The following is a 102,525-nucleotide window of genomic DNA, read 5'->3' as shown; positions in this document are numbered from 1 at the left end:
TGCAGTCATCAGTAATTTGAGACCTCAATGAGCATAAACCATTTAATTGGATGAGAAACCATATTTCATAATTTCAGTGAATCTCCAATACCTCTCTTTAATATCATAGAACTACAAGGATTTCTCTGAGCCAGTATATGAGCCAAAAGGTATTGGCTGAAGCATTTGCTTATTACGCCAACCCTTTTAACAAAAGATATTTTTGCATGCAGCTCCTGTACACAGGGCTCGAAGCAAAGAATAAAACAAAGCAAAGACAAACAAACAAACAAACAAAAACAAAACAAAAACAAAAACAAAACAAAAAAACTTTCCACCTTAGATAAGTAACTACATCAAAGCAAAACAAGAGTTTCAGTATTATTATTTTTGCTCTTTTCATTCTTGATTTATATATTTTCTAATACTCTATTTTTAAACCTGTTTTTAAACAAGTAAAATGAACTACACCTTTTTAACTATTCCACAGGTTAACTCCTCTAATAGAAACACATCTCTGCTTTATATCTTGGTTTTTTTTAAAGAAATCTGTTCTCCTTAAGTCATATTGACTCTCCCTAACTTTAAACAGCTTCTGAGTACTGAGGCAAAGCAAGTTATTTTGTGCTTTATACATTATCTGTGCCATTTTATATTCAACTAAATCACAAAATTTCAGGGTATTCAGATTAATAAACAAAATGTTACTTGGTTCTATACAATTTGATTGACTTATAATTCTTATAGCTCTTTTTTGTAACTTGAAAATATGAAGAGTGTTCGTTTTATATGCATTACCCCATATCTCTAGACAATAAGTCATATATGGAAGCAACAGAGTGCAATAAAGTGTGTATAAGTATTTCTTGTTCAGGACATGCTTTGTTTTATAGAGAATAGCAATGGTTTTTGACATTTTTGTTTTCACATGGTTTATATGAGACTTCAAACTCAGATTATCATCAATTATCACTCCAAGAAATTTATTTTTGTACTCTTTCAATTTCAATTCCATTAACCCTGATTTTAGATACATTTTTCATTTGTCTAGTGCCAAAAATAATCAATTTTGTTTTCTTTATATTTCATGATAACTTATTTATATCAAACCAGTTTTTTAATATATTTAAGTCCTTTTCCACTGTAGTCAGAAGCTGTTCTAGGTTTTTACCTGAGCAATACAGAGTGGTATCATCAGCAAACAATACACATTTTAAGAGTTTGGAAACACTAGATATGTCATTTATATATAATATGAATAATTTAGGGCCCAGCACAGAGCCCTGAGGAACACCACAAGTTACCTTCAACTGCTTAGATTTTACATTGTTGATTTCGATATATTGACATCTGTCATCCAGGTAACCTTTCATCCACTTCCATGCTATCCCTCTTATGCCATATCTCTCTAGTTTATTCATTAATATAGAATGACCAGTTGTATCAAACGCCTTTTTTAAGTCTATAAAAACACCAACAGTATATTCCTTATTGTCTATTGCATTAGATATCCCTTCTACAAGTTCCATCACTGCCATCGAAGTGGACCTTTTCACTCTAAAACCATATTGGTTATCACTTAGGAGATTATGCTTCTCAATATATTTATCAAGTCTATTAACAAATAACTTTTCTAAAATTTTGTGGGAGTAGTGATATTGGCCTATAATTGGTAAACTGACATCTCTCTCCGTTTTTATGGATTGGAATAACTTTTGCTATTTTCATTTGTGAGGGAAACACACCAGTTCGAAAGGACAGGTTACAAATGTATGCGAAAGGTTGCACTATATATTCTATAATACTTTTAACTAATATCATGTCAATACCAAAACAGTCAGTGGACTTTTTATTTTTAAATGTTTTCAAAATGTTAATTATTTCTCTATGAGTTACAGGACACATTCTGAGTAATACGTTTATTTATTTATTTATTATTTCTTGACTCTGGAATTTCTTTTGCTAAATTAAATTATTGATCTGTGATGCTTTCTAGTGATTTTCATTAAAGGACAATGTTTTTCATATAGTGAAATTACAGTTGATAAGAATGCATCATACGCACTATTTGAATCTTCATTTGCAAAAACCTCATTCCAATTGTGTTCCTTTAAGTCCACCTGGAGGGCAGCAATGGCTCTTGTTGTTTTATGTTGTATCATATCAAATGTTTGCTTCTTTTGTTTAGTTTTAATCCCAAAATAATTTTGAAAAATTGCAAAAACAGGAAGATGATCGCTTATATCAGTTATAAGAAGTCCACCTACTATTTCATAGTCAATTTTATTTGTGAATATATTATCTATCAATGTAGCTGCATCAATTGTTATTCTACTTGGTTTTATAATTACAGGGAAAGGGGAGTTACTATACATTGTATTGATGAAATCTGTTGTTTTCTGATGTCCATTTGGGTTTAGCAAATCTATATTAAAATCACCACAAATTATTTGCACTTTTTTATCATTTAGGTTGCTAAACATAGCAGCAAGTTTTTCATTGAATGTCTCAAGGCATGATCCTGGTGTCCTATAGATGCAACTTATAATTATATTGTTAGCTTTTTCAACATGGATTTCAATAGTGACACATTCCAATACGTTATCTATGGTGCTTGACATACATTCAATCAGACTACATTTCAAAACTTTATCTACATATAAAGCAGCGCCGCCTCCTTTTTTTATTCACCCTGTTCATTGTAAATAATTCGTATCCTTCCAGTCCCATTTCACTAACTTTCTCATTATCGAGCCATGTTTCTGATATTGCAATTATATTAAACTTTTTTAACTTACTTAAACATTCTGTAATTTTAGAAAAAAAATTTATACGGGCTTCTACTATTGAAATGTATGACCGACAATGCATTTGCCATTTTAATATTCATATTGAATTGGTCGTCTGTATAGTACTCACAAGTATTATTGTTGTTATTGTAGAAGTGGTTATCTGGGTCAATATTACTTTCAGGGTCATGCATGTTGTGCTCTGCATAGTTAAACATTTTGAAGTTTGTTTTCTCAGCGTGTGTGACAAAATAACCTCCTTGACAGTCCTTTTCATAATCAAAGTTTTCCTCTTCAATATCGGAGCGTATGGCATGCTGCGATATGATGGCTCTGAATACTTACATTCTTCGTTTGAAGGAATTTTATCACTTGCTGTTCAAGTGTTTGCAGCTCCTCTACCGGGGCATCTTCACCGTCTTTACCTCCGCCAGCTGTTACTCTGGCGTAGGTTCGGTGTTGATTTATGACTAAATCATCCATTCTTGTGTATTGTTCAAGGTCCTCGATTCGCCGTTCCAAGTCGTCTATTTTCTTGTCCTTCTCCTTTATCAAGTTTTTTAGTTGTTTTATTTCATCCATTAGGTCATGTAACATACCTTGTTGTTTAGCCACTTTGCTCAGACATGAAATTAAGCGTTTTCCTAATCTCCTCCAACTCCTCTTCAACTCCTGGGTTTGCTTTTTTAGGCGGCATTTTGAAAAGGGTGAGATTGGTGTTACCTTGTGATGGCCCATTGAAGTCACTGTCGATTTACTTGTTGGTGCCTTGCTAGAGGAGCCTGGGCCCAGTGGTTGTTGGAGGATCCTGGGCCTAGTGGCTGCTGGAAGAGCCTGGGCCTAGTGGCTGCTGGAGGATCCTGGGCCTAGTGGCTGCAGGAGGGTCCTGGGCCTAGTGGCTGCTGGAAGAGCCTGGGCCTAGTGGTTGTTGGAGGATCCTGGGCCTGGTGGCTGCAGGAGGGTCCTGGGCCTAGTGGCTGCTGCAAGAGCCTGGGCCTAGTGGTTGTTGGAGGATCCTGGGCCTAGTGTCTTAACAGTAAGTGTCTGACTTACTGTTATCACATATGTACATTTTCCCTTTTATGTTGTTTGTTTATGATTGTTTTTTGCTATAACCAGTCTTGCACAATGATAACAGCCTCCTCTACTTTTACTCATAGTGAATCTAATGTCAAAAAATGAGAGAAACAGAGAAATATTTGTATGACTAGCAGTTGTCACTGTATCTTATTAACAGAAAAAAAAAATGTCAGTGCTTCTGTTGTACCTAATAACATGTCGATGGGACTGTGGGTCCAAGTAACACTTAGTGGCTCTCTGCTGTGTGCAACTAATTGCACTTTAGTTCAGTTGTCCCTTATGGTACATCATTCCAACATGTCCTGATGAATCCTCAATAATCCAGAAAAGCAAATCCCAGAAAGTTGATTTCCCTTTGGAGAAAAGATTCAATATTCACCCATCTGACTTCTTCAGACTCAGTTTACTCCATGTTTAATAACAATAATAGCATTACTTACGTCAGCATCATTCATTTCATGATCGTTAATATTAATGATCATGAAGCTGAGGATGGCTTGGAGGAGTAATGAACGATTTCTCCCACTGAAATCCAGCCAATGAGCAGAAGGAGCTTTCTAGGACAATTCCTTTCCCATTATTTTACCCCTCAGTGTTTTGAACACACATACATGTTAAAGTTAACCTCTTGTGTACATTACATACTCTATATTCATCATTTTGAACTATACCCCAGTAGCTTTGCATGATTCACAGTACAAATGCATCTGTATTTATCTTATACTTGGCTTTGGTGCAGCCCCCAGGTCATCCTCTATCTGAAACCAGCAGTATTAGCTTCACTGACTTCATCTTCTAGCCTTTGGTCTGATTGGCTGCCCCAGAAGTCATGTGCTTGGATATTACTCTCCCAGGAAAAACTGCCTTAAACGGAGCCTCAAACTTGAATTCTTGAACTACGTGGATTACTTGCATATTACTTATTGTTGACTTTGATCTTATGTAGGCTGGACTGGTAAAACTCAAATTTCTGTCAGTGTAAGAAGGTTTAACTACACATTTAATCAATGAAATATCTTAATATAAGACAAAAAGCACAAAGTCAACAGTAAATCTTAGTTTTTCTACATGATAAAAAAAAAGGGTGCTCTAATAAACAAAAGAAACTTGTCAGTAGTACTCTTTGATCTTAAACTGTACCATGTGTGTAAAAATTAAAGAAATTTATCATTTAAATACTTTGTACTGTGAATGGCCATGGGGGAGATTTTTATCAGTAGTAAAAGCTCTAAAACCTGTTAAATTGCAGTCAAAAGTCAGAAATTTATGTCTTCATTCACATTTTCCAAAGCCATCTAATGGACTGGATTGGAAAAAACTTTACCCAAGATCAAAAGACAAGAACACTGACTATTGCTTGCAGAAAGTGTAAAAAAAAGAAAGAAAAAAAAGATTACATGTTACCTTTGAGTAGAGTTGGCAGGCCACATGATAGAATTTCATCCTGGGCAAAAAAGGGCTGCAGCTGCAGCCCTTGACCATAATACCTCCACAGACACATTTATATGTGGAGAGACATATGCACACCACGGTCTGCTAATATATGTCCCAAACTGTCACTTTGTGCAGAGTACATTTCTTTCCCCGCTGTTCTCTTTGTGCAGGGGTTCATTTCCCAAAATATATTCAGTCTATGACAGAAAGCTCATCTGACATTAACCTCATGAGATTTTTTCCTCACTGGAAGATGTCTTTTTCTGGTTTTACGCTGTCTCAAACAATCAGAGACGCACCTGTGAAAATGCACACATTTTGAAACACAAAGCTACGTAAGACGAACACAGAACATCTTGTACTAGCACTGGTCTTCCACAGGGAAAGCATTCTTGTTTAACCCCGAGGAAATGTGCAGATTATGTGTGTTGTTCCCATGTGTGCCTTAAACTTGGGGGACGTCCCTTCTCATGGGCAGTATTTGTGCTTATTCTACCCTCTGTGCTTCACTGTTATTTGTAGTTTTTGATGCAGAACTACAAAAGTAAACTTTACTAATGCACAGCAAGAAAGTCCTTGGTTTGAATCCTCGGGCCAGCCATGGGTCTATTTGTGCTAAGTTTACATATTCTCCGTGTGCTACCATGAGTTCTCTCTGGGTGCTCCCACTTCCTCCCACAGTCTAAAAATACACGTTGGGTTCGTTGGTGATTCTAAACTGTCTGCTGGTTTGAATGTAAGTGGCACTTCTATTGCAGGTTAGGCAGAGTCCAGGGTCTAAGCAGGGTACTCTAACTATGTACTATGTACTGTAACTGGATGAGCATTTCACAGATTGATGGATGGATTTTTAATGCATAAAACTGAAACATGGAAGAATAACAAGATCAAGAGCAATGTTAGCAGCTCTACATAAGCTTTCAGAGCCTTGGAACAAATCAGCACTACCATTAGTGCTGAATTAAGAAAAAAAAATCTGCTTTTCTTTTAGTCACATTAAAAAAAACTTGAGCAAATATGACAGCAACTTCAAAGCTTTTTAAAGTGTCACATCCAACCTCAGCAGATTTGTAGCATCATTTGGAATAAGTGAAACTCAAAAAAGTTAAAGCTATCCAACTAAAACCTGTTTGCACCAGCTTTCACACCTCCACCATGTTCATAATGCAGACTGATGTGCAGTAGGTGTGTATAACCTTATTCTCGCCCTTTTCTGATCCCAGTAACTCAATAAAGTGTGCTTATATAACTCAGATTTGTTCTAATCTTACAAACATGGTGAAGCTAAAGCAAACTGCTAATGTTCAACCTCATGTTTTATGTTGTAGTGTCACATGCTGTCTGTCCTTACATCACAACTCAGTTAAAACCAAAAATATGTCAACATGTTCCAGGTGGGCAACGTGTTCCAGTTGTGGGTAAGTGTATATCAACGTTTCTGAAAGGTGCTCATTATTTCAGGGCATCAACAAAAGCAGGCCTCAGACTGAAAGCATAGGCGCTCCGCTGTGAATGCTGACAGGTAGTTGGTGACACACATGCCTGTGAAGACAGAAGACTTCAATATTGGTTGAGGATTGTGCAAAGTTGAAGGAATAAATCAAGTGCAGTAAATCTCAGGGCGGGAGATGTGCTTATAACTGTCAGCTGATGAATTCTTTAACCTACTGCACCAACTGCTGCTTTCACAGTGTTTTATTTATAAATCGAGGCTTTATCTGGGTTCATCTCCTCTCTGCTTCTCCTCTCTGCTCTCAGTGCTGCAGATTGCTTCAGCGATGTGATTGCAAAAATAGTTGTTGCTGCAATCTGTTGCACATGAATGAAAGGTTTAATTTTCTGAATGTACATATAGTATGTTTAAATAGCAAAAGAATTGTTAACAGGAAAGTCTTTACTGTCTTTTTATTGTTTCTTTGAGTGTCTTCTTTACTTCTATACTTGATGTTTTGCTTCCTATGTTAATTCACCCACTGTGTATCTGCCACTTGCTTATCTGTCAAAGCACTCTGCTAACTGTCTGTGAAGGTTCTCAGTCATCCAGGTCATCGTAGTCTAGGGAGCTTGGAAAGCAAAGAAAATGGGTGTGGGTCACAATCAGCCAAGGTTTCAGGTGAACCCACAGTGAAACCTAGCCCCACCCTATGATGTGATTTATTGAGGTCAAATGGCCCAGGATGTGAGTGGACGTTAAGGCGTCTGGAAAGGGATCTCAAAACTGGATTATAGATGGCAGACAGTTGGCGTTGTAAGCTAACGCCTCTACCTTAGAGACAGGGTGAGAAGTTCAGCCATCCAGGAGGGGCTCAGAGTAGAGCCGCTGCTCCTCCACATTGAAAGGAGCCAGTTGAGGTGGTTCAGGCATCTGACAACGATGCTCCTTGGCCGCCTCCTGGGTGAGGTGTTCTGGGCATGTCCCACGGGGAGGAGGCTCCAGGGCAGACCCAGGACACACTGGAGAGATTATATCTCTCAGCTGGCCTGGAAACGCCTTGGTGTTCCCCCAGAGAAGCTGGAGGAGGTGGCTGGGAAGAGGGAGGTCTGGGCTTCTCTGCTTAGGTTGCTGCCCCCGACACCCAGCCTCAGATAAGTGGAAGAAGATGGATGGATGGATGTCATTATTGGTCATTATTGAACACCTTTACAAAGTTTTTCTGCAACCTTTTAAGTGCCCAGGCCCACTATTTGGTCTCTGGGTTCCACCAACTGAAAAGCAAAACATAAGTCAAACTCTTCTTGTTTTATTACAAAATTCCTTTTGATGATGGCTAGCCAAGCATCCTTTTGCTTTCAAGAGGTTCCCTTAAAAAGGTTTACATCTTTAAACTTTCATACACTATTGTTTCCTTCTTTCATTAAAGACAAAGTTCCTTGTGCACTCTGCGGCCTCTCCAACTACTTTAAGTCTTCATGGCATGGACTCACCAAGGTGTTGGGAACATTCCAGAGGTTTTTGTCCCCACTGACATGATAGCGTCACACAGCTGCTGCAGATTTGTCAGCTGCACATCCGTGATGGGAATCTCTTCTTCCACCACATCCCAAAGGTGCTCTATTGGATTCAGATCTTTGTGGAAGCCATTTGAGTTCAGTTTTGATCATGTCTACATGTCTAAATGTTCTGGGTTGCTGCCATGATTACCATGACAAATACTTTGCAGCTCAAAGTGCACAACAAAAGGGTTTACTTGGATTATTTTGTCAGTCTGAGCATTAGGCCAGAATCGTGTAGACATTAAGTGCCAAATGTGTAGGTCAGTATTAAAGGTCATGTTGTAATATCCAGCTGAGTCAGGGGCAGCTGTAGGGAGACACAGCTGAGAGACACGCAGCTCACTGAGCAGAACACACACACAGAAACAGTCACTGTAACAACAACATGAAACACACATTCGGGCATGCATGCACAGCCCTATAGCTTACAATGAAAAACAAACTCAGGCTTATGGAGCTAACGCACACACACACATGCAAACACACACTGGGAGACAAAACTAAACAGACAGTGAGAACATGTAGCCCTGGGCTGTTTATGAGTACAAGACAGCACAGGGGTCAGAGGTCAGGGGCACCAGCCACATGTGATAAAAAATGATCATACAACTGGACACAGCTGGATGTGAAAGAAACCATATTATATGACTGCATATAGTGACAGGAAAACAGCTCTACCACCAAACACCAAATGTATTATAACTGTGAAAGTGTTGCAACAGCACCATATAGTGGATGCTTTAATACCACAGAGTAGTGTGCTTGGATATATATGCATAAACTGCAAGTGCCCATAACAATCGATTCAAAGTTAGAGAATGTGAATTTAAGTGCTTCCTGCAAACAAAAACATGCTTTTGTGTTACTGTTAAATCATTTAAATTGTATTTAGTTAGAGTAGAAGCAAATCGCAGTGAGGATACTAAGAATCGACATCAGTTAATACTGCACCTGACACTTTAAATGGGCAATGGGGTGATCCAAATTAAATTTTCATTAGGTCAGAATGGTCAAAAGTTAGTGTGTGATACAGCAACATAATATACAAAGTTTTATTTGGATTTTCCAAAGGCTGCACTCACACTTTGACCAGTTGTATATGCTTTACTTTTAACAGCCTCTGCTAATTGCTGGTATGAAATGTTTTGATGGGATCTACAAAACTTCTGGCAGGATTAGCTTATTTAATAAACACCATTAAGCACCAAAGATGGCCGATAAGTCCAAGCTGCAAAACAGCTCGGCTTAAGAGGCACTTGAAAAGAAGACCTTAGTATATTTTTGAAGAAGAACAAGAAGAATGTGTGAAGCTAAGATAGCTTTAATGCACACATAAGAGGGTGTGCATTATTATGACTCTCTCTGGCAAGATAGGAAGCGAAAAGCAGCACTATTTATGAATGTTAAGTGTCATTCACTGACTAATATCAGTATTTGCCCAATGTGACAACTGCTCTTAAAGATGTTATTGTAAATATTGTATAGGTAAAGTCCAGGTCACACAGTGTTATGTATGAAATTTTCGACAGGAAAGGCTGGAAAAACTCTGAAATTGTCACTATTTTATTACTTTTATTACAATTTTCCATGTCTAATTACTACATTGTAATATTTTCCATTGTAATATTTTCCATTGTAATATGTTTTTCTGGCAAATACTTTTTGCCAGAAAAACCCAAATACTTCATAAGACTGATCTGTATGCAATGGTGTCTCCAGAATTTTTTCATAGGGGTGGGCATATGGGGCGGATGAACACCAGGTACCTTTCAGAGACAGGTCGCCTCGCCTCTGTCAGTGCGCCCCAGGGCAGCTGTGGCTACAACGTAGCTTGTCATCACCAGTGTGTGAATGTGTGTCCAAATGGGTGAATGACTGAATGTAGTGTAAAGCGCTTTGGGGTCCATAGGGACTACGTAAAGCGCTATACAAATACAGGCCATTTACCATACATCGCTTCTAAACCAGCCAAGTAGAGCTTACAGAGCTCATGGAAGGAACTCTGAAAATAGCTCTGGTTGCCTGAGGTTTATATTAAAGGAGTTTAATGCTGTTATGCTACATGCAAACCTTTTTCTAGCAGGACTACAATTTATTAAAATACAAATTTTATTTATGTTTTCATATGAGGCCGAATATCTTTTGTAATCGGCTGTTATTTCTTTTTGTTGACCAAATTATTTTTGAATAGAAGAAAGAATAGAAGAGGTGGAGCAGCGCCCTCTAGTGGATTATTTCTCCTTCAGTGGATAATTTTTAGCAAGCAGTCACTAACGCCAAGCTCAAATTTGCCAACGGTAAGTGAAATTAAATAAGACTATAGTCAAGCCAAAAGCCTTAGATTCTTATTTAAGGAAAGGAAAATGTGTTGAACTGGGTTTTTTAAAAAATTAATTTAAATATTTGCATGGGACGCAACCCTCGAACTGGAACCTAATGCACCACTTAAGTCTGGCCACAAGATGGTGGCAGCTCCACGACCTTATAATGGATTTTCATAGAAAGTCCGTAATTACTGTATCTGTGTTTGCTTTTTATTTCGAGTCAATGTCCTAAATCAAAGAAATTAGACGTGATAATACGTCTGAGGCATGCGTATTCTGAATGTGTCTGGGTTTTATTTTCTTTTAAAGTGACTCTGATTGGCTTTAAAGTGGGTAAAGTACTATTTCATCGCCACATTAGAGGAAAATAAGTCAGAATAAGGGGGAGTTTCTGCTTTCTGCTCTGCTTTTATTAGTCTTGGATCCTCCTCCTCCCTTAGATCTAACACATGTAGCCACTTTGCAAAAACTTGAAGACGTCAGAAAGGCGGGCATTTCCCCTCTATATATTCCTCAGAGCTGCATCCCATCCTGCTACTCAGTTCAACCTGGAAAGCACTGGCAGGCGTCCTTTTTTTGTTTTTGTTTTTTTGCGCTTAGCAGCATGGAAGTGACCAAAGGAGAGGACGGGTCGGCGGAACAGGCAGCGTCTTTATTTGGGACACGAGAGGTGGAGAGTCAGAGGAGCATGAATGAGAATAAAAGGAGTACCCGCCGTAAAATCATTATTGGGGTATGTTCAGTTGCACTTTGGCAGCATGGAGGGCAACTTTGAGCGATTGACTTCGCTGTGTGAAAGTCACACATTATAGTTAATGTATTTGTCTGAGCTCCTGCCACTCATATTACTGCATGGTCTTTAATGTGACTTTTAAATTGGGAAGCCCTTAAAGTGTCAGGGACACTATTATTATAGATGATATTATTGATTAATAAGTAGCTGCTGTCTTTTGTCCTCTAGAAGAAATACTGGGGGGAAAAAATCATCTGTCCCTGTTTGAAATGAAGAGATGTCCATCTTTTTTCTTTTGTCTCATAATTGCAAACTGGATTCTGGGGTTTAAAAAACATTTGAAGGCGTCATTTTGGGCCCTGTTGAGTAGTCCTTTTTTTTTTTTTAATGTATAATTTTTGTCAAACATTAGACAGTTAACCCAACTGGCACTGTGTGATGTTTAACTAGGGGAAGAGAACCATCGTCAGGGATCAAAAACCACATCCTCGGGTCAGCATTTCTGCACTGTTTACTCACACTGTCATTAATTCACAGCTGCCACACAGACGAGACTGTCAGTGTTGCCAGCGTGAACGTGGAAACTAAATGTTTTCACTCCACTGCAAACAGACACAGGCCAGCAGGCTCTCTGCAGGTGGACAAGACCTGCAGTTGTTAGTGTGAAGCAGGGCTGGGTGGAGCTCTGACCCCACAACGTTGACTCTGATCCAAAGTGTCGTTTCAGCAAAATACTGGGTGTGTTCAGGCAGCTGGAAAATGAGTCGTCCTGCCAGCGCTTTGTTTTGATGTAGTTTTAGTGGTTCTACTACAGGTAGTAGCTGAAGTTGTTTATAACTATAATTATTTATAACGTTGACTAATTGGGCAATTAGTTTCTCACATAATTGAGCAATATTTGTTTTACTCTAATGCAAGACTGTTCAACAAACAGACAGGCACAGTGCTGTGATAGTCAGCACTGATGAAGATGTGTGTTGGGTTGATTGGCAGTTCCTGAGATAAACTAGCTATCTGTGCAAAGTGTAACATACCTCTAACTTTTATGAAATGTGTGGTAGGCTCCAGCACCCCGCCCAAGAACCGGAATTAAACAGTGAAAGAAGGTGGATGTGGACGTTTGTCACGGCTTGGCCTGTTCTTCTTGTGCTACCATCAAGAACAGACTCATTTAAACCGGCCCATCTTGACCCTGGACTCTCTTACAAAACACATTGTTAATTTTAAGATTCTGACTTGATCAATAATCTTCAGTGTCCAGTAACATCCCCACATCTGGGCCAGTAGATCAAAACTTTGGTAGCGCTTTAAGGTGTAATCTGTAATAATGTAGCATTGGTAAATATGTATATTGAATTATTAGTCTAAATCTGAAAAATAATAACTTAAAGGTTTAAAAATATGTCGACCAAAAGACAGGCTGTGCGAACTTTGACGCAATACTTGGCTATCTCCATCACTGGCAGGAATGGACATTTTAATCTGCTGGGTCTGTTCTTTGTTTTCCCCAGAACAGTATTTTTATCACAGAAGGAACGTCTCAGAAAACAACAGCAGCTTTTATTGTTCACAGCTCCTCGGGGCATTGAAACTAACCACACTTAGTCTTTGTGGAGGCTAAATCTGGAGTGTGTTTCAGTCTTTACAGAAAAAAATATAAGTGAAGCAATTGTAAAGAAAAATACCGTTATGTTTTATGGACTTGTTTTATATTGCTGCGGTCATAGTCATATCAGAAAAACATGTTTCTTGCTGTAATATAGTGAAATAAATTGTGATTTTTTTTAAGTTGGAAGTGGAAAGTTAAACATGTCTGGAATGTTCGTGATCTCCTTCATCACTGAGGCATAAACTGCATGTCAAAGAAGTCATTTGAGAATGTGCGCATCCTTTCAGCTATTCACTTGCGACCTTCAGCTCGACACCACAATAACCAGATGCTGTCTGCTTTGTACCAATTAGACACACACAAGGTCTCATTTTTAAGGTCCACGACAATTCGGACAATAGCATGACTTTGTAGTTTCGCCTCTGTACACTACCACAGTGGATTTTAAATTAAACCAATCAAGATGTGTTTTAAGTGCAGATTGTAAGCTTTAGTTCAATGGGTTTACCAGAAAATGGTGCAGTAACTACTTTGCAATACATCCCTAATGTCTTAAAACCCCAAAATAACTCAAAAATAAGTAAAAGCTCAATCTTGAGTACCCACTAACACTTTATGACAATGAATAATAAAGTGAATGTCTACCACTCCTTCACCAGATAGATCTGTTCAAACTCCACCCACCTTAAACTGTTTTTTCTATGGTAGTTCCTCTTTTGCCCTGCTGCCTGAGAAGCTAGATTGCTTCAGTTGTGCAGTTGTGCACCTGATTAACACAGAAAAGTAGCAGAGTTGTTGTTATTTTTTTTGGGATCAAGGATCCAGGCTTATGCGAGAGCAGCTTGTCATATCTACCATATCTTTCAGCTTTGTGCATGTCATAAGGCCACACATGATGGCAGTTTGATGTGTAGCCCTTAGCTTTTGTGTCTAAGTCCACCCCTGAACTAGAATGACACTTCCCTAGAAAGAGTTTTTGTGTCTTTGGATAGCCTTTTTTTGATGTCCACTTCGAAGATGACTTTCATCTGTAGTTTAATTTCAGAACCTTTACATCATTCTCTTGTAGACAATGGAAAATGAGTGGTGGTCATGGTGGGGGGTCTGAATAAATATTAAAGCGTGTTTCAGGCAGCCCAGTAGGTTTCCACCAGACAGTCTGTTTACTTTCACAACCCACAGAGACCCCGTCTTTAAGCATTTCTGTGAAGCCCATCCAAGTTTACAGTTTTTTTCACCTATAGCTGGGGAAAATAAGTGCACGTACCCAGACACCAAATACAGCAGTGCGTTTTCATACCTGTATAGGAATTCCAGCTCTTGTGAATCACACTAAGTAGATTACTCCTGCTGTACTGCTGTAGCTTTCTAGCTTGGGAGGATCGGACTAGTTTTGGCTTGAGGATTTGTTTGTTTAAACTGTAAATCCTCTGTAAAATCTTTCCTCCAGGAAGAATTTATGTTTTTCCACTTTAAGCCTGTTTTTTTGAACTTTTTAGTTTAGCTTTTTCCCCCTTTCAGTTAAAAGTAATAGACTACAGAAACAGTGTGAAAAGATTAAAAAAACGTATCAGTTCTGAGAGGAAATTAGACTCTTTGTGCCAGCAAAAAGTGACACCAGAGAACAAGAGACTTGCTTTAAACTATGACTTGTGTTGTGCTAAGGAAATATTTGCAGCTGCGTTCCCAGCAGAGAGGTGATAAGATGGTCATAGGAATAAAAGGAGATGAGCCATAACGCACTTACATATTATACTCTTTAAAAACTGTGATTGCAAGGCACAATTTTACCAGAATAATAAATATTAAAATCTGGCGACACATTTAAAATGAAGATTTGTAATGCCATAATGAGTAACTGGCCTGGTTTGGGGCATTGCAGACGGTTCAAAATCAGCATCTGTGATAACCCTGGTAAACACTGTCATTTCTAAGTAAAGTAATCTTTGAAACACCCATCTAATTACAAACCACTCGCCCCCAGGGAGCTGCTGTCCTGGGGCAGAAAGGTTGTGATTTTTAAAAAAACAAACAAAAACAATTCTGGATCACTACTTCCAACTGCAGAGAGCTGAGACTAATATATAGACAGATGGAGATGGTGTGGAAATTGTTAAAATCAACAGTTGAGCCTGTGAGGATACAGATGGAAGTCTCGGTGGACGGTAGAAGGATAACTGAATAAAGCAACGTATCTAAACCTCTTCAGCTGCAGTAATGGAGTAGGGCTTTGAGCTAAAAGCTAATGTAAGCATAATTAGAAGTATACAGAAAACAATAGCATGGTGATCGAGTAGTGTTTGCCACCCTAGTGTAATTCAACAGGTCCCAAATGCCAATTCTTAACAGTAAAAAAGTAACAAAGTTGCATAAGACATGTACATTTTTATTTTAACTTGGAGACGTCAAACTCTGTATGTTTTTTCTTTTCTTCACATGATTGTAGTTTAGTAACAATGCACACAGAGTTGTAATCCGATCAGGGGTTTTCCCCCTGTTGGACGAGGATCTGGGGAAAAATAGCATGCTGTCTCTGGTGCGTAAAGTGTAAATAAACGATTCAATAAAATAATTTTTTCCAGACACAGTTTTTAAACGGAATTGAAGACAGTGAAGTACAGAGAAACACTGAGCCCGTTTGTTCTTGACCGTCTCGTAGCTTGGCTGTTTTTGTGATTCTCAGTCTGCATCTGCAGCTGCATCACATTTTTTGAAAAGAAAACTTGGAAATTTAAGAGGATCATGCGAGTCAGCTGGGTTCCTCTGCGAACTGTGGATACAACAAATTTATTCATGATCGGTCCATTAATATTATTTTAAGAGCCTGTAATGTCAGCCTCGTGTTAGTGATGCTAAGAGGCAAAATAACAGCATGATTTAGTCATTAGGTGAAGAGGATCCCATCTAATACTTGCTGTACAACAGCCAACACTGCTCTCTCTAGAGCTGAAGCTTTGAGTGTGGACGTGATTTAGTTTTGTTAATTTGTGTCTTCTCTTGAGAGAGACGAGATTTTGTAGTGCTTGAACCCTTTTCTTTTCTCAAAGTTCAAATAGTTCAAAATAAACAATGTGAAATTAGTGGCTGCTATCTCTAACAGCTTTAACAAACATCTTGCCATTTTATCTTCTGGGTTATAGGTTCTGCTGCTGTGTTTACTGGTGGTTATCCTGGCTGTGGTGATTTTTCTGAGAAAGGAGAAAGGATCAGGTAAGATTGACTGTTTTAATTAACCAGCATTAAATTAATGTACATTTCACCTCCTCATTTTCATAATTCTTGCCCAATGGCTGTTGGAAAAGTCCCCAATCCCCCTCCCCCATCCCTCTTCCCCCTTCATGATTTGTGCTTCATTTATAGCATATTTTTCATTCAGCTTGGATTACATTTTAATTTTAAAGAAACTGTTTTGCCTCTGGTATAATGTTGGCCTGGTCACCTTGGATTGCGCCAAGTGAGCCTGGGACTGGCTATATTCCATAGTACTAATAGAATTTATTTATTTAACACCCCTGTTTCTCATCAAACAGCTTTATGCATGTTCTTGTGGTTTAATAAACAAGTTAAGTGTATCTTCTTCCTCAAAACAGCAAAAACAGTTTTAAGAAAAGCTACATTTCTTGACTGCCACGTTTGATTGCTTGCAGTCCCTCTTCCTTTGGTTGGTGCATATCCAGACATATTGCTGCTGCAGCTGTCAATAAGTGGTACAAGATGAAAATATTAGCGGGACTTCGTGTCACTGCAACACACATGTGCATCCTTCTGCGCAGGAAACAAAACAACAATCCGCATAAGTCTGTTACTGCAAGATATCTTTGAATTTTACTTTAGTAGATATAAAGTCTGTGAAGTGCTGGTGTTGGAAATGTGAAGAATGTCAATACAGACCTCAGCGCCCTGTATTCACGAGGATTTCAATTGCTTTTCCTAATGAATTCTCAGAGTTGACCTTCGAAATGCAGCTGTCAAAGTGCTGACCTGCTTTTTCTTTCACTCACATGTAAATCTGTGTAGTACCACATTAATACATTTTCTGTCTGAGCTTTGTCTAAGTCATGGTTTTCACTCCTCATGGACAGTGAATAGAGTGCTTTGGCTACAAGAGCGTGAGACAGATTATCTCAGGTTACATTTCTGGCATTTATTCAGCGAGAACTCATTTGGTGCGGTTGTCACTTGGTAAAATAACAATCAAGGCTCCACACTCTTGTGTATAGCACCTAACATCCCGCTGCAGATCCTCCAGAAACTTGAGACTTGAAGTATTTAGAAGAGCAGTAGAGAAGGATAAAGTTACCAACCAGGCAGCAAAAGAGAGACAGAGAGGTGAAAGTTAACCCCCAAGACGCCGCATAGGTTGAGCGTATGTTTTTGTCAGGGTGGTGCAGGCTAGTTTTTTCTGTCCATGGTTGCAAAACAAGTCGTAAATACCCTCTTAAGTGACAGAGGAATGTTTTCTGCAGCTATAGATTCGCCCCAGTTAGACGTGGGCAGCAGTGTCAGTACGCTCTTTGTTGAAAACCACCATGCCAAAACGCTCCTCCAATTTAGGGGGCAGCGGCGATGACTGTGGGCAGCAGTCCCCAGCCTGGGTGGGGTCCTCTCTCTCCTGTGGCATTTCCCTTTAACTTGCACTCTATTTTCTCCTCAGTTAACATAAAACCTTTCGATTACTTGTCGATTACTCACCATAGAAAGCCGTCTCCTGAGACAGAGCATCCCCGTGTTAAGTCCAAACCACATAGCTGGCCCCGACGCAGCGAGAAGAGGATTTTTCACCCATGTGCTAAGGCTCCCTCTGTCGTATGCCCTGTCAGTACAGCAGGAGACTTGATGGATGCATAAGGAAGGCAGATGTTTAAAAGGTTAAAGAGGTGACCCAAAATATCCTGCTTGGTGATGCCTTGCCTGTGGGAAAGTCCTTGAGTAAGGAAGGTTTCTTATCAACCTGTGCAGACCGTTACAACATTTGAGGGCGTATTCTCAGTTCGCATTTGATTCCAACAACTAGAATAAATGTTATGATTGTTTTACTGTCTATTGTCTTTCCCAAACTAAGTGCTGCTTTTGTTTTCTAACAGCTCCAGGAAGCAGCACTTATATTTGGTTTTTTCTGTTATACATGTCTCTACATAACACAGGAAGGAAGTGCTGTTCTTGCAGCTCTCTCATAGATAATCATATATTACTGATGCATAAACAACAGTATTGTATTAGCCTCTCTCACAGCAGAAAGAGCAAGTGACGGCTTTTTTCCTTTGTGTTTTTTGTTGTTTTGGGAGGACCAACCTTCCTCTTCACGGAGCTGCTAAGACACCGTGCCTGGGATTACCGTAATAACCCTAATATCACTGAAAAGCGCAGAGTCGCTGTTTTCAGGAACCGTTGCAATTATTTCAATCAAGCAAATGGTTCAGGAGTTACGGGAGTTGCAGATATTGAAAAGAGGGTTACAAAACACCTGTCTGATGCCAGCGACAGGTTAGGCTTGAGAGAGTTAAAAGAACAGCAACAAATGGAACATGTAAAAATATGTAAAACCCAAATCCACCCATCAAAAGAATAACCTAATAGTTGTGTGTCTTTGATACAGACCCTCTCATTAGTAAATGCATCAAGTAGGCACAATAAGAGCTCTAATGAAAATGAGGCTCATTTCTTCTGGGGTGTCATAATAACCATGAATTGAGGATAACGAGACGGGATAAACGCCGTCACCAGTCTGTCACAAGGCTAACACAGAGAGGAAAACAGTCTTACATTCCCATCCTACAGCCCATTTAAAATCAAATTAACATGCATGACTTCGATCAGTTGGTGGAAACCCATGCAGGCTCCTGCAGAACACTTAAACAGCCAACAGCAAGATTCAAACCTGGAGTCTTTTTCCTGACTGGTGTCATTATCCAACACGACAGACATGAAGTGAAACTGTGATATCATGAAAGCCCTGTTATGTAAGGAAACAGCTGAGGGCTAAAAAGGTTGCACTGAATGCAGTCTGTACTGTTGTGTTCACAGGTTATGTAGTTCCCCAGGTTACAATGTGTTATGTTTCACTTCTTTGTTTCCAAGATTGTTTCTATGGTGATCTCATCTTCTCCGAGGCAAAATGAAAGCGTAGCATGTGTTCTGTCTCGAAATGCTTCCGGTCTTCTTGTAAATGTGGATGAAAAAGTAATGTCACTTTGCACTTACACATCCTCTTCACTGGTAGTCAAATTATTCAACAGTGCCATTTAAAGGGTGAACTTGACAGATTGCTTTAGTTGCTGTCCACCAAATGGGATCATATTATATCCTCAAAGCTTGTCAGGTGATGTCCTTTTGTGGTTTAACATAGATTCCGTTATTTATATGAAAGGTTTTAAAATCTGTAAGAGTTTAAACTGAGGATCTAAGTGGTTGTCAAAACAGTTCTAGTAACTTACCTTCCAAGGTCACTGTGTCATGTTAATATATATTATTTATTGACATTTGCTTTAACCCAAAAAGTGTGCTGAAATTAAATAGAAAACCTCAATTTTCCTTAGTAACACAGTTCTTTTCTCACAGGAGGGGAAGTCTGGATGGAAGGGCCCTTTCAGGAAGTCAGTCAGCCACAGTGTCCTTCTGGGTAATATAATACTTTTGTTTGGCTTCAGCAATGTGAAAACAGATTTACTTTTCATAAAATTGAATGCACAAATTCCACCTGGACTCCTTTGGATTACATCAGCTCTGGTCCTCCTCTGTCTGAATCCTAAGTTGTAACATATCACAGATCTGAAAGTGGAACTATTTAATCATATCACCCCCATTTTCCCTGAGAAGAAACCATTGTTCACTGTTAGCAAACATTATCAACATACAAAGCAGGCTAGAGTTTCCTTTCTGTCACCCTCTGGTTGCTTACCCAGCTAACGTCCATATTTTTTATCTTGTAAATAGCTGAATCACGGCTTGTTTTCTCCTAGTGGTGTTGCTTTATTGGGGAAAAAGTAACTGTCTCTATGGAAACTGGGGTAATGGCCGAGTAATCAGGCATGTGTTGATGAGTTGTGTCTGTGTGTTTGCACGAGAGCGTGGTCACATGTTTGTGTTTCTGTCTTGGCGAGGGAGTAACCTCAGACAGACGCGTCAGACTGTGGAAAAATGGTCCTGCGGCTCCAGATGAAGCTATTTTAGTTTGAAAAATACAATAAGACACACAAATGTCTATTTATATGAGTGTTGTTTTTTATTGTTTCTATGGATACACCACACTTTTACTTTCCTGACAGGTTGGCAAAATCTTTCTTATGATTATTTTGGTTACTAGCATATTGCTGCTAGTTTGAATGGGTGTGATGGGCTTGCTCTCGGAGCTATTGTAAAACTTTTAAAAGTGACATGCAAACCGGAAATGGAGAAAGTTTGCCTTCAGCATAAAAGTTCTACCATAGTGCTGCAGTTTCAAAAAGCACATATTTTACTTTGAAGTTGAACCTTCCCTATTTCCACTTAGCGTCACTTTTACACATTTTACAACTACACAGCTAATACCAGTAATAGACGACCAGTACACAAACTGGCCAGTGTTATGTTTTTCAGGGGAGTTTTCTGGCTTTATTGTGAAGCACTCTGTGATTTTTATCTGTGAAACATGCTTTATAAATCAGAGGCAGACAAATTTTAAACTATGTCCGCATGATGTCACATGAAAACCCTCAATAAACTGCTTTAATTGTATCTATTTTTATATGATTTTCTGAATTCTATTGATGATTTTATTCTACATTTACAATAAAAAATGAAAGACATTTTCATATTTGCAACTCTACAGAAAATCATAACCAACTCTTCCTTCTCCAGGTCTGTTTCACAACTTTTAGCTTGTTTTGGTTTAATGCCAGCGCTGCTACATAGTACAGCGCATTCAGCCACAGGTCTAATTCTTGCTCTCAGTGGCTTGACACCAAAGCAATGTTAAAGGGCAGACATTCTAAGAAAGGGACATGATGTTGAAAGACTTCTGAACTGAAAGGAAACCGATAGGAGGACAGAAGATGATTGAAATGTCACAGATGGAAAAGTAAAGTCAGTTAAATTTTCATTTGTCTTAAATTTGGTTCAGTTTTTATGTTTCAGTGAGCTATGATATGAAAGTTGATTTAAAAAATGCTTCGAAATGACTGACTGTAGCCATTTCAAGATGCTGTTGTGTGATTAGACTTGCTTATAGAAAAACTTGGCACTAGAAGGAGCGGAAAGATGACTCCAGATTATTAATGATAAACACAGGTCAGCGTCCCCTTAGAGAATGTATTTATCAGATGTTTTTCCTGTCCAGATTTTCAAAGCCTCCTCTCATCCTGGTGTCTTTGGACGGTTTCCGGGCAGCGTATCTGAAAGAACATGCGAGTCACATGCCTGTTATCAGCAAGTTACGTAAGTCAAAAACATCGCCTGTCTCACAGTTCTTTACGATTTACAGCTCAAGGTAACAATGTGACTTTGTTACATTGCAGGAAATAATGGAACTACAACACCATACCTGAGGCCTGTTTATCCCACAAAGACCTTTCCCAACCACTACACCATTGTGACTGTGAGTGTTTTTTGTTCATTGAGAAATACAAACAGGTTTGCTGGGAAACAGTGTTTGGTCAGTGATGATGAATAACTCATGTTGTGTAAGGATGTATTTGTAATTTGTAACTGTTCCAATGAACTTTAGAGCAGTTTTGTGTGCAGTTTGAATGTGATCTGACCAACCCAATTACCTGGGGCACTTACTACAAAGCACGTTCAACATACCCACATGACATTACTGGTTATTCATTTCCCAGGATTTCTTAATCTGCCAATAATCTAGCAGTGATTAAGAAACCCAGTATATGGTCATATAAGACATGGTTTTTGTAGCATATGACAAGTCTACTGGGAGCAGATGGCATATTTTACTAAGAGAAAACTACACAGCCAAAGCCAGCAGCATGTAAGTCAGCATGATAGGAAAAGCACCTAGTAGTTACAGTTAGGCTACGTTCACACTGCAGGCAAAAGCGCATCAAATCTGATTTTTTTGACCCTATGCGACCCATATCCGATCATGGTATGACAGTGTGAACGGCACAAATCCGATATTTTCAAATCCGATCTGGGTCACTTTCGTATGTGGTACTGAATCCGATGTTTTAGAAAGCGACTGCTGTGAACGGTCATGTCGCATTAAATCCATCTTTTACGTCACTGACACAAGACAGACGCCAATTATCAGCGCCCGAGAAGCGCCCGAGAAGACAACGCGAACGCTTCCTGGCCATCCAGTGTAGATGTCAGTGAAACTGTTGGGAAGACAACGTGAACATTTTATTTGTACTGTATAATCTGCAGATTCTGACAGAAATCTGCAACTATCCTTTGAAGCACCGCTCCTATCTAAAAGAGCAATAAGGATCATTATTAGGTTATTTACATTATTATGTAAATAACAAAATAACTTAAAGCAAAAATTGGGAAACGTAAAGCCCGAAGTCTTTATATTAAGGGCCATCAGTCAAACAATACTGTTTGGTCTAGATCTAAACGGAACACGTTGTTTGTGACGTCTTCTTTTGCGCATGCGGGCCGCTTTGAGCGTTCACACTAGAGCACGTTTGCTGTCGCATTTTATTTGTAGTGTGAACAAGCAGACAAAAAAATCGGATTTGATCCAAAAATCGGATCTGAGCATTACGACCTGCAGTGTGAACGTAGCCTTAGAGTCCTGAATAAAGGTGTGAATGTGCCTTTAGTATGCCTCGGTTTCAGTGGTCAGTGAACTGAAAGGGATTATTCTCTATATATGTAAAGTGGGCATGAAACACTTGATGTATAAAGGTTAATTTACACTACCCCTGCTCTCAAAAACTGAAAAGATGTAACACTGTATGTGTAGCTGGATTTAAGAAACCTGTGATGTTGGAAAATGTCTGGATGTGTTGGGAAAAGACAGACTAGTTTAATGCATAAAATACGGCTGATTGATCTGAAGGCTCTCCTCCACACAGTGCTCATTCATAAAATGCTTTACAAACCCAAACATTACAGCTAACAGCTGGATTTTCCCATTTGAGTCCAGCTAGCCAAACAACAAAGAGGCAGTGAAAGTGAAAAGTATAAATTTAGTTTTAACATAAAACTCTTTGTTGCAGTCAGAGGCAGCACAAAAGTGATCACTTGAAACAGATTTTTAGTTTTAGTCACCTTGCTTTCCATTGAGTTATCGGTTCTGTAACTAGTTAGCTAACATAAACTAATGTAAGTCTATTGACTACAAGAAACCAACCAATCCGGTGACGTTACGCTCTGTACTGAAAGATTATAAACATGTCTTAAAAATAGGATTTCTTAAATCTTGCTTCACAGACAGTTTTACATCTGTGTCAGTTTTTGAGATGATGATGTAAATTGATAATGATGTAAATTAGCCTTTATAAATGAAGTGTTTCATGTCCACTTTAAAGTTAGGAAAGAAAGCTATAAAAATAACTGGTTTAGTTAATAGACTTATTCCAGGATTATACTTGTTTGTGAACGCGGAAACCGTGACTAAGTAGTTATTGTTATTAAACTTTTTTCAGTTGTGCTTGAAGCCAAGTACTTAGGGCCCCACTCACAGAAGCCTGGACACCGGTCAGTGACACCCCCTCTCTGTTTAGTTTGGTTGCTAGCAGATGTGACTGAGAATAAAGTAGCAAAACATAAATTTTTTTTTGTTTGTTTGCTTGTTTGTTTTGGGGGGGGGGGGGGGGGGGGGAGGGTTGCCTGTCCCATTTGGATCTTTAGCCATCAGAATTATTGTCTGAAGGCCAAGAAAGATGCCTAGCAGATTTACTTTACCAAGTGCATCATCATGGCCTTGCCATATTGGTCCATTTAATTGACCTTTATTATTATTATGTATCTATTTTATTTTATTTTCAATTGTTACAGACAGAACAGACATTTAGAGTAAGAGAAGCTCAAACTCTAAATCTGTTTGTAAAGAAGTGTAAACATCCTGCTTTTTCTAAAATGACACTTCCACAGGATGGTAGGAATGGTTGAGACCTAATGGCTTACATTCGTACGGAGAACAACTCCAGCAAGACGCTTATAACGTTGACTCCACCTTTATTGGTTGAAATCAGACACTGCAATTAAGATAAACTGCTGTGGTTACTTGTAATATTTGGGGTTGAAAGATGGTGAGAGAAGAGGTAATCACCTTTAAATCCCTGCAGCCACAGAATCAAAGCAGCTCATTGTGACTTGGTTTATCTTATCTCTATTCCTGCAGGGTCTTTATCCCGAGTCTCATGGGATTGTGGACAACAAGATGTACGATGTGAAACAAAATGCTTTCTTCAGCTTGAAAACGGATGAGAAATTGAACCCCCAGTGGTATCAAGGAGAACCAGTAAGTGAATCTGTTGTGTAGAAAGGTGGTAAATTAGTACAGCAAAGCTCAGGCTCATAGAGGCCAAAAGTAAAACCTGCTAATAACAAATCCTTTTAAGGAAATTTAGGTTCTGTTGAACATGGCCACAAAAATGTAGCTCTCGGGAATACTGTTTATTTCACACATCTGAGAATCCCAGTTAGACAGTGTTGTTCATAGTCCTGCAAAAGTCAGCGCACTAGTCATGTGTTAGAAATAGAAATACTGTGTTCATCACAATGTAATTTGCTTTCTATGAACGACACAAGTCAGTCAGCAAGTTTGATTGTTGAGAATCAGTTCTCCCTGTAAGGAGTTTCTTGATTATAATTATGGATTGAGCTCGTAATAAGTGACAGCTTGTGAGGGCTGCGTGTGGTGCTTGTTTAGATGCTTTGTGGTTTTCATTTAAATGAGAGGCCTCTTAAATCTCATTTCTCAAGTGTGTGACAAAGTGCTCTTCTTGAAATTACACAATTCAGCTGCAATATGGCTTTTCAGGAGGGAAGAAGAGATGGATGACCCCTGTCAAGCAATTTAGTCTATAGGAATGAATTCTTTCATAATGACTTTTGAACCAATACAGCTAAGTGCATCAGCCAAATGTTTAGGAGACAGCTGCATAACTAATACATCTACCTGCAGATCTAATGGGTATTCATTTAGAATAAAATCCTACTCTTAGGTTGCCTTCTGACTTGACAGGGCTGTGAGGGATTACGCTTTTAGCTTGATGTACTAAACACTGGTGCCGCAATGTACTGAAAATTAATTATCCAATTTTCTACTGCAACTCACTCAGAATAGAGTCTAGATGGCACTCTTTTCTCCTCCTCGTTTCTATTAATTTCATACATTTTTTCATTTCTCTATCTCACCTAACTTCTCTCGTCAGGTCTGGCTCACGGCCATCTATCAGAAGCTGAAATCAGCAACTTTCTTCTGGCCAGGCTCTGATGTAGCCATCAATGGCACCCTCCCAAGTTTTTACAAGATGTATGACAAGTAAGAGCAATGCCATGCAAGCTTCTGATTCAATGCCAATGAAGTGTAAAATGTAGCTCAATGCAGTGCTGTATCGATGCTTTCATAAATTACATTTGTCCCACAGGTCTGTTGCATTTGAGAAGAGAGTGTCAACACTGCTTGACTGGCTCAATTTACCTGAGGGAGAAAGGTTCATGTTCATCTTTATGATAACAAAGATGATGTTGTAAGTTCCCATAAGGAAACTCTCTATATCACTCGTAACTGTTGGCTTTCTGTCTTTAGACCTGACTTCTACACTTTATACCTGGATGAACCTGATTCAACAGGACATTACTATGGGCCAGAAAGTACGCAGGTGAGTTATTTGCCTGTATTAATAAGCCGGTTATTGATTACCTAAAAGAATAACTAGGTAAAAGAAGGGAACATCATTAGAGGAAAGCTCTGTATGGAAAATTTGTGTGCTGACAGTGTTCGTCAGCTGACTGAGCATGCCTTACAATCACAGGTTCACTCAGTTGTGTAATGTATGCCTGGGGTTTCAGTTAATATGCTCCTGCTAGTGTAAATTGGTCCTGGTGAGCGGCAAATTAAGCACAAAATGAAGAAGAAAAATGTGTTTAACTGCTTTAACTAGGATAAACACATTTTAGGATTAGGATTCAACTTTATGGTCATTACACATGTATAAATGCAGGATAAGAAAATACAGTTTGCATCTAAGTGCAAGAGTAGTAAGTGCAATAAGAGCAATTATATACAGATAAGCAGAGGGCTACTAAATGTATGGATATACTGATATATACAGATAAGGGTAGTATAAATGGTGGAATAGTTATGAACAGACTATGTACAGAGAGACCAAATATACAGATGAACTACAGACAAATGTACTGTTGTATACAGATATACAGATGATCTGTATAGCATACAGATGCTGTATATTGCTATACAGACGGGCAGATATACAGATGAACAAATATACAGATTTTACCACATTGTATCCATGAAATCCGGCCAAGCTCAGGATTAGGGCACCAACTGAAAACTGTTCCTCAACTGAGGGAACTCGACGCTGATGTGAACAATGGATTGTTTGGTAGGACATCTGCACTAAAGGGAGTTTGTCCATAACAAACTGTTTGAGCAGAAGGGTGTTAGTGAGTGTGCTGATTGCATTTGGTTTTGTTTTTTTTGGAACTGTATGTCTTGTCTTGTTCAACAGTTTAAAGAGACGCTAAGTTGCTAGCTGACCAACCACCTGATTCTGGCATCTGTCCTGAATGACTCCTTGATGCCTTTTAAGTGTGGTGTTTTTGGAACGTAGGCCCTTGGGATAAAATCAGGATGCTGTGAAGTGATTATGAGTCTCTCAGCTGAATTAAAACCTTTTTAGCAGCTCTCTGGTGAGATGGAAGTGGTGGTTGGTGAAAGGGAGGTCTACTCAGCTCTGCTTACTGCGGCCTGCACAACGAAGGACCTGTAATGCTGTTTTTCTATTTTCATTTATTTATAGTTATTTTATTCCACTGAAAGTATTAAGTCCAACCTCTTCAAATAGTCAAGATCGTCTCTTATGGTAACAAATCTGTTAGTTCATTTTGCTGGGTAAATATTTATCTAAAGCACATTGTTGATAGGGCGTTTGAATGGCAAAAGCACAGTGATTCTCAGTGTTGTTGTTCCAGTCGTGGTAACATTTTAACTCTGTTAGAACTTCTGTTATTCATTTAGATCGTTCCAGCCTTGCAAAGGGTGGACAGGATTCTGGGCATGCTGATGGATGGCCTAAAAGCAAAAAACCTGCACAATTGTGTCAACATAATAGTCGCATCTGACCACGGTGAGATAAATATCAACTCTCCACAGCTGGGATACAGTTTACATGGGATGACTGAGACCGAAAATTACCAGTTTAAACTGAAATACACTTTAAAAGAAAAGAAGCATTGTCTTATGAAAGCTAGCAGGTGGCTTAATTTCTGATGGAAATACTGATGAAATACAAATGGACATATTTTGAGCATTTTTGAGGAACTGAGCAGTATATTGCAAATGGAATTCAAAATAGCCAGGCTTTCTTTCCATTCGCTCACATAAAGGGGCATTCCACATGCTTCTTATTCCAGTTAGTGACGTCCTCAGCTGATGATGATAACATGGAGACCGAAATATAGCAGAAATGGAACACTTCTGCAATTTGACAAGCAATTAATCCTGCAAGAAATCATAAATCTTAGGATTTGAAACACAAAATAGTCAAACATTTTGATTCCAGTTAATTATTTTATCACTGAGAGCATCCTCGGTGTTCCTGTTCATTTCTAAGATGAATGAGGCACATTAGAGCTCTGAAACCTTAAACTGGATACCTTAAAACATTAAATGTTACTGTTACACACCCTAATAAGGAGACTTGGAAATTGTTTTAATTTGTTGGCAGTTCAAAGTGAAATTATTTTGAGTCTTGATGTCAGTTTGTCAGTTAGTGTACCTGCTGTCGGTAAGAATGGAGACCGCTGCCACTGAAGAACTGAATAAAGAAGTCATGTGCATGTTAACTAAGTAAAATGTTCTCAGTATTAGAGAAAGAGGTTTCTTTGGATGGCTGGAGACCAGATGTTTAGCCCTGTAATTACACACTCAAGATCAGTGTGTTGGAGTGGATGTGGCTCAGGGCGATGCCCAGATATCCTCATCTAAGACATTACTTCCAAGAGAAGAAGTACATTTTCTAAAATCCATGAACAGATTTTGTTCTTCATTAAAGGTTTAGCTTCATATCATTTACAAGAGAAGATGTTAATTTTAACTTTAGTATTTGGTAGTCCCTAGCTTGGCAAGGCAAGAAACAAGCAATTAGCTGGAGTGCTCATGTCACACCCAAAGACATTGCCAACACATGTTACACTGTCATTTTGAATGTCACGTCCTGCATGCAATGCAAACTTAAGCTCTGTGAATCCCTAGAAATGAATGGAAAGTACGCCACAAATCTTCCCCTTTTATTGAGGAAAGCTTTAAACTTTGTATTTCAGAGGAATTACAAACTTTTGTAGCTTTTATACAACATTAAACAGTTCTTAAACATTATAAGGTTTTGTTTAAGAACTTCTTCTGGTGCCTTTCTCTGTGTCATTTGTTGCCCTGCTGAAGACAACCTAGTGAAATGACTTCTTTTCAACAGGCATGGAGAGTGCTTCATGTGAAAGGGCATCATATGTGTCAGATTTCCAGAAAGACACCTCTGGTTTCACTGTAATCCAAGGCCCAGCTGCTCGCATCAGACCAAGTCGCCTCCCACAGGATTACTCTTCCTGTGAGTTCCTGTTTAAAAACACCAGAATTCCCCTGTTCCCAGATTTATATCATTACTCTGTGCCACTTTGTAGGAGATTAGCATGCCTTACTTGGTACTGTGTTTCTTTTTTCAGTTGACTATGAGGGCCTGGTGAAGAACTTGTCGGTATGCGAAATATTCCAGATCGGACTCTTGTATTCATAAGAAGAATGAAAGATTATCTGCTTGCTTGGAAAGTCAAACAGTCCCATTCTCTCTCTGTTGTGTGTTGATTCCCCTTGTCTGTGTCCATTTTGAAGTGCAGGACCGTTGACCAGCCAATGAGGCCGTACCTCAAAGAAAACCTTCCCAAAAGAATGCACTTCGCTAAAAACATCCGCATAGAGAGGGGTCACCTCTACATGAAGTCAGGCTGGCAAGCAGCACTGTAAGTAAACAATTAGTGATACTCTCTTTAATTTTTAATGTGTTAGTTCATCAGGTCGGGCTGCATGAAAACTTTTTATTAGTCCTATTAAAGGCTTAGTTTAGTGCTAAATTCTAACCTAATTAAGTTAACATTTTTGTTTACAGGCATGTAATTTGTGCATTTTGGTTTAACAACTTAACTTAAACAACAAACTGTATGTAAAATTAAATCATAGAAATCTCATGGCCGTGTAAACCTCCTGTCGTAAAGCAACACGTCATGCTGACCTGCATCTAGATCATTCTGCTGTCGATGAGTCTGAGAATACAAGCATATATGTTAAGCTGTAACTACAACGTTCATGTCTCTACTAAACATCTCTGGACTACCTTTGTGTATATTCGCTTACATGCAGCCTCAATATGTAGGTGTGATGTTTTGACTCGTATTATTATTATTATATTGTTTTATAAAACAGAATGTTTTTTATTGTTTCCCTTTTTAGCTTAGCAGAGCTGTTTTTTAAGAAACAAGCTGACATATATTATATATCTTTATTTTTATTTTTTGCTGATGCTTCCTTGAATGTAATTTGTGCAATCATCCAAAAATGTTGGCAGACACAATATACAGTTACACCTAAAAGGGAAGTATGTTTATTTTGTTCTGTGTTTTTTCCCTCAGATAAATTTTATTTTCTCTCCTCAGTAAACGCAGCGATATCAAGTATTGCACTGGCGGATTCCACGGCTCTGATAACCTCTTCACCAACATGCAGGTCAGGGGAATTTAATTTAAAGGTGTGTGTGTGTGTGTGTGTGTGTGTGTGTGTGTGTGTGTGTGTGTGTGTGTGTGTGATACACGTTTTGTCTGTGATAGATCAGTGTTAACAGCACCAGTCAGATCATTTTGTACGATCACTTTGCCACAATACCCAGAAAGAGTTGTGTCAGAGATGTCCTTGTAACAGTGGGTTTTCCCATTTTAATCATCGCATAATACCTCACACATATCTTACAATGTTTTGACACACATGTTTGGATAATCAAGTCGTGCTATGAGTTTGCAATTGTAGAAAAAGAAACTATCTTGTTATATTCTGCTGTTTGCTCAAAAATATTAGATTTGTTCTGGATTTCTTTTTTAAGTAATGTTCGAGCTTTGGTGACTACATATACTGATCACAGCTAAGAATTAGTCCAACATGATCTTTATACTGTAGTTTGTTTATGGAAATAAAAAAATAGGATATATTATTTTAATCAGTGAGCTTTAAATATGCATATAGACGGATTTTTGAACAGAAGGCAGGTTTAAAGCACTGTCATCTTTGAAGATGGACCATTCAGCTTGCTATGTGTGCTCGCTTCAAAGCTTGTACATCTGGAAAAGCACCATCAGTCCTGAAAGTTATATACAGGTTTTAGACCAACATCTGCTCTCATTCCCATGACATCTTTTTCAAGGAAGGGCTTCTATATTTCAGAAAGATGGTTTTGAATTACATACCACAGCTATTACAGAATAAAGCACGATGTAATGTCTTAATAGATGAGCTTTAAAAAAAACTCTCGGTGCTAAACTGATCTGCCTGTAGTCCAGAACTTCACCGGTTAAAAAAAACTTGGGCACATCGTGAGACAAATATACGACAAAGAAGAATCGCGACTGTTGAGCAGCTAGAATCCTATATCAGTCAAGAAATGGACAATGTTTTTCTCCCCAAAGTCCAACAGCTGGTGTCCTCAGTTTCCAGATGTTTATGAACTGTTGTTAAAAGAAGAGCAGATGCTACACAGCGGTAAACACGGCCCTGCCCTAGCATGTTTTCTCACAGATTTTGGAATTAGGCTTGTACTTGTAGTGAAACAAATCTAAAGGAAACATATGCATTAGGTATGTCTAGACCCGGACCTAAGTACCGTAATTACATTTTGTGTGGATTTCTCTCCACCTACACAATCAACTTTTGACTGAGTTTGTTTTAATTGAGAAAGGTGTTTCTGTCTGCCACCTTAATGTCAGTCTTTATGGTATTTTTGTCTATGCTTCCGGCCGTGGTTTACACTGGAATTTGACTCAGTATAATTAGCTTACAAGACTGCAGACCGATCTAAAAAAAGGGTCGAGAAAAGTCAACTTTTGTGTAAGCGGTTGCCAGCCTGCCTGCACACAGCTAGGGAAAGTTGCAAACTGCCCTTGAAATAGATCACAGGCAAATATCTGTGAATCCATCCAAGGCTTTCCTAGAATTGAAACCCTTCACTTCTGAGGTTACGTAAGGTCATTTTACTGTTTTAGTTCCTTTCAAATATTTATGCGTTATCTAATTAAAGTGTTCAGTGATTTCTTTTTGTTGTACAAAAACAATTTAAAGGTTTTAAGTTGATAAACTGTCAAACTGTAGATCATATAGTTCAATATACGCACTTGTTTATTTTACAGGTTGAAGAGAAATTAATGAAAGTCTTACCTGGTTTTTTGTTTGTTTGCTTGTCTCCATCAGGCAATCTTCATTGGCTACGGTCCAGCATTTAAACACAGCACAGTTGTGCCAACTTTTGAGAACATTGAATTATATAACCTCATGTGTGGTAAGTTATATTGTTCCTTCACACTGCTCACTGCACATTCTTCTCCTGTCCTGCAACGAAGCCTAATATTTTTTCTTTATCGTTTCTTTTTCGTTAGACATATTCGCTCATTGACTTTCATGCTGAGAGCTAAATGAGAACATCTATTTTACTCTTGTACCCTGAAGTTTTGTTAGCCCTTTGAGGTTGCCAGGCGAGCTGAGGAGACTACAAGAATTACCGATCAAAGCCGAGAACTAGTCCACCCCACAAACCTTCTAAATTGATGCCATAGTCTTAAACTGCAGGAGATATAATGTTTCAATCAGTGAGCTCTAAACATGCTCATAGGCTGACTTTCTGTCTAAGGTAAGCATGCTGCAGCTACGTATTTAGCAGATAAATGTGACACTAGCAGCAATGGCTTGAGCTCGGGGCATTTGCTGAACGTGTAACTATTTCTGCAGTGACATAATTAGTTTCCATCGCTTCATCATATGAATCATGTCCACAAGACACAGTCAAGTCAGCAAGTCTACAAGAAGTCATCTGATTTCATTTTTATTACTTTGCCTAACATAGTTTACTAACCCCATAATTCATCAAATTGCTAAAAACAGCTGCTTATTTTTAAAAGATAAGTTAACACACTTGAGAAGAGGAAGCAGGTATGCTTCGTCTGCACTGAGTTTTAGGTCTGTGTTTTACTTCCAAAATAAAGAAGTGTTAGAAAAAGGAAACCATATCTACCAGACTGAAGACAAGATAGAGTAACCCGGATATTTCAGTACTCTAAGTCAGAATCAAACTGAACACACAACCATACGGTGTATGCCGGCTACAGTAGTGGCTCTTTAGGTCAAAATAGAATAGGTGTGTGTTCATCTTCCATTAATTCAGGCAGTATCAATTTTAAAAAAGTAGAATTTAGGCAGATTTACTCTTTGCTGGTGTATTTTTTTAACATACATAATAAACTGACTATTAAGGCTCACTCTCTTTGAAACAAAGCAAATTTGTATAAGTCGCTGAACTCTTATAATTGTACTGTGTGATAACTTTGGTAAAGATTTGTTGTTCTTGAAACCATGACTCTTCTTTTAATTTCAAATACACTGACATGTTGTCTTATTTGATGTGTCCTATTCATTCATTTAATTAATCATTTTCTTCTCTTATCAAACAGATCTTCTTGGCATTCGTCCTTCTCCAAACAACGGGACCCACGGTAGTCTGAACCACCTCCTGAAGCACCCCGTCCATAATCCAGTTCTCCCAGCACAGCTCTCCCACGACATCCTCTGTAACTCTAATGTGCTCTTCCCCTCTGACAACCTGCAGTGCACTTGTGAATCCCAAACCACAGAAATGGTATGTGCTAACCAGATTTATTTTTGGCCTCTGGATGCAAATGTCAAGAATGAAATATATTTACAACTAGAGTGAAATGTTGTTAATTTTTTAAAGCCATTTATGGGACCCACTGAATGTTTTCTAATAGGTTTAAAGACCCTAAGATTATTGTCAACCTACTAGATGGATGGGCACAAAATTTTCTTTGACTAGACAGCTATGGACCAGTGCCTGGCCAACATTTAAATTAGTCTAGAACTTATTTTTATATGAAATATTCTTTCTGTCAGTAAACTCCCATTAAACTATACAAAGATCTGCCAAACATCTATGTTTTTAAAGGATTTTATTGCTAATGCTAGCATTAGGTTTTAGCTTAAAGCAACATATATACCCACTGCATATTTGTCTGAGTGTCACAAATGTGTATTACACAGTTATACATGACAACTAAGCTCCACAAATGTGCACATTAGGTTGTGTCTCAAATGCAAGTTTATTTATGGGCACATTAATAAAATACAAGAGCTTTCTGTATATATAAAACTATTAGAGGCGTTCTCTTTTTACAGATCGTAGTTGCGTGCAGTTACATGCATATGCATTGGTTAGATTTGAGACTCTTCTCCGTTTTTTCAGCTGATGAGTGCTTTGTGGTGGTAGATAACTGGGACATGTGGGCCTTTTGCTAGAGTCATAATTTCAAAGAGTTTTGTAAATAAACAGAACAGCTCATCACTCCTACATCACAAGATCATGTAACACACATTCAGGCTTATTTTGGGACTAGTTTCTATCCACAGTGGCATTGCTGTGGACTTTTAGGTGGTTATATTTGGTGCTTCACTTAATCATTCTTTGTGTGCACAGCGAAAAATGAGAATTCTCCAGGAGAGAACACAGCAGAGCTCGGGGATCTGACTATAACTGCATTTGCATGTTCTGAAGCTAACATATGATGTTGTTTGGTGTGTTTAACCCCTATTCTTTCATCTTTGACTGTGCTAAATGAAGTCTTGTGTTTGGTTTATATTGCTGTATAACACCTTTTAGAGCAATAGAATTGTTTTAAACCTGCTTGCAGAAAAATTGAAAAAAGCTGGATTGAAGGTCATCAGAGAAATAAAAAGTATCTAGCCCTCCTAATACTAGACTTTTCCAGCAATGGACAAACTATTTTCCAGTGTATTGATTGGTGTGTAGATGTTGGCTGGAAAACCCAGAGTTAGCCTTGAATTTACTTCACTAAGCCCCATATCATGATCAATAATACAGGCCTCTGGTGTACGCCGGATTTATGGTTTTTGATTCGTAGTTAGTGGCAGTGGTTACTACTTGGTCTCTTCTGATGAAGTTCATTAACACATAGTGAAGTGCATGGAGTAATAGAAGTACTACTATCCTACTCTCAAACTAGAGAAGCTGGGATATGTACAAAAAATGAGCTTTAAAAAATGCATTGACATCAGAGCTTTATATACTGAATACGTGGTTAAATTGTGTTAGCTATTTCTAACACAATCATGCTAACAAGATGAATTTCTTTTCAGGTGGAACAAATGAACGGAAATCTCTTGGCATTGAGCTCAAGTGAGAATCATTTCACTTTTCTTTGCACATGTGGTGGTTTTAGAGATGCTTCTGTCTGATACACATTACACATCTTCTCTTCAGGTGAGAAATCCAGCTTGCGTCGCCTCCACGAACCTTTTGGCATCCCTCGAGTCATCCAATCAGGTGCCACATTTTGTCTGCTGCACCACTTAAACTACCTCAGCGGATACAGCAAAGACCGGCTCATGCCCCTCTGGGTATCCTATACCATTCAGCCTCTGGTGAGTCCGCTGGCTGGAGCTTTTATCTCTAAACATAGCCTGTAGAGTTGAGTCGTTCCGGCTATATTTCTTCTGTGGTTATGGTTTGGCAGCAGATTGCACAGAGCTGTTTAGTATCTGAATTTCTTTTCTGAGCAGCTGTTACTCATCTTCTCTGCTCATGTTGGTTCAAGTCTCTCTTGTCTTTGTCACTATGTGGTTGAGCTCTAGTGTAAATTATGACCTCAAGCAGAGTGATGCATTCCCGGGAGACTTGAGACTATTACTGTACTGTCTGAATCATGGTGCAAGAGAGGAAGTAGCCATTGAAGCTCTATCTAAACAATAGAAGTAAAACAGAGAATCTTATTGTACCATCTGTATTTTTTCCCTCATACTGCAGATTGTTTGTGACTGAGCACTATTATCTTCATCACACTTGTAAACCCACACAGAACTTCAGTTTGCAGCTTGTCAAAGCTGAGCATTTCCATGAAAAGCTAGTTTTGAGCTAGTTTGCCTATTATAAAAAAAAAAGGACAATGTGACTAAGATATCATCCAAGATGTTTCCTGGACAGAGTCGTAATGTTTAGTATTTTATGACAAAGAGGAATAATAGTAAAAAAGTAAAGGGTAAAAAAAAAATGGTTTTACATGCAATTAAATATTAATTTGCTGTTCATTTATTATAGATACTTACACAAGTTCACATCTGTGGCCCTGGCCTCTAGCTTAATGCAAGATCTCATTTAAAATTCCTTTCATCTGCCTCTTGGGAGAAAAAAAACCCTTTTTCCACAAGTATATTGTATATGTTGTAACCCACGAGCTGTTCATACAGGCGCTGACACTATGTGTTACTTTAATCTCAGTAAAGAGTAAAACTATGGCTCCACTGTAAAATTTACCAGTGAAAAACTGCAGATTTCTTTTAACAATTTCCCGACACCATCGTCTGTCTAAAACATCTCCACAGTTTAGTTCTTTTTGGCACTTTGATTTGATTGACTTATTGCCCGTTTTATGTCTAATAATTCTTACATCTTAGATGGGCTGCCTTCTTAAGAAAATAGAAAATCTTTTCATTGTACTCGTGCTGATTTGTCTTTGGGGCGAGGCCAAACCGCTTTGGGGGATTGCCCAGATTTTTTGTATGCGGTTTAAAAACACAAAAGTGCATCTTTATGTAGACATGGTGTAAACGGTATGTGATTCAAAGCGGGGCAGCACGGTGGAGCAGTGGTTAGCGCTGTTGCCTTACAGCAAGAAGGTGCCGAGTTTGTGTGGAGTTTGCATGATCTCCCATGCTTGGTGGGTTCTCTCCGGGTGTTCCAGCTTCCTCGCACAGTCCAAAGACATGCAGATGTGAGTGCCAATGGTTTACTGTCTCTCTGGCAACCTGTCCAGAGTGAATCGTGTCATCACCTGCGACACTGAATTGAAAAGGTGGAAGAGGATGGATATTTTAAAGCTGCTCTTTTTTCTGGGAAATGGAAATACCCAAAAATGTCTTTCTTTCATTGTTTCTATTTAGCACTCTATTCTTTGAAATTATATAAATGTTTTGCATAGCTGGTTCCAAAATGATATAACCCTTGGTGCTACCAAGAATTTAAGAGGAAACAAATGTGTCTTTTTTTTCCCTCTGTGACAGAGGATGGAAGTGATTTATTGGTTTGGGGGTTTTTTTGGGAGCTGTGCGCACAGAATCAGAGCAATGCCCTTGCTGACCTATACACACATGGAGAGCAAAAACCAAGCCAAACCATCTTACACAACACTCGCGTTTTAGTCTGGACTCCCACTTATACTGTCAACACTGACTGATCCTCGCTCTCTCTACCTCTTACTCTCTCTCTCAGACCAGAGTGCAACCTCTGAGCCCAGAGTTGGAGGCGTGTGTCCGTGCTGACGTACGCATCCCAGCAAACAACAGCCAGCAGTGTCTGCGCTACAAAGACAACTCTGATCTTGCCTATGGCCTGCTGCATCCCCCCAGTGAGTGTTTGTGTTTGTGAACCTGCATGTGTGTGGTATTGAGGGAGACAGTTCATCCCTCTCAGCCTGTGTTGAAGTCAGGTCGAGATGTTTCAGAGCACATTTTCACGTACAGAGCAAACATATGCTTCACAGCTGCGTGAGAGAAAAGCATCCACTTCCTCTTGAGTGACACTCTGCGGATTGAATGTTTATTTATCTGTTTCTGTGTATCTGTCTTTTGGATGTTCAGAGACAAGAATACACAAAGTTTGTGGTAGATTTTCCAGGGTTAACAGAAAAAGCTGGCCAACATGAAACCTTTGATCTGCCTCTGGTTCTGGTAGAAAGTGAGCACAGTGATAGCAGTGATAGCAGATTAATTAATCAATTAATTTCTCTTGAGTGAATTAATGTAGCAACTTTTTAATGTGAACAACTTTCACTTTTTCTGGAGGTAAGACGCAGTCATTAGCACTGTCGCCTCACCACAGTTCAGACCTCCTGGTCCTCCAGTTTTCCACTACAGTCTAAAGACCTGCTCATTAGGCTAATTGGTGGTTCTAAATTGGCTGTATGTTTGTCAGTGTGTGGTTGTCTCGCTTTCTGCATTAGCACTGTAACAGGCTGGTAACCATTCAGGGTGCTATTGCCTTTTGCAGCTCCTACATGACCCTTCGTGGTGTGTTTAAGTGTTTGGAATGTGGAATCAATGTGGATGTTAGAAAGGTGACGTGTAGTATTTTACTGATCAGTGCTTAAACAAGTCTTAAACACAATCTGTTTTAGCTCTGTTGTAATCTGGGCAAACCAATACCAGTACAAACAAGAGCACACAAGAGGGTACAGCTCCCCCCAAAGGGCAAGGGCTATACCAAAACTTTGATGTTTTATGATGTTCTTCTTACATGCTGAGTGATCAGTCTGTTTTTTTGCTTCTTGGTTTTTTGTATTTTGTTGTTTTTCACGAGGAGGGGTGGGACCTTTCAACTATGACTTTGCAGCATTACAAACCAAAATTGTGTATTTTATTATCTGTAGCCATATGATTGGAGCAGAATTGTCTGAAACCTTGAGATTTTAAGAAATATTAGTGGAAAATTTGAAAAGTTTTAAGAAATTTTCCAAGCTCAACTTTGACCTTGAATGCTAACAATGAAGGTCAAGGTCGAACGCTTAGCCAGCCTAGCTAATCCTTTCCCCCAGGCCTACTTTGTAGGTGGGCTGGAGCCTATCATAGCTGCCATGGTACACCCTGAACAGGTCACCAGTCTGTCGCAGGGCTAAAATCCTACAATTAACCAAATACCAACTTTCATTGCCATGTGTCTGAGTCAGCGATCCTGGAAGCTCCTGCCGACTTTTACGCCAGCTTTCCAAGCATGAGAAAAAACAATTTCCGATTCTTCTGACACCACATCAATGCGATTATTAAAATTAAAATAAGTCACAGGAGATGTAATAAAGAAGCCCTAAATCTGCCTGCATTCAACTCCACTAATTTGTAAATGTTTTTCTCAGCCAGTAAATCGCTATGCTTTAGTTTCACAGTAGACGCATCAGTCTTCACAACATGTAATCTAAGTTTTAATCCATAGCCAAATTCCATGCCCAGCAAATTCAGTTTGTCCTAACCTCTCATTTCCTCTATAGATCTGAGTGCCAATGTTTCAGACTCTCTAATCACGAGCAACATGGCACCGATGTTCCCTGCATTTAAAGGTGAGTCAGTTGCTTATTTGTTTCTAACTTTCCAGCTGCACCCAGACCGGTAAAAAGACCAGCAGTGATTCACAAGTTCAACATTTCTTAAAAGATCTGTCACAACTGAATGAGTCGGCTTAACAGCTCTCTGGATCTTTGAGACAGGCTCGATTTTGTTAAATGGGTCAAGCACTCAAGTTTTCAGACAGCAGGTATTGCGGTTTGCCAGTTTCCATTGCTTCAAATTATCCTGAGTTGCTTGAAAGCTGACAGCAAGCTATACTTTATCCCATCCCAAGTCCAGAGATCTAACTGATGTAATTATGTGGGACTTCCCCGCCCTAATTTACTTGAGCTTGTTCTGTAAAACGCAATCGAAGGTTTAGTTAGTGGAACAGTTCCAGGGTTAGTTTCCCTGCTTGCATGCTGTGTGTTTCCCTTACAGCAGGATTCAGCAGAAAGTCAGTATGTTTGTAAAGTGACTCACCACACTGTGCTCCACAAAGGAGCGCATGTAGGTTCTTCAGTCAAGGATCTGTGCAGGTTTGCTCTCATATGTCTTTGAAGGTTCTCAGTCATCCAGGTCATCGTAGTCAAAGGAGCTTGCAAAGAAAAGCGTCTGGACTTCTTTAAGTTGCTTGAAGACGTTTCACCTCTCATCCGAGAAGCTTCTTCAGTTCTAAGGACAAATGGTGGAGAGTCCCAGATATAACCTAGTGGGAGCAGTGCTTGCTGCTTTTCATACTTCATCCTTTATGTAGAGATGACTTAAATGGGCTGGATTACATGATTATGAAGCCTGAACTTGCTCTCAGTGTACTTTACAGCATTACAAAATCATCTGTCATATGTGAAAGAATATGTACCTCCATGGTGGTCTGGTAATTCCACTCTGTGGTTAGTTAGCCAACCCAGAACTGTTGAAACCTGTAGATTGTGCTGGGTGATTAAGATATTGCAGAACTGAGTTTTATCCTGACAACAAGCTGCAGAATGTTTATCAGCTGGGAGATGCTGCCCCCTGGTGGCTTTGCATGAGTGAGAAGGGAGGAAAACACGAAGGAAGACCAGAGAAACACTTTAGCATAGGGTTGCCAACCGTCCCTTAAAAAACGGAATCGTCCCGTATTTAGAAACAAAAGTACACGTCCCGTATTGAGCTAATAAGGGACGCACTTTGTCCCGTAATACAGTGAGAATCAAACGTAGTCTATAAATGTTTATGGAATTAACACTTTGTTTGAAAACATAATTCCCAGCCCCTCTCCTGCTTTGTGACCAATGAGCTGACAGCACACTTATGACAATTCGAGTGTGACAATTCAGATTACCGCTCATCTCATTGGTCGAGGAAAGGTCGCTTACGGAGAAAATACCGGAAGACAACAGATGACCAAAACAAGAAGCATGGCCAACAGTGAAACAAACGCCGACACTGCGGTGCAAGTCTCGGATGACAGTACACCTAAAGCTGGGCAGACACTGTGCGATTTTTTTCAGTCACGTTATTCAGCTCCTGCTCAAACTGCACAATTGACTCGCAGGGGTTAGAAGTTCATAGGTCACGATGTACTCTCACACTATACGGCCCGATGCTCTGATGCGACCTGAGTGCTCACACTGTGCGTCCATAAAATTAAGGTTATAGCAGAAAATCTGTCGCTCTCTCTCTCTGTCTTTCACTCACACAGACACACCACCACCATCAACTTTGCTAAATTGCTAATGAAAAACATTGATCAGGCAGCTGTGATTGAGCAGCAGTGTAAATCCAGCTATTTTCACAATTGTTGTGGTCGTGATCATTTTGTGATGCCACATGGAAAAGGCTCGGATGAGCTTTCCAAAGTTCTACAAGTTGTGCCTCCATCGCTTGTGTCCAGATCACACGCTGCACAGCCGTGCTGTTCCATCTTTTTCACCGACGTTTACGTGTTTGCGCGTGAGCAGTGTGAGCGGCTGCGGTGACACACTCACGAGCGATTGATGATCGGGAGCTGGTCATGAGGTGTTAATCACTTCTCGTTACCCCACGTATACTACACGACGCACAATGAAGGCCAAAATCGGTCCGATCACTCAAAAATCGTCTCAAAATGGGCCAAAAATCGCACAGTGTGAGCCCAGCATTAGAGCAGCAATGTTTGTTCCCCTCAGAGAAGGGGAAGAATGGGAAAAGGAAAACACCTGGCTGGAAAAAGTTAATATGGGCATGTGCAGTGAATATCAGCGCTATGTGGCCAGAAGTGTGATAATATAACTTATTTTGTGTAATAAACAACTGCAAGGATAGATGATTACAACAAATTGATGACTAATACATAAAAGTAATACATAGGTGAATAATGATGATGAGTTATGATGCGTAATCATGGGAACAAGCGGGTTTTCAAACGGGAGCAGCTGATTAGCTTTAGAAAAGCTGAAATAATACCTCAACTGAAGCCAATTGTACTAAATGCACTAAATGTGCACTGTTACAAGAATATTTTTCTTTCTATTGCTTTCTATTATTTTAAGTTAAGCAGGACAGAGTTCTTTTAAAGAAAGATTTACTTATATTCTCAAAAGTTAAGCATGACAGGCTTCTGTTTAAGAAAGAGACCTGTTTTACTGTGTTAATGTTGTCATTTTGAGCTAAAAATAAATGGCTAAATGATCATTTGTTTCACATGTGTTCATATCACAAAGAATAGAATATGCATCTACTTAAATCAACTTCAAGTCAAATGGTTAAAAAAAGAATTTCACACACAAAAAAAGAGCTAGAAAATTCACCACACTGGGAAGGGTGAAGACAACTGGGTCGCCCGGCCCTGGCCACGAGGTGTCCCTTATTTATTTTTCAGGGAGTTGGCAACCCTACTTTAGCATGTGTTGCATGCAGGGGAAAAAAGCAAAATAAAGTGATGTTTCTGTACAACACCGTGGAGCACTTAAAGCTTTTTTTGTGTGTATTTTCCCAGCCGTTTGGACGCATTTCCATGACGTCTTCCTCCCAAAATATTCACAGCAGCTGAACGGAGTCAACGTCATGAGCGGGCCAATATTCGATAAAGACTATGATGGACACGTCGATGAATTAAAAAAGATATCAGGGTAAGACAGAAGCAAAATAACATTTACTGTTGCTACACTGTGCAGTTCAGTCATTTGGTTGTCAGAAGCTGCATATTTTTATGTTGACAGTTTAATGGTCTGATTAAATTCAGCCTTTTTCATTTATTGTGCTTTACAACTGCTTATTAGGTGTTATTAAAAAAAGACTTAAGTGGTGACTCACTTTTAAGAGTCTCCATTTGGCCTTGACGTAAATCCAATGAAGAAAGATTTCCAAAGAAAACTGCAACTTCAGTTTCGTTTTGAAGTTAGTTCTTAAGAAAGTAACTGTGTTGCAAAAATGCTTATGTAGACATTTTCATTTATTCCTCTAGCAGACACAGCAGGTCTGAAGCAAATCAAGAAGGATTTCTAATAGTGAGAACATTAGTACAATATTCATCTTCACACATGAACAACAATTTTGATTTTTGTATTTCCTGAGTGAGGTGCATGTGAGCAATGTGTTACAAATCCATATTCTAATGAGGGCACACACATAAAGTGTGTTATGTTATTTAACTGTGGATGCTTCTGGACACAGTTTGCACTTTACCATCATGTTCTTGTCCTTCTGCATAATAAAAATTAAATTAATCACCACTAATCAGAAGTTGGAGAGCCCACTATTTATTTTTACTTCACCCTCCAAGCAATTTAGGTCAGGTTCAGGTAGCTGACGTGCAGGAAAAGGACACCTTTGGTTTGTTTTTGGCCTTTTTTTCCTATTTCTGTTTTGTTTTTTTCTACTTTTTTCACCAGTCATGCAGACATATGAAGAACAAGCAAGCAAACAAAGCAGAAAAATGTAATTTGATTACAGATTAATTGCAGATTAGTGCTCTACTTTAGAATGAGTTACACCCAACACCACTAATTAGTCATTTTCCAGCTTCCTACTAAAAAATGGTCATTCTGTTTTCTGCCTGAGGCAGCTCCCTCTCCCAAACCAAACTGAGTCTCACTGTTGTGTCCTCAAACTGAGAACATTCACCAGACATTTAATGTTTATATGGATCCACACAGCAAAAGTATTAACAAATAATTAAATAAAATGTCAGAAAGCCATCGTAAGATAAACCGGTACTCAGATAAAATCTAAGAAACACAGCACATAGTTCATGTGTAAAACTGACTATCAGTGTCCAGGCAGCTGAGCACACTCAATTAGATGAGATCTGATGGGGAATTCTAAAGTGATGCAATACCTGTGCTGCTGTAGACATTAATTTCCAGGGTTTACAAACTACATTCAGGCTTTATCCAGACTAAATTTTTGATGTTAAAATGCAATGTATTACATAAACATCCCTGGTAGTTTTGGTAGAACATTTGCACATGGCTTAACTCAAGCTCTGCCCTTCCTGCCTCCTGTCCAAAGGAAGGCCAAACAAAATACCCTAGCTTATATGTCCATTGGAACGCATCTGAAAATGAAGATTGCATGACTGTTTGTGTACACCAGGAATGCCTCCTGCATGTAATGGTGCATTAGCTGTTAGCATTGAACACAATGTCAGTAATCCCTCTGAGCTGTTATTTAATGGTAAACTAATCAGGTATCCTTTTTCTTCTGCAGAAGGGTTTGTGAAAAGAGAATGATAATTTCGGAGGAGGACATGTAGTGACTGATAAGCAAACGTGGGTTTCAAACGTCTCCAGTTTTTTCTCTTCCAAACTAAGAAATAGTTGTAGAGTTTCAGAAAATGAAGAAACAGTGTAGACTCTTAAAAGTTGTGTTTTTTATATATATAACAAAATATGTATATGCATTGTGTTGGCCATATGCTTAAGTTACTGAATTTTTATAATATATTTTATCTGTATGTCTCAGTATATGCATATTATACCTAATGTGCCTAAAGGCTGACGCGCTCATTTTGCACATTAGCTTAGTGCACTGGTTCAATACACCCCACCCTCACTCCACCCAACCCCCCAGTGATGTTAATTTAAGTGCATAAATGAACTCATTGCATCGTTTTTGTTTGAATTAAAGAATTGATGCAGCCTTCACATGCACAATTGTCCAAAAACTCAAAAGACCTTGAGAAAGTGTTTGAGAAACCCATGGGTTACATTGAGGGTTACTCATAGCTCACGCAATAGCACACATTGCAGCCGAACTAAATTTGGCTATTCCCCTTTAATAGCTCTCGGTTTTTGCTTAAATACTTCATGCTGGCTGGAACATGTGATGTCATATACTCCTATACTCAGATCAAGATTTGGAAACAATGAGAGTTGAATGACGTTTGGTGGGTTGCTTTGTGACTGTTTGTTATACAACATGCAGACAATTCTTAAGAAGTCTTGAGCACTTGAGTTGAAGCCAGTTCATCCAAAAAGGCTTCTTGAGAAAGATTCCTTCAGTTTTCAAATAAAAGGTGAAATGTCCTTCAGAACCTAAAAAGGTCAGAGATGTGAATCTCCCGTTCCACCACATCATAAAGGTGCTTTACTGCATTGAAATCTGATGACTGTGGAGGCCATTTGAGTATAGTGAACTCAAGGTGATGATCAGGAAACCAGTTTGAGTTGATCTGCTGGAAGCAGCCAACAGAAGATAGTACACTGTGATCATAAAGTATGGCTATGGTCTGCAACAATACTCGGGTAGGCTGTGGTGTTTAAACATTGCTCAGTTGCAGCTCGTTTTGCGCAACGCGTAATATACTGACGAATTGTCACGTCCCGAGGCGTTCCATGGGAACGCGAAAGGTGACCTTCCGCATTCCTATGCTACGCGCCGGATTGTGGATGAAACTGAATAGAACGACGCTCCCGCAGTAACACACGTTCCAGCCGTGTATTCCAGCCCTAATCATAACCTTATCCCTAACGTTCACCACCACCTTAATCGTGTTAGATTAAAGTCAAATACACGTACATGTGTAGATTCATTCCAAACGGTTCTCCTATTTCTAATATTTCCGAACTCGTAATATAAGGACGCATTGGGTGGCCGAAAGCATAATATACCAACGATTTGTCACCTAGCGTAAAATGTTATGCTTTGGGAGTGAGAACTTCTGTCAGTTGATACTCAAAGTGTGCCAAAAAATATCCCCTTCATCATTACACCGCCAAGACACTGAACTCTTGAAATGAAGTAAGATGGACCCATCCTTCCATGTTTTTTATGCCAAAATCTATTCAGATGTAAAATGAGAGAAATCGGACTTAAAATACACCCAATGGTTATTTTTTAACCTGAGGCTTTATAACTGAGGTATTCAATTTTTCCATTGCAGCACTTTGATTACGTGTGATCTCTCATCTCTGCAGGAACGAGGCTCCCATCCCGACACATTTCTTTGTGATCCTGACCAGCTGCGGGGATTCGACCTTTGGCCCTCTGAACTGTGCAGGTCCACTCCAGGCCAGGTCCTTCATCATGCCCCACAGGCCCGACCACACAGAGAGCTGCGCTGTGAGTAACACCATTCGTCCCACATGTTTCTGCACTGTCTATTTCAGTCTGCCTCTGTGGAAACCTGCTGTCAGACCCTTCTTAATACTGCATAATTTTAATATACGCCTCCCCCACTTTCTGCTTTTCTTCAGAATGGGACAGACTTGACGTGGGTGGAAGACTGGCTGAAGCTCCACACCGCTCGAGTGCGAGACATCGAGCTCCTTACCGGACTCAGCTTCTACCACGACAGGTTATCAGTGGAAGAGACACTGCGGATGAAGACATTTCTACACACTTATTAAACTCACAGACTTTATCGAGTGAAGCTTTAACTGGCAGAGGAAGCCATATTGGTGTGCAGATGTCTGCCCACATGGACAAACAGTTAACCCAATAACTGTGGGTTTAACAGATGCTTTACTTATAGACTTCCCTCATTTCAGACTGAACTCATTCTTAAGCTCCATCCATTATTTGAAGTGACATTTTTAAAATAAATTTTTATTGATTTTGATTGTGTACAAAAAAAAAAAAAGTAAATAATGAATGGAGCTTAAAGACACCATCACATCTAATAAAATGATTCCAAAGTATTTCCGGGTTCCCATTTCCAGATTGGAAAACTGGAATAAAACTAAAGGGAAAAGAGAGTTTTTATTGATGGAAGAACTGTTTATGTTGAGTGAAGCTTGCCACACATCAGGGGAGCTGTCTGCAGCAGCTGGAAAAACATCTAGCATGAATATGTTTTGCCCTTCTTTTTTGTATGTGTTTCTTTTCTTTTTACACCCATTGGTATTTTTTGTAAAATGAATGAATTATTCAGCTTTTAAATGTGCGCCTATGCTGTATGCTTGGAAGGATTACTGTATGAGACACGTTTGAGCCAGTCTGGGCTCAGACACGTAAAAGCCTTTTCTTTCTCCAACACAGAGAGACATAAAGCAACTGCAAAGAACACTGAAAGCAAAGTTTACATTTAGCAAGGATCCCTGGTGTTTTATACTAAAATAGCTGCTAAATATATCATAGGTCATGTGAACTGTGTAGTGTGCGGTCTTGTGGTTAACACATTCGCATAGTCACAAGCTAGCACCGGTCCCAAGCCCAGATAAAGGGTATCCAGCATAAAATCTTTGCCAAATTCAACACGGTGATCCATCCACCCTGGCGAGGCTTTTATAAGAGAGCAGCCTGATGTACCTTCTTCTAGAAGCAGCAGATGTGAAGCTGTAATAACTGTTGATCACGTGAGGCAGCTGTAACCCTGAACAATCAAGACTTCAGAAAATTGATCTCCTAAAAAAGTCCTTGAAGATCATGAGCGTAACTTACACCTCACGGGGGTAAAGCAAGTCTGGTGAAAGCTGTAATGTTTAAGGATCATTCGAGTAAACTGCTTTTTATTATTATTCTGATGCTCGGTGTTGGTGGTAAACAGAAATTACTGATGTTTTTTCTTCTTCACAGATAAGAAAAATTCAGATCTGGAGAATTATTTAAGATTTTGTTTCTATTCTGTCTTTTTTCGGACTCTTTCTGGTTGTTTTGTGTCTTTCGTTCCATTTTGTAACCTCATTGGAGTGATTTTACATCTCTGTTGTCATTTTGTTCCTCCGCGGCCATTTGGTGACTTTTTCCTGGGAAGATGAATTTTCAGGCAGCCGCTAAACTTCAGCGTTTAGTTGGAGATGAAGAGAAGCTGTTTGAGCTCAGCTCATTAATCCGTCCGTGACTGTGTGCATCTGAATGTGTGGATCAGCAAAATCATTATTCAGTCTTTGATTTTTCATCTTCGCGTACTGCTCGTATATGAAGTCATATAGATTTCATGTATACCAAGCCTTTTCTATTGGTTGCTGCAGTTTTTCACACATGAAAAATTTCATATAAAAAACAAACTTCCACATTGAGCTTGTGACTTGTTTCCTTTTGTTTATGACCTTTTATCAGCCAAGATTCAAGGTGCACAAATCACTTTCGTTTCACACGATTGAATTTACAGCGTCATGTAGAGCGAGGGAAGCAGCAGTTGCTCTTCAAGTCTCCTTCAGGTTGAAGCTGTACATGTACATGTGAAAAGGAAGGAAGTACGTTACCCTATGTGCTTAAAGTCTGCCACTTCCTCAGGCTGACCACTCCGGCAGCGCAAGAAGCCAGAAGGTAAGATCTTGCAGCTTTCAGCTCTGCACCTCGTAAACTCTGAGGTGACCCAATTCTCATGTCAGAAAACCTGAGCCTACTTTCCATTTGAGGTTGTTGCAAGGCTGGTGCAGTTGTCACAATGCTTTTCTCAAGTGTCGGTTGATGGTTTGGCAAGAAGAGGGTACAAGTTGTCTCACTGCATCTTTAGTCATTGAGAAAGAAAAAAAATTTTTTTGTTGTGTAAAATCTTTCTGTGAAGTCCGCCATTCAGTTGTTGAATTGCTGAGCTGGCTGAATAAGGTCTACTGCATGCTCTTCTTATGATGATCAATCTGTATGACTTCAAATGTTTTATTACTTCATCTGGCATTCATATTTTCAAGTGTACCTTGAGTCAGTAGTTTCTTTATTTCAACTCTTTTATGAAAGTTTTCAAATCCGGCTCAAACTGAAGCAGAGGGCACGTCTCTTGCAAAGGAAATGCAGAAAGATGACGCCAGCTTTTCTGAGCTTTTTTTTTTTTTTTCAGTTGCTGTGATGAACTGCATGACGATGATAAGTTTAGTTTAAATATACACGCAGCTCGATAACATGCACATAATTTCCTGGAAAGTATTTTGGGAGTCTGTGTCACCTCACAGCAAGGTTTTGTGACGTGAGTGAGTTTTGTTAGATGGGTCATTTTTAAAAATGTGTACCTGACATAGTTTCTATTGTCAGTCACTGTGGGTTGCAAGCATGAAAAAGCAGCTGTGAGGTTTTTATTTGGAATTCACTTGCTGCAGACGCTTCTGGCTTTAAGGCCAGAGTTTGCATGCTGTCACTGAAGCCTTCCTGGAAGCCCCTCATCTGGGTGGGAAGTGTGTCAGAGACCACGTGACCGCCTTGGGGTTTCTCACGATATGCTATATGTAGGTCTCAATGAAATTAGTCAAGTGCCCTTTTTACTGTCATTGCTGCGGTGGCCTGATACAATCCTCCTCGCTCTCTTCTCGGATGTTAAAGCGCTAACCACTAAACCACGCAAAGCCTGAATCATTATGGCCCCTTTGCATCGTAGAGGCGAGTCTGAGATGAGTGTGCTTGCATTATTGTGATAACGAAGACGATCATCTGTAAACTGAGCTACTCTTCGAATGAGGAAACTGCTACTAGTAGTTTTTAAGTGTGCAACTTGTTGCCTCGCCTGGTATTTAGAGCTCAAGAGCGGCACAGAGCACGTAAGCAGAGGACAGATAACAGCCGTGCCCCCTCTCTGAGCCGTTATTACTAGCACTGACTGTTATCTTCAGCCTCCTGGCAGCTCTGTTTAGTGACAACGACGGGCCTTATCTGCTAACACAGGTTGACATCCAGCTCTTCGACAGGCCATTTCCCCTCTGCTCCCCACGCCTGTGCGCTGCCGGGAAGGAAAATGGTCTCAGTCCAGATTGAGATGTTAAGCGCTCGGGAATGACGTCTTCCAAATGAATGAGATATTAAAGAATCAGCTTTCTCCTTTACTTCCTCCCACGTTGCTGATTGACCCTCCTTATAAACTGACCACACACCCAGCTGTGGGGTCAGGCATGCAAGCAATTCAGTTCAGTTTTGTTTACACAGCGCCAAATCACAACAGCAGTCGTCTCAATGTGCTTTAAATTGTAGTGTAAAGAATCTACAATAACAACCGCTTTTGACCCCTTGGCGACAGTGGAAAGGAAAAGCTCCACTTCAAGCAGAGCTAGGTTCAAGGAGGGGCAACCATTTGACTAGTTGGGGGTGAGGGGAGGGAGAAGAGACAAGCTGTGGAAGAGAGGCAGTGATTAAAAATAACTAAGGATTAAAAAACAAAAAATAAGGTCCATGTGTCACTTTCAAGCCAGTTCACAGCTACATCTGTTAAATTGTATGATGACTGTTTGTGGTAAGTAACACAGTCACAACTCTACATGCAATGTTATGCAAACTGAACATTTTCAGTAAGCCAAGAAAATACAAGACATGAGATGTGTTCAAGATATTCTAGCTTCTTCACAAACACACACAGCTGATCTTCTGTTGTAAACCTCAAACCAGTGGATGAGCTTATTTCCAAGGACTGTCAAGTGACTTCTTTTGAAGTAAAACATGAAACAGAGCTATTGATCTAATAATAAAAACAAAAAAGAAAAAGAAACTGGGCCACGGGTGCACGTCAGCCATCAATAATGCACAGGGTTGGCATTTGGTTTGTTTTGCTGTTGCCCTGGCATCAGTGAAGCATCGCTGCTCTTCCTGCAGCTGAGGAAGCAGCGGTGGTTTAACACAGCGGAGGTCTGTGAGGATATGAGCAGCATGAGGGGAAATGAGGGGTAACTGATCATCACAGATCTGGACATGTCATTTTTTCATGACATCCTGTGCCGCCGAGCAACTATTTACGTCATCCCGGGTATTCTTGGAGATAAGAAGGTTATTTTAAATCATTCAAGTAGAAATACTACAAGTAGCTTTCTGATGTGGAAAGGGGAATCTCCGCTGCTCGCGAAATAACCTTGCTATTTCCCTTATTTTAATCTTTCAGTTCCAGAAGACGAAAGAGACGATCTGAGGGTTGGGCCCAGTGAGGGGGAGGACTAAAGAGGAGAGGAGGAGGAGACAGGAGTGAAAAAAGAAAACGGTGAAGCAGAGAGGAGAGACAGAGAGAGCAGGACCTGTGACAGTGACAGAAGACCTGAACCAGTATTTCTTTCTTTTTTTTAATTCAAAAACATGGATTTAAGTTTGCTTCAAGTTATGGAGAGAGAGAGCATCCTGGAGGTTCTTCGGAGAGACAAACAGATGCGAGCAATCGAAGAAGACAGGATCAGGTGGGTCATTTCAAACAGTGTTAATAGGTGCTGGGATGAAATTAGATTTTTAGGGATGCTGGAAGGAGGCAGGGCCGACTGCTCTTATATTGATTACGTGAAAGCGAAAATATGATTCTTCTGAAAACAAAACCTGTTTCAGAGATGTTACCTGTTACAAATCTGAACTGTTAGTAGTTTCATACTTAACATACAGACATGAGTGTGATATCAGAAGTTCATACTGTGCTGTAAAATAAAGAAAGAACCTTCTTCTCACACGGGGACTTTAAATCTTGTTGGTTTTGGGGTTTTTTTGTTTTGTTTTTTTGCAGCTGACACTTAATTCTGCTCAATATAGTGTTATAAAACCTTGTTTAACTATGGTAACTTTGTGTTACGCTCTCAAAGAAACCTCATATGTCCCCATTGTCCCCATATAAGGGCATACTTTTTAAAAACCATGCTGTTCTTCAGTTTTTATATCCAGAAGAATTTTTTATCTGCTGGCTTTATGTTGAGCATCTATAACAGAGTGATGCATTTCTGAAGGATGTTTAAAATATTAAAATGTTCTAAAAACTGTTCATTATTGTCAGAAGAGAAATGTCTGTGAATCTCGCAGTTAAAGCTCTCTGTGGTTCTCCCTATTCTCAGGAGGATGAAATACGACCTGCAGGAGCTCCGAAGGAAGGGTGCAAAGAGCTATGCCCGGCAGTACGGCGAGCGGACCTGCGCCCGCTGCCAGAGGCCGCTGGGAAAGTTCTGGAACTCTGGCGCAGTCTGCCGCGGCTGCAGCCACCGCATCTGCAACAAGTGTCGTGTGGGAGCAGCGATCTGGAAGTGCACGGTCTGCCACGCATACAGGTAGGGAGGCCACCAGCGAGCCTGCTGTACAGAGGGTTGAAATGTGTGACTCAGCGAGGCTCAAATCAAGCACTGAATGACTGTGCGTGTGTAAAGCCCAGCAGTGACTGACTGAAGGTTACTGTAACTGAGGCTCAAATCTCACACTTTCACTTTTACTCTGTTTGTGTACTGTTGAGAGAGCTCGTCGTCGTGCTGAACTATCCAATGAAATGGTTAAACAGTCCGTGGGAGATCAGAAAATGACATTAGAAATAAAAACCTGACCAATTATTTGATAATTCAATGATTTAGAACACTAATTTAATTGTGGACGGACTTCCCGCATCCATAAAACGTTCCCCGTAACAGTATAAGATTCCCCTTCAAAGTAAAGGCATTAGGGAATAGGGGACAGTGGACCAAACCACTAAGAGCCTAGATTTAGCTACACCCCTGTTAAACTGCAGTTTCTCCAGTCAGCAGCTTCACGTAAAGACTGAAACCCCCCTCCTCAGTTGCAGGAACATGATGAAAAGACTGACTTGCAGTTTAAAAGGCTCCGATTGCTACAAAAAAAGAGGAAATTGTGTCAAGGACACTAAAGCAACATGATTGAAATAAATCCCTCAAGAGCCGACTAACCAAAGCAAGAGTAGATGAACTCCAACTCCATAAAAATGTGGGTAATTATTCTGTTGAGCAGATTTATGAAGGAAATGATAATGAGTGAAAACCGATAATAATAAGGTCTGCGCTCAGACTGATTGATACCTACATTAAATCTACAACTTTAACATGAGTTTCAGGTCAAGTGTCGCTGTTTTAATTAATCATCAACATTCCAGCTGTTTGGTAATCAACCACAAACTATTCTAATAACTTTTAAAGTGTCCCAAGTCCTATTTAAAATAGCTGTGACGCTAATTAGCTTGTTAAGATGGGACGAGATATTTTAACACATCCTGTCGCTTCTTTAAAACTTCCCCTTCCCTTCCCCTATATGAACTCTGTCATAAACATTTGAAATATGCAGATAGCATCTCTGAAAAGTGAAATTTAGATTAGGTGTATTTCCTACACGTATTTTTGGCCTCTTCATTTTCAGTGTGGGTATTTTACATGTGTAAAAATGTGTCCACATTTATAGATGATTTGTTCTGAATACTGAGGGGGCATGTTTTTCTCCGAAACCTACGCCTTGTCTTTCAGAAAAGGATGTAACTGTTCTTTTACTACTTTAATTATCTGTGAAAGAACGAAGATACATTTGTCAAACTAAAGTTAAATTCAAAAGAGAAATGAAGATGTTGCAGTTGTAGTTTTATTGATTGTGGCCGTCTTGTCATTTCTACCTGCTTATCACGGCGCTCTTCCTCTTCACAGGGATGTAAAAATCAAGTCCGGAGAATGGTTTCTAGAAGAAAAGTCAAAGAAATTTCCAGTCACCACAGGTTTGTATGCAAAACCCAAACTGCATGCATACACATAGGGTGTGATTTGCAGGGTGTGGGGGTAACTTCCCCCATCTCTGGTCTGCACATCCTCTGCTAAAGAATTTTTTTTATCTCTGATTTTTAGCGCTACATCTTCAGACAGTGTGCAGGGCAAACAACAATCAAATCCGAAATTCAGTTTGAGTGTCAGAGCAGCAGAGATGCCACGATACTGTTCGGCATTATTTCATTACACTCCAGAACACTGTCGTTTCAACATAAAACTAAAGCTAACCAAATAAAAGAGAAATAAAAAAGGGCCCAGAGGAGTCACCAAAACTCCTAATAACATTATTATTGAGTATCAAACACAGGAATGATCACTGACCCAACCTGCAGCTTCTTACTCCAACTTGTTGGCTTGCAATTCTGAACTGGGACTGCTGTCTCACATCCCTAAGAGACTAAGGAAGTTATGAGTACACTTGCTGCCTTTGCAACTGATAGAGATAGAGTCTGCTCGTCCGACAGCAACCCTCCAGATAGAGTTTAACATGACCGTCAATCACAAGTTAGAGCTCACAGCTCTGATGTTCAGTAAACAGCACAGGTCGCCTCCTTGAGTTACAATCCTGAGAACATTAATTTAAAAAGGGAGAGATTAAAATATTCTCATGGTTATCATGTGTTCTGAACTTGTAGACATTACACTGGCAGCAGCTGTAAATAAGTATAGAGGATCGCTTGCATGCTGCATACACAGCGGCTTTTCCTTTTTTAAATATAAATCATTATTCAATATTAATGCACGCTTGTTCAGCTACACTGACTCATAAAATATGAATGAACGCAGTTGTTTTATGTTGCTGGCTTTATGTGTTCAGTTCATAGTGTGGCTAGGCATCATAACACTTAACTATTAAGGATATTTAAATGGTTTTCTGTTCCTTCCTGATGTCCTTTCAGACAAATATGAGACGGTTGGGGAGAATCTACTGAAGACCTACAATGTGCTGAGGTATTATTTACCTTCTAAGTGTTTATTTTTCTACATCAGGTTAAGTCTCTGTCCCGATGTGGTTGTAAAATTACATTTTTTGACTCGTGTATCTTCACAGTCATATATCCATTGTGCCTCCCACTCCTCCACCTCACTTGGATTATCACTTCCTGAGCAGATCTGGGGTAAAGTATTATTTTCTTTTCCCATTTTTTTTACAAGTTAAAATGAAACATGTATAAAGTGATTAATCATTATTACTTTTTTTGATCTGCAGGATTGGAAAAACTCAAAGCCTTTCACCAAATCTGTGGAAAATCTAATGGTTTCCTTCACGAGTCACATTAAAAGTAAGTCGTTGTTCAACCTCGGCCCAGCGGTCAGCATTGCCAGGCTCAATAATTCTTTACTTCTTAATAACAGAAAGTGCAACACACAACAGATACTCTCAGTGTGCAGTTGTGAGAAATTGTTGCTTCGAAATTAGTAGCATCACTTCCTGTGGATGTTATCAAACACACTCTGATCATGAGCTCAATATACGCACAGTAATAACCACAAAGGAAATTCACCAGAGATAATTTAGAAGAAAAAAAAAAGCCTCGTGAGCTCATGACACCTACTGCATCAGCAAAAGAGGCTTTAGATGATGCAGGAGATAACACCACCACGCATGCACAGCTCTTTGAGCAGCGTTGTTTGTCCGAGCACAGGATGCACCTCTTCGTTAAATTTGTTTTCCAGTAAACAGGCATTTACTGGGTTGTGCTTTTCTTACATTTCCCTTTGCAGAGATTTCCAATTCTCAAAACGACGTCCGTGAAGATCTGCTGAAGGTCGACAACAGATGGAGAGGCTCGAGCTTTACCCACTCCACCCAAAAGAGCCTGTCAGACACAGACATAAACAAATCGAGCACGGTAGGTCGAAAGCATCAGTCACTGAACTCAAGTCGAGTTTGTGGTGGTAGCGCTGCTTCTGCTGCAAGTGAAAGTGTTTTTGCAGAGCACATATTTGAGCCTGAGAGTGGAAGCGGGAAATCACAGATAAAACGGGGAACTGATTCAGGGCCTTTAGCAGCACCTGCTGGTGATGACAGGGAATAACATCAGCAACCTCAAATCTGAGAGAGAGTGCGACTTTTTGCTTTTTGTGCCTAAACTGCTCCTTGATGTTTTCTAGTTTTATATCATATAAAAAAGTTCAAAAGCAGAGTAAAGAAAACGACTTTCTTTCTTTGTGCAGCTCTTCAAAGTCCCAAGTCTTCCAAACCTGTTCAAGAAAAGCAAAGACAGCGACCAGGAGGGCTCCTCCACCGGGGCAGAGGACGAGACTTCATTCGGTTCTGAGTACTCTGAAGGGAAGAGAGTAAGTCACAGCTGATTTTCATTAAAAAAAAAAAAAAATTGAATAAAATCCCCAAACAACATCCGGTGGTTAAAATATTCAAAAGTAACAGCCCTGATCACAAAATCCCCTCTTATAATTATCCTCTCTCACACCTCTCTCATCCTTTTCCTCTGAAGTGTAAAATTGATGCTATAACCTGTATTTGGCTCCCTCAGGGCAGCTGCAGCAGCACCAGCACAGAGTTGGGCTTTGAGAGCGTTTCTGTGACCGGAGAACTGGAGCTGGCTCTGGCCTTCAACACCAACACCTCCCGTCTGGAGATCACAGTCGGCACCTGCAGAAACCTGTCCTACGGAGACAGCAAGAAGAGGAAGTGTCACCCGTAAGGACACGTTTGATGTCACTCTGTGCAACACAAAGAGGCAGAGCGCATTTCCTGTGATTTTCCATCAAAGCTTCAACAGCATTTTTTTATTTTGTATTCTGCTGCACAGATACGTGAAAATCTACGTGCTGCCGGACAAGAGCTGCAAACTGAAGACGTCAGTGAAGAAGAACACGACTGATCCGGTTTACAATGAAGTTTTGAAGGTAAAAACAAAGAACCTCTTCAGCTATTTTTGGATGTCTCTATGTGTCATCAGTTTAATAAAACTTGCAGCATGCACATATGCATGCTCATGACTTATAGAAACAAAATTATTGATTTCATGGGCAGTAAATTCTTCCTTTGAAAGTTTTTTATCTGGTGCATCAAAAATATGATCTACTCTGAGATGCCATCATAGTCTGTATATAAAAGATGGATATAGCCACTGTGACGTCGCTCAGTAATTGATGTAAAGTCCTGCTGTGAAGACTTGAGCTGAGCCTTTTCACTACAGTCATCTGGGTGTTTTAAAGCCAGAAATAAAGAGCAAGAACTTAAAACTGGGGGACACTCCATGGTACCCCGGCTAACTCCCTTTCTGACTCTGATTCAATTTTACAAAAATAATATCATCCGCTGCTCTATAACACTCAAAACTAGGCCCTGAGACCATAAACTCATGTGCTTAATCAGTGTTTAAAGAAAACATTTAAATAAATGTTGTGAACGTAAACAGCATTCACTAAAATTTAAATGTTTTTCACAGTATGGCATACAGCGCAACATGCTCATTGGAAAGAGGCTACAGGCGACTGTGTGGCATTCAGGTACCCTGAAAAGGAAAGTTTTTCTTGGTGAAGTCCTCATCCCTCTGGACGGCTGGAGATTTGAAGACAAGGCATTCCAGTGCTTTAACTGGTATCCACTGTGTCCGAAGGTAAAATGGAGCACGGCAGAAAAGATTTGTTTATTATTGCTGAAGACTTTTGCCTGTATGGCTGATATGGAAGTGGTTTTCTATAAAATCTCCTTCCTGTGTCCTTCAGCCTGAAAGACAAAACGGAGGTGATCAGGAGTGAGGAGAACCGCTGGCCGGAGTCATGGTGAGTTTGTAGCTTGCTTAAATGTCTGTCTAGCGCTTTGTTTTCGTCAGGCTTGTGTAGTTCATGTGTTTTTTAGTTCATACGTAGTAGGTGGTGTAGTACAAGTGGGACAGTGATTCTGAAAGCTGTAATTTACAAGGTGTATGTACGTGAGTTTGAGGTCACATAGTCGAGCACAAGCGTAAACCTATCAGATCAGCTGATCTGGGTCACCTGATACCTTTTTATTCATTTAAATTGGCAAATTAAATCATATAGGGCAATATTAAAGCTGCTTTGGCCTGCAAACCACTTTGCAACCCACTTACACCTACACTCATCTCTGCCAGTGTCCCCAGAACAAATATTTTAATATATGTCAAATATAAATGATTTAATATTGAAATAAAAGTTTTCTTCTGACTAAAGGTTACTTTATTTGCTAGTGATATCATGTTGTTCGAAATCCTCCAGGTGGTTTTCTGGTGTGGTTATCAAGTGGGCTGAGGTGCGAGCTATGAAAACCACTATTTTAAGAGAACGTCATCAACACTTTTCAGAAAAGGCTGGTCAGGGTCTACTAATAAAAATGAAATAAAATAAGTAAAAAAAATTATTTTTTTATTTAAGTGAGCTGTAATTGAGTTTAATATAATTTTTAAAGGCACATTTCAAGAGCCTTAACCTTTTAGGTGCATTCATTTTGGCACTAGGGGTCAGGAGAGGATCTGTTTTGGATACCTTGTGTTGTCCTTTAAGGCAAACTGGGCCACATAGCAATGATCCACTAACCGTCCTTCACACCTTCCCATTAGTGTAAACATGACTCAGAGTGTAAATACACGTCATTGTGGCCCTGTGTGTCTCCTTGTGTGAGCAGGCCTCAGGTGTGCTATGTGTGTTCTGGTGTGTGACTTTTTGAACGCAAGTGTAATTGTTCAACATTGTTCAACAAGCATGAGGGAGTGTTTACATAACTCGTGTGTTTGTGTATGTACGTGTCTCATTTAGGCGTCTGACTGGGAGCCAGCAGAGAGCTCATCCACAAGACGCCCATTTCAAAAAAAAAAGAGGGAGACTGAAGTCCTCCACTGCTGCTCGTCCAGGACGTCACTCTGTGGGATCAAAGCACCTCCTGCCTCTCTGAGGCACCATAATGGGGACTTGAATGGAACAATAACAGCAGAGATCCACTTCTGAACATCCTCTGTGGAAACACTTTAATGCCGCCTGTGAAGCATCTACAATCGTTATGAATGTATACACCACCTCAAGCAAAGCAGTTGTGATTAATTAATATTTTTTTGCATTATAGAACAGACTATAAAAAAATCAATTGCTTTATAGAAACATTATTTATGCTTGTTATATTTATTTAGCTTTCTGTTTCTTTTTTTTTTTTCATCTGCTAAGCACCTTGAAACTTGAAAAAATCAAGTTACAGTCTATAACCATCGGCTCCAAGTCTGTTTAATAATTACTTTATAATATCCTGTGCTGCAGTTTTAAGCTAAAGAAAGATTGGATAAGCCAGCTTCCTGATGGAGGTTGTACCTAACATACCGACATATTTGTTTATTAACTGCTTGTGGATGCTTCATAGTTGCAGACGGCTAGCACGTACAATTTTATTGCTTTATAAATGTTAAACAGTTAAAGTGATGCCACTTCCGTTCAAGGCCTCTCTGCTGACATTCGTCGATCCGTTCAGACCCATTTTCCTCGTTAATGCGATGTTCTTCTGTCAGAGGAGAGCAGCAACAAAACGTCCATGCAAATAAAATTAGTGGAAGAGACGCTAAGCTAACGTTACTGACAAATGAAATCTGGAGCCACACCCGGCGGTGGAGCGGAAGCAGTTTGAGTCGCTTCAGACACACACGCACAGACACACCACACAGCGGCTCTTCGAGTACAAAGACACGTTTCTTGTCTCTGTGGACGCGGCGTGTGAAAGCAGCAGCAGAAGAAGAGAAGGAATAAGGCGGTTTCTGTGCTGGGAGCAGTGATGTCACTGACCTGGAATTCTGTTGACTCCGCGTTCTCCCGGCTCACCATGGCAACTGGAGGCTCACCAGGTTAAGCGTGACGTCAGCTCGCCTGCGTCAACAGGTGGAGAAATTGACGCCAGCAGCGGCACAGGCCGCTTACAGACTCATTGTATTTATTTATTTATGTATTTATTTATTTATTTATTTTTGTTTACATCCAGCACTTTAAGACGCTCATTTAGCATTCAACTATTTACAGTGTATGTGTAGTATAGCTGTCAGATAATAAGTCGATCAGCTTCCACGTGCATGTCTGTTTTCGTTTTTTGTCATTTTATTTATTTTTCTGTCACACTGAATTGCTTTTGTAAAAATAAAAGTATCTGAATATGAATCAAAACAACGTGAGAGAGTCCTGACATGCTGATATTATAAATATAAAGCTCTACTTTTTGGGAAGCATTTAGCGTGTCTGACTTCATTTTAGAGCTCATCTTGAAAGGAAATTTCTGCATCAAGTTTCATTTTCAATTCATTGAACATCTGGTGACTTCTTTTATTCAAAAACACAAACATCAATCTCACAACATCCCAAGCCAGAACCAGTCCCAAGTCTTTGGACTACCTTTTCATACAGTTTGGCTTTGTAATGCCAACGCCTGACAAAGCTATTATCATCAGCGCCCAGCAGTCGTTGTTTGGGAGAACATGAAAATTGATACAACCTCCAAAGCAATCCATCCTGTCATCCTGGTCTGTCTTTAACACTGTAAACCCAGAACAATGACAGAATGACCAGAAAATTCTAATATTTTTTGAAAATTGATTTTATTGAACCTCCTGACAAATATATATATTTATATTAATTTGCATATATGAGTTTTAATTTGTATCAGATATGATACACTTGGCTTTACATGGTTAAACCCACATGGGCTAGCAAGGCTAAGACTCAGAGGCATAAGGCAAACCCATTAAAACATCCCGGTCCAGAAAGAATGAGGACAGAAGTGTCTACTTACTTTGAAATATATATTTTACAAAGTACACACAGACATGTAATCTTTTTTTTTTTAATTGCCAAATTCTTAAACACCTCAATATAAAATCCTGTTCATATACAAAGTCCAGCAGAGCTGTGAGTCAGTAAATACTAATAAATGTCCAGAAAGGAGAACATGAGACTTGGTTTTATTCAATCTGGGTCAGTCCATGAAACTCTGGAGATGTAACACAAACAAAAAAAAAACCCCAAAGGTTTTCAGAATTGCATCTTATTGTTGTTGTTTTTTGTTTTTTGGGTGACTAAGCACCTTGGCTGAGACGTGTCGAGCGGCTGTCTGGGACTGACCCCTGCAGAGGGGCGACCAAAGGCCACTTTAGAGTGTGAAAATGTTCGTTTCTCACTCTTCAGTGACATGACACGGAACAGGCAGAAACAGAAATATTAAACCTGCTCTCAAGAAAAAGATGCATCGCTGTTCTGTGAACTGCATGGCAAAAAAACAATAATAATAATGTTATTAATAATAATAATGATAATGATAAAAGTACCTAGATAGCTAGAGATCTTCTGACGTGATTTTAATAGCATGCAGCTGAATATATTTCCTACGGTAAAAAATAATAATTTACAATGAATATTTCTTTAATTTATTGATCTAAAGGAAAACATATGGAACATAAGACCGTTGTTGTTTGGTCAATATATAAAATCTTTAAAACATATTGAATGTTTTGTTATCAGAAGATAGCAAAAATATACAAACCAAAATGAAATACCCTTTTTAAATGTCCCATATATAAATATCCAACTAGGGATTAATTTTTTTAACCTACAGAATAGCAATATTAAACATAAATGGAAGTGTTCAAATATGATGGAAAATAAAAACTATTTTTCTGCTCGTTCCCCCTTTCTGAGTGGTCGCCATGAACAACAAACGGTCCTCCATCAAAAATAAGCAAAGCTTGTACTATTTTCTCTCTGTGCGCATCATAAAATACTAAAATAATTTGGCTAATCCCCCACTCCATCCCACCTCTAAAAACAGATGACTATTTTTGGTCTGAATTGCTCAAATTACACAATTAAATACACAAACGGGAAATGAAACACTAAGTAGAGACAAAAGGGAAAGTTTTTGGCACTAATATTTCTTCAGAGGGTTTGCAAAGCCCTGCATCCAGCAGGGCACACATAACAGGAGTTTCTTGCTCTCTGTAGTGATGCTTCTGCTCTGCTTATACTGCTTCAATTCAGTCTGCAGCAGTGTGTTAAACATGTCCGGGTATGGTTGTGTGTTGATCTGGCAGTCGAAGAGTGAGATATGTAGTGACCATTCAGAAAGGGTACGTTTTCCGAGGGCTCCTTATAAGGCTTCGAACTCATCGATCCTCTGCTTGGTGTTGCCCTGCCTGATCTGTCGCAGAGTCTTGTATTTGTCTCGGCCAGCTCGCACGTTCTCACTGTGGAGGAGGTCGTTGGCGGTATTCTTGGATTCATCACGTGCCTGAGCCAGCTCTGAGGTCAGGGCCTGAGGGTGGAGGAAAGGAAGAAGAATGAGATCTGAGGGCAAAAACCAACAATGCCGCCTCTTATACAGTTCCATGAATGAGTCACCGTGTCCATTTTAGCTCACTATAGCCTCGAACTTTATACCCCACAAAGACATATGTGTTAATCAGTCTTTAACCTTCCATCTAGCAAATGCACATCATGTTTGGCACCTCCTACACAAAACAGTAGTTTGGAAACTCAGTTTCTGCATTTACACGTGGATGAGGACAACAAACATTTTTCCCTCTTTTTTTTTGCCGTGAGACATCAACATCTCTGTATGATTAGAGTTCTATCAAGAGTTCTATCAATGTGTGTTGCTTTAGCGATAAACATTTTTTGTTTTTTTTTTCTTTTCTTTATAAAAACACCAGTGTATGTGACGATGTAGCCTAAATTGCATACAGTGTTTCCAGCAGTGATCATTTGTCCAAGCTGTCTCCTGCTGTTTGACACGTGTGAGAAAGGACGGCTTGTCCTGATCTGATTCTCCTGACACTTTCTGAAGTTCATGGCTGAAAACAGGCTGTGACGACGTTCCTGTAAAATCACTACAGTTTGCTTGATCACTTCTAGATTGGTCCATTAAAAAAATGAAAAAAGGGCTTGAATATATTCTTCAGCCCTGAGAATTTTACACCGTTATCTCCTGTAAGTTAAACTTGGCTCAAAAATCAAATACATTTCCATGCATCTGCAAGAGATTTGGAAAAATTTCTCAGCAGATTCAAAATTTTCTTCCAAACTCTTGTAGTTTTCCCATTAAAAACAATATGACTATTAGAAACAGAAAATATATATTGGTCTGCGGCAGTTTCTGTGGCAGGAAACTGAGAGCTGACTTTATATAAAGTAGTGAGCAGTAAAGTTTTTGCTCTCCACACAGGAAGCGACAATCAACTGGGCAATCGGCGATAACAGAAAGTCAATGACATATCTAGCAACTTGAAGCAATGACGAGTGAAATAACCTCTGGCCATGTGAAGTTTTTGCAACTTCTAGATGAGCACTTAGTTAATATTGATGTGAGTGAAACAAAAGATGCTGTTAACTGTTATATAGTATGGCGTGGTAAATGCCTTGACAACCAGAGCCCAAATCGTCTGCTAGCGACCAACTGTCAAAGCGATGCGTGATGAGCAGTTCGCTTCCTGCATAAACGCCCCTCATTTCTGAACGCAGCTTTGAGATAGGATACAGGGCGATCAGGTGACTGAGCTGGTCTCCAACATCAAGTTCAAACATTCAAAGGTACCGCTGATTTCAACTTCCTGATGTTATAGTCTAGTATAGATAATCGAGCCAGAGCTCAACAGCTTTGGTTCTACGTGAAGGTCGAAAGAGAAGTGATAACAGGATGAATGCGGTGAAACTTGTAATCTTTCAATTTTAACAGAAACTACAGCTGTGAACTGGCTTTTACAGAATGTAGTGCTATTCTAGTCTTATGGACTGCAAAAATTGCTTTGGTGTTAATAGTGTTTAAGTTAGATCAAGGCTTCAATGAGAACTCTGATGCATTCAATAACACCAGGCCCTTCTGTGCTTTCACAGCCAAACTGTTTGTTCCAGTTAAACTCTTCTCTGTCTAGACTTGTTTCAAGCTGTCAGCTAATTCGGACTAAGATTACCTGAGGAGGAAGTTCTATTTCTAAATCTGTCTGTACAGATCTTCTACCCTAATGTTGGGTAACACAGTAACAGATAAGCATGAAAGCAGGTAATTCTTCCTGATTATTTAACTGAATTGCAGGAACCACACACGCAGCACTGTTTTTGTGTTCTATTCTTAACACAGCTGATAACCTCAGATAAAGGTGTTAATGTGCCATCACGCTCGCCAACGACTGACTGTGTGAGGTGCTAGTTTTCACCTTCAGCTGTTTCTGGACGCGCTCGTTCTTCTCGGCCTCAGTCAGGCGATCCTCCTCGTTGCGGTGGTCGTTGATGCCTTCCACGTGCAGGTCGGCGCTGTGCATGCTGGTGTTGTCGTCACTGTTGTCATCCATGAGGTGGTCGTACATGGGAGGAGGTGGTGGCGGCAGAGGCGTCGTCATCACATTGTTCAGCTCCTCCTTGGTTTTAATCAGATCGTCCTGGGCCTCACGGGCCTGGTGATGACAGAGAAGGTCAGTCAGCTCAAAATCAACGCTATAGAATTTCTAACTGCAAATATAAGGTAGGCAATAATTTAATTCAGTCCTTGTTTCAGACAGAAACAGCTGAGTGAGCCTGAGTAAACGGCACTATGGTCACATTAAAGCTCTCACCCTGAGCTGCCATGAGTTGGCCTCCTCCTCCTTGCGTTTCTTAGCCTCCTCGAGCAGGCTGATCTTTGCTGTGTGCTCTGCCAGCTCAGCAGCCTGACACACACACACACACACACACACACACACACACACACACACACACACACACACACACACAAAAGAAAACAAGAAATAAGAGTAACATATTATTTTATACAGAATGGCAAATAAAGACTCTTGTAGCATCCAGAAAAAATACATCTCATTTTGCTCATGTCTGTTGTCTTATACTACCACTATACTACTTCTATGCCTACACTTCAAGAGACTAGAACCTTCTCCTTCTAATGAGAAACTAACCTAACAGACCACAATTGTTTCAAAGCATTTCAAAGAGTTTCCAAAAATAAATATAGGCAGCTTGATTTATTATAAGTGTCATATTAAATGACCTTTTTTCCCTGTTATGTTTTTACTTCTCCTCCCAAAAATAAAGAAACTTTGTTAATCAGATTTTAAATTTTCTGTAAGAATTAATTTTAATGTTAGTTTAAACCTTCCTCTGATCTTTCACTTATTTGATATTTTTAGCTTTAAGCCTCAGTATGCATTACAAAAATATAAAATATATATATTAAAAAATTCTAAAGAGTCACAAAGAAAACAGGTAGATTTAAAACTACATTTGATTACTAATTCAGAAAATATGATAGGAAACCAGTGTAAAAACTGTAATAGTTCATTTTTGGATTATTGCAAACTGCCGGCATCATTAAAAAAAGAAATAATGAAACAGGAAGCAGCTGTCACTGTGAGGAGGCATCTTAATTAAACCTAACCAGACCGTGTAGCCTCTCTGGGTGTTGTGGTACATTCCTTCTCACAACTACAACAATGTCAACGGCTTGTCTTTCACCACACTGAAGTATACCCTGCTCAGCATTAAACGGCACGCCTTCTCTAGCTGTTCAGTGGGTGTAGGCTGCCTCCAGCAAGCCATGAAATTATGTGAAAGGTGCTCGACTGGAAAATGAAGTTAGTGAAAACACTATCGTTAATGAGATACGTGGGTTCAAACAAGTTCGTATCAATGCTCTCACACGTCTTCTGTGAGCGGAAGCTGCACATGGACTTAATCCATTACAAATGCCTTAATGGGGTTTAAGTAAAGAGGGCGTCACAGCAGGTGTCTAATAAAACTGTGTCTGGTGCCTGAATGTGGAGTAGGAACCACAGCTTTTCGTGTCAGGACAGTTGAACTGAAGCACAGTCTTGCAGGTGGTTCTGAGGGGCTGTTAGCGGTGTGGACCAGCTAGACACTACAAAATGCTTTTGTCTGGATGCTTATCATGAGCATCCACCTATGTAACAGTATTGAAATGAGAGGAAAATAAAGGAAAAATCACAAAAGACTGATTTAAAACACTGACCAGCTGCTCCTGACTCTTCTTCTGTTGCTCAGAGTGGCGGGCCAGCTCCTCTTTAGCCAGCAGGGCAGCCTGACGCTCTGCCTCCAGACGAGCTGCCTCCTCCTCTGCTCTCCTGCGCTCCTGCTCCAGCATCATGGCTCTCTGCACCTGGTCTTGCAAATCTAACATGCAAAAAGAGGGGGAAAGAAAATATAATATGACACAAATACTTTATCTAAACGTGTAGATATTTATGTTCATATGTTATTTTTTTCATTATCTTATAAGCTAACAGAGCAGCAGTATATATCTGTATATTTGTTACTATTAACTGAGACCACCACCTCACAGCAGTCTCTTAATAAGGAAGTTCAATAAAAAGTAAACCTGTCAGATGTCAAACATGTTTCCTGAATACCAACAAAGCTCTGCACCATGACTGCGTGAATGCTTTCTTATTTATAATGCTCCAGGTGTTTGATCAGCTGGAATTTAAATCATTTAACAACAAACACTGGAAATCAGAGTTAATTTACAACCAGACTGCTTCCGTAAGTCAATCAAATTGTTTAGTCTTTTGTTTATGACAAAAAAGCAGAGAGTCCATTCCAAGATGTAGTTTTTGTTCCTCTGTTTTGAATACAGAGCCATATGTAATCAAAAAGACAATGACTACTAATAACTGTGCTTCATGCCATGCTGCTTTTAGTGTTATTTTGCGGGCAGGGGGTTGCCTTTGATTAATCATTTAATTTACACAACAAGTAAACTGAATGCATATCCTAATGACCTATTGTTACCAACCTGCATAACAACACATACACACATATTCCAAATATTTTCACACACACACTCAGATACATCTTTCCCCTCGCCTCACCTTTCTCTGCCTTCTTGGTCTTCTCCTCAAACTGGTAGAGCCTCATCATCAGGTCCTGCTTCTCTTGCTCCATCTGCTCCTTCTCTTTCTCAATGGCCTCTCTCTTCTTCTTCTCATTCTCCAGCTGGGCTCTGCAGATAACAGAAAGCAGCCGTGAGGACACAAACAGAACTGATGTAGTTGATACATGGTTACTGCAAAAGGCACACACACAAACGTGGCATTTGGTGCATGTTTGCAAAAACTGCTCTATAAGAGCTAGTGAAAACAACAAGACATTTAAATATGATTTTTTTCACGCAGTCATATTATACAGGTGAAGTCTTGTGATTTTAAGTTGCATGACACTCACAAAGACTTGGCAAACTGAATGACTTCAGGGTTTATGAGAGCTATAAAAAGCTGGCGTGAAATCAGCTGATAGAAGGATGTGAGCAGAGCCCTCAGTAACCAAGAATTTTACTCACAGCAATGAAATTATTGGCTTCAGTTAATTTTTTAACTAATTGTTTGTCCACTAAATGTCCAAATAATTCATTAGTAACTTAGCAATTAACTTTTATATACTGGGTTATGATTAATTAATTATGATTCATTCTTAAACACCATTTTAGTCTCTTACAAACTCTTGGAATCCACTATAATTTTAAAATACTCCACAGCCGGACTTTGTTTGTCTCTCAGAAAACTTTATGTCAATCTGCCTTAATCTAAAAAACTGAACGGTTCATTTTCTCAAATTTGGGATAAGTTATTCATCTCTCTATTCCCTATTCTTAGTTAAACTTCATTTGACTCTCTTCGCATCCTGCTCATATCTCCTGCTGCAGAAAAAAACCTGATATCTCTCTGGGTTTGTTAATGTTTAAACGGGACATGAAATGCTACACACATCAAAGCTAATATACACAATTGATCACTGCTCTCAAAAACTGGCATAGATGTAACACTGTCTGTGAAGCTGGATTTAAGAAATAAGTGCTTAAAGTTTAGCGCCATTTTCTTTTAGCGTGACGTCGTGTGATTGGCTGGTTGCAATAGATTTACATTAGTTATTGTTAGCTAACTAATGATAGAATCGATAATACCGAGGAAAATAACGACACTAAAACTAGGGGATCGCAGTTGTGTTGCCCTAAATAGAACAATGAGTTCTATGTTAAGAAACTGAGCCAATAGTTTCAATTTCCACTGTCTGTCTCTTTAGCAGTAATTGGCTGCTCGCTGTTTGGCTAGCTGCACTCAAACAGGAAAATCCAGCTGTTAGCCATAATATTTGGGTTTGTAAAGCACTTTATAAATGAGTACTTAGTAAGGTATTTAGTTTTAGTGTCATTATTTTCAACTGAGTTATTGATTCTCACTAAATAGACTTACATTAGTTTATGTTAGCTATTACCGCAACCAACCACATGACATCACGCTCCGCACAGACAGATGGCGCTAAACATGGTTTTAAAACTTTAAGCATTTATTTCTTAAATTCAGTTTCACAGACAGTGTTACATCTATGTCAGTTTTTGAGAGCAGGGATAACTGAATTAAGTTAGCCTTTGTGTAGCGTTTCACGTCCCTTTTAAATAAAGTTTCATAAGGGACTCATCGTAAACCATCTGGTAATTATGTTTGAACACCAGTCAACCCGATTACTGGACAGACTGCGGGCTACTATGCGCGAGCCTGAACTGGTGATCTGATGTCTCTCTCTCTGGTATTCACTGTTGTTGTCTGTTCATGGTTGTCTGTGTTTGAACAGCTGTGTGGGACAGACAGTGAGCTGACAGCTGCTGTTGAGATCAGGGTCAACATCCATTCAGCTCAGTGAACACAGAAAGTACATTTCCTACACTTCACCTTTTTTGTAGTTATTATATCAAACCTCTAATATTTTCTGTGCACCCTTTTCTTTCCTCCCTGACCTCTAAATAAAAATCAATCAAGTTACTGTGAAAATAATAACTGATAAGGGGTGTTAGTAGCAGCTGCAGCAATGACGTGTTCTAATGTTGTGGTTGATTGCTCATTTTATTCACAGCTGACTCAGTGAAAACACATCAGCTCTTATCAAAATCTCAGTGAATGGCACGAGGGTAAAACCATAATAGTCTAGAGGGTTTATGTTCTTACTTATGTTCTTAAGACAACAGTTACACAATAATTTTTAAGTGTGAAACTACTTCTTAAATTACACTCATCTCCACAATCTGCGTACCTCTCCATCTGCTTCTGGTGTTTCTCCTCTTTGGCCTGGGCCTTCATCTGCTGCACCTCAATTGTGTCGGGTTTACGGCGACGCATGTACAGCTCGTGGTTGCCCATGCACAGGTGCAGGATGCGCTTGTTTATGCGCAGTCTCGGGGCGTAAAACACAAAGTCCTGAATTTGGGAAAAGAATCAAACAATAAGAACGATAAGGAGAAAACAGAACAGACACTGGGCTGAATAATGAATACTGGTGCTAAAAAAAAAAAAACAACCTCCACTCGTAGTAAAAGGCAGAGCAGCCTGAAGTGCACAGATAAGGTTTATACCACTTGCTTTTTTGTGTGTGTCTGCAGTCAATCACTAACAGTGCTGCCTAGAAAGCGGCTCTGGCTATTCTTTATGCTCGATTGTAATGGGAGATATGCCTAATGGTTTCCCCCTCCGCTGCAGAGAAACATGATACCACAGGCAAAATGGAAGCAGCGAGCTTAAATACAGAAACACACTGTAACCCAATACGCCCTGAAAAGCCTGATATTAAAGACAAAGAATGCTTTAAGTAAGGGAAATTACATAGAAAAATAGGACCTTTGAAAGAAGAGGTGTGTGTTTGTATGTGATTGCTTAGATGAGATTTCTCACCGGAGATTTCTTGTCAATAGGCTTGATGATGAATTTCTTATCATTGAAAGAAATGTTTCTGATTTCACTCCAGGGGAAGCCAATCTTAGGGGTCAGTCTGAAGGAGAAAGCACAAGAAAATAAATGTGAAATATATGGGATAATGTGGATGTCCACTGGGACATAATAATAATCATTTTCTGATATAGTGTGACCTTCCTGCATGTTTCCACTGAGATAGATAATGGTGCCAATACAGTGTTTTAAACAGAAAAACCTGAATTGTCTGCTAAGTACGAGTGCATTTTTCCACCAAAAATGTTGTACATAATTAACCACAGCTTTCTTTTTTCACACTGTAAAAAACTGATTGCTCTTGGTCTTCTCTTGTATGAACTGTTTTGTTATCTAGGTGGCCTAAAAAAACATCAGTATTTACACCTCCGCCTCTTTAAAAAAAATGGACTTGCACAGAGCATGATGACGAAATAAAATACTACATCACACCCAGTTTTTATTGTCTTCATACTGGTTTCAGGTCTCGTCCTGAGGTTTTATTGCTGGTTTACACGGCATTGAAAGGTTTAGCACTTTCATCCTTAGACAAGTGTCTCTTTCATTCTGTTCCAAGCTCAAAATACTGACCTACAATGACAAAGATCTTAATAAAATTAGACTTTTTAAGTAGCTTGAGTGATTACTCCAATAAAATTTATTTTAATACAATTTAAGTAATGTTTCCAGCACTTTCCTTGGAATAATGTGCATTCTTATCAGTTGTTATTAATACTTCAGCTCCAGCGGTTAGTAGATTAATAGACAAGTAATCAGCAACTGAGAAGCAAGTCATCGTTTCACTTTTCTCGAATTTATGCTAAAATCTCTACTTATAGTTTTTCAAATGTAAAAAACTCACTTTTTATGTCACATTATTTTATTTTGGACTAAACAACCAAACTGAAGGCAGTTTGGAGTACATTTGTGACTCTCAATTCTAGCCCCATTTATTATAAGAATACAGACAGTTTACATATCATAAAGCTATAGAAATACACTGAACAATCTCATTTGGATCTCATTTCATTCATTCTGAGTCAGAATAATCCTCTTAGCATGGATTTCAGTAACGAAGTAGGAGGGATGAATCTGGGGTGTGGCAGGCTACTTGTAGTGCCAGAAAAAAAAACGGAACAAATGCCTGTCTTTCGACACAATGGAGAGGCCCATAATGTGATGATCTGAAAAAGCAGCCGCACACCTGCCAACGAAACTATGAAACTATGAAACTATGAAACTATACTCCCTGAACTGGAATTTCGCTCCAGCTGACCCTGACACATGCCTGTGGAATTGAGAAAACAATGTGGAAGTTATCTGCTGCGTATTTCTATCACACTTCTGTGGTCTACGGAGGTGTGCTTTATCAACTCATTTTGGTAGCACAGAACTCTTTGCTCAAAACTTGTTTCGATTTTTGCTTTGAAAAGGAGAAACCATGAATAAATGGATTTTACTACCAAGTCTCTCTTTTAACTAATTCACTAATGTATAAGAATTCATGTGTAAGAAATATTAGCATTTGATTGCAATGGCTCCAAAAACTAAATATATGAGTAATAAAAGGTGTGCTCCAGCTTCAAGTACTGCTGCAGTCTGTAAATGAAAATTTGTTGTAAATTGACAGTAAAAGGTCAGATAATGATAGCTGCACAAAGCTGAAGAGATAACAGAGAGTAATGCTGCATACTCGGGATACTCTGAGACAGAGCTGCATGGGTGCAGCCGTCTTTGCTTCAAGCTGTACACTGGTCCTACAAAAAGCTATGTTGTAGCTGTTTACTGGCAACAGGGGGCAGTGTCAAGAAAATGTGTGGAATAACTGGTCTGTGGGCTACTCTTGTTTGAGTTTCTGCTGTTATGTGTCCTTTTGCTGAGCTCTCATTGCGAAAGACTTTGCACCTCCGAGACTGATTCTCAGCTGGAAAAGAGTGCATGCCCACTCCGGATCAGAATGGAACTGAAAGGCAGACTGGTGTGGCATCTTGGTGACAGGGATACTGTATCGGAGAGAAGGCAAAGCTATAGATTTACAAGCTGGACGCAGTGACCAAAAGAATGATATTGGAGATAGAACTGGCAAAAAGGACCTTCCCTCAAAGGGAGTCTGTACTCAGTGTCAGAGATAAGGAGAGGAGATCAGTCATTCAATAGGGACTCTGAGTAGAGCCACTAAAGGAAGTGGTTCAGGCATTTGACAAAGACCTCTCCTGGGTGCAATGTTTCCGGCATGTCCTACTGGAAGGAGTCACTGTGGCAGACCCAGGACACAATCAAGAGTTTGTGTCTCTAAGTTGGCTTGGAAACACCTTGGTGTCCCCATGGAAGAGCTGAAGGAGGTGGCCAGGAAAAGAGATGACTGGGCGTCTCTGAGTGGACTGCTGTCCCCACGAGCCGGCCAAGTAGCAGAAAACAGATGATGGCTGTTAAAAACAATGAAAACTGTCCACTGCAGCTGCTGTTTATGTCTTTCATGCTGCTTTTTGGAGCTTTTTTTTTAATTAACAATATTTCCTCTTCATGGTCCCCCTGTCTGCTTATGCAAAGTTAAAATTCCAACCTACATCAAAATCCCCTGCACACAAGCGCATCTGTACAGGTTGCATACCCAAAATCATTCACTCTATGTAGTAAAATGCCTCCACAAACAGACACAATTCTCCTTGAGACACCAGACTCATTCTGCTGATAATATCATTTATTATTTGCTGACTTTAGTAGCTAGCAGAACTAACTTACATCTGAATGTGCCACCAATTAATTTAAGAACCATCTCATTATGCTTAGGCCCAACTGGTTACCAGTTTTTAGGCCTGGGGATTGCAACGATGATGGACAGGAGTCACAAATCATCACTTTCACCGACTGACAAAGAAGTCTAAACTAAAGCTTAAATGAGTGACTAATTAAGAAACAACCGTGTGGTAATATGTGGCATTAACAGCTACTCAACGAACAAAAAGGCAAAAATTATCAGCCGGCATCTTTACTCTTTTAAAATATGCATCAGTAATCTACCGAAAATCCCAATATTGGTCAGGCTCTATAACAAAAAAATTTATTAAAGTAACTTGTATTGATATAAAAAATATATATGAATAACTGTTTCAGGTCCAGTGTGTCATTCAAGCTTGGACTATTCAGTGCTACACAGTTAAGGCCAATTAAGAATCTATTTATTACACCCGTTTAACTCCTAAATGCTAAAAAGTGAATTTAGTGTGTGAGGCTGCACTTGCCTGCTAAAGACAAAGCTTTGGCTGAAAAAAAGCAAAAACTGCCCTTTAAAAATGAGCTACAGCAGCGGGAGCAGAAGGAGTTAATCCAGCTCCAGCCTGGGTGAAACCTTGGCTGCACTGTTGCATTGTGGGCCGGCTGCCCTCATTGGAGAGAGAGTGTTGTAGGTTTGCTTCGCATTCTTAAGTGCTGCACAGCTTGAAAAACCAGTCGGCGTAGCCATGGTTACAGCAGAGGGCACCATGGAGGAGAGGCATTTTTATGCTGATCCCAGCGAGCGCACAAAGAGACACTCACACGAGACCTGGTCTGATTCCTAACAATATATTTGCTCTCTTCTTGGAGGTTTCATACCTCAAGCTGTTAAATTAGACTTAAAGTGAAATGAAGTGCAGGAATGACTCAAACACAATGGCAGTAAGGGTAATTAAATCATTTAGATTTGAGAGGACAATAAACCAAGCTTGTAAATGTTCAGTTAGAGGCCTGATGAGGGAGCTGAGATGCCAAGCTTTCTCTTTAAAATGTCACCATTGTGCTGTGCTCATTTGTTCCACAGACATAGCAGACCGCACTGCATGGCAGGAAAGTGGACAAACTTAATACGTGAAGAGTGACAATCAAAGCCAAAGCTGGCAGCTTTTCCAAGCACGGGGTCAGTGACTGAAATGCAAGTCATCTGGGATGGCGTGCCCCTTTAACACAGTGTACTTCACTCCAGTAACCACACACAGGAGGCCACAGGGGATCTCAGAAGTCATTTCACCAAACCAGACGGTGATTATCTCCCAAAGTGTCTTGGCCTACAAACAAAGTGGAAAATCACAAGCAATGCCAGAAAGCAATGTGGAAACACCCAATCACCGGTGTGTGTTGGATCTCTCAAAAAGTAGGTCTGCCTTCAAGCACAGCACCACAAACTGATCAAAGGATAGAAAAAATACAAACATTTACTTTGTTTTATTTGTTTGTTTTTAACAGAAAAAATGGGTAGAGATTGACTGTACACTTTAGCCTGGTTAAGCAAGTTTATCTCAGTGTTACCAAAGGTGAGAACGAGAACTGAATCAGATGGAATGAAAGGCGAGGCAAAATGTCTGCAGCTTTTGTATATCATCTGCATGTTTAAATGGCCCAAAAATGGGTCAGGAGATTTTTTTTCCCATTCAGAATTATGTAGAGCATGAAGTGAACCTCTACAAACAACTGATAACCTTTATCTCTAAAAGAGATTAGGTCACAGTCACTCAAGGCAGTCAAAAAATAAGTACTAAAGTCATGAAACCACATTATGTGCCAATTTGTGGTCCAAAACCCAGAAGAACTCCAAATAAGAACCTATTATTTGACCTGCACAGCAGACTTTTGACTCAAAGTAAACTTTTTTTTTTAATTTCTAACTATCTGTATCTCCTGTGTCTTCATTGTTATTCTTGTCATACTGCCTGCTGTAGAACAGGAACAGTGATTAAGCACAGACATGAACCTGGCTCAGCCAGTTTAGTTGTGCAAATGGTAAATGGACTGGTTCTTATGCACCACTTTTCAACTGTACTTGAGCACTTAAAGCGCTTTATACAGCATGTCTCAAGCCCTTTTTCTACACCTAACACTCACACCACAGATTGCTGGTGATGGTTCAATCTGATTAGTAGATGGCCTGGTCTACCTCGTGAGCCACAGCCACCCCAGGGCCACAGCTACTCCAACAACAAGAAGAGACACCAACACAGAGGCCGTGTACTTGAAGGAGCTTACTTGTCATCCTTCTCATAAATATTGAGTCCCAAGGCGTCCACTCCCAGACGCAGCTCTGTTCCCTTCTTATTCTTGATGTCGAAGTAGTTGACTCCGTACATTTCAAGGTCCTGGGCGATCTTCAGGTACTCCAGCATAGCATCCTCCCTGCAAGAACAGGCAAAGATCAGGACATGAAAACCACAATTCCTTTTAGTAATGCAGGATTACACAAAAATAATTCTTAACAGAACTGCAGAAAAACAGTAACTCACTTCAGCATCCCGTGGTGCTCCTCGTGCCACACCTGGATCCTCTCCTCCCACTGATCTTTGGATAACTTGTGCTGTTCCATGACTCTGTAGACAGAAACAGAGAAAAAAATGTATGGGATTAATGTAGAAATATGCTATTTTCATGCAGTTTCTGTGGTATAAAGTGGAACTTTATGCTATGGGATAGCATAACGTGGCAACCCTCTGGCTGATCTGGGAATTTTGTTCTCTTATCCTGCATCAAAGATATAGTAAAAAGCACAAAATGCTGTTGAGTTACTTTAGACTTCACGCTCCATCCTAATGCATATATGTTCATGTCTGTGTGGTTGGAGGGGCTTAGAGCTGCAGGCGTGGTTTTTTTGTTGTTGTAGATTTCTAGAAGAATTTCAAATTTCTTGCTTAGATCAGTACAAGGCAGCACTTTGTTGTTTAGTTTTGCAACAATCTCTACACCTTTGGGACAGACACATAAAGCATTACGCCCAGACATTTAAAGTGCCAATCCCTGACATACCCACTCACATTTAAAATCCTGTTCCTGGTTACTAAGAGTGGTAAAATATATATATGAAGAGTAACTGCATATATCTAGGTGAGGGTGGAACAAGAGCCAATCTAAACAGATTACAAGCATAATTTGCTCTTAACTCATTGTTAATTAGAAACAATGTTTCCTCAATAAAATCCATCTCCTCTTTTGTTTCTTTGGGTGGAGACACTATGAATTTGTATTCTAATTTTTGCCTCATAACTTTTGCACTGTCCACTTCCTGCTGTGACAAAACAAATTTCCCACGTGTGGGACTAATAAAGGTTATCTTATCTTATCTTGTTTCTTTGGAGCTGGTTCAACCAGTGCTGCTGATTTTAAGCATGCTACTTCCTTTTTTCAAAGAAATTTTCCCCATTAAAAGCAAAAAAGGACAAACAACTGATTTAGATTAATAAGCCAAGTCTGCAAGTCTCAATTAGTGGCTCTGAGCTCACATCTCACCTGTGTGGCAGTAGGCGCTCAGACACTAGGTACCCAGGCCGGTGGACATCCTTATCGTAGTCTCCAAACTTGGCCTGAACAGAGTAGGAGGCCAGCAGCACGGCTGTCTCTGGTGGGCAGTAGACCTCGTCGCTCAGGATGCTCTCCTTCACCTGCAGAAAGAAGAGCTTCTGGGTGATCTCCTGGATCAGCTCCTCAGAAACGTCCTCAGGGAAGAACTTGCCACGAAACTTGAACTGCAGGGGGTTCTCCTTCTTCACATCCTGAGATGACACCTGGAGAGAAATTATACAATAAACATACTCACTTACTGCCTTGATAAGTTGGTTAGATAAGAGGCTGATATCTTATCAAAGCAACTGCTATCTCAAAGTATTCCAAGTAATTTTATGGACGGGTTTTCATTTTCATTCAACTTTTCAAAATGATTGTCAAGCTGTGACTTCAGTTTCAAATTGTAAAACTGGACTGTATAAATGCCAGAACTGTCAGAGTGTAAATCAAGACTTTCTGTAGCAAGAATCATCCTGTGAATCATGATGCTATAAAAGCATGTTTTAAAAACAGTTTCTCTAACAAATTTACTATTATTGGCTACAAAACAATCACAATCGGTGGTATAAATAATGGATTTGATCCACACTTTAAACCGTATGAAACCCATTGCGCTGTAATGACCTAAAAAGGGGGATCTGCCCTTTCATTTAGTCGAAATAAACTTTATTAACTCCCAGCTACAGTGTGTGTTTACACAATACACCTCTTCCTCTCATTTCAAAACAGGAACCAGGCAGTCTTGATGAAGAGAATGGGACCAGGAATATTCCAGTTTGATCATTGCATTGTGCTGATGAGCTGCACTGTCAGCAGACAGTGTACAGTTTGCTGCTGCTGACTGAGGCAAGTATAACTCTCTCTTTCTCTCTCTCTCTTTCCCTCTCTCTTCGAAAAAAAATTATAAATTGACAGGACAGATTAGCATCGTTTCTGGCATTTGTTTCATTCAGAAAGGTATTACTCATAACCTTTCTTTTCAAAGCTATTAGAGATAAACAAGATCGGTGTACTCAACATTATTTTAAAAATCTGAGCTTAACCCTCCTCATGGGAGCCGAAAAAGAGGCTGGTGTACATTTCAAAAATTATCCCACACATTTTTCTTTCATGTAAAAACGTGGTGCCTCCCTCCCTGCTTCAGTTTGAGATTCAGAAGTAGCACCCAACTAGTGGTTCAAATTTGGAATCAATTATCGTCAGATCAGATTATTAGGACAGGATCAGCTGCAGAGTTGAACATGTGGACTATGGACATATGACTTTATCACCTGGCTGATTTTCTTTAGGCTGCTCCCTTATTCACAAGCTTTACATTTGATCTGGCAGATTTATTTTAATTTTAAAAACCTAATGCCCTCTTGACGCAACCCCAAAAAGGATCTGGGTCCCCTCCCGGAATCGAACCAGGGATCTTTTGTTTATCAGGCAAATGTGTGCTTTTCACAAGACTGTTTTTGTCCGTTTGATAATGCAGATCAACACTGAGCCGAGGCCAGGTAAAGTGTGTTTACTCAGGGAAAGAGAAGAACATAACAGAGGCAGCTATGGTTCACAAAGAGTTCATACTCTTTGTCAAATAATCCACCTCCAGCTGATAACATGTAGCCCTGACCCCCTCCACCCCTTCCACCCTCCTTAGCCACCGCAGCACACAGAAACCAGGTGCCATGTCATATTACGAATATAGCAATATAGCAGCTACTGACTGAATGAAAGGCAAACAAGAGACCTTTGAATACATCGCCCCCTCAGAACAATGCATTCTTTCTCTATTACTCCATACTAATCAAAAGGGAAGGGTGTGAAAGGAGCCAAGCAGACATGACATACACGCACAGTATGCAGGAATCAGGTACCATGTAATGAAAAGGAAAGTGCCCATCAAAGTATAAATAAGACACAGGTTTGGCATTATCAATAATAATAATCATTCACAATTAAGTATCAATACACACACACACACACACACACACTCACAAAAACATATTTTAAAGCTGGGTTTTACCTTTTTGTCCAGTTTTAGCCAAGTGTGGTAACCTTTGCCGTCCACATACTGAAGCCCGAAGTACCAAATTTCACGCAAGCCAATGGTTTTTACCACCTGCACAGAGAAACAGAAAGCACTCAGATTTAGCAGAGCTACAACAGCTATTCCTTTTATCGCCTAACGCACTACAACAGAAATCTTTTTGTAGCTTAATAACATTTTTATTATCTGGATGTGACACAAAGTTTTTCATTTTCAGAAAAATACAAAGATCGTGGCCTTCATGCCTTGTAATTTTCCACATAATCACACTAACTTGTAATTTTTCTCCTCTCACAATGACGAGTTGTGAAAAGGCCTTTGAAGGATTTTCAACCTTTGGCAAAGTCTATACAATCTATCCTTAAGATGACATACTCAGGTACCACAGTAATCTTGTGGACAGCCCTCATAGTATTACACATTCTCAGGCTTTAGTTAATGCAGTTAGACACTGCCAGGACAAACAAAGGTACGCTCTTAAATGCTACATGTTTGATCCCTCTGGCCACATAAGATCCTGGGCATGAACCACTGTAAAACCATTCACTGTATTCTTACTGGTCTCTGAGGATCCCTGAGGAACATTTTCTTTTAAATCACAAAAAACACAGTTAAGACAATAAGTAAATCGCCACAACAATAACTGGGAAATATCATTTTTAACGATCATTCAATATTAATAAGTAATCATGCAGCAAAACAAGACTCTTTTGATTAAATGCAACACTTAGCTAAATCCACAATGTTTTTCTCTTCTTGATAGATATCAACAAGTCCCTGAATGAAAGAAGACTGGCTTTGTTTTAGACCTTTAGATGGATTGTATTTAGTGCAGCAGCAACAAGACGAGAGCCTGGAATAAGAGAGCAAGAGCACTTCAGCCTGCATCTCACCTGTAGTGAAACTCATAAGGCTTGAGAAAACAATCGGTCCTTTCATGGTGCTTTTAGATTTGGGGTCCACAGACTGAGAGGGAGAGATACCAGAAGGAACAGCGACACATATACCTAAATGAGCTTCTGTTTCACATTCAGTTGAAGAAATCCCTGATACCACTTTGCCGTTGAAGTAATCCGTATAAGCTTACCAACAACATTGTGGTTCGCCTAAAAAAATTAACTAGCTTCCAAAATATGCTGTACAAGTTACGGACACCTGCTGACAAAGGATTTTGAAAATAATACAGTTCATTAGAGGTGGATTAAATCTGAACCCGGGGACACGGTTTTAGTGGACTGACTTCGCAGCAGGGTGATTTGGCAGGTTGCCTCGACTTTAATGGGTTGCTGCTAGTTTACCTCAATATTCGTCAAGAGCTCTGAAACCCAAGTGTACCACTTATTCCCTCCGAGTAAAACATTCCAGTTAGAAACTTAGCTTCAAGGTTTTTGGAAATTCAATTTAAGCCTTTTGATTACATTTTTAATATTAAACAAAATCCTATATGGTCACAATACCTTACTGTTAAAACTATAAAGTAAAACCAGTAAGACAGATATAGGGTTAAGGTGGTAGAAAATGAATTAATAGACTGAATCCCTTGACTATTTGTTTAAGTTTTAGCAATGGCTTAGACTCGATTGTGAGATAATAAGCTTCATCATCACTGTAACATTACATTACTGAAGTCCTGTATTGAAGTCTCTCAGCGTTTTAACTATCACTGTCTTGGTATTGGTGGAGTCAATCTGACAAACAAACCAAAGACACTACATGCTTATCACAACAGTGGCCCACCCTAAAGCACACCCTGCTTTACTGCACTATTTGACTCCGATGGGATCATCATTCACAAAAACAAACATTGGATTATATTTACTGAAACTAACAACTGAGACCACAAACTCACAAGGAAAGTGTTTACTGAAGTTAATCGTCAACTGAGTTAAAGGGTAGCTTTTCATAGACTTTAATGTAGCTGGACTACTTTTTGAAACCAGTGGAGTCGCCCCCTGTGGGCCACTAGAGAGAATGCAGGTTTAAGGCAGGCACACCCAAACAAGAGGCCTTCCTCACGTGCAGTGCACTGCAGAAAACAAGACACTTTCCCTAGTTCTCAGTACTGCAAATACTCTGTGTGGTTTAAGGAATTGTCTGTCCTCACCTTGCTAGCACTAAAGTCTTATGAAATCTGCTTATATATTTGCTACTAGTTAGGCAGCACTAACTGAAAACTCTTTATTTTGCTAATGATCAGCCTGATTCTCATCCAGAATGAGAATTTCTCATTTTCTTTCAGAGAATGTGTTACGTCCTACCTGCCAGACAGGATATTCACATAACTGAATTTTTACCCAGGAAGCTCTCTGTTAGCACTTTGTCAAGTTTATATCTTTAAGTTACACTGAAATGAAGCATCGTAAAGCAGGTGATCCGCAGTATGGGGCTAACACTGAATCCCAGAATCCCAGCTTTAGTTATGAGGCTGTAATGTCTCCTAATGTTTCTGTCCGTAGCAAAAATGACAAAATGTTTCAGACTTTTAAATTAATGACTATTACCTTACATATGAGCCTTTTTCCAGTGCTGAATTGAATGCCTTTTGGCTAACCTGTGGATGGTTTTACTAAAAAATTCTTGATGACATTACCCAGTATGAATAAGTTAATTTTCATACATAAAACCAAAGAGGCCAAAGAGGCAACCAGAACAGCTCTGCATTTTTCTGGCAATGATTAAGAAAAGAGGGGAAAACACCTGTGAAATATTTAGCAGTCAGGTTAACGCTAAAAGCCATCAGACATTGAGTGAAAGTCTCTCCTACTGGTTTATGGGAGCTCAGGCCTTGTGGTAAAAGGCAGGAATGCCACTGGCCTGAAAAAGCATTACTCACTGGATCCCCCAGGCAGACTGATCCAGAGTCTTCCAGTGACTGAGGCGGGGAAGGGAGAGGTTTCCCCCCCCAAACAAGGACCGACCACGACAAAGGTGGAGTGTGCCCTGAGGTGGGATTGCCGGTTCGAGGCAAATGACAATGACTATGACCAAGGGAGTGTTGAAAATCCAGAGTTGCTCATTTTAATAACTAAGAATAGCTCTACCATAACACAACCACAAACATCCCACATTGGAACATTTTACCTCTCTTGACAAGGAACTCAGCAATGTTTTTGTATGAATCTTTGACGTATGAGCTTGGGTGCCACATTGTTCTGCTGCCACCTGTCAGACATATTTCTTGGACTTGGATTCGGTTCAACACATTGCTGAACTGTTTAAAAACGTTGCCATGATTTCAGCTGCTTCACAGCAATTGCCCCTCCAGCTTTTAACTGATCCAAACCAGTTCTACAGAGCTGAAGCTGAAAATCTGTCGAAACCACACCGACGCAGGAGAAAGTATCTGGAGGCCGAACGTGGCCAGATTTAACTAACCACTGCTACTACTGTAAAATGCAGTGGCAGTGATTTTCCTAACTGTGGCTTAAGGCAAAACGAAAAGAAGCAGAAGTCACATGGAAGTGAAACCGTATGAGGGTGTGTAGGGGAGTGGCAGGCGTTTCTCCTTAACAGCAGCATGACAAGGACGAAGGCTATGATCAGCGCTGACCACACGGGCCACGCCAGGCCTCACATTTGCACTGGGAATGAGCTCACTGTTGTTACTCAGCATTTCCGAAGCTGCTGAACTCTATGAGGGTACTTCTGTTTTCTGTTGCCGACTGCTTTCAAGGCTTTCAAAAAATATATATATATTTTTTTTTAAATCAGGCACAAACAGACTTCAGGGCCAAGGAATTTCCAAAGTTACTGTCACACATTTAAACCTGGAGGCACAGTGAACGGTTGCTCAAAGCTTTGGAGATAATTTCCCATGCTTGGAGTAGCAAATTGTATTGATGATAAAAATAGAGCATTGTGAACTGTCTCTGGCACTCACAGAGAGAGAATGATTATCTGTGGCACACCCTACTTACAGCCATTGTAACAAGTAGGCGAATAAAGAGAGGTCAACATCAGGGTCTTTAGTTCATCTTTACTTCTACAAAACTAGTGACGATGCCTCTGCTATTTGAAAATTTGTTATGAACTGATCAGTTACATGCAAGTAATTCATACACCACTTTACACGAGACATCAAACATGACCATTTTTGAATCTGGAAGTTTTTGTTGTGATTTTTTAGGTCAATACTACACTTAACATGACTGCATTCAAATGTCTTTGACTAAAAAAAAAAAAAAATCAATCCACAGTCGGCTTTACTTTGCTATTGAAAAACAAGTTAAACAGGAAGTGGCTAAAACAATGCCTTCCCTCCCCCGGTGCTGTCGTAAAAGCCACAGAGGAGCTCATACTAATGACTCGTTATCTACATTTGGATCTTTGCTACAGAGTTTCACAATGGCGTCATAAGCAACAGGAAAGTGAAAATTAAAATGGTCTTCTTTAGTAAGGCAGGTGACCAGTAATAGCAACAAGAAACAAAGCCAGATGCTATGATTACGTAATGTCATTCACCGTAGTGGGTAAAAATATCAAACTGACTTACATCAACACTCAACTCGCCCCTGATGGAAGACTACAGAAACATAAATCTGAGGTTAAATGCCAGCACAATTAAGCTGTAAGGCTTTGCAGAAGAATGAAGCAATCAGTAATAATTTACAGTCAGTGAAGACCACCGTTCACTAGACAGCTACAGTCACAACAGGTAAATGTTTACTTCACTGTGACCACACCTTTCACTCTGCACTGACACTGTGTAACCACCCACACAGACTTCATTCACCACTTTAAGCCATAAACCATCAAGTTGATTGACATATTCATCAAGTTTCATGTTTGCTTCATCTTAAGCGTTACATTCAGCTGTTGTTCTTCATCACCGGAAACTTTTAATAACAGTCCCTGATGCTGAAAAGGAGTCTTTAAGGAAAAAGATCCTGCAATCTGGTCTGTGCTGGATAGCTTTTCAGGCCCAGAAGTAATGACTGGAAAGTCACAACAGCCCAGTTTACTGGTGCAATAATACAGGTCACAGCAGTTTGAAAATTAATCTAAATGCAATTCTTTCTGGAAAGGAAACTTGATTTGACAAATTCTTTTATTTATTTGGGTAAGGGACATGAGGCCTCAGGAGGAAGAATGGGAACAGTGAGATTTTGACACTCAGTATGCAAGCACTTAGTCTTCAGTCACACAGTCTTAGAGACCAGTCAGTGACCCCTGGCAACCTTCAATCACTGGGGGGAAAAGGTGGTTACTAACAGATTGCCACGGTCACTTGTACTTACCTGTGTCATAATTTGTGTCAGATAATTTTCCTCCATCCCACTCTAACCCTTATATCCTCTTCTGTCACAACTCTACGTGTCCTCCTTCAGTACATACATAAACCTCCTCTGCAGTGCTCCTCTTTCTTCCTGCCAAGCAGCTCCTTACTTAGCATCTTTGTCCAGTATATCCACTATCCTTTCTCAGCATGATTCCTAATTTTGTGCCAAACTATATTCACCACCTTGGCTAAAAGATTCAAAGACTTTATATTATACCACATAATATTGTTTCCAAAGTCTTTAAAAAATTTTAAAAGGCCAACACTGATGCCACAGTCAAGTACAGAGGTGATATGCACTTTACCTGGTCAAACAGCTGCTTGCCGGTGGTGCTGGGCTGGATGGCAAATTCCAGCTCAGCGTCCATGGTGGTGACGCGAACATTGACCTGCAGAAAAACATGAGAAAAAAAGTACAAATGCTGACCCAGAGACACAGAGGGGTGCTTATAGGTAAAAAAAAACCAAACAAAAAAAACACCAAGGTAAATCATACTAAACTGCTGCAGAACATAGCTGCAATGTGTGTGTTTATGTGTGTGTCAGTGTGTGTTTGGTAAGGGGGGTGTATTTGCAGAGTAAACAGAAGGGGCTCTGCTTTCTCAGAGACAGACCAGCTGATTGAAGGGAACTGTGCTGCAAAACTGGAGGTGTTATTGATTAAAATATGCAGTGACGAGTCCAACTCATGAAAGTAAGATTAGATATCATAAGCACAGCTTACACCAGTTTCCCAAGCTAATAATGGCACAATGTATGTTATTCTGGATGGTTCAACTGAAGGAACTCCATTCACTCAGTCCTATTCAAAACTTCAGAGTCTTTCACTTCTCTGGTTAATGACTGATCACAGTGACCTGTGCTTACAAAAAGAGGAGGTCCATCGTACTGAAACCTGCTCTACAGGCCCAGAAGTTAATGTCCACTCACAGCCATCCACCCCGGTGATTAACGTGCAGAATCATTTCAAACAATATGACTGCCGTGCCTAATGAAAACTGACGTCAAGTGTGTCTCATAATGGAGAGAAACGGTATTCTGTATTGTCGGTTTGGTTAGTAATCAGTAAGCACGATATGAAATTTACACAAAGACCATGCAACAATGCACAAATATTTACAGTGGCTGCTTTGAGGTAACCCACATACTGAACCTCTTTTCTGTGGCTATAATGTCAACCGTCTCTGGTATTTGGGGGGGTTATGAAAAGGCACAGATACTCAGGGTATTGACTGAGCTTATTAATGCCCAGTGAAAACGATACAAAGAGGTTAGTGGACACAGAGTGAGGAGAGAGAAAGGCCTCCAGTGACATCTTTCATCTCCAGTCCATTGTGAACTACACTGAGCCTCAGCGGTGAACAAACTGAATGACGCCCACTGGAAAAGGGATATCTGGGCCGGAGCAGCGATGAATGTGGTGACTCAGAGGGCCGCTGATTCCCATGAAGCTTTGCGGACTGATCAACTAACTGTTACACGCAAATCCTCCAGGGAAGGCAAATCCAATCACAGCAGTGCATGGAAAAGCACCTCACCGCTGTGCCCTTCAGGATATTGTAAGAGCACAGCAGTCAAGTCAGTGGATATTCAAAATGCCCCATTTACTGCCCCAGTCTGCTGCTCCTGTCAAGTCAGGTTAGCCAATAAACTCACATGACATTAAAACCCAGCAGCAACAAAGCAAACTCTGCTTTACCAACAAAATAAAAACAATGGAGCACTGAGCTCAACCCTCTAATGGCACATGTGCGTACAATTTGAAAGGTTTTGAGTCATTCGCCCAATTAAGCAACCCCTACCCGCTTCAAGTCACAGCTTGGAAGTTGGAGAAGGAGGGGAAGCACTGCATTTACTTTACACAGCAAAACAAAGCTCTCCTTTCAGTTGCAGTGCCCCAGTAGCCTCCAATATCACCATCTACATCCCAGAGGAGAAGGATTACCTACCACAAAAACTTCACCAGAATCGCTCAGAAACGGCTCTATTAAGTATTATTTTTTAGGTTTCTTCTTTTTAAATTACTGTTCTCTAGCGCTTACAGTTTGAGGTGTTACAAATACAGTTACAGATGTAACAGTTACAGATGGAGCATCTAGAAGGAAAAAACACACACACACCCTAACCAGAAGAGAATGGAATATATGAATATGTGTAGGAGACAAGCCAGTGGAAACCGGTGAGTGAGTGATATCTGATCTCAAACTAAGTTCTCCAACGGTAACTCACAATAAACTGAGGCCATTCACAGCGGTAAAGAAAACATGACACATATGCTAAAAATACACCAGGCAAGGACCCAGAATTCCACAAAGAGCAACTTTAGTCAGAGGAAAGTCCAGCAGTTCATATTAACCATTTATACCCCAGCCTCATATTAATACCGGACTTCAAGATTTTAGTAACAGAAGCTCTATTTCCTAAACCCACTGTAACAGCACAGGTTATGCAAATCACTCCTAGAGGAAGATGCACCGCGGTGGTAGCTATGAAACATTAACAAGCAATCCGAGCTCTATGGCAACACAGATTACTAAGCAGTGAGAGCCAAAACATGGTAACAAGTGCACATGATCTCATGGTCAGAATTAAATGAGGCGATCAGACCGCAATGTGGTGCACAAAGTACCTGAAATCAACTCATTCCACTCCCTTTCAAGCTTCAGTCCCCTATTGCCTCCTTGCTACCTGGTTATTTCTACCCAATCACTGAAGACCAACATATCTGCCTGAATCTAAAGATGTTTTATGCTGACACTGAAGTGCATCCATACCAAAATACTAGTTTAGCAAGGGTTAAGAATGAAGTAAAAAAAAAACATTGTGATGTCAGAGAATACAGTTTTATCACTGTGTTAATTCACTCATGGTACTCAATGGACCAAGAAACCACTGTTTCAACTGTTGGGAGTGAAAAGGTCTCTACAAGCAAATGTAGAAGGCATTAAATCTGGAAGTGAAAATAAATGACCAGCCTGGATTAAGGCTCACAAGTGGAATCTTTGCACAGAGCCAGGCTGCCTGTTCCTTCCAGTTTCCAGTCTTTATGTTAAAGCAGTCTCCTAGATCTTCTTTATTAACTCCATCTGCACAAGATGTTGTATGGTTACACTGGGTGTGTGTGTGTTTTAAGGAACAGGCTGGAGGTAATCTTTAGAAAAAGATAGATTAAATTATCTTTTTCTAATCAGGTTAGACACTCATTGCAAGAAAGGTTACTGTAACAGCAATTTGCTTTCACTATTGTTTTTCTTCCTAGAGTGCCATTTCCAAATCTAACATGAAATTGAGACCCTTTAAATTTAGAGGCCTGACTGACTTGGTTATTCCAGTTTCCAAAGTCTATGCGTACATAACCCCTCCCAGCTCTGTATAACCACGAGATTTGATTAACGTTCCTTTGGATGTTTCAGTGGCAAGTTTAAGAAGTTTCTTAAACTACTGGGCATCACCTCAGTAGTTAAACTGTGAATAGGCTACGGTGCATTCTTCGGTGATGACCATTCAATATTTAACCTCTGCATAATTTGCATGGCTTTACAAGAGTCTGGTACAAAGGGAGTCACCATGGCAATATACCAATAAATGACTGCAGCACAGACGGAGAGAGAGAGAACAGGCCAGCTCGTTCTGTCAACATTTAACACAAGTAACTAAAGAATGAGACTTCAAGGACTTGTAACCACTTTGGGATTGGTGAATCACGCCTGGAGGGTGTTCCTCATATGATTGAGTAATCAATTATTTAAAAGGAACAAATAGCAACAATGGGACTGGACATGAGAAGAAAACACCCATCCACGGTGATGCCAGCCACGCCTTGTGTTGATTTTGTCACAGGGCTGTGATCCTGAGGAAATTCTGGGAGCACTGAGGTTTACTTTGGATAACGTGCAATTCAGAGGGGTGAACAGGAGACCTCGCTGCTCGCGCAAATCTGCAATGAAGTCCTGCCCCACAGTGATAAAACACATGGCAGGAATGATTGGTATCACACCCATCATCGGAACTCTAACAGTTGCAGAGTGCCTGTAGGTTTCTCTCTCAGTTTGATTCACATTTAAGGCAAGTCTGCATTTTTGATCCTTTGCTGCTTGACTGTGACTTCACATTTACATTTCCTGACTGTTTCACAGCAGACGGATGGTTAGATGATTTTGGTGAGTTTTTGTGAATTATTACACATAAGAGCTGAATCTATGGATCTATGTCTATGGTTTTGGCACAGATTTTTTTACACCCATTTATCATGGGGTTGGGACCATTAGTAGGAGCTTATGACACCCCTGAGGCTTGGTTTGTGTCCCTTTCTGGTTTCTCAGGATCATTAGCTAAAATGAAATATACCTTCACATTTGTTCATTAGGGCTTTCCTAAATGTTTTTAGACTTAATTTTGTGTCTTTGAAATAAAGAAATCTGTTAAACTGACACAAAAGGTGCATTTTTCATGAAGAAGAGACAAAAACTACCAGCTTTAACTGTCATTTCTCAAACAAAAATGTGTGTCTAGGGGAAGAAAAAGGGATTTTTGAAACTGCACAGACTGATGATTAAGTAAGAAAATCTTCAACTGACTAATAGATGATGAAATTAAACAGGCTGAATGTAACATAAGGCTCATCTGACTCTCGCTGTGGGTTTTGTTTCCCAGCTTTCCCCACCCACAGCATCGAAAGAAGAGATTTACTAAAAAAACAGTGTCCTACTGACATTTACTCATGCCATGTCTGAAAGACTGGGCGAATCATGAGGCCACACACTGAATTAGTCTTTAGGATAAACTTTTTAGGAAGAAAAAAAAGGCCTTGTGACTTCTTGGTATCGTGGAAAAAAATACTCTGACATGATTTTCTAAAAAGGCTGTTTTGTGTCAACTGGACTCCGTGTGCTGCTGCTGCTAACAAGACAGCAATGATGTCATTTCCACAGTGACGCTCATGACAACCCTGAGGCATTTCTAAACAAACCGACAAATGTTTAGTGATGCTCATCTGGGCTCCAGTCATTGTCATCCCTATATGAATCTGTTTAACAGCAACCTGTCACCATAATAACACAAAATGCACAACTGCACCTATTTCTGATACTGTTTGCCTTTTTCCCATTGAGATACTTTCAAACTGTGAGTTTGACTTGCATGAGTTACTCATGCAAACAACTTGGCTTAATTTATCTTTCTGACACTTTCTATACGGAGAAAAATATTGACATAGGCTTTAATCTAATACATTTCCATAACAAAGAGGTATAGATAAAGGACGAGCCATGTGCCACTGTACAGTATGTAAGAGCTCGGGTGGGGCAAAGTGAGTCAGGAGTAATTGAAGGCTAAAAACCTGTTCACATATACATGGTAACTACATAAAATACAGTTTATATAGACAGCAAGTCACTTTTTTTTGCCAGTTTTCCACCCAACATCTGCATTCAAAGACTTTCCACCCTTATCCAGTAAAAGCATATAGCTATTAAAAATATAGATCTACCCACTTAAACAGCAACCACATTTAAAATTAAACACTGTTCACACTTATCTTTCAAGCAAAAATAAATGGAGAACAATAATAAAGATGTAAGACATTGAATTTTTTCAGTGGCATTCTCCTTTAACATGACTACCGTATTTTTACATGAGCTAATAATCTCATAAAGCTCTACTGTCATAATAATAGTGTCGCTATAACCACATTTTTATGAGATTCGCATAATACAAAAATAATAAAACCATTTCTTTATATATTTTTCCGAATAGGATTAGACAGATTTGAGAGCGTGGTAATCGCTACCTGCTGTGATTCAGTTAATACAATCTACCTGTCACAGAACTACAGAGTGAAATTATACAGAAAAATCAAAGGGGCTGCTTACCGCTTTGGGCATTTTTCTGTCCTTTTCCCGGCTTCGAGCGAGGAACTGTCAAATAAAAAAAGGAGAGACCTGTACTCCGAGCGACTGCGGCTTTCACTGCGCCTTCCTGAAAAGAGAGAAAGAAGAGAAACGAGTTTCGGCCACTTCTGCGCTACTTAAACCCGACTGAGGATAGCGCGACACTCCTGCGGACTACAGTCATCAGGATGAATCACCCTGGAAACCAACAAGCCAACGGCAGCCGGATACAATAACATAGGAAGTGGGCTTTTCAGCCTTCAAATTAAGAGCAGTTGGTCTTACTGGTCATTGTTTTCTAGTAATCCCCTGAGACACTGGTTAAAAAAAACATTAATCCGTCGATTATTTTTCATATTTATTACAATTATTATAATTATTATTACCCCTCTTAGTACTATAATAATACGAATTATCAATATCCTTCCACAAAACAAAATAGAGAAATCTTCAGTCTATGAGGAACTTCTAAACCTAAATATTTTCATTTGGAATAACAAAATAAAAACCCATGTTTGCATATTCAAATGGATGTATTTATTTAATTCACAGTGATCCATTGATGGGCACTACCATACTTCTTATCAGTGGATCAATGACGCGCTGTCACGTACGTGGGGTTAGGATAAGTGGTGACTCTAAACTGGTAGTGTGAATGTGTATCTAACACATATGGTTATCCATCTGTGTTAGCCAGCAACAGACTGATACACATTGACCTATACACCTGTACACATTAACAAGGTAAAATGGTGATGTTGGTTGTTTGGCTTTTTTAAATTCTCTTACAGCCATTTCTTGTCTTTTATCAACGAATACCAAAAATGTCGCGCTTGAAAGGCTTTATTTTGAAATGTAACACCGGATATCCTGAAATCTTGCTTTACCTTAACACTGAGTCACACAGACACCATGCAGCTTAGCTTTAGTACAGAAACACACCTCAACCACTACCTTTAATAAACGTAATGGTCCCCACCCGTCTGTGGTTTTGGTCTTTTATTTTGAAGACGTCATTATCTCAAAAATCCACACCCCACTTCATATTAACGGAAGCCTTTCATGCTCAATATTTGCCTGCATCGCGTCACAAAGTCGATTAAAAAGAAAGAAGTAGACAACAGAAACAATGCTGTTTTACAGTGCATTTAGCGCAAGCAGTGCTCAGCTACAGTGTGACAAAACGGGACAAAGTGACGGCAGACAGGGAATATTTCACCGGGACTGTAATGTCTGCTCTGGGTACACACCCACACCGACGGGGAAACGACTCAAGCCCACTTTATGACACGTTCCACTTTTTCCACTAAAAAGATTTCCTAATAAAAATACACGGTAAAAGATTTAGAAAGCGGGCTCCTAAACCCACGCTGTCTTAATGCTCCCCTTTGTGCAGAAGCTTCATCTGCGCCGCCCTCAGCCACATTCCCATTATAATCCCAAAGACACCTGTTGTGAGATTTGCCTGCTTTGTATAGTGCAACACAAACAAAGAGCGCAAAAATAAATAAATAAAACCAAACAAAGTCTTATTTTGCAGCTCTTCCATCTTGCTTTGCTGCCGGGGTCGGTCAGCAGGACGGAGGTGTTGAAATAAGAATAAAGTCTTACCAGAGATGAGACGGTGGTTTGCACGGCGGGTCCACACACTCCCTCTCCCGCTGCTGCTCCAGTCAGGCGCAATATGGCGCTCATACATCCCTGTGTGCCGCCCTTGCAGGCTGCAGGGCAGCAGGGTCACCACTCGGGGCCCCTGGGACCCGTAAGGGAACTCTGAGGGACTTCCCAACAAAACCATTAATAGTTTCATTGATGTTTGATGAGCATTTTGGGTGTTTTCCCTGCTATAGTGGGGGATCTTGGTGGTTTGTCACAGGGCCCTCAGCTGCAACGTTAAGTGGGATAATAACAATAAATAAATATAAGTATGGTGTGCAATGGCTCTTATTTAAAGTTAGTGTGATGAAATTATGCTATTTAATCTTTTTGTTATTTAATTATTATTTAATTTGAAGGTTTATTTTTAAACTGTGCTTCTCTTTTATGACCTTAAAATAACAGCACCCAGTTAGACATGTTAAGGTATTTCTACTTTTAAGATAGTCAGTTATTTCCTATGTAGCCCAAATTTTCAGTGCATTATACGAAAATCGTGTAATAACATTCAATAACCACAACAAGCAACATAAACTTTTATTTTTCCGGTAAGTTGTCGTGTTAAGAGCGCTGTCACTTTGGCAACTGTCTTTTAATATTGTTTTTTTAATACTTCCTCAATTTAGAGCGCAAAGACTCAGGTGTCACCTGTCCTGAGCGCGGAGTTGCATCACTGCTGAAACTTTAACACGGGAAATAGCGCGTGTCATCCGCCCTGCGCGTGCTGTACCGAGAGCTGGCGTCAGAGGTGAACCGGCCAATGAGAGGACGGGATTAAAATAGACCGTATATATCGGAGGTAGACCTACTTCTCACCATAATACGAAACCAAAGAGCGAGGTGACAGTCCCGCCTGCCCCTGCTTCTGCTGTTACCTCGCTTTCAACAACTACAGCTTCACCAGCACCATCATCGTCATCACAACCGCTTTCTAAGCAAAGTCTACTGAAAATAGGTGTGTCTCTAACACCTGGAGGTTAGCCTGAAACCCATGAAACAAAGCTGGTACCAACATATTAATCCTCGCTGGTTTTTAAAGCAGGAGAAATTATCAGCTGCTTTAAATACATTTTCTGGGTGCTGGGATAATGGAGCCGAACAGTCACAGTAATGCAAAGCATTCTTGAATTTGCCTGTTAGAGCACCTGAATAAACTGTTTGCAGTCGGATGCCAGATGCAAATGGATAAATACACAGGAAGGCACTTTGAATGCTCTTCTTGAATATCTGGAGTTCCTTAAAACCTGTTTCACTGCCTGCTCTGCCGATGATAATCTTTTTAAGATTGCTCTTTGAACATTAGATTTTGGCTGATTTTCTTTCATTGGTATGTTGACAGCTCAGAAGCACACAGGAACTTAATTCAGATAAGCAGTAAATGAACAATTGTACTGCAGAACTGAACGAAAAAGCTTGCCTTCAAGGGGGGAAAATGAGGAAACCTGAACTTCAGCTTTTTAATAATTCTATTATCTTGAGGTTGTAACATGTTGTTTCTATTTATAGGTCTATAATTGACAACTATTGCATCGAATTCATAAGTGCAAAAAAGACCCACAGAACTACTAATCATTGGAGCCCAACTGTCAGTCTGCCCCAGGGCAGCTGTGGCTAACTGTAGCTTGCCTTCACCAGTGTATGAATGTGAGAGTGAATGAATAGTCAGTGCTTTAAGTGGCCCAAAAGAGGTGCCGGTACTCTATTTTTTTTCGCCTCCCCTGAGGTAACAACAACTATATTGAATGGGTTTTATATACAACAGTCAACAGACAACCTTATACAAAATAATAAATCATTTTATTAGTTTGTGGATTTGCTTGAGCTAGAAAGAGCTACTGAACATAAATAAAATGTGCAAAAAGGTATTGAAATTTTTTTTTAACAAAATGTACATAAAATAAATTATAAACTAATTTGTATTTTGCTCTCTCTTGAGTCACTGCTGCTATCAGCAGCAGCACTTGTAAAGTTTTTTGTTTTGTTTTTTACACAAAATGTATATAAAATAAATTATAAACTAATTTGTATTTTGCTCTCTCTCTTGAGTCCCTGCTGGTATCAGCAGCAGCACTTGTAAAGTGTACCTGCAGAGCTTGGTAGTTCTCCCATACTACTTTCACTGTTCTTTCACTTGAAGCAACCCAAACATAATAACCATAGAACAGTAGAATATAATCTTGAGTCTTGAAGATGGTTCATTTCTTTACCCCTGAAAAATATACAAAAGCAGATTCAGCAAAATACAATCACAGTACACCAAATGAAAAATGAGAAATACTGTACAAATCATTTTACCTAGAAAAGGCTCCAGCACGTTTTGGGCTCCACTTTCCTTTCACTTTGGGCTTCGCAGTTTGTGGATGCTGCACTTCTCCTCCCTAGTGCCAGCCATGTCTGCACATATGTTTGTGCGTTAAACTGATCCAAGGGTGGTCCGTTGCATTTCAGGAAAATCATATTTGAAAGCCTTTTGATGTCGAGAGAGTTTCTTTTATCTGTCAAAGTATCATTCATTGAGCTGAAAGCTCGCTCGCATTCACTTGTTGATACTGCAATGGTGTGGACAGCTGTAAGAAGCGGCTTCAGGGCTGCTGGTGTCTTGGAAGCTTTAAGGTCTTTATACTCCCTAAATCCTAGGACACTTTCCCTCTCCCCAACTCTGAATCTCTGACATAAATGTCTGACCACTGCATCCCCATATTGAATATCTAGAGATGCAGGCCAGGAGTCAGACTGGAGGACCTTGATGTCTGAGAGGAGGTGACTATCTGTCTTTTCAGATGAGGTTTTACTGACATGCGAGGAAGTTGTTGGAGTCATCCTGCACTTAACATTTTCAGCCAGGCTATGGAAAAATTGGCCATGGTTGATTTTTTTAACCCTCTGATTTTCATGCAGGCATACATTTCTGAAGATTTTCTCCTTTTCAGCTTCAATGGCAGTTTGTGTGTAGGGACCAGGTGTGGATACCATTGACTCAAACACCCGGATTTGTCGGTCCAGCTGCCTGTCGGCTTGATCCAAAGTCATGTCCCGTCTCTGGAGCATTCTTGAGAGGTCACTGAGTTCTGTGAGAGCGTCATACATGATGCCAAGATTGACCACAAAAGAAACAGTAGTGAGAACATCATTGAGTCCTTTGTATTTTGCTCTCTCTCTTGAGTCCCTGCTGGTATCAGCAGCAGCACTTGTAAAGTGTACCTGCAGAGCTTGGTAGTTCTCCCATACTGCTTTCACTGTTCTCTCACTTGAAGCAACCCAACGCACTGATAAAACACAGCCTATCACAAGGAGACGTTGTCCAACATTGTGAGCACTCTCGGTTAACTCCCTTTGGTTTTTTTGGTGATGCATGGTAGAGGGAGTAAAGCTGATCTAAGAATATTTTAAAGTGGTTGATTCCTCCTACCTCCTTCAAAACATCACAAACTGCCAGTTCCAGTCTGTGATTGGAACAATGCCAGACAAACAGGTAAGGGAATTTGGAACAAAGCTGCGCAGCAACTCCTGCTTTCCTCCCAAGCATCACTGAGGCTCCATCACAAGCAAATGCCAACAAATGTTCCTGTAGGTAGTGAGGGTCAAAGCCATTATTATGAAGACATCCTAACAGTGCTTCAGTGATGTCCTTTGCTGTGGTCCCCTGCAGCTCAATCAGTTCAAAAAATATTGTGTCTGGATTTTCACTGGAAATAGCTGACCGCAGGCACACGACAAGCACAGACTTTCCACTTATTGTAGTGGATTCATCAATGAGCACACACAATTTTCTTTCATTCATCACTATGTCATTGACTACCTTCTTTTTCATTTCAGCTGCAATGTGATCCAGTATATTTGCACATGAGTTATTAGAGTGCAAAACTCTGCCCATCTTGACACCATTTAAGACTTGCAACTGGACATCTATTGGCATGTCTGTAAAGGGACGCCCATGCTTGCCAATCTTATAAGCTGTTCTAAACACATTGCAAGTTGAAGCGTAGTCAGCCTTTCTCATATCTTCAATGTGTTTTTGCATTGTATTTTGTGTTGCCTTCTCTTTTATTTCAACTGCTTTCTTGTGATAAATTGAGTCTCTGTGCTCTTTTATTTTTTTTCGTAGTGAGTTTTGTTGTGCAGCCTTGTCCCTTCCAAAAGACGAGATTAAGCACCCACTCCACTCCTGCGACACTCTCTGCCCTTGCTGCATGTCCACGCGAGCACAAACTTGACTACACACACTACAACCCAACTTTTGATTTCTGCTGATCAGCCACTTGTAATTTGTGGAGAAATACCGGACTTGTGCTTGGGACCAACATTCTGGCCACTCATGCTCGCTAACGCGGCTGTTGTCATCGGTAGAAATGGTGTCATTCTCGTCCTCGTCGTCGCAAAAAGTGCCGTCGTCCGCGGCTGCGGCACTAGTGCAGCTTTCATCTGACCTGCAGCGATATCATTCTGGCTTGGTGGGGTGTCAGCCAGCGAGTCCTCTGATTCTGACCTTGTTCTTTTACTACTCAGAGTCTGAAGCCAGGAGAGCATATTAAGTGTTCATTGTTTTTGTATTTTAACAGAGCAGCTGTTTGCGCGTTTTACACAACCTCTCCGGACCACGTTGAGTTGTTGACATGACAACGGCAAAAGCGACGCATGCGCTTTTCACTTGTAAAACACATTGGTGTATGGGTAATGTAGTCTCTGCTCTCGGTGGGACGAATTAGGAAGCGTGCTTGTGAAGGGCGCTCTGAAAAGCGGCAGCGCAGCCAAACGATTATAACAGATGTGCAAATGAGAGTACCGGTACGCTAAAAGCACGTTCTGGGCGCATGGAGAGGTGGCGGTACTCTCAAGAGCTATATTTAGAAGTGGCGGTACTGAGTACCGGCGCGTACCAGCCCACTTAAAGCACTGTGAATAGTGGTATTGTAAAGGGCTTTGAGGGGTCCCGAAAAGCGCTATATAAATGCAATCCATTATTATTATTATTATTATTATTATTATTATTATTATTATTATTATTAACTGATATATCAAACAGGCCGATGTCATCATCTTTGCTTTTTTGTGCTGCTCCCTTTAGAGGTCTCCCCAGAGGCTCATCTGCCTTTATCTCATCCTATTCCTCATATCCTGTCACACCAACCCTCTGCATGTCCTCCTTCACTACATCCATGAATCTTCTCTGAGGTCTTTCTCTGTTCCTCCTCCACTACTATATGGCCAAAACATCTCAGCCTCACTTTTCTACTTTGACTCCAAACCACTCAACATGAGTTGTCAAATTGATATGCTGATTTCTAATCTTGCCCATTCATGCAACTCCAGATGTAAATCTTGACATCTTCAATTCCAGCTCTGCCACCTTCACCTTGGCCTCCTGTCTAATATCATTTGATATTAGCTATTTACCGATCTATCATATCAGTCATTTATGAACAGCCAATGAAAGACACTTAACTTAAAAAGTTAAGAAGAGCCACCCTTCAACCAAAGTATGAATGTTGACATGGCATAGTTTGTCCACCTGAGGGCAGTTATTACCTTCCCTGTTGGTAGCCTGGGTTTGGAGCCGTAAACAAAAACCAGTTCATGAAGAAAAACTTTTATTTGTGGTAAATACTTGTGTATAAATCTCTCTATGAATCAGACTTTTCTGGCTGTGTCTCTTCCTCGTTGAAGCGCTCAAGTCTCTTCTGGGTTACATCGTAGATCATAGCTGAAACAGACAAAAACATGGAAATGTTTCAGTCACACAGGTGCAACCCCACCCCGTCCTGTTTGACTTCAGTGACAGCTGTAATGTTTATCACGCACCACTAGATGGTAGTCACACAATGCATGCTGGGGAAAAGTTTACAAGAAGTAAATGCAGACCTCTACCCTCCTGAACCAAGTTTTTTAGAATTTTTTTTTTAAAACTGCTATTTCCTCTCAATTATTTGCCCAATTATTATAAATGACTAATTTCATCAGTCATTTATAAACTGCACACATGGTCACCAGTCAAATCTAATGTTTAAAGGCTTTAAAACTTGCTGACCTGGGTCTAAAATAAAGTTTTTAAAAAGCCTTTTTTCACCTGCAAGGTGTACTTCCTCCACCCTCAGTGCTGTTACAGAATCCTCAAATAGATTTCAGTTTGAGTGGCACGTCCCATTCTTTTCATTTCTCTGCTTTCTATTTGAGTTGGTTTGAACTTATAAAGCACTTTGAAGTGATAAAAAAAAAACTAATGCTAAATAAAAGTATAATTACAGAAAATCTACAGCAATGATGAGTGGACTACAGAAAATGATAAGCTGGAAAAAAAAATACTTAAACATAGCTATGCAGAAGTTTTTGTTAAATATAGCAAATTTAGGTTTGCATACATCAACCCAAAAAATCTCAAAAAAAGGGATGTCATCAAAAAATGAAATAAAATAACTAATGTCTCTTACTGTCAAGAATCTCTCTTGCTGTGTATCTCCTTTCCACCCTGTTGTTCACCTCGTCCATCAGCCATGGGAAGAAATTAGTCTCGATATCTGTAAATCAAAACCACAGATATGATTCATCCGCAAAGTTTGAGAAAATTACCTTTTCATCTATTAATAGACACAGATGTAAGGAAATTACGCTTTAGCAACAGAGGGCAGCGGCACCCTCGTGTGTCAAGTAGGCCGACCTTTCTCCACGGGGTTGTAAAAGTAGCCGTGCCTTCTTAGTGAGGTAAAGACAGCGGGTAGAAGACCGGCCAAGTACTGCTGGGTGTACGCCCGGGCGGCGATCTTCTCTGCAATCTCCTTTTCTTTCCTCAGCACCTCCCTCTGCTGTGCAATTCTACGCTCCTGAGGGAGGAAAGAACCCAGATTAATCTGTTTAATCTGGCACCAAAAAACTCACATTCATGATGTCTGAAATCCTGAAATTCTCCACCATACCTAGCAGGTGTAAGCAGTGCACAAACACTATGACCTCTATTATATCTAAAAAATGTCAGTGAGATCATACTCATGTAGCTTCACTACAGGAGTATGCATAGTGACTCATAAATATGAATTTTAGTACTCAAACACAGTTAATCTGCTTCATCAGCACTGTGACATTACTACCATATCAGACTTGGTTTGATGACACTGTTTCTCTGGCAACATTATTTGTGCTCCCTGTGTGACTTCTTTTTTTTTTAAAAAGATGATGAATCACCACACATATCTACAACAGCTAATCTTGACAGGAAATAGATGTCTAAACTGTTCCCACTTTATTAGGTACACCACGCTAATAAGGGGCAGGACCCACTTTTGCCTTGAGAACTGTTTTGATTCTTCATTGTATGGATTAAGCAAGGCGATGGAAACACTCCTCAGAGATTTGGCTCCAGCTTGACATGGACCCTATTGAAATTTCTATGTTTCACCAAATTTGGACCCTACCATCCAAATTTCACAGCAGAAATCAAGATTGATCAGATCAGGCAATTGTAGCCAGTTTCCTGGTCTTAGCTGACAGGAGTGGCACCTGGTGTGCTTTTCTTCTGCTGCTGTAGTCCATCTGCTTTAAGGTTCATAACAAGTGATTCTTTTGATTGCCTTCATATCACCTCAGAGCAGTCTGGCAGTTCCAATGTTAATTTTGCCAACAACGATGCAGTTTCTTCAGCTTATCTAATTCAGGGTTATGAGGGAGCTGGGGCCTGTCCAGTAGTCGTAGCGGAAGCAGACCCTGGACAGGTTGCCAGTTTGTCACAGGGCTAACACAAAGAGACAGACAAACATTCACACTCATTGTCAATTTAGAATCACCAATTAACCCAACCCTACTAAATGCTTGTCTTTGGGCTGTGAAGAGGAAGCTGGAGCACTTAAAGAGAACCCAAGCTGATGATGGATTGAGTTGCTGGCCTGTGACTGGCTAATATTTGCATTAATGGGAAGTCCAACAGGGGTACCTATTAAAGTGGCCAGTGAGTGTAATTATAATAGATAACAAAATGGTACTTTAAGTTCAAAACTTAAAACCTGGTTAGCATAAGTCCAGTTGCATGTTTAGGGTTTACAGGCTGCAGACAGACATGTTTGGATAAAGAGACCGTTTCTAGAACTTGAATACCTTCTCCTCGTTGTGTCGTCTCTCCATCTCCTGGAGCCGCTGCACCTCTGCCAGCTCATTATTTCGAAGCTCCTCGAAGGCTCTTTGCTGGGCCTTCAGACAGGCAAGCTCCTCCTCCTCCATCACCTCCAGCAGAGACTGTTCGATTGTCTTACCCACCAAGACCTCCAACACTGGCTGCACCTCAATGTCAAAGTCAAACAGCTGCATAGGGCGAGTATAAAAAAGTGGTGTTTTACTGTGAATTTTACAATATTTAAAAACTTGTTTTCATTACTACCTTACAAAGTCAAAATAAATTAGCAGCACTTTTCTTTTTCAGTTCCACAAAGTTGGGCAATTCACAGGCAACAGAATTAAAGGCAAAGACCAACACTTGAGTCTTGATTACTGACAAGCTGATAATAAAACAGAGCAACATGGAATAAGAAAGAAAAATCAACTTCAAAATAAATAAACCAGAAAAAAATAATATTAAATGACCTCCAACCAGTGAATAAAATAAAATAATGAAACCCAAATTACAAATTAATATGGTTAAAAAAATGGCCTGTATTTGTATAGCGCTTTTCTAGTCCCTAAGGACCCCAAAGCGCTTTACACAACCAGTCATCCACCCATTCACACACACATGTGATGGCAAGCTACATTGTAGCCACAGCCACCCTGGGGCGCACTGACAGAGGCGAGGCTGCCGGACACTGGCGCCACCGGGCCCTCTGACCACCACCAGTAGGCAACAGATGAAGTGTCTTGCCCAAGGACACAACGACCGAGACTGTCCAAGCCGGGGCACGAACCGGCAACCTTCCGATTACAAGGCGAACTCCCAACTCTTGAGCCACGATCGGCCCGGTTAAAATATGGTCAAAATGGTTAAAAAGCCAAAACAAAATATAGAATAACTAGAGAATTGTTAAAACACAGAAAGCAAAAATAACCAAAAGAAGTAACGCCTGTAAAGCAAGCTCATTTCTGCATGTTTGTCCCTTGCCAACTAAATTTGAAAAAAGGTTTTGCCTCAAAACATGCCTGAATGTATAGTAAATTCTGTACTTTAGTCTCCGAGCCAAAGTGATTGGCAGCCTTATAAAGAGAAGTCTAGGTCTGGGTTATTGGCTCCTCCAGAAAAACAGAAGGCAACAAACAGGTCTAACCTTTTTTTATTAGAACTATGTTAATGCTATTAAACAAACCTTCCACTGGGACTACTTACCTCTCCCTCTTCTATCTGTGTTTCGACATCTTTGCCAGATTTGGCAGGTATGAAGAGTGGAGTTGCTGGTCTGTCCAGGAAGGGGTCAGTCTGACACTCAATGTCCGTAGTTGCAATAATATTGCTCAGTTCTTCAAGGTAGAGCTCTGAAAATTAAGCAAGCTCATTATAAAAACTCCATGTTTTTGGAGTCAGAAATAATTATTTTACATGTGCCGAAGTTGTCCAGGGAATTATTTTACCAGTTTGTACATCAGTGTGTTTTCTGCCCTCCAGTGCTTCAGGAGTGTTGGGTCTAAATTGCTCCCTGGCCTGTTTTCGAGCGATGGCTCGTCTCCTGTTGGCCTGTTGTCTTCGTATCTCTGCAGGGTCTGGCTGAGCTGTCTATCAGTGGGGAAAAGAAGGAAAGAACTACAACCTACACTGCACAAAAAACAGAAAATGAATGTTTCACACTTACAGTTGGTAGGATATGCTTGGCGTACGTATTTCCTCTGACAACACGGCGATCATACATAATGTTTCCATAATGACGCTTTGTCCTGCAGGAAGACGACAATTCATTTTAATGCATGCAAAAAGTTTCCAACTATTTCCAGCACCTATAAATGTTCACCACTTCTAAACAACCATCAACTGCTTTGACTCTATTAGGTCTGTGGGAATTCAAAGGCTGAAAATCTTTCTGAAATATTTGCACATACCTCCCTTTATAATTGATTAAATGTCCTTCAACCACTTCAATTCAGTGTCAGAATTAGTAGAATTCATTTAAATCCCTTGATTTCCAGGTTCACACATGGCTTTTAAGTGTAGTCGCCATATTTTCAAGGAGGTCGGGGCTTTGGAAAGGTCATTCGAGAAGCTCAATGTTAGCCTGCTTCATTAATCCAAAACCAGTTTGATTTGTGTTCAGCATTATTGTTCAAGTTTCAGCCATGTGGCTTTTGATTTGAAGTGAAGTTGAAAAATTTGGAGGTAATCCTTCTTCATTATTTTTACTTGTATGCTGCACAAAGCGTGCAACTGGCAGCAAAACATCCCCAGAGCTTGATGCGACCACCACCATACTAGCCAGCTGGTACAGCGTTCTTAGGTTTGAACCTTGTTGGTGAACATCCTAACCAATTTCTTCTCATCTGAGGTAACCGTTTAGGTCTGGAAAAGTGGTAACACATTCTAACAGTTGTCTGAACTGATGATCCAGAAATCTGGAGTTGTATAGAAATGGCTCCAATCATTTTTATGCTGGTTAAAAGAAACTACCAGTTGTGCATAATCATGATTGTTTATTAGGTCTTGGCCTATTAAAAATGTAGTACCTTCAGCACCTACATTTAAATCTCAAAAGATACATGTATGATTTGAGCCTGTGTTTATACTTTTGCACCTAATTATTGGCATTAAAGAAGTATGCTGTATAATCATTTCAACATAGAAAAAAGAACAGTTCAAAGAAATCATTAAAATCCCAAAATTATAGTGCCATTCGTGCCCATGACGAGTGTATTTAAACTTCTGACCACAACTATCTGATTTACTCAATTATTCAAGTAACAGGATGCTTTAGCTCTCGGATTTTTATTACTTGTAAATGAAATATAAACTTCAGCTACTTTTTCTTACAGTCAGTAAAGCCGCTGTAGTGGATTTTATTTCCACAGCCAATATGCTATATTTCAGGTACAGTTAGCCACTTATAAGCTCGCATCTAAGACACCATGAACAACGGCACCGTACTCTTCAGTCGACGTCTCGCTGTACTTTGAGCGGTTCTCGACAGCTCTGGGGCGGCTGGAGAAGGTGTATGTTCCGCTTGGATCTCTGTGACTGTGTGAAGCAAAAGCCATCTTTCAGAAAACCCCAGATACTCTAGCTAACTGTTAGCTTGTTAATGTCAGCGTTTAGGCCTGACAACAAACGGTAACCAAGAGGATACAAACTGTTGTAGCAACCGTCTCCAGGAAGTGTACCATATAAGGTCCATTGAGTCACTTCTTTTTTTCTTTTTTCTTTTTTTGGTTTTCGCTTTCTAATAATACAGAATGTAATAAAACCAAAAGAGTCGGCTTTTAAAATTAGCCCTCTGACATAAACGACAAATTCTGTTTAGAATTAGACTTTTTTGGATTAAACTGTAGCCATGATGTAAGATTTTTTTTTCATGTCTTCAAGACATGTGATGGGATGTGTTTGAACTTTAACCTTTTTTGCCAGCTTTAAGATCAGTTTCATGCCACATGGTCATGTGGTCTAATAAGTTGAAAGTGTATGTCTTTGTATATCGTCTGTCACTTGTATAGGTTTCAGCTGAGCATGTGTTGTAAGTGAAGGTCTTGTGAAAATCACAAGTAAAACATAAAGTCAGCTGTTTGTTAGTGCCAAGTATACAGCTCATAAAAATGAAAAGAAAAATGGGTCAAAGGACTTCATCCTGATACCTAATGGAGAGTCAGGGTGCCGTTGCCTGCTTGTAGACGTTTGTGCATCCCTCTATGGATGTGCCTCCCCAGACCAGCACCGACCCACCACCAAATCTGTCACACTGAAAGATGTTTCTGGCAGCACAACATTCTCCAGGGCGAGTCTGCTCTCATCTGTGAAAAGCACAGTTTCTAGTATTGTTTCTAGTATTCTAAAGCTACTCCCAGTGTGGCACCACAGTGCAGGGCAGTGAGCACAGGGGTCACTACAAGATGTCAGCCCCTTAAGTCACAATCGTGAAATCTGTTTCTGATTGTTTCGTCAGAGACATTCAAGCCACCAGTTGCCTGCTAGAGGTCACTTCGTAGCTCTGGCATTGTAGCTCTCTCATCCTGTTCCTCCTTGCACAAAGGAGCAAATACCGGTCCTGATGGGTTAAGGACTTTCTACACCCCTGTACAGCTCTCCTAGAGTAACTGCCTGTCTCCTGGAATCTCTTCCATGCTCTTGAGACTGTGCTGAGAGACACAGCAAGCCTTCTGGCAATGGCACGTATTGATGATTTGAACTATGCTGTGCACCATCTGTAGGGTCCAGATATCGCCTCATGCTGCCAGCAGTGACAATGCAAAACTAACCTTTAGAAAAATGCAAAACTAATAAAAAAAATGATGAGAAAAGATGAAGAAGGGGGAAAAAAACCTGTGACCTCCACCTGCAAAACTGTTCCTGTTTCAGGTATTGTCTCATCGATGCCTCTACTGTTAATTTCATGAACACCGAAGCAGCTGAACCTGATTAAAACCCCCCTCTGCGACTTAACTGACCAGCTCAATGATCCATTATTTATTTATTTTTTAGCTGTGTATATAAGTAACTGTACATCTTCATGTCTTTATCAAACTGCTTTTATTCCTATGATGATTGTACTTTGTCTCAAAACTGAGCTAAATTAAATCATTCCTCAACTAAATTCCTGAGACTAAAGAGAAGTGGATTGTTATCTTTTTGCCATTAAAAATGCTTCTACTGTAACGATTTTTCTTTAAGGTTTCAATTCTTGCTGTGATCAAAGCCTCCATCTCAAAGTCAAGACTGAACTGCCAGTTTCAGACAAACAGACACGCAGAAACAGCTTTTCAGCCCATAAACAGTCTATTAATGTCAAAAACAAACCCAGTATTGTAAGCACCTGCTAGACTCTTACAACACATCAGAAATTCTGAGAATAACCTCTTGATGCAAGAACGACTTCCTGCACAGAAAAGAAAGCCAAAAGGTGACGGTGTCATCCTGCATCTTTTTGTATTTTTTGCATATAAAGACATCTCTTAGCACTATACGAGGTAAGAGTTTCTCTAAAAGCTAGAATTGACAGTAAACATAAACAGAGTTTCAGTGTCTGACTTCAGATGTGAGCAGTGGTGCAAATGTGGTGCTTCTTCACACTATTGCAGCCTATAAAGAAACAAAACAAGCAAGAAAAAGAAAGCAGTACACTTGAAAACAGATTTGTTTTTACCCACAGCTAACACTTCATCCTGGCCCACATGAGTGTCTTAGTAAAAAGCAGAAACTCAGCTCAAGATGATGCTCAACCACAGAGTTTTCAGAGCTTTATAAAAAAGAAA

General features: G+C 39.9%; 4 protein-coding genes and 1 long non-coding RNA gene across 6 annotated transcripts; 2 read left to right on the top strand and 3 right to left on the bottom strand.

Annotated features, from left to right (window-relative positions):
• The first annotated feature begins 11,048 nt into the window (after nt 1-11,048).
• enpp1 (ectonucleotide pyrophosphatase/phosphodiesterase 1) lies at nt 11,049-46,917 on the top strand. The gene is made up of 23 exons (XM_086264518.1): nt 11,049-11,333; nt 16,083-16,152; nt 19,501-19,561; nt 21,257-21,354; nt 21,435-21,514; nt 24,230-24,349; nt 25,266-25,375; nt 25,482-25,547; nt 25,643-25,715; nt 27,095-27,203; nt 28,548-28,679; nt 28,795-28,826; nt 28,961-29,088; nt 29,779-29,848; nt 31,577-31,664; nt 32,830-33,014; nt 34,547-34,586; nt 34,671-34,831; nt 36,675-36,810; nt 38,443-38,511; nt 41,460-41,592; nt 44,881-45,025; nt 45,160-46,917. The coding sequence occupies exons 1-23, from the start codon at nt 11,205-11,207 to the stop codon at nt 45,310-45,312; spliced, it is 2,388 nt and encodes a 795-aa protein (XP_086120644.1). The 5' UTR covers nt 11,049-11,204; the 3' UTR covers nt 45,313-46,917.
• A 2,656-nt stretch (nt 46,918-49,573) lies between these two features.
• sytl3 (synaptotagmin-like 3) lies at nt 49,574-58,490 on the top strand. 2 transcript variants are annotated; one of them, XM_086264516.1, is made up of 13 exons: nt 49,577-49,986; nt 50,623-50,832; nt 52,198-52,265; nt 53,214-53,265; nt 53,366-53,432; nt 53,525-53,597; nt 54,040-54,167; nt 54,493-54,615; nt 54,813-54,979; nt 55,092-55,188; nt 55,734-55,904; nt 56,014-56,070; nt 57,061-58,490. In XM_086264516.1, the coding sequence occupies exons 1-12, from the start codon at nt 49,889-49,891 to the stop codon at nt 56,044-56,046; spliced, it is 1,287 nt and encodes a 428-aa protein (XP_086120642.1). In that variant the 5' UTR covers nt 49,577-49,888; the 3' UTR covers nt 56,047-56,070; nt 57,061-58,490. The 2 variants fall into 2 exon arrangements, with proteins under 2 accessions (XP_086120641.1, XP_086120642.1); XM_086264515.1 differs by lacking the exon at nt 57,061-58,490 and having other exon boundaries at nt 49,574-49,986; nt 55,734-56,052.
• LOC147312806 (uncharacterized) lies at nt 52,130-58,120 on the bottom strand. Its single transcript, XR_015125077.1, has 5 exons — nt 58,069-58,120; nt 55,799-56,014; nt 54,794-54,946; nt 54,026-54,134; nt 52,130-52,228 (listed from the first exon to the last, which is right to left on the bottom strand). It is a non-coding gene; the product is annotated as an uncharacterized LOC147312806 (long non-coding RNA).
• An 85-nt stretch (nt 58,491-58,575) lies between the features above and the next one.
• Nucleotides 58,576-89,223, bottom strand: ezrb (ezrin b). Its single transcript, XM_086264513.1, has 14 exons — nt 89,131-89,223; nt 87,502-87,607; nt 81,937-82,020; nt 76,330-76,425; nt 74,268-74,542; nt 73,271-73,354; nt 73,017-73,163; nt 67,986-68,082; nt 67,351-67,514; nt 65,139-65,269; nt 64,280-64,440; nt 62,871-62,963; nt 62,475-62,711; nt 58,576-60,577 (listed from the first exon to the last, which is right to left on the bottom strand). The coding sequence occupies exons 2-14, from the start codon at nt 87,511-87,513 to the stop codon at nt 60,413-60,415; spliced, it is 1,746 nt and encodes a 581-aa protein (XP_086120639.1). The 5' UTR covers nt 87,514-87,607; nt 89,131-89,223; the 3' UTR covers nt 58,576-60,412.
• Nucleotides 89,224-94,746: 5,523 nt separating this feature from the next.
• rsph3 (radial spoke head 3) lies at nt 94,747-100,421 on the bottom strand. The gene is made up of 8 exons (XM_086263817.1): nt 100,211-100,421; nt 98,931-99,012; nt 98,713-98,854; nt 98,471-98,616; nt 97,255-97,458; nt 95,828-95,990; nt 95,601-95,687; nt 94,747-94,876 (listed from the first exon to the last, which is right to left on the bottom strand). The coding sequence occupies exons 1-8, from the start codon at nt 100,318-100,320 to the stop codon at nt 94,797-94,799; spliced, it is 1,014 nt and encodes a 337-aa protein (XP_086119943.1). The 5' UTR covers nt 100,321-100,421; the 3' UTR covers nt 94,747-94,796.
• Between the last annotated feature and the right edge of the window lie 2,104 nt (nt 100,422-102,525).

The sequence above is a fragment of the Aulonocara sp. 'chitande type north' Nkhata Bay genome, linkage group LG15 (assembly GCF_057382095.1).
Source record: "Aulonocara sp. 'chitande type north' Nkhata Bay isolate Kocher_YH1m ecotype deep benthic linkage group LG15, A_spYH_male_GT1.1, whole genome shotgun sequence".
NCBI classification, from domain to species: domain Eukaryota; kingdom Metazoa; phylum Chordata; class Actinopteri; order Cichliformes; family Cichlidae; genus Aulonocara; species Aulonocara sp. 'chitande type north' Nkhata Bay.
This window is presented reverse-complemented; position numbering and strand designations above follow the sequence as displayed.

Coding starts and splice junctions, on each gene's coding strand:
- enpp1 (XM_086264518.1), top strand. CDS start 11,205: ATGGAAGTGACCAAAGGAGAGGACGGGTCGGCGGAACAGGCAGCGTCT. Junction 29,089..29,778: donor TCAGGCTGGCAAGCAGCACT/GTAAGTAAACAA, acceptor TTCTCTCCTCAG/TAAACGCAGCGATATCAAGT. Junction 34,832..36,674: donor CCTATACCATTCAGCCTCTG/GTGAGTCCGCTG, acceptor TCTCTCTCTCAG/ACCAGAGTGCAACCTCTGAG.
- sytl3 (XM_086264515.1), top strand. CDS start 49,889: ATGGATTTAAGTTTGCTTCAAGTTATGGAGAGAGAGAGCATCCTGGAG. Junction 53,266..53,365: donor AAGACCTACAATGTGCTGAG/GTATTATTTACC, acceptor GTATCTTCACAG/TCATATATCCATTGTGCCTC. Junction 54,980..55,091: donor AAGAAGAGGAAGTGTCACCC/GTAAGGACACGT, acceptor TCTGCTGCACAG/ATACGTGAAAATCTACGTGC.
- ezrb (XM_086264513.1), bottom strand. Junction 67,515..67,985: donor CTATTGACAAGAAATCTCCG/GTGAGAAATCTC, acceptor TCCCAAATTCAG/GACTTTGTGTTTTACGCCCC. Junction 65,270..67,350: donor CACCAGAAGCAGATGGAGAG/GTACGCAGATTG, acceptor TGTTATCTGCAG/AGCCCAGCTGGAGAATGAGA.
- rsph3 (XM_086263817.1), bottom strand. CDS start 100,320: ATGGCTTTTGCTTCACACAGTCACAGAGATCCAAGCGGAACATACACC. Junction 99,013..100,210: donor AGCGAGACGTCGACTGAAGA/GTACGGTGCCGT, acceptor GTCTTCCTGCAG/GACAAAGCGTCATTATGGAA. Junction 94,877..95,600: donor AGCAAGAGAGATTCTTGACA/GTAAGAGACATT, acceptor TGTCTGTTTCAG/CTATGATCTACGATGTAACC.